This window comes from Staurois parvus, unplaced genomic scaffold (genome assembly GCF_062004578.1).
Source record: "Staurois parvus isolate SC_StPar_1 unplaced genomic scaffold, SC_StPar_1.0 ptg000246l, whole genome shotgun sequence".
NCBI classification, from domain to species: Eukaryota; Metazoa; Chordata; class Amphibia; order Anura; family Ranidae; genus Staurois; species Staurois parvus.
This window is the reverse complement of record NW_028318042.1, coordinates 1,416,764-1,560,942: the sequence shown is the minus strand read 5'-3', so window position 1 is coordinate 1,560,942 and position 144,179 is coordinate 1,416,764.

Here is a 144,179-nt window from a genome sequence, read left to right as displayed (position 1 = left end):
TTTTACACAATGCAAAGGATTAACCCCTTAGGTTCCACAGTGAGTATAACAAGCATGCTTTCCTGCATAAACAGACTGATTGTACTGTTGAAGATTTAGTAACACTTTAAGTAAAAGGCTTATAATCTTACATAACAGCTTGTAATCAAATTTTCATAGATATTATATATATATATATATATATATATATATATATATATATAGTGTATCAGTGGGTCACCGCATGTGCTTATAGAGATATTGGCCCGGGTGCAATCCATGAATAAAGTATGTAAAAATATGTATAATAGGAAGCAGCCAACAGATGCACCCAGCGGGATTTACAGCGGGAGCTCGAAACCTTGACATTTATTAAACGTCACTCCCACTGAGTGCACCTGCTTCATATTTTATATACAGTATATATATACACAGTATATATATATATATATATATATATATTTATTTATTTTATTTAAGTATTTATTTATTTTTTTAGTATTCAGGCCCCCTTTACTTTTTTCAATGCTGTTATGTTGCATCCTGATACTACAATTGTTTAAATTCATTTTTTTTCCTCAATATACTACACTCAATACCCCATAATGACAAATGCTTGAAAATGTATGAAAAAGGGAAAACTGAAATATCACATTGGCATAAGTATTCACACCTTTTGCAAAAGCACTTGAAATTTAGCTCAGGTGCCTCACATTTCTCTTGATCGTTGCTGAGATGTTTCTACACCTTGATTGGAGTCCACCTGTTGTAAATTCAGTCGATTAGACATGATTTGGAAAGGCATACACGTCTCTCTTATGCAGGCCATAGACGGGTCATTTATCGGCCAAATTTTCGTCCGTACGAAAAATCGGCCGATATTCACGCCGTTAGTGGGGCCAGCCCGCCAGCTGTTTTTCGCGGATCTTCTCATTTATTTTTATCGGTCATGCTGGAAAATCCATGAAAAACGTCCATTTTTCGTGGACATTGGTGGCAGCATCGGCAACGGCACTGACCGATTTTTCCTGTCTATGGCCTGTATAAGGCTAGGTTAACATCTGTGCGGGTGGTGCCGCTGCGGATCTGCACAAAAATCCATGCAACAGCACCACCCGCACAGAGGAATGCGGACCCGCGAGCAGTGCCATTATTTCCAATGGCACGCTGCCCACACTGGAAAACGCAACTGTACTGAGAACCGAGGTTCCCGTGCATGCTGTGTTTTCAGAAGAAGTGCAGGGACTCTTCCATGGGTTTCAAGGGGCTAAAGAGTCCATTCAAATTAATGGACTCTCGTGCCCGCACAAAATGCTCCCCGCACGGGGGCATATATGTGTACCGGGGCTAAAGAGGCCTCACAGCTAACAATGCGTACTGGGGTTGATTTACTAAAGGCAAATAGACTGTGCACTTTTCAAGTGCAATTGCTCCAAAGCTTAATAAATGAGCAGAAGCTCTGCTGACTTCCATCTTCCAATCATGTGCAAGCAAAAATGCTGTTTTTTCTAATTTTCTTTGAACGTGATTGGGTGTTCTTTGTGAATCCTTAAATCATTTACCAAGCACTGGAGCAACTGCTATTGCAGAATGCAACTTCTCTTTGCAAAGTGCACTGTCTATTTGCCTTTAGTAAATTAACCCCACTGTATCAGAGCAAAAGCCACCAGGTCAAAGGAATTGCCTGCAGAGCTCAGAGACAGGATTATCATCTGGGGAAGGCTACAAAAAATATTTCTGCTACACTGAAAATTCCCAAGAGCACAGCGACCTCCATGATCCTCAAATAATTGAAGTTTGGCACAACCAGGACAACTCTTCCAAGAGCTGGTCGCCTGAAGTCAGCAATCAGGGGAGAAGGGCCTTAGTATGAGAGGTAACTAAGAGCCCCATGGTCACTCTGACTGAGCTCCAGAGAATCTGTGTGGAGATGGGACAAAGTTCCAGAATGACTACCACCACTGCAGCCCTCCACTGATCTTGGCTTTATGGCAGAATGGCAAGTCGGAAGTGGCTAGTGTGGCTAGTGCAGAACACATGAAAGCCAGCTTGGAGTTTGGAAAAAGCACCGGAGGTACTCTTAGATTGTGAGGAACAAGATTCTCTGCTATGATGAAACCAAGAGTGAACTGTTTGGCCTCAATTCTAAAGGTTATGTCTGGAGAAAACCAGGCACTGCTCATCACCTGTCCAATACCATCCCAACAGTGAAGCATGGTGGTGGCAGCATCATGCTGTGAGGGTATTTTTCAGCAGCAGGAACAGGGAGACTGGTCAGGATTGAGAGAAAGCTGAATGGAGTGATGTACAGAGACATCCTCAATGAAAACCTGCTCTACAGCATTCAGGACCCCAGACCGGGCCGCGGATTCTTCCAACATGACAACCATCCTAAGCACACAGCCAATACAACACAGGAATGGTATAGGGACAACTAGGGTTGTCACCTCATCCCTTTAAAACCGAATACATATTGATTACACAATTTCTGTGGCTGGTTAAGGTGGTAGTCAAATCAAAATCTCTGTGTATCCCCAAAGAAAAGAAATGCCCGTAGCGAAAGAAAGAAGAAATAGCGCAGGGCATACATGACTAGGCCCAGAGTGGGGGAAGGAAGAGCAGAAAGGGTTAAGGTAGCTCCAGGAGGATTTTGTTATTGTTAGTGGGGGGTAGCTGATTGGTAGAGGTTGGTGTAGGTGGGGTTTTGCTGCACCTTAGGATGGGAGGTTCTGTGAGGGGGAGTCAGTTAGCTGGACGGCAAGAGTGTGAGCTTCCCTCCCGCCCTCCCTGTTTGGGTGAGTTTTGGGTCCCTCCAGGTAGAGGGGGGGATTATGTTGGTTCATGGGCGGTTGTTGGTCTTTGGAGGCGGTTCTTATTTGGAAGGTAAACAACAATGGTGTGGGACCCATCCGTGGTATGGGATGCCCGGGGACATTCCCAGTTAACCAAGGTTTAACTGGAAGGTGGTGGTGCTGCACTGCGGACGGTATGGTTGTCTCTGAGCTGGTTGGTTGCGGCTTGAGGCCTAGTGTATATGGTTGTCCGCAGGTGCATTTCGGATCGTTTTGGGGTGCCTTCGAAGACCAACAACAATTCTGTGGGTTTCTGTTATAAGGAATGGTTGGTGGCGGTTGTTGGTCTTTGGAGGCGGTTCTTATTTGGAAGGTAAACAACAATGGTGTGGGACCCATCCGTGGTATGGGATGCCCGGGGACATTCCCAGTTAACCAAGGTTTAACTGGAAGGTGGTGGTGCTGCACTGCGGACGGTGTGGTTGTCTCCGAGCTGGTTGGTTGCGGCTGGAGGCCTAGTGTATATGGTTGTCCGCAGGTGCATTTCGGATCGTTTTGGGGTGCCTTCGAAGACCAACAACAATTATGTGGGTTTCTGTTATAAGGAATGGTTGGTGTATTGTAACTTGAGTTGTTAATAAAAGGCCATGTTGGCCATTTACTCCAAAATTGGTGTTATGTCTTTTGTTAGTATAATTGGTTAAGGGGAAGGGGGTTGGTGCGGAACGGTAATGGTGGTAATGGGGAAGTGGACGAGCCTATCTCTGGTGCAATAGTCAAGTAAATCTTTCACCCTTGAAAGTACAAATGTCATAAACCTTTTCTGCAATCCTTCCCCAAAACTCAAATCCTACCCCAAATTTCGAAAATAAATCCGAAGAAATGTCCACAATGCAAAGTCCACAAAATGTCCACACTATTCAATCTTCCAAATGTGATAAGTATCCAATTCGCCACTTCAATCCAAGATACCTCAAAAAAATTTAAACTAAATATAGTGCATTATCTTTCAAATAATATGATAATCTGTGATATCATGCAAAACACTCGTAACAAAAAAAAAAAAAAAATTAAATATTTGTAAAATAAAACAATAATTAAAATTATACAATATTATAAACCCCACACGTGAAGTTTAATAAATCCACACAACTCAACTTGTGATTTAGGTGTCCTTTTATGACACAGAGAATAGCTGCGATTCAGAGGATCTCAGCTATTCTCTGGTCAGTTTATGACACTCAGGAGATCATGTCAGCCCTTCGCTGGAGATGTGTTCTCCCTCCAGATTCTCCAGCCCAGAGCTGGAGAATCAGAGGGACTGAAAACTAAGCAGAGATAGTTTACCTCTGCTTAGTAAACTGATCTTTTACTATAATCTCGAGAGATTATAGTAAAATGAGCCGTTTTTCAGAGTTTGGAGATCGTTCTCCAGCGTTTGGAGACCGTTCTCCCTTCGTTTGGAGAACTGCTTCATAAACTGCATTCACAGGAGAACTGTGTTCTCCGAGAATGCCAGAGAACTGAGCAGCGATCTATTACCGCTGGTTCACAAACGGACACCATAGTGAGTTAATCACTCCAACAGGTGAAATCACAACAAATCCAAAATATACAACTAGTGATAAGGTGCACTAGTCCAAATTGGTGCCACCACTCTGCTAGGATAACATGCTATTACCCTCTTTCAGCTTGCACAGGCGTTTCACACAATCCCACATGCCAAATGGCTTTCCTCTTAACCTCCTCGGCGGTATGATTCTTTCCGATTTTTGGTGCTGAAAGCGGTACCATTATTTTGCATGGAAATATGTAGTTTTTTATTGTAGGCTGTAATTTTTAGGAATAACTCACTGAAATCTGCCTGAACAAGATTCTAAATCATACATTTAATTCAATAATATAATCAAACCAAAAACACTGAAATTTGAAATAAAGTTCGCACATCGCTGAGCAAAGTCGCAAAATTGTTTTCAGTGTCTGATGACGAATTTCTCCCACGAATCATTATCACTCAATTCTGCAAGTGGTTCTGATTTACTATCGCTGTTCTCTAGCTGATCTAAACCCGCCTTTGACCTAAAGGGACACTTTTTGGACGCCATGGACTTTTCTACGTTTCCAGGCAGAAAGAACAATCAAAATGCAGACAGGGGACAGGACAAAGCACTAGGGACAAAATGTATGTGAAATGGGTTGAAACAGCAATGTTTTACTATGTAGAATCGTTTTGAAAAAAATGACATTTTTTTTAAATTTTCAAATTTTCAAATTTCCCGCCGCCGGCGGCGCCCGTAAGTCCCGACGTCACGGGGACCGGAACACAGGAGCCGGATGCCGGCATCAGACGGAGGAGATGGCCGGGGACGCTGCAGGGGACACATCGCGGGAGCCAAGGACAAGGTAAGTGCTGCAGAGACTCCCTATGCAGTGCTGCATGGTAAGCCCGAGTGTAGCTCGGGGTTACCGCTTTTGGTATTTTACCCCGAGCTACACTCGGGAATACCGTTAGGGAGGTTAAGGGAGTACGCAGTGGGATCCCCCCCCGTTCCTCACAGGGCAGAGAAGAGAAGACTCAGTGGAGTAAATGCATAAAATTCAAAAATTTTATATCTGCTTACATATAAGATAAAACCGACCATCCTATTCAAGAACCACATCCAAGATGGCCGAGTGTTTTGCATGATATCACAGATTATCATATTATTTGAAAGATAATGCACTATATTTAGTTTAAATTTTTTTGAGGTATCTTGGATTGAAGTGGTGAATTGGATACTTATCACATTTGGAAGATTGAATAGTGTGGACATTTTGTGGACTTTGCATTGTGGACATTTCTTCGGATTTATTTTGGAAATTTGGGGTAGGATTTGAGTTTTGGAGAAGGATTGCAGAAATGGTTAAGGTGGTAATTAAACTCACTCAGAGAATCCCCCAACCCAGGTGTGCAAAGCTTGTCATACGCAAAAGACGTGAGGCTGGAATCGCTGACAAAGCTGCTTCAACAAAGTTCTGAGCAAAGGGTCTGAATATGTATGTACATGTGAGATTTCAGTTTTTACTTTTTAGGAAATTCACAGACATTCGTAAAATTCTGTTTTCACTTTGTCATTATGGGGTGCTTATGCCTCGTACACACGATAAGAAAATCGTAAGAAAAATGTAGCGGAACCACTGATTGAACGATTTTCTCTCCGATGAACAGGATGTCTTAACCAATAACGATATTGTGAACGAAAAAATCCGGTTGAACAACAGTGAAAAATTGTGTTGTTTCGCATACGAACGACCGATTTTCTATGCGGTGGAATGATGGTCGTACGGTCACACCCACACTGCATTACTTCCACTTGTACGGAAGACGTCAACACTACGTATTGCCCGATAAACAATTTTTTTTAGATTGGTTAATGTGGGCCACAATTTTGACCAACGAACGAACGCCTCTCGGTCGTCGGATAACCAATCGGTCAATTTTCTAATCCTGTATTCCCACCTTTAGTGTTAATTAATGAGGAAAAAAAAGGATTAAAACACAATGAAAAAAGTGAAGGGGGTCTGAATACTTTATTTTTTTTTTCCCTCTCTGTCTCTTCTTGGAAGATTTACATTCAAGATTTCTGTTTTAGTTGGGTTGATTTTCAAGTTAGACCACTCCCCATGTTCCCTTAATGTTTTCGTTAAATTATTACTTAAATTAATATTAAATTAAAAATATAGCACAGTGGCTAAATGGTTAGCACTTCCGTCTGAATACTTTATGAATGCACTATATATATATATACATATATATATATATATATATATATATATATATATACATACATACAGTATATATCCACCTGAGCTCTGGAAGGTTTTATCCCCTTCATGACCAGGCCATTTTTTACTATTTATAGCTGCGCTACTTTAACTGGTAATTGTGCAGTCATGCAACGCTGTACCCAAACAAATTTATATAATTTTTTCACACAAATAGAGCTTTCCTTTGGTGGATCACCACTGTTTTTTTTTTATTATAATAAAAAGACTAACATTTTGGAAAACAAAACAATATTTTTTACTTTCTGTTATAAAATATATCCAATACAAACATTCAAAAAAATACAATTTCTTCATAAATTTCTGCTACATGTCTTTGGTAAAAAAAAAAAAGTGTATTGATTGTGAAAGTTATAGCGTCTACAAACTATGGTATATATACTGGAATTTTTTTTTTATACTAGTAATGGCGGCGATAGTGGGACTGTGATAGTGCAGCGGGCAATCTGAACCTAGCTGACACTGGGTGGGCACTGACTAACTAACACTGATATCACCAGTGACAATAATAGAGTTATCAGTGATAAACTATACACTGTCAGTGTACTAATGAGACTGGCTGAGAAGGGGTTAACATCTCCGTTAATCAAGGGGTTATGTATGTGCCTAACCAGTGTTAATTAGTGCACATGGGCGGACTGACAACTCATGGGGCCCCCGGGCAATAGGGGATCATGGAGCCCCTGTGTCTTCACCCAAACCCAAAAAAGCCTATGAAAAAGGTACCAGGGGCATCTCATGGGGCCCCCTACTGATCCAGGGCCCTCGGGCAGTGCCGAATTCCCAATTGGCCAGTCCGCCCCTGTTAGTGCAATGTGTGCAGCTTTTTTACTAAAAATCTCTTTGTTTTTTCTCCCTGCTTTGCAGGGAGAAGAAACAGAGAGATTGTTCCCTCTGTACAGAGCACTGTGGTGATTGTCAACACATGGCTCTGGGCTGTGATTGGACATGGCCAATCAGCAGATCCTGACCATGAATCATTGGCTGGTATCTGCTGACAAACTCACAGCGGGAGTCGGCAGGCAGGGTCGTGTGCATCCCCTGTACCCGGAATTTTGGTTAGTTTAGAGCAAATTGACCTTCTAGCTCCTGATGAAGCGGACTGCCTTGAATCTGGGAAATACATCGAGTTACCTGTCACAACCACTATAGGAGTATATAATTATCACAATTGAGGGATTTCCCAATAGAATATATATATATATATATATATATATATATATATATATATATGTGCTCCAGCACAGTAGGTGATAGAGTCAAATTAAATTTGCTGTCCTTACTATTATATTGTTTTTGTATGTCATTGCTTTTTGATATTTTGTATGAATTAAGTTATAGTGTTTTTATGGAAATCAAATTGTAATCTTGGTGGTGCCACCTGCAACTCTTGCTTACATTGACTCCTAAAGCACACAGTTTACACAGCAGTTCTCAGATCCAAAAGACATGGGGCGGGCATCTGATGTTACACACTGCAGGACTCAGAGCGCAGAGTTGAGTGTAATCTGAGACCTGAGTAGAGGAAATAGACTCCCTCAGTCTTATAAGGAGGTTGTCAGTCACCTGCTCAGTGCTGTAGGAGGGGCAGGGCCATCTCCTCAGATTACTTGGTGTCCTCATAAACTGTCAGAAGTGACTCATGTAGATAGCAGAGGAAGGAGAAAGAAATTACACTTCGGGGGTGGGGATCAGATGACACACGCTGCACAGGATAGAGCAGAAATCTTAGTGTAATCTGAGACCTAAGTGAAAGGAATAGACACTCCCCCCCAAACACAATCTCATACGGACACATCCACAGCTAAGTTTGTGTGCTGGAGGCGGGTCGGGCCAGGGTTGCCAACTATCAGTAAATTTACAGTTTGTAAAAATAAGTAATTTTTAAAACTGTCTGTAAATATCAGGGGCTGATAATTTGTCATGCTGTGTTGACTTTTGTAAGTGTAAACCAGTCAAATTACTTGTTATGGGCATGGTCAGTGTTTCCATATTATGTTTACACTGTTTAAATAATAATTGTCTTAGTTTTTAAAGTCATTTTTCAGGTTGTCTGTAAAAATGTGATCCGTCAGTAAATTTTCCATATTTTGTCAGTAAAAAATGTTGCAGGAGGTTGGCCACACTGATCGGGGCCATCTCTTAAGTTTGTCTGGTGTTGGCATAGACTGTCAGAAGTGACTCATGCAAGTAGCAGAGGAAGGAGGGAGCAGATAGAAATCATATTGGGTGCTATGGATCAAGGCATGTACACACCATAGAAGGATAAGCTTTGTTCATTTTTCAGTTCAGAGGTTTACAACCAGTGTCAGGAATGGACTTGCCAATAGTGGTGGGACTCACCTGCCTTGTGGGCTGCAGTACCAGGGCTGGCCAGCGGGTGCTCTCAACAACCAGAGGCTCACTTCGGCAATTAGCCATCACCTGGGGCTGATTGCAGGTGGTGTATTTAAGGGATGGCCAGACCTGCAGTCTGTGCCTTGTTGTACTGTTTGCTTGGCCCCGGTTTCATGATCCTGTTTCTGCTGTCCTGACGCTGCCTGAACTCTGCCTGTACTGACCTCGGCTAGTCCTGACCACTCTCCCGCCTGCTCCTGGTACTCCGTTTGCCACCGACCCGGCCTGCCTGACTACTCTTGTATCGTATGTTTGTTATCTGTTGGAGGTTTGGTTCAGTTTGTTTGCACTGTGTTATGTTTAGTATTGCACTGCGTTTGTATTGTTACTCTTAATAAATTATATTATTTACTATATCTGAAGCCTACGTTTCCCTGTGTCAGTCCACACACTTCTGGTCACACCCGCATCACTGACAGGTTCTAAAAGCGCAAGGTGTTTTACCTTCATGTATTCTATGAAGGTAAAAAACCCTTCTCTGCGCAGCATTTCCCCCCCCCCCCCGGCCCCCCTAATACTCACCTAAGTCCCCTCTCGATCCAACAATGTGCACTGGAGTCTAGGCTATCACGGGACTCCCTCTCCTCATTGGCTGTGACAGAAGCGGGAGACATTGACTCCCACTGCTGTCAATCACAGCCAGTAAGCCAATGAGAAGGGGGGGCTGAGCAGCGGCTCACTGTGTGAATGGATACACGAAGCAACGGGTGCCCCATAGCAAGCTACTTTCTGTGAGGGCACCCAACAGGAGGGAGGGGCCAGGAGCCCCACCAGGGGACCCAAGAAGAGGAGGATCCAGTCTGCTCTGTGCAAAACCACTGCACACAGCAGGTAAGTATAACATATTTGTTATTTGACCTATTGGCGCCGGTGCCTCCCGGCCCTTTAAGGGTTTCAAAAGCCGGGAGGCGGGGTGGGGTTGAGGGTCATGTGACCGCCATGACGCACCGTCACATGATTGGGAAAGGTCCCAATCGAAAGAGGAGATCGGGACCTTTCCGTGAGTACCGGACATGTGTGCTGGGAGCGAGCAGGGCACGTACTCTCAGCACATATTTTTTTTTTAATAGAACGCAAATGTGCGGCCGCTCGGTGTCTAGGCCCAGACGCCTGGAGGCCGCACATTTAAGTTCGGCTGGCGCCAAGTGGTTAAGGAAACTGCTCAAAACTTGCTAAGAGCTTGCTTTACCTACATCTGACACAAGCATCAACTTGTAACCGCTAGTTGGGTCCACTGGGGCACTGCCCGAGGGCCTGGAGTCAGTAGGGGGCCCCATGAGATGCCCCTGGTACCTTTTTCATATGCTTTTTTGAGTTTGGGCAAGGACACAGGGGCCCCATGATCCCCTATTGCCCGGGGGCCCCATGAGTTGTCAGTCCGCCCCTGTTTGGGTCTACAACAATTGACTTCATACCAGCTAAAGCACTCACATAGGTGAATTGCCGCCAGTCCATTCCTAAGGCTACATTAGTCCAAGGCAGAATCCCGATGGCCGCAATCTTTCTCCGTCCTTCACGAAGTAGACACCGTAAAAGTAAAGAGCCTTCTCTATGTATCAATGGATTTATTGTATTCTATTTTGCCGAGCTGCGTTATTGAGCTGCATTTAATTACTAGAGAACAATAAAGTGCTAATAGGATTATTAATGTTGCCTATTTGAATGTGCGGCAAGCCTGATTGTACATCCAACATCCTCCTCCTGTGCCCTCCACCAGCCCGCTGAATTTCTCTTCCTGTTGTATACACTAATTTTTCTCCTCCGTATTTATCTGAGCGAGTCTACGACCCCTGTCAAGATGTTATTGCTGGAATCCATTGGCCTTTCTCAATGTTCCCTAGAGGAAACCATTCAGCGGCTTCAAGGCATTTACCCCCCTCCCGGAACATTTGTCTTCTTCTTCAAATAGACTTCGCCGCGCTAGTAATTTATACTCCGCTGGTCATAGAAAAATCCATTGCGGAACTTTCTACCCTGTCTCCTTTCCAAAAACGTACACACCAAACCGCGTTCCCGTGCATAAACATATGCTCCACGTCCTTTTTATTGTCACCCAGAGTGTTGTATATCAGGCGCGCCGACTGGGTCTGCTGGCATGAAAATGATGGCTAAAGAGTGATTTTTAATTTCTCTTTCAGTGTGAATTTATCATGCTAGCTGCATCAATTTTACTCCGCCGATGACAGCTGCGCAGACAAGAAATGATTACATGGCTCGCTAATGAGCGAAAGTCCCGTAGCTCGGTATATTGCGCTGCGCCCGCTTGAGCTATTGTTTTATGATACCTGTTTTTGGGTTTGGTTAACAACTAGGTTCAGGGCCAGTGATTCCTGCTGTTTGAATTTTTTTCTATGTATGTTACAGATATTTAACCACTTGAATGCCGGGCACTTTTACTCCCTTCCTGATCAGGCCAATTTTCAGCGTTCACCGCTATTGCATTTTTAATAACAATTTCGCGGTCATGCAACGCTGTGCCCAAACTACATTTTTATCATTTTGTTCATATAATTAGAGCTTTCTTTTGGTGGTATTTAAAGCGGAGCTCCACCCAAAAGGGGAAATTCCGCTTTAAGCCTTTAAGGATTGATACCTCTGGGGAGCAAGGGGGGGAGTAGGTACCCCAATTTGACAGATACCCACTCCCAGTTCTGCTGCGATTGCCTGGGCGATCAGAAGCAGGGGCGGACTGACCATTCGAGCACTGCCCGAGGGCCCAGGGTCAGTAGGGGGCCCCATGAGATGCCCTTGGTACCTTTCATTGGCTTTTTCATAGGCTTTTGTGGGTGTGGGCGAGGACACAGGGGCCCCATGTTCCCCTATTGCCCCATGAGTTGTCAGTCTGCCCCTGATCGGAAGCGGAAGTTGTCCTCCACCCCTCCCTCCCCGTAGTCTTCTGGGACACGTGACAGGTCCCAGAAGACTACGTAACCATTCACAAAGCGCAGGGCTTCTCACGCATGCGCAGTGGGCACCCGGCTGTGAATCCGCAAGTTGTCACAGCCAGTTGCCCACACTGAAGATGCCGGCACCAGGGAGAGAAGACGGCCGGTGAAACCAGGGATGGTGAGGACACCGTGGGACCGAGGGACAGGTAAGTGGCTGTATTTTAAAAGTCAGCAGCTACAGTTTTTGTAGCCCCTGACTTTTTTTTTTTTTTTTCAGGTGGAACTCCGCTTTAATCACCACTGCTGTTTATTTATTTTTTGCTAAAATTAACTAAAAAAGACTGAAAATTTTGAAGAAGAAAAAGAGTTTTTCTTCCTTTCTGTTTTAAAATCTTGTAAATATATAGTTTTTTTTCATACATTTAGGCCAAAATGTATTCTGCTACATTTCTTTGACGAAAATAACCCAAATCAGTATTTATTTTTAGTCTGTAGGAAAGTTATAGAGTTCACAAACTATGGGATATATAGTGGGGAAAAATAGTATTTAGTCAGCCACCAATTGTGCAAGTTCTCCCACTTAAAAAGATGAGAGAGGCCTGTAATTGGCCTCATAGGTAGACCTCAACTATGAGAGACAAAATGAGAAAAAAAATCCAGACAATCACATTGGCTGATTTGGAAAGAATTTATTTGCAAATTATGGTGGAAAATAAGTATTTGGTCAATATGAAAAGTTCATCTCAATACTTTGTTATATATCCTTTGTTGGCAATGACAGAGGTCAGACGTTTCCTGTAAGTCTTCACAAGGTTGGCACACACTGTTGCTGGTATGTTGGCCCATCCTCCATGCAGATCTCCTCTAGAGCAGTGATGTTTTGGGGCTGTCGCTGGGCAACACGGACTTTTAACTCCCTCCAAAGGTTTCTATGGGGTTGAGATCTGGAGACTGGCTCTCCAGATCTCAACCCCTTCGTTGCTCGGGCGGTATGTTTGGGATCATTGTCATGTTGGAAGACCCAGCGATGTTTCATCTTCAATGCCCTTGCTGATGGAAGGAGGTTTGCACTCAAAATCTCACGATACATGGCCCCATTCATTCTGTCCTGTACATGGATCAGTCGTCCTGGTCCCTTTGTGGAGAAACAGCCCCAAAGCATGATGTTGCCACCCCCATGCTTCACAGTAGGTATGGTGTTCTTTGGATGCAACTCAGCATTCTCTCTCCTCCAAACACAACGAGTTGTGTTTCTACCAAGCAGTTCTATTTTGGCTTCATCTGACCATATGACATTCTCCTAATCCTCTTCTGGATCATCCAAATGCTCTCTAGCAAACTTCAGACGGGCCCGGACATGTACTGGCTTAAGCAGGGGGACATGTCTGGCACTGCAGGATCTGAGTCCCTGGCGGCGTAGCGTGTTACTGATGGTAGCCTTTGTTACGTTGGTCCCAGCTCTCTGCGGGTCATTCACTAGGTCCCCCCGTGTGGTCCTGGGATTTTTGCTCACCGTTCTTGTGATCATTTTGACCCCACGGGGTGAGATCTTGCGTGGAGCCCCAGATCGAGGGAGATTAGCAGTGGTCTTGTATGCCTTCCATTTTCTAATTATTGCTCCCACAGTTGATTTGTTCACACCAAGCTGCTTGCCTATTGCAGTTTCAGTCTTCCCAGCCTGGTGCAGGTCTACAATTTTGTTTCTGGTGTCCTTCGACAGCTCTTTGGTCTTCACCATAGTGGAGTTTGGAGTGTGACTGTTTGAGGTTGTGGACAGGTGTATTTTCTACTGATAACAAGTTCAAACAGGTGCCATTGATACAGGTAATGAGTGCAGGACAGAGGAGCCTCTTAAAGAAGAAGGTACAGGTCTGTGAGAGCCAGAAATCTTGCTTGTTTGTAGGTGACCAAATACTTATTTTCCACCATAATTTGCAAATAAATTCTTTCCAAATCAGCCAATGTGATTGTCTGGATTTGTTTTCTCATTTTGTCTCTCATAGTTGAGGTCTACCTATGATGCCAATTACAGGCCTCTCTCATCTTTTTAAGTGGGAGAACTTGCACAATTGGTGGCTGACTAAATACTTTTTTGCCCCACTGTATCTGAAAATCGATCAATCCTGAAGTACTGATGACCAATTTAATTTCTTGAGGTTCAAAAATGTCAGAACAGTACAGATATCCCCCAAATGACCCCTTTATGCGAAGTAGACTGCCCAAGGTATTTCATAAGAGGCATGGCGAGTTTTTTTTTAAGTTGTAATTTTTTTGTCAAAATGTTTGGGAAAATTAAGAAATTAAAGACATTTTTTCACTTTTTTTTTTAACATACTGTTACCAGTAGAGTACAGTATCATCATATAACTGTTGTAGCGGTGATCAAGGACACTGACTGTCACAGTACAAAAAAAGAAGAAACATGTTTTTTGTTTTACTATTTTGTTTTCATAACACACTGTGACCAGAGTAGTATAATGTTACCATAGTAACATTGTACTACTCTGGGGAAGTGATCAGTGTTTTTTGATTTTTTTTACACATTATGATTGCTTATAGCAAAGAATTTCATTGCTATAAGTAAGCATTTAACTGAATGAAATCAATGAATTCAGGTTTTTTTGTTGTGATTAGCTGTGCTTGGCCACAGGTAATCGCATGACACAGATGGACTGTGATTAGACCAGTGCCATGTGATTACTGTGACCAATCACAGCTAGTTATAATTATATACAATGGATGGCATGAAATGAAGCCATCCATTGTTTACAATTGGCATGTGACTTGCTGTGATTGGTCACAGCGGTCACATGGTACTGGCATCAAGCCGGTACACAGATCTGTCATCGGCTGTGTCTGAGGGACACAGTGTGTGGCACATCTCACCGCGGGCACACGTGAGATGCTATCCTGGAGGACATTTTATGATGCCCATCAGGATCAATGAAAGTCCCAATCGGCCGTCAATTTGCTATTGGCCAGGCTGGAACTGGTTAAACTGGTTAAATCTTCACAAATCTCCAGTGAAGTAACTGGCCTCAGACAATACAGAGAGATGAAACCAATCCTCCTACATAAGTTGTACCTGTTTATCTGTAGACTTCTCTTCTCTACATCCGTTCAAAGTGCTGAAATTATAAAGCTTGCCTGAGAGCTGCGAAATAAGGGGGCAGAGAGCTGAAATTACACACTGCAGAGCTCAGTGAGGAGAGTTCTAAGAGCTGATTGGAGGGAGGAGAACTCCCCCTCAACACAGCACACAGGAATAGAACTGAGGCTGTCAATCTGCTGCAGGTTCCTCCCCTGTCACCATTTTTTTCTTGGTGTCAGGAAAACTCATCAGAAATGACTTACGCTGATAGGAAAGGAATGGGGAAGCAGACTGAAATGATACTTAGTGCTCTGGATTGAGACAAGCTCACACTATAGAGGGATATACTTTGTTCATATTTCATGCCTGAGGTTTACAACCACTTTAAAGTGGAACCAGTGTTGACAACCATCAGTAAATTTAAAAACGGTTTGTAAAATCGGTACTTTTATCCTGTCCGTAAAAGTCCATAGACAAGAGAAAAGTGCCCATAGAAAATGCTTTTGCTGGCTCAGAACTGCTCATGTGCAGTTCCAGAACCGGCCGAGTGCAGCTTGGGTGGCAGGGGATGTGCGCCTCTATGTGACGCCAGTTTAGTCTTTTTCGGAGGGGGGAGCAAGTATGGATTTTTATCAGTTCCCACTACCACAATCCTGCCTAAGTAAAGATGGGGTCCCTTGCCCTGCCTCCTCCTCTCCCGCAGCCTCCTGGGACATGATTTTTAAAAGTCAGTAGCATGGCTATGGCAATAGGCTGAAGTTGAACAGAGGTGGACCTCCATCACCTTCTAAATGCTGGGCATGACCTGAATGCCACCTGCCCTGGATTAGCTTCATGCATTTCCATGGTCCTGATGGTCAACCTGTACCATGAGAAGCTGATGCTGTGCAAAAAGCCAGACGCATCGTGGCACCCTGATGAGCTAACACACCACACCAGGGTGCCTTGCCACCTTGGTTGAGAAATGTTGGCCTAACCTGCCATCTCCAATCTGTTCCTAGCAGTACACCACAGTACAGATCTTTTTGGTATCTTCTCACTTGAGTCTTGAGTCTCTGTCAGGGACCATCGCGACGCATGGGTCTGCACATGCGTAGGTGTCTGTCAAGACATGCAGGGAGCAGGGCACTAGGACCCAGGCGCACCCGTCGCCTATGACACTGCTGGGCAGGCACTAAGACCTAGGCTGCGCCTGTCAGGTGCAGGGCAGGCTACTTAAACCAGCCCTGCACAGACACAAGTTGCCGTATGGTCTGATCTGATTCCTGTGTTCTTGTATTCTGTTGCTGAAGATTCGTTGCTGACCTGCCTGGACCTGACCTCTGCTGACTTCTCCTGCTCTGACCCCTGGCTGAGTTCAACCTCTCTTTGGATATCCCTACCTGATCTGAACTACTGGTACCGACCCCGGCGAGTGACCTGACTATTCTTCTGCCTGCTGCCTTGTACTACGCTGACCTCTCTGTTACCGACCTGGCCCGTCTGACCATGCTCATCCGTCCATCCATCTGGCACGGATCCAGCCATCCCTGCTTCCGCCTTCTGCCTCTTCACGTCAGGCTCTCCACCTGCACAGACCCCCAGCGGATTCCTCTACCACAGACGGGTGTACTCAGGGGCCGCGACCTGGTTCCAGTCTGCTCCAAGTCCATCCCCACCATCAGGGGCCCTGGTGAACAAGCAGGCTGGGGCTTTGACTCCGTGCTCTGGGGAGTCCTGTCCTGTGGGCTGCTAGAGGTACCGCCAGGTGGTTGCTAACAGTCTCACTTGAGTCTGTTTAGGCACATTTCAAATTCCTGAGCCCTAATAAAGGGGGAATGTGTTTGGCCCCCGAAACGTGTTGTTTTTTTTTATTTTGCTTCGAATCAATTTTATCATTAAAAACTCAAAGATGTTTTGTGCTTTCATTAGACTTTAGGTAGCAGCCGAAGGGGCAGCAACAATGGACAACCAGGACGAGAAGGATCTGACACACCTGAAGTGCTGTTTTTTTGTGATTTTAGGGCTCATTCACACACAGGGGTTGACTGATCATTCGAGCACTGCCCGAGGGCCCGGGGTCAGTAGGGGGCCCCATGAAATGCCCCTGGTACCTTTGTATAGGCTTTTTTTGAGTGTGGGAAAGGACATAGGGGCCCTATGATCCCCTATTGCCCGGGGGCCCCATGAGTTGTCAGTCCGTCCCTGTTCACACATGTTTTTCTCTGGTCTCTGAAGACTAATCTGCATTTGGATTGCTCTTCAGAGAGTATTTTACAGGCAGTGAGGAGGTGTTCTATCACCTCCTCACCACCTGCTTTAATCCTTTGAATTCTATGCCAGTGCTTGCAGAGCGGCCCCATGCACTTCATTGGGTTGCACCTTGGCAGGCAAGCGACAGGGGTTACAATCCTGCTGCAGCTGTAAAACAAAGCATTGTGGCTGCGACATGTGTACACCCCTGGGCACTGCCTCTGCAGCTAAAGGGGGAGCTGTTGGGGGAGGTAAAAAAACAGCTGTGAGGTTTTACCACTCCCCAACTGCTAGTGTGAATGAGGCCTTACTCAGTCACAAGAAAGCAAAGTTTGAATGCATAACTGGATGGCCCTATAGCATACCTCCCAACTTTTTGAGATGGGAACAAGGGACACCTATTAGCAAAGGTATGTAGGAATATGATCCCTTAAACCCACAAGTGCTTTATTTGCCACTACTATTCCTTTATATTGGCTTCTGAAATTTACAAAATGCAGCAATTTAGAAACTGGATAAAAGGTTTAGCACTGGGAAACACTTTCTGATAGATAAATAGTGCATTTTCTATACAACTATAGAGATCAGACCAAAGTGATGGACAATTAAGGAGGAAAGAGAGACAGAGGGACTTTGTTCTAAGTCAGGCACAATCCCTTGAAATCAGGGACAGTTGGGAGCTATGCCATATAGCAGGGGCGGACTGACAACTCATGGGGCCCCTGTGTCCTTGCCCAAACTCAAAAAAACCTATGAAAAAGGTACCAGGGGCATCTCATGGGGCCCCCTACTGACCCCGGGCCCTTGGGCAGTGGCCGAGTTCCCAAATGGTCAGTCCACCCCTGCCCTATAGTGATTACGGTGCTTTTATTGGCCTGGCAATACTAGGGTTGTTGGTTCAAATCCCAACCACGGCACTACCTGCCTAGAGTTTGCATGTTCTCCCTGTGCGTGCGTGGGTTTCCTCCGGGTACTCCGGTTTCTTCCCACACTCCAAAGACATGCTGGTATGTTAACCCCTTGCCTACTGGATACTTATACCCCCTTCCTGCCCAGGCCAATTTTCAGCTTTCAGCGCTGTCGCACTTTGAATGACAATTGCGCAGTCATGCAACACTGTACCCATATGAAATTTTTATCATTTTTTTCACACACATAGAGCTTTCTTTTGGTGGTATTTAACCTCTTCACGCCGGCCGAACATAAATGTGCGGTCTCCCGGCGCCTGGGCCTAGACGCCGAACGGCTGCACATTTGCGTTCTTTTAAAAAAGGACATATGTGCTGAGAGCGCGTGCCCTGCTTGCTCCCAGCACACATGTCCAGTACTCACGGAAAGGTCCCGATCTCCTCTTTCGATTGGGACCTTTCCTGATCATGTGTTGCGCCGTCACAGCGGTCACATGACCCTAAACCCCGCCCCACCTCCCGGCTTCTGAAAATCTTAAAGGCCGGGAGGCGCCAGCGTGAAGGGGTTAATCACTGCTTGGTGTTTTATTTTTTGCTATAAACAAACAAAAGAGTAAAAAAATGTAAAAAAAAAAGTTTTTCTTTGTTTCTATTATAAAATTTTGCGAACAGGTAATTTTTCTCATTCACGGATGTGCGTAGATGAGGCTGCACTGATGGGCACTGATAGGCAGCACTGATGGGCACTGATGAGGTGGCATGGTTAGGCAGCACTGATGGGCACTGATAGGAAGCACTGATAGGCACTGCTGGGCAGCACTGATGGGTGGCACTGCTGGGCACAGGTGGGTGGCACTGCAGGGCAAAGGTGGGTGGCACTACTGGGCACATGTGGGTGGCACTGATGGGCACAGGTAGGTGGCACTGATGGGCACAGGTGGGCAGCACTGATGGGCACAGGTGGGCAGCACTGCTGGGCACAGGTGCGTGGCACTGCTAGGCACTGCTGGGCAAAGGTGGGTGGCACTACAGGGAACATGTGGGTGGCACTGATGGGCACAGGTGGGCGGTACTGATGGGCACAGGTGGGTGGCACTGATGGGCACAGGTGGGCAGCACTGATGGGCACAGGTAGGTGCCACTGATGGGTACAGGTGGGCACCACTGATGAGCACAGCTGGGTGGCACAGGTGCTGGGCACTGATCATCAGTGCCCTGATGATCAGTGCCGATCACTTCTCTGACAATTGCCGGTCATCGGCAGTACTTTCCTCATGCTGTGTCAGCGTGAGGAAAGTGCAGCCGATAACCGGCAACTGTATTTACCCGGTGATCTTCAGTGTCATTGGACACAGTTGATCATGTGGTAAAAGGCCACTGTGATTGGCCGTTTACCGTATCACGTGATCAGCTGTGTCCTTTGGTACACAGCGATCACCGGCGGCACCGGGTGCGCGCCGCTCGGGGCGCGCAGGGGGCGTATTCCATGGATGTCCTCCCAGAACTAGACAACCGCACTTTAGCCATCTTTCAGCTATAGCGCGGTACAGAAGAGGTTAATTGGCTCCTGTCTAAATTGTCCCTAGTATGTGTATGTATGAATGTAAGTTAGGGACCTTAGATTGTACACCCCTTGAGGGTTAGGGACTGATGTGAATGTAGAATATGTATGTAAAGCGCTGCGTAAATTGATGGCGCTGTATAAGTACCTGTAATTAGTTAATTAATTGTATTTGACAGATGTGGTCAGATAAATATAAGCCGTGGTGACAGGGTCTCTTTACATGCCAGTATGTGATACATCTTGAGCCTTGTTCGTCATAAAGGAAATGTGTACCCTGACGATAAGAATTGTAAATCCTGATAGAAGAGGCATTTTGGGAACTTCAAACAATTTTTCTTTGATTTTCCTTGAATTAAAAAAAAAACAAAAAAGATGCAAAGTTAGAGATCAAAACAAAACAAGGATCCCAGATTGAACATCTTACTGAAATCAAAATCATATGAAGCAAAAATTGAATGCATAACTACGGCTGATGTTTGATTTATTAGTGTACTGTTGGATTACACTGAGATTGTGTGCGACTCCTTGCTCACCAGGCCGCCTGAGTCTGATAATGGAAAGTTGAAATCCAAGCAGATATAAAAGACGCCGCTTAATGCAGCTCTGTATTCATGAATACATCATTAGAGCTGAAGGTTAGGTATGTTTATATAGTTACATTGGATACACCATAACTGTGGGATCTCTCTAGAACAGTGTTCTCCAAATTGTGGCCCGAGGGCCAGATGTGGCCCTTTGCTTGTGCTTATCTGGCCCTTGGAGTGCTATTACACCAATGATGGAGCATCATTTCTCCTAGTGACACCATCATTTTCTACTCCCACTGGCCACAGTTTTGTCCCCCTAAAGCCTGAAGGACAGTAAAGTTTGGAGACCCCTGCTCTAGAAACTGGAAATCACAGTAGTAGACACCAATACCACACTGCTACTACATCGCTACTACACCGCTACTCCAGTGATCACGGATAACTTCAGGATCCTCTCCTGAGTGGCTGCCCTGCTGCATTGTGAACACACGAGGTTGGCTGTTTGGTACGGGCTCCATTCAGAGATCACTTTGCATTTTTTTTTTCAGTGAATGCAAGACATGATTACTTCGAGTGGTGTCCGTGGATCGGTGTTCGGACAGGGAAGCGGGAGTCTAATGGAAATACCCTAGTGCAGTCGGTGTTCGGTTTCATTACACTACTCCCAGGGGCGGACTGACAACTCATGGGGCCCCCGGACAATAGGGGATCATGGGGCCCCTGTGTCCTTGCCCAAACTCAAAAAAGCCTATGAAAAAGGTACCAGGGGCATCTCATGGGGCCCCCTACTGACCCCGGGCCCTTGGGCAGTGCCTGGGTTTCCAAATGGTGAGTCCGCCCCTGACTACTCCTTACACTAACACCAGCAATGGGGAACTATTCCTTCCTTCCGCTGATACCAATGGTGGAGCACCATTTTTTCCACTGACATTTAAAATTCCTCCTGCTACTGACCACAGGAGCTTTGTAATTTTTGTACTCCCATTGCTGAGATATTGTCTACTCCAACTTATGCTGGGGCATTTCCTCCCCTGCTGGCCAGAGTCCAGCCCCCCTAAGGTCTAAAGAAATAGTAAACTGGCCCTCTGGTTACAGCGTTTGGATACCCCTGCCCTAGGTGAACGCTGTGTCATTCTACGGTCAATGCTTCCTTTCTTCTACTAAATAATTCATATTTTAATTCAAGGTCTGCTTTATGGCCTCATTTACACAGGTGGCAAGGGAACAGCACTGCCCCTCGACCACCTACCTACTAGGGGACATGGTGTCTGTTCACATTGCTGCAGCTGTAAATATTTTCTCTTCAGCGTGGCAATTTTAACTCCCCATGTTGCATTTGACAGGCATTCCACTTGCAAAACTTGCCTATTGAAGTCAATGGGACTGCCTGCCAAACTCTTGGCAAGTGGATGTGGAATTTAAATACAAAAGCTCCATTTGGGATAAAAAAAATGGAAGCGGCAGTATTGCCTCCTGGACAATTGCAAAGCACCATTCAGCAAAATGATCCACCACAAGTCCATCACCCGTGTGACAATGGATGGGCCGAAATATAATTCTAGGTATATTACTTGGGGGCTAAGAATATGCATGCATCATATATACTAGGGGGGGTACAACTGGGGGAATCAATGGTGGAGAAGGATCTGGGGGAATCAATGGTGGAGAAGGATCTGGGGGAATCAATGGTGGAGAAGGATCTGGGGGAATCAATGGTGGAGAAGGATCTGAGAGTTCTGGTAGATCACAAGCTTAATAATGACATGCAATGCCAAGCTGCGAGTTCTAAAGCGAGCAAAATCCTCTCTTGTATTAATAGAGGTATAGACTCCAGAGAGTCCCCCCCCCCCCCCGCTACAAATCATTAGTAATACCTCATCTGGAATATGCAGTTCAGTTTTGGGCACCAATTCACAAAAAGAACATTGGGGAACTGGAGAAAGTACAGAGAAGGGCAACCAAACTGATACGAGGCATGGAGGAGCTCAGCTATGAGGAAAGATTAGAGGAACTGAATTTATTCTCTACTGAGAAGAGGAGATTAAGGGGGATATGATCTCCATGTATAATACATAAGGGGGGATATGATCACCATGTATAAATACATAAGGGGGGATATGATCACCATGTATAATACATAAGGGGGGATATGATCACCATGTATAATACATAAGGGGGGATATGATCACCCTGTATAATACATAAGGCGGGATATGATCACCATGTATAATACATAAGGGGGGGGATATGATCTCCATGTATAATACATAAGGGGGGATATGATCTCCATGTATAATACATAAGGGGAGATATGATTACCATGTATAATACATAAGGGGGGATATGATCTCCATGTATAATACATAAGGGGGGATATGATCTCCATGTATAATACATAAGGAGGGATATGATCTCCATGTATAATACAAAAGAGGGGGATATGATCTCCATGTATAATACATAAGGGGGGATATGATCACCAATGATAATACATAAGGAGGGATATGATCACCATGTATAATACATAAGGGGGGATATGATCTCCATGTATAATACATAAGGGGGGATATGATCTCCATGTATAATACATAAGGGGGGATATGATCACCCTGTATAATACATAAGGGGGGATATGATCTCCATGTATAATACATAAGGGGGGATATGATCACCCTGTATAATACATAAGGTAGGATATGATCTCCATGTATAATACATAAGGGGGGATATGATCTCCATGTATAATACATAAGGGGGGATATGATCACCATGTATAATACATAAGGGGGATATGATCACCATGTATAATACATAAGGGGGGATATGATCACCATGTATAATACATAAGGGGGGATATGATCACCCTGTATAATACATAAGGCGGGATATGATCACCATGTATAATACATAAGGGGGGGGGATATGATCTCCATGTATAATACATAAGGGGGGATATGATCTCCATGTATAATACATAAGGGGGGGATATGATCTCCATGTATAATACATAAGGAGGGATATGATCTCCATGTATAATACAAAAGAGGGGGATATGATCTCCATGTATAATACATAAGGGGGGATATGATCACCAATGATAATACATAAGGAGGGATATGATCACCATGTATAATACATAAGGGGGGATATGATCTCCATGTATAATACATAAGGGGGGATATGATCACCCTGTATAATACATAAGGGGGGATATGATCTCCATGTATAATACATAAGGGGGGATATGATCACCCTGTATAATACATAAGGTAGGATATGATCTCCATGTATAATACATAAGGGGGGATATGATCTCCATGTACAATACATAAGGGGGGATATGATCACCATGTATAATACATAAGGGGGGATATGATCTCCATGTATAATACATGAGGGGGGATATGATCTCCATGTATAATACATAAGGGGAGATATGATTACCATGTATAATACATAAGGGGGGATATGATCACCATGTATAATACATAAGGGGGGATATGATCACCCTGTATAATACATAAGGGGGGATATGATCACCATGTATAATACATAAGGGGGGATATGATCTCCATGTATAATACATAAGGGGGGATATGATCTCCATGTATAATACATAAGGGGAGATATGATTACCATGTATAATACATAAGGGGGGATATGATCTCCATGTATAATACATAAGGGGGGGATATGATCTCCATGTGTAATACATAAGGAGGGATATGATCTCCATGTATATACAAAAGAGGGGGATATGATCTCCATGTATAATACATAAGGGGGATATGATCACCAATGATAATACATAAGGAGGGATATGACCACCATGTATAATACATAAGGGGGGATATGATCTCCATGTATAATACATAAGGGGGGATATGATCTCCATGTATAATACATAAGGGGGGATATGATCACCCTGTATAATACATAAGGGGGGATATGATCACCCTGTATAATACATAAGGGGGATATGATCTCCATGTATAATACATAAGGTAGGATATGATCTCCATGTATAATACATAAGGGGGGATATGATCACCCTGTATAATACATAAGGGGGGATATGATCTCCATGTATAATACATAAGGGGGGATATGATCACCATGTATAATACATAAGGGGGGATATGATCACCATGTATAATACATAAGGGGGGATATGATCACCATGTATAATACATAAGGGGGGATATGATCACCATGTATAATACATAAGGGGGGACATGATCTCCATGTATAATACATAAGGGGGGGGGGGGGGCTATGATCAACATGTATAATACCTAAGGGGGTTATGATCACCATGTATCATACATAAGGGGGGGGGGTATGATCAACATGTAGAATACATAAGGTGGTTATGATCTCTGTGTATAATACATAAGGTGGTTATGATCTCCATGTATAATACATAAGGGGGGATATGATCTCCATGTATAATACATAAGGGGGGATATGATCTCCATGTATAATACATAAGGGGCGATATGATTACCATGTATAATACATAAGGGGGATATGATCTCCATGTATAATACATAAGGAGGGATATGATCTCCATGTATAATACATAAGAGGGGGATATGATCTCCATGTATAATACATAAGGGGGGATATGATCACCATGTATAATACATAAGGGGGGATATGATCACCAATGATAATACTTAAGGAGGGATATGATCACCATGTATAATACATAAGGGGGGATATGATCTCCATGTATAATACATAAGGGGGGATATGATCTCCATGTATAATACATAAGGGGGGGATATGATCACCCTGTATAATACATAAGGTGGGATATGATCACCCTGTATAATACATAAGGGGGGATATGATCACCATGTATAATACATAAGGGGGGATATGATCTCCATGTATAATACATAAGGGGGGATATGATCTCCATGTATAATACATAAGGGGGGATATGATCACCATGCATAATACATAAGGGGGGATATGATCTCCATGTATAATACATAAGGGGGGATATGAGCTCCATGTATAATACATAAGGGGGAAATGATCTCCATGTATAATACATAAGGGGGGATATGATCACCCTGTATAATACATAAGGAGGGATATGATCACCATGTATAATACATAAGGGGGGATATGATCTCCATGTATAATACATAAGGGGGGATTTGATCTCCATGTATAATACATAAGGGGGGATATGAGCTCCATGTATAATACATAAGGGGGAAATGATCTCCATGTATAATACATAAGGGGGGATATGATCACCATGCTTAATACATAAGGGGGGATATGATCTCCTTGTATAATACATAAGGGGGGATATGCTCTCCATGTATAATACATAAGGGGGGATATGATCTCCATGTATAATACATAAGGGGGATATGAGCACCATGTATAATACATAAGGGGGGATATGATCACCATGTATAATACATAAGGGGGGGATATGATCTCCATGTATAATACATAAGGGGGATATGATCACCATGTATAATACATAAGGGGGGATATGATCTTCATGCATAATTCATAAGGGGGGATATGATCTCCATGTATAATACATAAGGGGGGATATGATCTCCATGTATAATACATAAGGGGCGATATGATTACCATGTATAATATATAAGGGGGGATATGATCTCCATGTATAATACATAAGGAGGGCTATGATCTCCATGTATAATACATAAGGGGGGGATATGATCTCCATGTATAATACATAAGGAGGGATATGATCTCCATGTATAATACATAAGAGGGGGATATGATCTCCATGTATAATACATAAGGGGGGATATGATCACCATGTATAATACATAAGGGGGGATATGATCACCATGTATAATACATAAGGAGGGATATGATCTCCATGTATAATACATAAGGGGGGATATGATCTCCATGTATAATACATAAGGGGGGATATGATCACCCTGTATAATACATAAGGTAGGATATGATCACCCTGTATAATACATAAGGGGGGATATGATCACCATGTATAATACATAAGGGGGGATATGATCTCCATGTATAATACATAAGGGGGGATATGATCTCCATGTATAATACATAAGGGGGGATATGATCACCATGCATAATACATAAGGGGGGATATGATCTCCATGTATAATACATAAGGGGGGATATGAGCTCCATGTATAATACATAAGGGGGATATGATCTCCATGTATAATGCATAAGGGGGGATATGATCACCATGCATAATACATAAGGGGGGATATGATCACCATGCATAATACATAAGGGGGGATATGATCTCCTTGTATAATACATAAGGGGGGTATGCTCTCCATGTATAATACATAAGGGGGGATATGATCTCCATGTATAATACATAAGGGGGGATATGATCTTCATGCATAATACATAAGGGGGGATATGATCTCCATGTATAATACATAAGGGGGATATGATCACCATGTATAATACATAAGGGGGGATATGATCTTCATGCATAATACATAAGGGGGGATATGATCTCCATGTATAATACATAAGGGGGATATGAGCACCTTGTATAATACATAAGGGGGGATATGATCTCCATGTATAATACATAAGGGGGATATGATCTCCATGTATAATACATAAGGGGGGATATGATCACCATGTATAATACATAAGGGGGGATATGATCTCCATGTATAATACATAAGGGGGGATATGATCTCCATGTATAATACATAAGGGGAGATATGATCTCCATGTATAATACATAAGGGGGAATATGATTTCCATGTATAATACATAAGGGGGGATATGATCTCCATGTATAATACATAAGGGGGGATATGAGCACCTTGTATAATACATAAGGGGGGATATGATCTCCATGTATAATACATAAGGGGGGATATGAGCACCTTGTATAATACATAAGGGGGGATATGATCTCGATGTATAATACATAAGGGGGGGAGATATGATCTCCATGTATAATACATAAGGGGGATATGAACTCCATGTATAATACATAAGGGGGGATATGATCACCATGTATAATACATAAGGGGGAATATGATATCCATGTATAATACATAAGGGGGATATGATCTCCATGTATAATACATAAGGGGGATATGATCACCCTGTATAATACATAAGGGGGGATATGATCTCCATGTATAATACATAAGGGGGGATATGATCTCCATGTATAATACATAAGGGGGATATGATCTCCATGTATATTACATAAGGGGGGATATGATCTCCATGTATAATACATAAGGGGGATATGATCTCCATGTATAATACATAAGGGGGGGATATGATCACCATGTATAATACATAAGGGGGGATATGATCACCATGTATAATACATAAGGGGGGATATGATCACCATGTATAATACATAAGGGGGGATATGATCACCATGTATAATACATAAGGGGGGATATGATCTCCATGTATAATACATAATAGGGGATATGATCTCCATGTATAATACATAAGGGGGATATGATCTCCATGTGTAATACATAAGGGGGGATATGATCTCCATGTATAATACATAAGGGGGGATATGATCTCCATGTATAATACATAATAGGGGATATGATCTCCATGTATAAATACATCAGTGGTTCATATAGTGAACTCGGTGTAGAGTTATTCACCCTGAGGTCATCACAGAGGACAAGGGGGCGCTCTTTACTTCTGGAGGAAAAGAAATGTAATCTCCAAACATGGAAAGGTTTCTTCACAGTGAGAGCTGTGAAAATGTGGAATAGACTTCAAGAGTTGGTTGTGGCCAGCTCAGTGGATTGCTTTAAAAAAGTCCTGGATTCTTTGTTGGATACACAGAATATAACTGGATATAACATTTATAGGTAAAGTTGATCCAGGGAATCTCCGATTGCCTCTCGGGGGATCAGGAAGGAATTTTTTTCCCAGCAGGAGCAAATTGGATCATCTTTGCTTTGTTTTTTGCCTTCCTCTGGATCAACTGTGGGTGTAGGATTATAGCTTTTTTTTTTATGGTTGAACTGGATGGACTTTTGTCTTTCTTCAGGTTTAATTATATACGGCAATATGGCTCCATGGTCATTCTCTGCCACGGCCGCCCATCCCGTAGGTGAATAATGCGCCTATCCAAGGTCAAAGCTCCCTTCCTTCTACTTATTATTCCATACTTTAGAAGACAGCGAAGGAATTCAACCTCATCTCTTGTTCGCATCTAAAATTCCAACCTTCTCTGCTCCACCCACCTCCAATCACCCCCCCCTTTTATTTTTTTTTTTTGTTGCTAAAAACTCTTCTCGGCTCATTCACAACGCGCCTCATCCCTTCCATGCCGAACGATTTTGCTTTGCAAACAGCTCTGTCATCTGGAATCCCCCGGCTCATATGTCACCGACCTGCTCTGCATTAGGAAATATTACCTGCTCCTCATTTCCATTTTGATGCGTTGTCCCTCGCTTGCCCTGCGCTTTGCATGACAAATTCCCCTACCCCCCTTTCCTCCAGACAGATGATTTTGGCAGATTATTTACTATTAAAAGGCGCAAACGGCGATGCCTAATGTGTAATAAAAAAAAAGAAGATTTTCACTATTAGCATTTTCTGTGCGATCCTGGAACTCTGTCCCCACTGCTATTGCCAGTCTTCTTCATATCTATAAGACTGTAGGCGATGTTTAAAAACCTGTTCCAATTATTTTCTCTTCTTGAAATTAAATGCTTTGCGGATTTTCTAGCGTGTTTAAAATGTAACAAGCTTCAATTTTAATTTTTTTTTTTTTTTTGCAGTATAGCTATGCATGTATTTTTTTCAAAACAGTATACTGGAAAAAGTACTGGTGTGCTGAGAGAGGTAGAACAAAGCATAATTACACCACCATGCATTAAAGCTGCATAACAGCATACAATAATAAAATTCCGCTTTTAAATAATGAGAAATGCCCGTAGCAGAAATAAAGAAGGAAATAGCGCAGGGCATGCATGACTAGGCCCAGAGTGGTGAAGGGGAACGGAAAGGGTTAAAATTAGCTCCAGGGGGTTGGGATTTGATAGAGGGGGTTATCTGGTTGGCAGAGGTGGAGTGTAGGTGGGGTCTGTGGCACCTTAGGGTGGGGGGTTCTGTGGAGGGGGCGTCAGTTGGAGCTGGACGTTAGGAAGGAAAAGAGCTTCCCTCCCGCCCTCCCTGTTTTGTTGGGTATCGGGTCCCTCCCGGGGAGAGGGGGTTATGTTGGTTCATGGGCGGTTGTTGGTCTTTGGAGGCGGTTCTCATATTGGAAGGTAAAAACAATGGTGTGGGACCCATCGGTGGTATGGGGTGCCCGGTGGACATTCCCAGTTAACCAAGGTTTAACTGGAAGGTGGTGGTGCTGCACTGCGGATGGTATGGTTGTCTCCGAGCTGGTTGGTTGCGGCTGGAGGCCTAGTGTATATGGTTGTCCGCAGGTGCATTTCGGATTGTTTGGGGGTGCCTTCGAAGATCAACAACAATTCTTTGGTTTCTGTTATGGCTGGTGTAATTAAATGTGAGTTGTTAATAAAAGGCCGTGTTGGCCATTTTACTCCAAAAGTGGTGTCATGTTTTTGTAAAGTATAATTGGTAAAGGGGGGGGGGGGGTTGGAACGGATCGGTAATGGTGGTAGTGGGAGTGGACAAGCCTATCTCTGGTGCAATAGTCATGACTTTTTTAATAGAACTAAAAGCAAAACTTTTAGCATTTTTTTTTGCCATATGTGTCCTATTGGGGAGATTTCTCTTCAATTCCTGTCCCATGGACAAACAGGATGTGAGGGGAAATCCCCCCAAACTGAGGAAAACCTGCTTGTCACTAAGATTTGCCCTCTATTTCTGTTTTGGTGACAACCAAAATTTGGGATTTGCCTTCATTTTCACGCTTGATGGTACCGGTAATCATAACAGAGAGGGTGAATCAGCACAGTGGCTAAGTGGCAAAAATGTTCGATCACTCGGGCACTGCCCAAGGGCCTGGGGTCATTAGGGGGCCCCATGAAATGCCCATGGTACCTTTTTTATAGGTTTTTTTGGGTGTGCTTTGAGTGTGGGCAAGGACACAGTGGCCCCATGATCCCCTATTGCCCGGGGACCCCATGAGTTGTCAGTCCGCCCCTGATAAGTGGTTAGGCTTTCCGCCTAGCAGCACTAGGACTGTTGGTTCAAATCCCAAAACTAGAGAGTGCAAAATCTGGTGTAGTTGTGCATGGTATCCAATCAGCTTCTAACTTCAGCTTGTTGAGTTAGGCTTCGACAAAACAAGCTGGAATCTGATTGGCTACCATACACAACTACACCAGATTTTGCACTCTCAAGATTTAGTAAATCATCCTCACGATGTTGCACCTCAGCGGTATTCCTGACCGATTCAGTGAGGACCTGGTAAAGATGTAGCCATTGGCTAAATGGTTAGCACTTTCGCCTGGCAGAACTAGGGCCATTGGTTCGAATCCCAACCATGGCACCACCTGCCTGGAGTTTGCATGTTCTGTCTGTGTAGGTTTCCTCTGGGTACTCTGGTTTCCTCCTACGCTCCAAAGACATACTGGTAGGTTAGTTGGCTCCTGTCTAAATTGGCCCTAGTATGTGTATGTATGAATGTAAGTTAGGGACCTTAGATTGTACACCCCTTGAGGGTTAGGGACTGATATGAATGTACAATATATATGTAAAGCAGTGTATAAATTGTGAGTACTATCTAAGGCCTGGCTCACATATGCATTTTGCGTTTATTGCTTTTTACAGTTTGTTTTGCGTTTTTCTACATGTATTTTTGATGCATTCTTACCGCGTTCTTTCTCTTTATTCAGCTCTTTTTTATTTTGGTAAAGTGCAATTTTTCTTGTTGGCAGGCAGAAAAAAAATGCAAAACACGGCAAAACCACACTACCATGCATTTCAGCAGCTTCTCCATTGAACTCTATTGTAGCAAAAATGCTGCTTTTTTTTAAAAAAAAAGTCCCTGACCCTTTCCAAAAACCTGTAATAAATAAAATAAAACCTGGCAGGTGTTTTTTTTATTCCTCTTCACTCTATCCAAAAGAAAAAAAAGAAGAAAAATTTGCCTTTAGTTATTTTTTAAGCCCGGGTTCACACTGATGCGGTGCGGAATTTTCAGCGGCGGACTGACAACACATGGGGCCCCCGGGCAATAGGGGATCATGGGGCTCCTGTGTCCTTGCCCAAACTCAAAAAAGCCTTTGAAAAAGGTACCAGGGGCAACTCATGGGGCCCCCTACTGACCCTGGGCCCTCGGGCAGTGCCCGAGTTTCCAAATGGCCAGTCCGCCCCTGGCTGCGGGTGTGTATGTTGTTAACAACCCCCCCGAAATCGGTCCGTAAATCGGGGTGCAATGTGCAGAATCGGATCTCATGGGTGTGATTCTAGTGCAGATCTGATTCTAGTGCAGACCAAAAAAAGGGTCCTGCACCTTCTTGGTGCGGGTATGGTGCTCTGTATACCAATTTTTTCCACACCCTACTTGTCAATACATATGCACTTCGAAGTCACATATACCTATAAAAGTGATCAAAATCAGTAAAAGAAAAAATAAAAAGTGATATATACTCCATTACAAAAACACAATAAGTCCATGTGAATACAAGGCTCCTCAACCAATAGTGGAGCCGTGTTCCAATACTGTAAATATAATATTGATGTCGTGAATTTTATTTTGCCGAATATTCACCAATGTTTGCACCACCACCTAGTGAATGAATGGAGGCTTACCAGAAGCCAAGACCCCTTAATTATAGGGGGTCTCAACCAGCACTGCAACCCAGGGTATCATCCGATTCTCCATGCCATGCCAAAATGAGGAATCTCCCAAGTTTCATAAACCAAAGTGTGAGCTCCAATACGATGCCAAATATTTATTTCAGGTATATATCGCCGTCAATGTACTCAACGCTTTACATATATATTGTACATTCACATCAGTCCCTGACCCTCAAGGGGCGTACAATCTAAGGTCCCTAACTCACATTCATACATACACATACTAAGGCCAATTTAGACAGGAGCCAATTAACCTACCAGCATGTTTTTGGAAGGAAACCGGAGTACCCGGAGGAAACCCACGCAGGCGCAGGGAGAACATGCAAACTCCAGGCAGGAGATGCCATGGCTGGGATTCGAACCAATGACCCGAGTACTGCCACGTGGAAGTGCTAACCATTTAGCAACTGAGCTGTACTGTGTAGTATCAAGAAAGAAAAAACATGCCTCCCATAGTGCAATAAGTTTAACAATCCTTTATTTACGCAAATAAAAATCCTACTTACAAGCTGGAGGGAACTGAAAAGCATTAAAAAAAAACACTTCCAAGATGACCGACAGTGTGATGATGTCAGAGGGAGGCTCCGCTCAATATATTTCATCATCAAAAGACGTCTTCCAAACACATCGGGCGGAGCCTCCCTCTGACGTTATCGCGCTGTCATCCATCTTTTTTTTTAATTCTTTAGTATGTTTTCATTTTATTGCTATCCAGAAGAAGCCCCCTATGTAATGGCCCTGGGCAGGAGACAGGTACTGTAATGGATATATCAGGGGTCAATTAGTCCCCCAATGTCTCCAATGCAGCTACCCAAGCACAGATGGTGCTTGACTAGCTGCATCCTCAGCTACAGTAGCCAAAGAGTGACATCTCTGAAACCACAAGTGACAAAATCATCAATGCTTCCAGGTTCATTAGCCACCGAGAGGGACCGGGAAATTAAAGTTCCTTGATCTCCTCTGTATTTAGCTAGTTCAGCTATTTACTGCGGTCTTGGACTCTACAGTGGAATGGTCGAGCCCGGAAACTACCATGGGTTGTGAATAAATGTGGATATCCTCCTGCGCTTATTATGGATGATGCAAACCTAATTATAGCTGCTGCCACTCAACTTAAACCAATAAGTGTGAACACAAATTATAAATGAACCCTGATGAAGTCACGAGGCATGTGACGCAACGCGTCGGTACGCCATTTCCAGCACGAGGTGACACACTTCCGGATGCAGCGGCCATATTGCTACACCCAGTAACCATGCAGTACACCCATAGGATGTGGTGACAGGCGTTTCTTACTGGGAATACATGTGAGTGCAATATCAAGTTTATCCACTTTCAAATAAAAAGATTACTGCACTATGGAAGGATCTTTGTTTTGTATCTCATGTATGTGGCCTTAAGTGGAGGTGAAGTGGATAAGGTGCGCTGGGGAGAAGTCTATATTCAATCCAATGGTCCCTGTGATGAGGAGCGCAATTGAAAGGATCTGGTATTGATAATCATAGCCTTTTGGCCCTGTGCGGGTCAATGTGTGGAGTTGAGCAGGCATTGCTGCCATTTGAGGATTTCTTTTCTTTTTCACTGGAGTGAAGATCACGTTGGCACAATTTCACTTGCATGGACTTTATGTTTCAAAATTACACAGATGTTTTCCTTTTTTTGATTATTTAATGTTCATTTATATACAGTGTGTTTATACCAGATATTGATAAACCAGCACAGGATATGATTCCCTTTCTCTTAAGAACCACTAACACAATTTTTAGGATTATACACATTTTTTAATGTTTTTTTTTCACTTTATATTGTTGAATATTTAATTGTATATTTTTTCGCAATTTTTTTCACTGAGCACTATTGTGTTGGCACGGCTAGCATTATATAGCACGAGAATATTGTACATGTGATAGATTTGAATTATAGCGCCTCACTATATATTTATAATACCATGGGTTGTGGTGGTGGGTTCACCCCATCTCATTACAGTAAAAGTGATAAGGTGGCCAGGGCTGCTGCTAAAAACTACAGGGCCCCATATAGCCAACCTGACAGGGCCTACCGTCCTAAACCCCCCCCCCCCCCAGTTTTCTATGATTTATACATGAATCGGTACAGATTACTCATTGTGTTCATTCAGAAAAGAAAGGGGCTGGTAAATGTGACATACAGTATTCACCGGACCCTTCCCTCTTTCACCATCCTGAAGGATCCTATTGTGTGCTTGCAGCTGCTCATGGGAAGGAGAGCACAGCCAGGGGCGGACTGACCATTTGGAAACTCGGGCACTGCCCGAGGGCCCGGGGTCATTAGGGGGCCCCATGAGATGCCCCTAGTACCTTTTTCATAGGCTTTTTTGAGTTTGGGCAAGGACACAGGGGCCCCATGATCCCCTATTGCCTGGGGGTCCCATGAGTTGTCAGTCCGCCCCTGAGCACAGCCATGCAAAGCAGTGTGATTACAGTAAAGCACAGACACAGTCTCCTAGTAAAACACACACAGCACACAGTTAACCCTTTGATCGCCTCTTATGTTAACCCTTTCCTGCCCAGTGCCATTAGTACAGTGTCAGTGACACCAAATCAGTTTCCCCCAGTGTCAAACTGCCTGCCACAGTCCCGCAGTTCCGCTATAAGTCGCTGACGCCATTATTAGTAAAAATATTTTTTTTAAAAAGCCCAGTATATATACACCGCCATTTGTAAACGGAATAACTTTCACGCAAACCAATTAATTTACACGTATTAGGATAATTTTTTTTAGCAAAGACAGCAAAGCAGAATACATTTTGGCTTAAATTTATGACAATTTGATTTTCAAAATTTTTTTTACTGGACATGTTTAACCCCTTGGCACCGGCGCCTCCCAGCCCTTTAAGGATTCCAGAAGCCGGGAGGTGGGCGGGGTTTTAGGGTCATGTGACTGCTGTAATTCGCTATCACGGCACTCACATAGTCGGGAAAGGTCCCAATCGAAAGAGGGGATCGAGACCTTTCTGTGAGTACCAGCACATATGTTTTTTTTTAATAGAACACAAATGTGCAGCCGCTCGGCATCTAGGTCCAGACGCCGGGAGACCGCACATTTGCGTTCGGCCGGCGCCAAGAAGTTAATAGCAAACAGTCAAAAATATTGTTTTTTTCTCAAAATTGTCGCTTTTCTAAAATTAAAAATGCACAGGCGATCAAATGGCACTGAAAGAATGCTCTATTTGTGAGAAAAAAAGGACATAAATTTCATTTGGGTGCAGCGCTGCATGACCGCGCAATTGTCATTTAAAATAACACAGCGCCATAATGCAAAACAATGGCCTGGTCAGGAAGGGGGGGGGGGTAAATCCTCAGGAGGGCAAGTGGTTAAAGAGAAAGGTTTTCAGGGATCGTCGGATAGATTAGGAGATAGTCGGACAGATTGGGGTAGGGAGTTCCATAGGATGGGAGAGGCTTGGGAGAAGTCCTGGAGGCGAGCATGTGAGGAAGTGACACGGGAACTAGAGAGCAGAAGGTCTTCGGAGGATCGAAGAGAGCGGTTTGGTTGATGTTTTGAGACCAGGTTGGTGATGTAGTTGGGGAAGAGGATATATCCAATTATCTGATGATAATTGTAGGATTTATACTCTGACCAATGGAGTGGACTGACAACTCATGGGGCCCCCGGGCAATAGGGGATCATGGGGCCCCTGTGTCCTTGCCCAAACTCAAAAAAGCCTATGAAAAAGGTACCAGGGGTATCTCATGGGGCCCCCTACTGACCCCAGGCCCTTGGGCAGTGCCCGAGTTTCCAAATGGTCAGTCCACCCCTGACTCTGACCAATGGGGTGGCACATTCCACGGTTTCCCAAGAATACCATTTCATAGCGCGGTGTTCCTTCATCAATAGCAGAACCTTGACATGTGCAGGAATACCGAGCCCTGTGCTATGAAGTGGCATTCTTAGGAAAGCTTGCAATGTGCAATCCCATTCAGAGTATAAATACTACATACATAATTGTGGCGTAACATCGTGCAACATCACAAATACATCCTCTATATTGAATAGTTGGATCTATTATTTATAATTATTGTTGTCTTTGGAAAGATTCTGTTCTTCTCAAATTGCAATTCGACGTCTGAATTTGACATTGAAGTACAAGGCCGATGTGTTCTGTAACTGACCTTGGGAGAGTCGGCACATTACCAGAAGTACACAGTATCAATCGAACATGTTTTAACAGCACAACAGGGGCCCATTTGTGATTTTATTAGTAGAACAAAGTGTCAATAAATTACATCCAGCGAATTCCTTTACATCTTCGGGGATTAAGTGCGCTAACATGCATGTTGTAAAAACAGATTCTGAATGTTGGGCCTTATTTAATCAGGCATTGGATAGGGCAATGACTATGTTCAAAGTGCAATGACCAATGACATTTTTTTTGCTAAACAAGCAAAAAAAGACTAAACAGTTAAAAAAAAGTTTTTTCTTAGTTTTTGTTAAAAAAAATTTGCAAACAGGTAATTTTTCTCTTTTACTAATGTGTGTTGAGGCACTGATGGACACTGACTAGCAGCACTGATGATCACTGACTGGTGGCGTTGTTGGAAACTGGCAGCACTGATGGACACTGACTGGCAGTACTGATGGACACTGGCAGCACTGATGATCACTGACTGGTGGTGCTGTTGGACACTGGCAGCAATGATGATCACTGACTGGTGGCACTGTTGGACATTGGCAGCACTGATGGACACTGATGGCAGTACTGATGGACACTGGCAGCAATGATGATCACTGACTGGTGGCGCTGTTGGACACTAGCAGCACTGATGGATACTGACTAGTTGCACTGTTGGACATTGGCAGCACTGATGGACACTGACTGGCAGTACTGATGGACACTGGCAGCACTGATGACCACTGACTGGTGGCGCGTTTGGACACTGGCAGCCCTGATGGACACTGACTGGCAGTACTGATGGACACTGGCAGCACTGATGATCACTGACTGGTGGTGCTGTTGGACACTGGCAGCAATGATGATCACTGACTGGTGGCACTGCTGGACATTGGCAGCACTGATGGACACTTACTGGCAGTACTGATGGACACTGGCAGCACTGATGATCACTGACTGGTGGCGCTGTTGGACACTGTCAGCAATGATGATCACTGACTGATGGCGCTGTTGGACACTGGCAGCACTGATGGACACTGACTGGTGGCACTGTTGGACATTGACAGCACTGATGGACACTGACTGGCAGTACTGATGGACACTGGCAGCACTGATGATCACTGACTGGTGGTGCTGTTGGACACTGGCAGCAATGATGATCACTGACTGGTGGTGCTGTTGGACACTGGCAGCAATGATGATCACTGACTGGTGGCACTGTTGGACATTGGCAGCACTGATTGACACTGACTAGTTGTGCTGTTGGACATTGGCAGCACTGATGGACACTGACTGGCAGTACTGATGGACACTGGCATCACTGATGACCACTGACTGGTGGTGCTGTTGGACACTGGCAGCACTGATGGACATTGACTGGCAGTACTGATGGACACTGGCAGCAATGATGATCACTGACTGGTGGCACTGTTGGACACTGGCAGCACTGATGGACACTGACTGACCGTACTGATGGACACTAGCAGCACTGATGATCACTGACTGGTGGCACTGTTGGACACTGGTAGCACTGATGGACACTGACTAGTTGCACTGTTGGACATTGGCAGCACTGATGGACACTGACTGGCAGTACTGATGGACACTGGCTGCACTGATGATCACTGACTGGTGGTGCTGTTGGACACTGTCAGCACTGATGATCACTGACTGGTGGTGCTGTTGGACACTAGCAGCACTGATGATCACTGACTGGTGGCGCTGTTGGACACTGTCAGCACTAATGATCACTGACTGGTGGCACTGTTGAACATTGGCAGCACTGATGGACACTGTCAGCACTGATGATCACTGACTGGTGGCACTGTTGGACATTGGCAGTACTGATGGACACTGGCAGCACTGATGGACACTGACTGGTGGTGCTGTTGGACACTGTCAGCACTAATGATCACTGACTGGTGGCGCTAATGGACACTGGCAGCACTGATGGACACTGACTGGTGGCACTGTTGGACATTGACAGCACTGATGGACACTGACTGGCAGTACTGATGGACACTGGCAGCAATGATGATCACTGACTGGTGGTGCTGTTGGACACTGGCAGCAATGATGATCACTGACTGGTGGTGCTGTTGGACACTGGCAGCAATGATGATCACTGACTGGTGGCACTGTTGGACATTGGCAGTACTGATGGACACTGGCAGCACTGATGGACACTGACTGGTGGTGCTGTTGGACTCTGTCAGCACTAATGATCACTGACTGGTGGCGCTAATGGACACTGGCAGGACTGATGGACACTGCCTGAACTATAATGATGGACACTGTTGGGGCTGCACTGGACTGCCTCTGATTTTTTAAATATACTTGCCGATTACCGGTTCTCCTCTTTCCTCGTGCTGTGACAGCATGAGGAAAGTGCAGCCGATAACCAGCAACTGTGTTTACATTATGATCAGCTGTGTCATTGGACATAGCTGATCACATGGTAAATGGGTGCTGTGATTGGCCCTTTACTATGACATGCGATCAGCTGTGTCTATGTCATGTGATCACCGATGGACACACCGATCACAGAGCTCACCAGGTGCGTGCCCCAGGGGTGCATCATATGACGCCCTCCCAGAACAAACAGCTGCGCTGTAGCCATCATTTGGCTATAGCCCAGTCATCACGTGGAATTTCAGGCAACATTATTATTTTCCCATGCATGTTCTTTATAAATTTAGGCCGAGATGTATTCTGCTACATGTCTTTGGTGAAAATAACCCAAATTAGGATTTATTATTTAGTTTGTAGGAAAGTTATAGAGTTCACAAACTATGGGATAGATCTGAAAATTGATCAATCCTGAAGTACTGACAGCCAATCTAATTTCTTGAGGTCCAAGAATGTCAGAACAGTACAGATATCCCCAAATGTCAGGACAGTACAGATATCCCCCAAATGTCAGGACAGTACAGATATCCCCCAAATGTCAGAACAGGACAGATATCCCCCAAATGTCAGGACAGTACAGATATCCCCCAAATGTCAGGACAGTACAGATATCCCCCAAATGTCAGGACAGTACAGATATCCCCCAAATGACCCCTTTTTGCAGAGTAGACAGTCCGATGTACTTCTTAAGAGGCATGGCGAGTTTTTTGAAGTTGTATGTTTTTTGTCATAATTTTTCAGCAAATGAAAAAATTAAAAAAATTGTTTTCACTATTTTTTTTTTACATATTGTCACCAGTGCAGTACAGCGTCATCATATAACTGGCATGGCGGTGATCAGGGACACTGACTGGTGACAGTATGAAAAAAAAATATATATATATATATTTTCTTTTAATTTTTTTAATTTTTAATTTTTTATTACATTTTTTTTCTTTTTTTTTAAGATTTTTTTTTCATATTTCAATACTACTATGTCCAAAGTAGTACAATGTTACCATAGTAACATTGTACTACTTTGGGGAAGTGATCAGTATTTTTTTTTTTACACAATTTGCTTATAGCAAAGAATTACTTTGCTATAAGCAAGCATTTACCTGAATGACATCGATTCATTCAGGGTTGTTTTTTTTTTTTGTGCTTAGCTGTGATTTGGCCACAACTAATCACATGACATGTGCATGTGATTAGCTGTGACCATTCACAGCTAGACACTAGTATACAATGGATGGCATGAATGAAGCTATCCATTGCATACAACTGTCATGTGACCTGCTGTGATTGGTCACAGCAGGTCACATGGTACCGGCAACGGGGGCCGGTACTCAGATCTGTTATCGGCCATGTCCGAGGTACATGGCCGGTGACAGATCACGCTGCTGCACGGCTCTCCAAGCGCGAAAACTGCGCATGCCCGCGAGGACGCCATATGGCGTCCACCCGGAAATCTACATCATTTTGCCAGCCGCCAAACGGCTATTGGCCGGGCGGCTAATGGTTAAAGTGTTACTAAACCCAGGACTCTGCATTCACTATATCTGGTCTCCTTGGACCCTGCATTCACTATATCTGGTCTCCCTGGACCCTGCATTCACTATATCCGGTCTCCCCGGACCCCGCATTCACTATATCCGGTCTCCCTGGACCCTGCATTCACTATATCTGGTCTCCCCGGACCCCGCATTCACTATATCTGGTCTCCCCGGACCCTGCATTCACTATATCTGGTCTCCCCGGACCCTCCATTCACTAAATCTGGTCTCCCCGGACCCTGCATTCACTAAATCTGGTCTCCCCGGACCCTGCATTCACTAAATCTGGTCTCCCCGGACCCTGCATTCACTATATCTGGTCAACCCGGACCCTGCATTCACTATATCTGGTCTCCCCGGACCCTGCATTCACTATATCTGGTCTCCCCGGATCCTGCATTCACTATATCTGGTCTCCACGGACCCTGCATTCACTGTATCCGCTCTCCCAGACTCTACATTCACTATATCTGGTCTCCCCGGACCCTGTATTCACTATATGTGGTCTCCCCAGACCCTGCATTCACTATATGTGGTCTCCACGGACTCTGCATTCACTATATCCACTCTCCTCGGACCTTACATTCATTATATCTGGTCTTCCAGGACCCTGCATTCATTATATCTGGTCTCCCCGGACCCTGCATTCACTATATCCGCTCTCCTCAGACCTTACATTTATTATATCTGGTCTTCCAGGACCCTGAATTCTCTATATCTGGTCTCCCCGGACCCTGAATTCTCTATATCCGGTCTCCCTGGACCCTGCATTCACTATATCTGGTCTCCCCGGACCCTGAATTCTCTATATCCAGTCTCCCTGGACCCTGCATTCACTATATCTGGTCTCCCCGGACCCTGCATTCACTATATCTGGTCTCCCTGGACCCTGAATTCTCTATATCCGGTCTCCCTGGACCCTCCATTCACTATATCTGGTCTCCCTGGACCCTGAATTCTCTATATCCGGTCTCCCTGGACCCTGCATTCACTATATATGGTCTCCCTGGACCCTGCATTCACTAAATCTGGTCTCCCCGGACCCTGCATTCACTATATCCGGTCTCCCCGGACCCTGCATTCACTATTTCTGATCTCCCTGGACCCTGCATTCACTAAATCTGGTCTCCCCGGACCCTGCATTCACTATATCTGGTCTCCCCGGACCCTGCATTCACTATATCTGGTCTCCCCGGACCCTGCATTCACTATATCTGGTCTCCCCGGACCCTGCATTCACTATATCTGGTCTCACAAAGTACACAGAACATTGAAATGCAATTATTTTAGTAAATATAAACTGCTAAATACCTTTTCTTATCAGCAGTATATAGCAGTCCTGTGACTTCAGTGTCCAGCAGAGCACTGGTTAAAGCTTGTAAGAGGAATTTTCTTTCTGCTCTAGGAGGATGCAGAACCCTTGAACTCTGTCTGGACAGTGCTGATTGACGCTGTGCTGATCACATACACTCTCATAAGAAAAAAAAAACCTCTCTAGCAATACACACTAAACAGAGCACGTGCAAAATGACTGCGCGGTCAGGCTGTCTTATCAGGAGATAAGACGTGGACATTTGAACAAGAGGAGGAGCAGAGAAGACAGGATCACGTCCTTTTTACACAATGCAGTGTATTAACCCCTTAGGTTCCACAGTGAATATAAGAAGCATATTTTACTGCATATACAGACTGATTTTACTGTTGTGGATTTAGTAACACTTTAGGGGGGATCGGGGGTGGGGGTGGTAAAAACCGGCAGCTGTGTAAACAAGCCCTTATAGATACTTTAGAACAGCCCAGGAGCCAGATGCAGCCCTTTGCTTGACTCTATCCAGCCCCTGGGACACTATTCCTCCAACTGACACCAATGATGAGGCACCATTCCACCCACTGACACCATTAATGGGGCACTATTTCTCCCACTGACGCCATCAATGGGGCACTATTCCTCCTGCTAAGACCAATGATGGGACACTACTCCTCCCACTGACATTGACAATGAGGCAATTCATCTCATTGATACCAACCATGTGCCACTATTCCTCCCATTGATACCAACCATGGGGCACTATTCCTCCCACTGACACAAACTATGGGGCACTATTCCTCCCATTGATACCAACCATGGGCGCTATAACTCCCAATGATACCAACCATGGGGCACTATTCCTCCCACTGACACCAACCATGTGGCACTATTCCTCCCATTGATACCAACCATGGCGCATTATTCCTCCTTCTGATACCAACCATGGGGCACTGTTCTTCCCACTAACACCAACTATGGGGCACTGTTCCTCCCATTGATACCAACCATGGGGCACTATTTCTCCCATTGATACCAACCATGAGGCACTATTCTCCCCATTGATACCAACCATGAGGCACTATTCTCCCCATTGATACCAACCATGGGGCACTATTCCTCCCATTGATACCAACCGTGGGGCACTATTCCTCCCATTGATACCAAACGTGGGGCACTATTCCTCCCATTGATACCAACCGTGGGGCACTATTCCTCCCATTGATACCAACCGTGGGGCACTATTCCTCCCACTGACACGAACCATGGGGCACTATTCCTCACACTGACACCAACTATGGGGCACTATTCCTCCCATTGATACCAACCATGGGGCACTATTCCTCCTGTTAAACCCAATGATGGGGCATTGTTAACTGATGCTGAGACATTTTCTACTCACACTGGCCACAGTCTGCCCCCACCTCAATCCTGAAGGACAGTTTAAAACGTTTGGAGACCCCTGCTTTAGAAGATCTGTGCACTAAAGTCCTTTCTTAGACAGAATATAATTGGATATAACATTTATATTGGATCATGATTTGCTGGGTTTTTTTTGCCTTCCTCTGGATCAACTGTGGGTATAGGAATATAACTTTTTTTTTTAATGGTTGAACTGGATGGACTTTTGTCTTTTTTCAGCCAGACTAACTATGTAAACTATGTATTTACTCAGCAATTGTTTCCTTTTAGCACACATTCACCACATGCACTCGACAGCCATCATAGACCACTTGGTACTGGTGTCCAAGCGAGCAGATAGGTTAGCTATCTATCCTTTTCAGTGAAAGCGGTTCTTTTGCCCATTTTTCTTTTCAAATATATAGAATTTTCTGTATAGAGACCCATAATGATACATATTTTTCCTGGTTTTGCGAAACATCCCCCTCTAATTTCCATTCCTGCTCCCCCCCCAGCCCTCTAATCAGACAGCTCGAATCCCTCCACTTGTTTCCTCTGCGCTCTTGTGAGTCAGAAAAGAATAGGAGAGATAAACAGAATGACATTTTTTTTCCTTTCTAGCTCGCTCACGGTTCAGTTTCCCTTTATTAGAATCGACGTTGAGACAATTACATGTAACAGCTATTAGTGTAATAAAGCTTTTAAGAAATTGTGCTTCTTTTTTTTTATATAAAAAAAGCAGCCGGATCCCTGACTATTGTTCTGTCTGTTGCAGAGTCTGTCACAAGATCGCTTCTTTTGCAATTCAGATTTTAAACTTCAGAAAAGCCGGTGTCTCTCCTCTCTGCTGAAAATCAAGGAAAATTAAGAGGAACAAGGGCACCTTTTGTTAGGAAGGAAGACAAAGACAGGTTATTTAATGCTTCAATCCCGCTCCCCCCCGGCACTCGCCGCTCATCTCCCGGCATCGCTCCTCTTAACGTGATGGATCTGGGTTTTAATAATTTACAGCTCCTACAATCTGTTCCAGTACGTTTCTGTATCTGGCTGCTTTTACATATCGACTGGCTTGTGTGTGGGCTTTTTTTTTGAGCATTTGTTTTCAAACACTTTGTGTGCATACAGGGCCTGGTGCTTAGGACAAGGGATCCATCTCGTGGTCTGGATGGAACCTGTAACTCCGGTAGAGCCAGGCCTTGGTTGGCACTTTGGCAACAGCTTCTTGGAGGCAAAGCCATATATTTTAGGCAGGGCTGCTGTTAGAAACCACGGGGCCCCATACAGCCGAGCTGACAGGGCTCCCCCCCCCCAAAAAAAAGCCCTGTTTACTATGCTTCGGTTATGAATGAACACAATAAGTGATTGGTGCTGATCACTCATTGTGTTCATTCTGGAAAGGAAGGGCTGGTAAATGTGACATATTTACTGAACCTTTCCCCCACTCTCCATCTTGAAGGATTCTACTGTGTGATTGCAGCTGCCGGTGGGAAGGAAGGGAGGAAGGTAGCCGGCAGCATTGCGGGGGTGGGGGCACAGGGGGGGCCTGGGAAGCAGGGGGAACATATGGTTCTCAGGGAGGGTGATGAGTGCGATGGGGGGGGAAATTACTGGAATGGATTTCCTGTATGGTTCTCTCCGCAGCAGCTGAAAGCCAGCAGGAGGGAGAAGAGAAGAAGCCGGATTTCAGCTGCTGAAGAGAGAGCCATACAGGGGACCAGTTCCAGTAATTGCCCTCTCTGCCATGCTGGCCACCCTCCCTGCCCACATCAAATTCACCCAGCTGCCTGTGCCCCCCTGCTGGCCTGGGCCCCGTACATGAGGACTGGTGGTACCCCCTTATCCATGGCCCTGCCTTTAGGCCCCTTTCACATGGGCATTCTATTTTTTTACATTCGTTCAGTCACTTTTTTCCAAGAAAAAACGGATCAGTTTACATCAGTTTCATCAGTTTACACTCGTTTTTTGTCCATTTATATCTGTTTTTGCCCGTTTACATCCATTCTGTCTGTTTATGTCCATTTTCATCCGTTTACATTCATTACAAGAGAAAAATGGTGACAGGGGAGGGACCTCCGGCAGACTGAGAGCCTCAGCTCTTTTCCTGTGTGCTGTGTGGAGGGGGGGGGGGTGTTCTCTCCAATCAGCTCTCAGAAATCTAGTCACTGAACTCTGCAGTGTGTAACTCAGCTCTCCGCCCCCTGATTTTCATAGCTGAGCGAAAGCCCTTCCTCCCCTTCTGAGGACTCCTGGGATGCATGACATCATTTGCTTAGGCATGGAAACCAGGACGTAACTGAAGAAATAAAAAATTCAAAAAAGTACACAACAAGTAAATGTAACATACTTTCCTATCTATTTACTAAGGTTAGCAGCATAAGATTAAAAATAGTCAATGCTGAATGAGAGAGTGAAGTTCCGTTTTAATGTATCTAGTCCACCATTGCAAAGCTCCATGCTTTAACCCCCCAAATGCCAGCATGTTTCTACATTTCAAAAAAAAAATGTGCCAAAAATATAAACCACCTTGGGGTGTCTACTTTTTATTTTGAAGCTTTTTGTACTGCTTTGGCATATATGTTTGCAATATCTTTTAAAGTAGTAGCAAAGCCTACCTGCTTACTTGTACCTACAGGCAGGGCCGTGGATAAGGGGGTACCACCAGTCCTCCTGCATGGGGCCCAGGCCAGCAGGGGGACCCAGGCAGCTGGGTGAATTGGATGTGGGCACAGAGGGTGATCGGCATGGTGGATTGGGGGGGGCAATTACTGGAACCGATCTCCTGTATGGCTGTCTCTTTCACAGGTGAAATCTGGCTTCTTCTTCTCTCCCTCCCACTGGTTTTCAGCGATTGCAGAGAGAGCCATACAGGGGATCTGTTCCAATTCCCCCCCCCCCCCCACTGCACCCATAACCCTCTTTGTGCACTATACATTCCTCCTGCTGCCCAGTCTCCCCTGTTTGCCCCTAACCCTGCAGTGCTGCCGGCTTCCCTCCTCTCCTTCCGACCAGCAGGTGAAAGCACACAATAGGATCCTTCAGAATGGAGAGTGGGGAAGGGTCTGGTAAATATGTCACATTTACCACCCCCTTCCTTTCCTGAATGAACACAATGAATGATCAGTACCGACCACTCACTGTGTTCATTCATAACTGAAGCCTAGTAACATGTTGGGTTTTTTTGGAGGGGGGGGGCTGTCAGGTTGGCTGTATGGGTCCCCGTGGTTTCTAACAGCAGCCCTGCTTACAGGTAAGCCTAAAATAAGGCTTACCTGTAGGTAGAGTAAAAATGTTCTAGACATGCGCCATTTAGGAGGTATTTACTCAGGGGTGGACTGACCATTTGGAAACTCAGGCACTGCCCGAGGGCCCGGGGTCAGTAGGGGGCCCCATGAGATGCCCCTGGTACCTTTTTCATAGGCTTTTTTGAGTTTGGGCAAGGACACAGGGGCCCCATGTTCCCCTATTGCCCAGGGGCCCCGTGAGTTGTCAGTCCGCCCCTGTATTTACTATAGGAGCAGCTGGTGACATCTTCGGCGCATGTGCAGTGCGCTCTAAATGGACGGCGTGCCATCGTGCCTTGGACAGTCAAACAGCTGAAGCCCATGAACCCGGAAGGAAGACCAGTTGAAGATGGAGGCAACTACAGCTGCTTCATTCTAAGGTACAGTAAGTCTTTCATAATGTTTATGGTTTACTACCGCTTTGCCAGAAAGGTAGGGAAACATTTTTTTTTCCAAAATATTTTGTATTTTTTTTCTTTAATAAGAAAAAAAAATGTGGTTATTAAATACCACCAAAAGAATGCGTGCGCTAAAAAAATGGTTAAAAAAAGTATTTGGGTAATTGAGTAATTGTCATTCAAACTATCACATTGGCCTGGTAATGAGGGGTCATTTCAGGCTGGTACTCATGCTGTTAAATATATAGGTATATGGCCTGAGAGGTTCACCTGGTTTGCCCTGTCTGCTCTGTGACAGACATGGAGAATTTAGTGTTAAGTGTCAGGGAAAAAGGCCTAGTATCGGGATTACCACCGGATAAAACTGGATTCTTTGAAGGTTATGATGTCTTTTATTGGACCACATAAAAATTATTTATTGAGGTTGTTAGGCTGTAGCTTTCGAAAACCACACACACAGTGTAGCAGTCTGCAGGAACATTCCGTTGTAGGTTTGAAAGCTTTTTGAAAAATGCTTAATCTTCGGCTCGTTCATTGGAGGTCCTCGCTGCCCGCTTGTCCTTCTAGCCCTGATTCAGGGAGTCATAAAGGTGAGTTGAATTTCTTTTGCAGCCCTTTACTTTGAATAGCACACATTCTCAGAAACTCCCACATTATACCTTCTGAGTCTTGATTTTATGAGATTGCAAAGAGAAAAATCTTTGAGGGACAATGTTTTTTTGGGAGAAAAGACTCCCCCTTGCCATGTCCCAGGCCATACTTTCATCAAAAACAGACTTGCACTTACAGACATCTAAAATCAGCCATAAATGTACAACACAAAATTACAGATCACTTAGAACTCAGCTCTGCTTTATTTAAAAAAAAGTATTTAACAAATTGCCCTGCAGTAATGAAAATATAAAAAAGTCTCACCCCATTTCTGGTGGTGCTGCCACCCACATGGAAGAAAAATATATTTGAAATATTACAATTTTATCCATATTCAATATATTTCAAAATATATTTCAATATATATATATAGTATATATATATCCCTCTTTAGAGGTACAGGGATGCATGTGATGCCCAGCTGTACCAAAATGGCAGCAAAGGCATCCAGGGCATCCCTGCATCCAAATTAGCCAACTATACAAACAAAGGCAACCGCCACAACCTATAACCAGCCTTAGCAGCACGATCCACATGGAAGGGCGATGCACATCGCAAACAAAGGATTTCCCAGCGGCACTTACCAGCCAGCCTGCAAAACAACCAATGTGGCCCTGTCTAAAAACAGAGAGTATCAGGGTGTCTTGTATCATCAAGACACCCTGAACGTACAAGAACTTTCTTGTGGGCAGGTGCAGTCTCTTTTCTCCACTGCAGGTATCACTCAATCGCAGCTGCATTGCAGGAGGAAAGGAAGTCGGGGGGAATCGGTTTCTCTATGGTTTCCTGGGTCATTGGGGAAGAGATCTATTTGGAGGCTGCCACCCCATGTGACTCTGGCAGCCATCTTGGGTCAGGCAAAGTCTATCGAAGACACTTGGTGCGCATTTTGCGAGTGGACAGTGTAGGAACAGGTTACCCACCTGTCAGGGAAAGTGAATAGCAGTAGGGAAAGGTTCAGAGCGAGTAGGGACAGGATAGGGAAATGCTATCCTTTCAAGCAACCCTCCCAATTGGGAACACACCAGTCAGGCCGCATTCCACCCTTAGAGACAGACGCTGTCGGCATATCAGGACTTGCTCCGCTCTGCATTGCTGTTCAGAACTGTGATTGCTCCCAGTCGGATGTTCTCCCGCTAGACTGTTTGTGGTTTTGGGCTATGATTTCAATACAAGTTTTGTTATTTGCAACTGGACTGTCTATATTTACTGCCGCCGCACAATGCTGCACCCACCCACATACAGTAGGAAACATAATGATGTGGCCCCAGTCTTTGCAGCATTCAGGACTGGCTGAGGACGGATGAAGACCTACAGCTTCACATAACCAGACTAAAGACACCTGAAAAAATTGGTGCAGAGGCAACAAGGCACACAGCATTAATCCTTTAAAATGTTACTAAACCCACAACAGTACAATCAGTCTGTATTTGCAGTAAAACATGCTTGTTATACTCACTCTGGACCCTAAGGGGTTAATCCTCTGAATTGTGTAAAAAGACCATTTGATCCTGTCTTCCCTGCTCCTCCTCTTGTTCAAATGTCCACGTCTTATCTTCTGATAAGACAGACTGAACCCGTACTGAAGAATGAGACGTCATGGCGCCGCACAGAAGCTGAGTGTCAGAGAAATCACCTCACCAGCAAATACAGGGGAGTGGTGCCCAAGTGTCAATCCAGTCGCTTACATAAGAGAAGAAGAGACACTGTTCTCATCACCTGCGCAGTCCCATATGTAGAAGATGGCCTCAGCCATCACACCGACCACGCCCGCTGATGCGTTTCACCCCACTCAGCAAGGCTCGATCACAGAGGAGTGAACCTGTAAGCATTCTACTCATGCTCAGTTTAGTGTGTATTGCTAGAGAGATTTTTTTTTTCTTGGGAGAGTTCATGTGATCAGCACAGGGCCAATTAGCACTGTCCAGACAGAGGTCAGGGGTTTTGCATCCTCCTAGAGCAGAAAGTAAACTCCTCCTAAATGCTTTAACCAGTGCTCTGCTGGACACTGATAGAAGTCACTTGACTGTTCTAACTGATAATAAGAAAAGGTATTTAGCAGTTTATATTTAATAAAATAATTGCACTTCAATGTTCTGTGTACTGTGGGAAATCAGATATAGTGAATGCAGGATCCTGGGTTTAGTAACACTTTATTCTGTCTCAATAAACAATCTAGGGGATGTCTTATTTTGTAATTTTGTTTGCTGAAGAAACTTGGGTAGGGTGTAAGGTGGTATGGGATACCCCAGGGACATGGAATAATAGCAGGAGGACACTTTGCTCCGTCTCTCTAAATAGTCTTTATGCAGAAGCAAGTAAGGTAGCTGGAACCAAGTTCATGTAAAAGCTATCTCCATTACAGCTATCATGGGTTCTTCAACCCAAAGGGAAGACTGCAGACTGTCACTAGGGCCTTGAGTTCAGGTCAGTACTCACAATACCACAGGATCACTAGATGCCTCCTTCTAATATCCACCAGGCACTTTTCAGTGCGGGAAAAGGTAATGCTCACAATGCCACAGGACAGCTGGATACCCTCTTCCAACTTCCACCAGACACTCTTCAGTGAATTCTCCAGACCAGGTCCTCAGGTGAAAATCTCTTGAATAGGACCCCAGCTATGCCACAGCTGGGACCTCGATGAACATGAATCAAAATTCCATCAACCTGCCCAGAGGGGTAGAACCCCTCAAGGTAGGGACTCCTCCTGCAGGACTAGACCCAGGACTTAGAAAAGGGTTGCTCCAGGCCTCAGACTATTTATGAGTTCTCCAGTAACCTACTGGGCACACCTCCCCAGGGATTGGCTGAGACTCCATAAATATTCAAGCTACTCATCTGCCTATCCAGACCACTATGATTCTAGAGTCCTTTAGAATGCAGGGGAAAACTGTCAAACCAGCAGCCCATGAAGCACAGAACAGTCCAAATCAATCCATAACTGCTCCACTGATTACAGGGGGCCAAAAGGAACTACATTTGCCTAATATCCCAATAACCTAACTAGGAGGGTGCTACATCCCCATATGTTATTGTTTTGGAACCGTATTTGGTGTACTCTTGGGAAAGGGGTTACAGAAAGAGGGAGGGGTGCTGGACATGGAGTCACGCTTTAATTAAACTTTAACTTGTTTAAAAAAAAAAAACATATTGAGAAATGACTGGGATCCTGAAGATGCCAGGCACCTGATTTTCTCTGGCTTTGGTACACCTGAATCACTGGCCCTGAACATACGTTTTGGGTTCTGGATCCCCTGATGTGGTTCAGTGGTTTGATCTACTAACTCCTACCTGACTATTGTGTCCTGTAATAATATAGAGGCCATTGGAAGGCACCATGGGCTACAGAGGTGGACCAGGAAATCAGTGCTTCTTTAAAGAGTCTTCAGGCAGCTGTTTCTTTTTATTACAGCACCAATCAGTAGTGCCCTGCTCCCATCTCTCTTCTCAGCCAATGAGGAGAGGGAGTTTCAGGATAGCCGAGACTCCAATGCACATCGCTGGATCAAGAGGGGGCTTAGGTGAGTATTAGGGGAGCTGGGGGAGCTGCTGCACAGAGAAGGTTTTTCATAAAATTCATGAAGGTAAAGAATATTGAGCCTTTACAACCACTTCAACATTTTCTATATTAGTGCAAAGGGTGGAATCTTTGTAACGAAACATAAGTTATTTCTACTTAGACTTTGTTTCTGGTTGACTATGAACAAAAATACGTAGTCATGGACAGGGGCAGACTGACAACTCATGGGGCCCCCGGGCAATAGGAGATCATGGGGTCCCTGTGTCCTTGCCCAAACTCAAAAAAACCTATGAAAAAGGTACCAGGGGCATCTCATGGGGCCCCCTACTGACCCCGGGCCCTCGGGCAGTGCCCGAGTTTCCAGATGGTCAGTACGCCCCTGGTCATGGACTTTGTGTGGACATATAGAAAAGAAACTGAGTACTGAAAACACAACTTTAGGTACATGTTAAGTACCATTAAAAATCTGTTACAAAACCTTAAAAATTGCTCTCCACATAGGGGTTCACACCATGCAAAGATTTCAATTACAATGCACATGTGGACTCGACGCATTTTGGGAATCTTTCTACAGGAGCACATGTGATAGAATCAGTACACTGAAACCCACTCCTAATCTTTAACCACTTCAATACCGGGCACTTCTACCCCCTTCCTGCCCAGGCCAATTTTCAGCTTTCAGCTCTGTCGCACTTTGAATGACAATTGCGCGGTCATGCAACTCTGTACCCATATGAAATTTTCATCATTTTTTTCACACAAATAGAGCTTTCTTTTGGTGGTATTTAATCACCACCTAGTTTTTTATTTTTTGCTAAATAAAACAAACACCTGAAACATTTGAAAAAAATGCACTTTTCTTCGTTTCTGTTATAAAATTTTGCAAATAAATAACATTTCTTCATAAATTTAGGTCAAAATGTATTCTGCTACATTTCTTTGGTGAAAATAATAATAATAATAATAAAATTTGTATTTTTTTTTCAAATGCTTCTTTTTTTTTTTTTTTTATTACTTTTTTTTACTATATTTTTTTCAGCACACTGTGACCAAAGCAATACAATGTTACCATAGTAACATGGAACTACTCTGGGAAAGTGATCAGGATTTTTTATTTCAACACATTATGATTGCTAATACCGATGTATTTCATTGATATTTGCAATCATTGTTACTGAATGAAACAAATTCATTCAGTCTTTTGTTGTGATTAGCTGTGATTGGGCAAAGCTCATCACATGATAAAGGTGGGCTGTGAATGGCCCTGTTTGTATCATGTGACTGCTTTGACCAATCACAGCTAACAACATAATTGTATACAATGGATGGCATGACAGGAAGCGATCCATTGTATGCAATTGACAAGGGAAGGCTGTGATTGGTCACAGCGGTCTCATGACACTGGCAATTGGCCAGTGTAGTGATATGTCATCGGCTGTGTCCCGTGGACACAGCCGGTGACAGAATGTGCCGCTGCGGGGCCCTGCGGCCACGTGAGTGGCTCTTTTTGACAGTACATCATATGACGGCCAGTCACAACGGCGAGTGTCCTGCCCGGCCGTCAATCTACTATAGGCCAGGGGGAAGGTGTTAATAGAGTAATATCAATTAGTAGGGTAGACTAGAATTCATAGCTTGTGCATGTTGCCCATAGAGGTGCAAATGAGTAAGCCAAGGTGGAACCACTACCTCTCGGCTGGGAAATTCAGGTACATTCGGTAAACAGCCAATGGTCTTGTATACATAATTAGAGATGAGCGAATCGAAGTATCCGAAGTGGAATTCGAGTCGAATATCGGAAAAATTTCGATTTTTCAGAAAATGGCGGCTGACATGTGCGGCGACGGAGCGGGGATGTCTGGGAAGGCGCGCAGACAAGGCGCGCTGACCCATAATGCATTCCTCAAATACATGTGATCGCATCAGCCTATCAGCAGCCAGCCAGCCAGCACTGTGTAATGGTCGAGCTATAAATAGCGGCCATTTTGGAATTCTTCATTTGCCTGCAGTTATTGAACAGAGGCAGACCGCTCTGTACTAGGGACAGGGACAGAGTTAGGGCCACAGAAACGATAATTGGGGACAGAGAAAAGTTACTTAGGGACAGAGAACCATTACTCAGGGACACAGACTTGTTAATGAGGGCCACAGAATCGTTATTTAGGGACAAAGAAACGCTAGTTAGGGCCACAGAATTCATAATCAGGGACAGACAGAATTGTTACTCAGTGCCAGAGAATTGTTACTTAGGGCCACAGAAACGTTATTAGGGCCACAGAATTGTTACTCAGGGACAGACAGAATTGTTACTGAGTGCCAGAGAATTGTTACTCAGGGACAGACAGAATTGTTACTGAGTGCCAGAGAATTGTTACTCAGGGACAGACAGAATTGTTACTGAGTGCCAGAGAATTGTTACTTAGGGCCACAGAAACTTTACTTAGGGCCACAGAATTGTTACTCGCACAGACACAGAATTGTTACTCGCACAGACACAGAATTGTTACTGAAGGCCACAGAACTGTTACTTAGGGCCACAGAATTGTTACTCGCACAGACACAGAATTGTTACTCGCACAGACACAGAACTGTTACTGAGGGCCACAGAACTGTTACTTAGGGCCACAGAATTGTTACTCGCACAGACACAGAATTGTTACTCAGGGCCACAGAACTGTTACTTAGGGACAAAGAAACGCTAGTTAGGGCCACAGAATTCATACTCAGGGACAGACAGAATTGTTACGGAGTGCTAGAGAATTGTTACTCTGGGCCACAGAAACTTTACTTAGGGCCACAGAATTTTTACTCAGGGACAGACAGAATTGTTACTGAGTGCCAGAGAATTGTTACTCAGGGACAGACAGAATTGTTACGGAGTGCCAGAGAATTGTTACTCAGGGCCACAGAAACTTTACTTAGGGCCACAGAATTTTTACTCAGGGACAGACAGAATTGTTACTGAGTGCCAGAGAATTGTTACTCAGGGACAGACAGAATTGTTACGGAGTGCCAGAGAATTGTTACTTAGGGCCACAGAAACTTTACTTAGGGCCACAGAATTGTTACTCGCACAGACAGAATTGTTACTCGCACAGACACAGAACTGTTACTGAGGGCCACAGAAACTTTACTTAGGGACAAAGAAACGCTAGTTAGGGCCACGGAATTCATACTCAGGGACAGACAGAATTGTTACGGAGTGCCAGAGAATTGTTACTCAGGGACAGACAGAATTGTTACGGAGTGCCAGAGAATTGTTACTCAGGGACAGACAGAATTGTTACTGAGTGCCAGAGAATTGTTACTTAGGGCCACAGAAACTTTAATTAGGGCCACAGAATTTTTACTCAGGGACAGACAGAATTGTTACTGAGTGCCAGAGAATTGTTACTCAGGGACAGACAGAATTGTTACGGAGTGCCAGAGAATTGTTACTGAGGGACAGACAGAATTGTTACTGAGTGCCAGAGAATTGTTACTTAGGGCCACAGAAACTTTAATTAGGGCCACAGAATTTTTACTCAGGGACAGACAGAATTGTTACTGAGTGCCAGAGAATTGTTACTCAGGGACAGACAGAATTGTTACGGAGTGCCAGAGAATTGTTACTCAGGGCCACAGAAACTTTACTTAGGGCCACAGAATTTTTACTCAGGGACAGACAGAATTGTTACTGAGTGCCAGAGAATTGTTACTCAGGGACAGACAGAATTGTTACGGAGTGCCAGAGAATTGTTACTCAGGGACAGACAGAATTGTTACTGAGTGCCAGAGAATTGTTACTTAGGGCCACAGAAACTTTAATTAGGGCCACAGAATTTTTACTCAGGGACAGACAGAATTGTTACTGAGTGCCAGAGAATTGTTACTCAGGGACAGACAGAATTGTTACCGAGTGCCAGAGAATTGTTACTCAGGGACAGACAGAATTGTTACTGAGTGCCAGAGAATTGTTACTTAGGGCCACAGAAACTTTAATTAGGGCCACAGAATTTTTACTCAGGGACAGACAGAATTGTTACTGAGTGCCAGAGAATTGTTACTCAGGGACAGACAGAATTGTTACGGAGTGCCAGAGAATTGTTACTCAGGGCCCCAGAAACTTTACTTAGGGCCAGAGAATTTTTACTCAGGGACAGACAGAATTGTTACTGAGTGCCAGAGAATTGTTACTCAGGGACAGACAGAATTGTTACTGAGTGCCAGATAATTGTTACTCAGGGCCCCAGAAACTTTACTTAGGGCCACAGAATTTTTACTCAGGGACAGACAGAATTGTTACTGAGTGCCAGAGAATTGTTACTCAGGGACAGACAGAATTGTTACTGAGTGCCAGAGAATTGTTACTTAGGGCCACAGAAACTTTACTTAGGGCCACAGAATTGTTACTCGCACAGACACAGAATTGTTACTCGCACAGACACAGAATTGTTACTGAGGGCCACAGAACTGTTACTTGGGGCCACAGAAACGTTAATCAGGGACACAGAATTGTTACTGAGGGCCACAGAACTGTTACTTAGGGCCACAGAATTGTTACTCGCACAGACACAGAATTGTTACTCAGGGACACAGAATTGTTACTCAGGGACACATAATCGTTTAATTAAAGAGTATGTCAGACAACATGCAGAGGAGTGGCAGAGGAGGCAATGTTTTAGGAGCGAGCAGACGTGGCAGCAGAGGAAGGGGTCGAGGCAGCACTATTCGCAGCCAGAGGCCAGTGCTCCCGGTGTCATCCAGCGGTCGTGTCTCCACCGACAACCCTGCCGTCGTCGATTGGTTGGCTCGGTCGTCTTCCTCTTCCCAGGTCACCTCTGACACCTACAGCCAACGGTCGGTGGGTACGTCAGACACAACCGTTAGTTGGCATGGCCCGGGACCAAGCCCACTGAAATCACGTGTCCTCTACCTGCCCCTGTCCTTTGGTGTTCCCTCACCAAGCGAAGTATCGCATGCTGTGGGCTCAGCCCCACTGTACAGTGAGGAAGAGCTAACAGAGGGCGGTCAGGAACGGGGGGAGACATCTGCCTTTTCAGCAGCCAGGCGAAGAAGTAGTGGCGAGGAGAGTGGCTCGGTAGCCGGTCTAGAGACAGGTCTGTCTCCTGACCCAGACGCAGCCGAGGGGGCTAGTAGTGAGGCGGAGACCCTACTTGATGATGAGGAGGTTGATCGCACTTGGCAGCCTCGTCGTCATCAGGCAATTTCTTCCGCATCATCAGGAGAAGAGGGTGGCAGCTTGGCAGCGAGCAAAACAGTCGGTGGGTTGCCCAGGAGACAGCAGCAGGGTCGCAGCAGTGTCAGTGGAGCCAAACGTCCACGGAGTAGAGCACCAGCTCCACTGCAGCCTACCACCACGGCCAGTAGTGGTGCCGGTGTGCACGGAGGAAGCAGCAGTCAGCCAGTGAGGAGTATCGGGGGCAAAGTTTCCTACTCGGCGGTGTGGCAATTTTTCGTCAAGCCGCCCGAGGAAGTAAACGTAGCCGTATGTCGACTATGTGGCCAGAAAGTCAAGCGTGGCCAGGGGGCCCATGTTGGGACTACAGCGTTGCGGCAGCATATGCAGCGTCGCCATTTGGTGGCCTGGGAAAACCGTGATAAAGATACGGCGGTTCTGCCCGCCCCAGCCCCCGCTCCATCACCCGCTCCGTTACTTGCTCCGTCACCCGACGTCAATCGCCCTCCATCAGCCAGTCAAGGCTCCAACACCTCTGCTGAGGGGAGTTGTCGCTCGTTGGCATCTTCCGCTCGTTCAGATGCTCCTTCTCCTGCTACTCCTCTTCACGGATTCCGTCAGCAGTCTTTCTTGGAATCCGTTTCCAAGAGACAACAGTTTGCGAGTACGCACCCGACGGTGCAAAAGCTGAACGTCCTCCTGTCCAAGTTGCTGGTGCTGCAGTCCCTCCCTTTCCAAGTGGTGGACTCAGCACCTTTCAGAGAAATGATGGCTTGTGCCGCGCCGCGGTGGAGAGTGCCAAGCCGTCATTTCTTCGCCAAAAAGGCAGTGCCAGCCCTGCATTCACATGTAGAAGACATGGTGGGCCAGTCTTTGAGCATGTCGGTCTCTGCCAAAGTGCACGGCAGCGCCGACGTGTGGAGCTGTAACTATGGTCAGGGACAGTACATGTCATTTACGGCCCACTGGGTGAACGTGGTGCCGTCACAGCCGCACCAGCAACTTGGACAGGTCACGCCGCTTTTGCCTCCACGTTTGCACGTCCTTGGTCCGGCAAAGATGTCCGCCTCTACCACCTCTTCTTCCGCCGTGTCCTCAGCCGCCACCCCCGTGCCAAGTCCCATTACCCGACCGGCATATCACATGTGCAGGGCGCAACGGTGTCACGCTGTTCTGCACCTGGTATGCCTTGGCGAACGTAGTCACACAGGGGAGGAACTTCTGAGTGTAATGAACAGAGAAATCGACAGATGGCTGTCTCCGCGCAAACTGAAAATCGGAACCATGTTGACCGACAACGGAAAGAACATGGTGTCTGCTCTGCGTCAAGGAAGGTTGTGCCATGCGCCATGCATGGCTCACGTGTTCAATCTGGTTGTCAAGCGGTTCTTAAAATCCACCATCCCACTGCAAGACATCCTTAAAATGGCACGTAAACTTTGCATGCATTTCAGCCATTCCTACACCGCAAAGCACACCCTCCTTGAGCTGCAGCGGCAGAACGGAATTCCACAGCATCGCCTGATCTGCGACGTTGCAACAAGGTGGAATTCAACCCTACACATGTTAGACCGCCTTTACGAACAGCGAAAGGCCATCACCGATTTCCTGATGTTACAAGCGGATAAAGGTACTCCCCTGTGTAACTTCGATGTCAGCCATTGGCAGCTCATGCGTGACACCTGCCGCTTGCTCAGGCCCTTTGAGGAGGCCACGCTATTCGTGAGTCGGCAGGACTATGGGATGAACGACGTCATTCCTCTGTTGCACGTCCTTGAACAAATGCTGTTAACAATGGCTGGTCAGGGTGCGGTAGACGTGGCGCACAGATCTCAACGCCACATGACCCCTGTGGGGGCAGGACAGGAAGAAGAGGAGGAGGTAGAGGAGGACATTTGTGCTCAGGAATTATTGAGTGAAATGGGTGGTTTTTCCACTCAGCGGACAGGAGTGGAGGAGCAGGAGCATCTGGTAGAGGAGGAGGAGGAGGAGACAGAGGACCCAGACGCACCGTGGCAGTATGCTGTGGAGATGGAGGCAGGGAGTCCCTCGCATTCCTTGGCACAAATGGCCCATAGCATGCTCGGTTGCTTGCGTAGCGACAGCCGAATAATAACCATCAGACAGAGGGATGACTTTTGGCTGTCCACCTTGTTGGACCCTCGCTACCGTTCCAAAATGGTGGCCTTTTTCACACCTGCTGAGAGGGAGGCCAAAATAACGTACTATAAAAACCACCTATGTAGTCAGTTGGTCTCTGCCTTTGTGCGCCAACGTCCATCCTCAGACACTGTGGGCCCTGTGCGCTCGCGTTCCGCTGCCATGGCAGCAGGGGAGGGGTGGGGTGGTAGGAGCAGTGGCAGCTCCACCAGCAGCAGCTGCCTCAGTCTGCAGTCGATGATGAGTAGCTTTCTTCACCAGCGCAGTGAGGAAACTACTAACCAGCCGCAGCAGCAGCAGCAGCATCAGGTGGACCTGGAGCAGGACCTCAAACAACAGGCTTGGGCCTACTTGGACAGCACCCTGCCAACCGAGGTAGACAATCCCCTTGACTACTGGGCAACGAAACTTGACCTTTGGCCCCAACTAGCTGAATTTGCCCTTGAAAGGCTGTCATGCCCGGCCAGTAGCGTGGCATCGGAGCGCGTGTTTAGTGCGGCAGGAGGTATTGTAACTCCGCGGAGGACACGACTGTCCACCCAAAGTGTGGAGAGACTCACGTTTGTGAAAATGAATCAGGCGTGGATTAGTCTGGATTTCAAACCACCAGTTCCTGACACAACTGACTAAATCCGCCATGAATCATGCCTCAAACATGTGCCACTTTGAGGTCTCCTCACACACTGCTGGTGTGTAGAATTTTTTGACATAGGGTGCTGGCAGATTATGGGCCTCCCATAGCTGCTGCCAGGCCCCTAATCTGCCATAGGCCCCTATATACCGCTTCCTCATGCTGCTGCCAGGTCCAGAGTCTCTCATGGGTCCCTGTACGGCCTCCCATTGCTGCTGTCTCCATCGCCACACTCTGCCATGTGCCACTTTCAGGTCTCCTCACACACTGCTGGTGTGTAGAATTTTTTGACATAGGGTGCTGGCAGATTATGGGCCTCCTATAGCTGCTGCCAGGCCCCTAATCTGCCATAGGCCCCTATATACCGCTTCCTCATGCTGCTGCCAGGTCCAGAGTCTCTCATGGGTCCCTGTACGGCCTCCCATTGCTGCTGTCTCCATCGCCACACCCTGCCATGTGCCACTTTCAGGTCTCCTCACACACTGCTGGTGTGTAGAATTTTTTGACATAGGGTGCTGGCAGATTATGGGCCTCCTATAGCTGCTGCCAGGCCCCTAATCTGCCATAGGCCCCTATATACCGCTTCCTCATGCTGCTGCCAGGTCCAGAGTCTGTCATGGGTCCCTGTACGGCCTCCCATTGCTGCTGTCTCCATCGCCACACTCTGCCATGTGCCACTTTCAGGTCTCCTCACACACTGCTGGTGTGTAGAATTTTTTGACATAGGGTGCTGGCAGATTATGGGCCTCCTATAGCTGCTGCCAGGCCCCTAATCTGCCATAGGCCCCTATATACCGCTTCCTCATGCTGCTGCCAGGTCGAGAGTCTCTCATGGGTCCCTGTACGGCCTCCCATTGCTGCTGTCTCCATCGCCACACTCTGCCATGTGCCACTTTCAGGTCTCCTCACACACTGCTGGTGTGTAGAATTTTTTGACATAGGGTGCTGGCAGATTATGGGCCTCCTATAGCTGCTGCCAGGCCCCTAATCTGCCATAGGCCCCTATATACCGCCTCCTCATGCTGCTGCCAGGTCCAGAGTCTGTCATGGGTCCCTGTACGGCCTCCCATTGCTGCTGTCTCCATCGCCACACTCTGCCATGTGCCACTTTCAGGTCTCCTCACACACTGCTGGTGTGTAGAATTTTTTGACATAGGGTGCTGGCAGATTATGGGCCTCCCATAGCTGCTGCCAGGCCCCTAATCTGCCATAGGCCCCTATATACCGCCTCCTCATGCTGCTGCCAGGTCCAGAGTCTGTCATGGGTCCCTGTACGGCCTCCCATTGCTGCTGTCTCCATCGCCACACTCTGCCATGTGCCACTTTCAGGTCTCCTCACACACTGCTGCTGTGTAGAATTTTTTGACATAGGGTGCTGGCAGATTATGGGCCTCCTATAGCTGCTGCCAGGCCCCTAATCTGCCATAGGCCCCTATATACCGCTTCCTCATGCTGCTGCCAGGTCCAGAGTCTGTCATGGGTCCCTGTACGGCCTCCCATTGCTGCTGTCTCCATCGCCACACTCTGCCATGTGCCACTTTCAGGTCTCCTCACACACTGCTGGTGTGTAGAATTTTTTGACATAGGGTGCTGGCAGATTATGGGCCTCCTATAGCTGCTGCCAGGCCCCTAATCTGCCATAGGCCCCTATATACCGCTTCCTCATGCTGCTGCCAGGTCCAGAGTCTCTCATGGGTCCCTGTACGACCTCCCATTGCTGCTGTCTCCATCGCCACACTCTGCCATGTGCCACTTTCAGGTCTCCTCACACACTGCTGGTGTGTAGAATTTTTTGACATAGGGTGCTGGCAGATTATGGGCCTCCTATAGCTGCTGCCAGGCCCCTAATCTGCCATAGGCCCCTATATACCGCTTCCTCATGCTGCTGCCAGGTCCAGAGTCTCTCATGGGTCCCTGTACGGCCTCCCATTGCTGCTGTCTCCATCGCCACACTCTGCCATGTGCCACTTTCAGGTCTCCTCACACACTGCTGGTGTGTAGAATTTTTTGACATAGGGTGCTGGCAGATTACGGGCCTCCCATAGCTGCTGCCAGGCCCCTAATCTGCCATAGGCCCCTATATACCGCCTCCTCATGCTGCTGCCAGGTCCAGAGTCTGTCATGGGTCCCTGTACGGCCTCCCATTGCTGCTGTCTCCATCGCCACACTCTGCCATGTGCCACTTTCAGGTCTCCTCACACTGCTGGTGTGTAGAATTTTTTGACATAGGGTGCTGGCAGATTATGGGCCTCCTATAGCTGCTGCCAGGCCCCTAATCTGCCATAGGCCCCTATATACCGCTTCCTCATGCTGCTGCCAGGTCCAGAGTCTCTCATGCCATGTGCCACTTTCAGGTCTCCTCACACTGCTGGTGTGTTGAATTTTTTGACATAGGGTGCTGGCAGATTATGGGCCTCCCATAGCTGCTGCCAGGCCCCTAATCTGCCATAGGCCCCTATATACCGCCTCCTCATGCTGCTGCCAGGTCCAGAGTCTGTCATGGGTCCCTGTACGGCCTCCTATTGCTGCTGTCTCCATCGCCACACTCTGCCATGTGCCACTTTCAGGTCTCCTCACACTGCTGGTGTGTAGAATTTTTTGACATAGGGTGCTGGCAGATTACGGGCCTCCCATTGCTGCTGCCAGGCCCCTAATCTGCCATGGGCCCCTATATACCGCCTCCTCATGCTGCTGCCAGGTCCAGAGTCTGTCATGGGTCCCTGTACGGCCTCCCATTGCTGCTGTCTCCATCGCCACACTCTGCCATGTGCCACTTTCAGGTCTCCTCACACACTGCTGCTGTGTAGAATTTTTTGACATAGGGTGCTGGCAGATTATGGGCCTCCCATTGCTGCTGCCAGGCCCCTAATCTGCCATAGGCCCCTATATACCGCTTCCTCATGCTGCTGCCAGGTCCAGAGTCTCTCATGGGTCCCTGTACGGCCTCCCATTGCTGCTGTCTCCATCGCCACACTCTGCCATGTGCCACTTTCAGGTCTCCTCACACACTGCTGGTGTGTAGAATTTTTTGACATAGGGTGCTGGCAGATTATGGGCCTCCCATTGCTGCTGCCAGGCCCCTAATCTGCCATAGGCCCCTATATACCGCTTCCTCATGCTGCTGCCAGGTCCAGAGTCTCTCATGGGTCCCTGTACGGCCTCCCATTGCTGCTGTCTCCATCGCCACACTCTGCCATGTGCCACTTTCAGGTCTCCTCACACACTGCTGGTGTGTAGAATTTTTTGACATAGGGTGCCGGCAGATTATGGGCCTCCTATAGCTGCTGCCAGGCCCCTAATCTGCCATAGGCCCCTATATACCGCTTCCTCATGCTGCTGCCAGGTCCAGAGTCTCTCATGGGTCCCTGTACGGCCTCCCATTGCTGCTGTCTCCATCGCCACACTCTGCCATGTGCCACTTTCAGGTCTCCTCACACACTGCTGGTGTGTAGAATTTTTTGACATAGGGTGCTGGCAGATTATGGGCCTCCTATAGCTGCTGCCAGGCCCCTAATCTGCCATAGGCCCCTATATACCGCTTCCTCATGCTGCTGCCAGGTCCAGAGTCTCTCATGCCATGTGCCACTTTCAGGTCTCCTCACACTGCTGGTGTGTTGAATTTTTTGACATAGGGTGCTGGCAGATTATGGGCCTCCTATAGCTGCTGCCAGGCCCCTAATCTGCCATAGGCCCCTATATACCGCCTCCTCATGCTGCTGCCAGGTCCAGAGTCTGTCATGGGTCCCTGTACGGCCTCCCATTGCTGCTGTCTCCATCGCCACACTCTGCCATGTGCCACTTTCAGGTCTCCTCACACTGCTGGTGTGTAGAATTTTTTGACATAGGGTGCTGGAAGATTACGGGCCTCCCATTGCTGCTGCCAGGCCCCTAATCTGCCATGGGCCCCTATATACCGCCTCCTCATGCTGCTGCCAGGTCCAGAGTCTGTCATGGGTCCCTGTACGGCCTCCCATTGCTGCTGTCTCCATCGCCACACTCTGCCATGTGCCACTTTCAGGTCTCCTCACACACTGCTGCTGTGTAGAATTTTTTGACATAGGGTGCTGGCAGATTATGGGCCTCCCATTGCTGCTGCCAGGCCCCTAATCTGCCATAGGCCCCTATATACCGCTTCCTCATGCTGCTGCCAGGTCCAGAGTCTCTCATGGGTCCCTGTACGGCCTCCCATTGCTGCTGTCTCCATCGCCACACTCTGCCATGTGCCACTTTCAGGTCTCCTCACACACTGCTGGTGTGTAGAATTTTTTGACATAGGGTGCTGGCAGATTATGGGCCTCCTATAGCTGCTGCCAGGCCCCTAATCTGCCATAGGCCCCTATATACCGCTTCCTCATGCTGCTGCCAGGTCCAGAGTCTCTCATGGGTCCCTGTATGGCCTCCCATTGCTGCTGTCTCCATCGCCACACTCTGCCATGTGCCACTTTCAGGTCTCCTCACACACTACTGGTGTGTAGAATTTTTTGACATAGGGTGCTGGCAGATTATGGGCCTCCTATAGCTGCTGCCAGGCCCCTAATCTGCCATAGGCCCCTATATACCGCTTCCTCATGCTGCTGCCAGGTCCAGAGTCTCTCATGGGTCCCTGTACGGCCTCCCATTGCTGCTGTCTCCATCGCCACACTCTGCCATGTGCCACTTTCAGGTCTCCTCACACACTGCTGGTGTGTAGAATTTTTTGACATAGGGTGCTGGCAGATTACGGGCCTCCCATAGCTGCTGCCAGGCCCCTAATCTGCCATAGGCCCCTATATACCGCCTCCTCATGCTGCTGCCAGGTCCAGAGTCTCTCATGGGTCCCTGTACGGCCTCCCATTGCTGCTGTCTCCATCGCCACACTCTGCCATGTGCCACTTTCAGGTCTCCTCACACTGCTGGTGTGTAGAATTTTTTGACATAGGGTGCTGGCAGATTAAGGGCCTCCCATAGCTGCTGCCAGGCCCCTAATCTGCCATAGGTCCCTATATACCGCCTCCTCATGCTGCTGCCAGGTCCAGAGTCTGTCATGGGTCCCTGTACGGCCTCCCATTGCTGCTGTCTCCATCGCCACACTCTGCCATGTGCCACTTTCAGGTCTCCTCACACACTGCTGGTGTGTAGAATTTTTTGACATAGGGTGCTGGCAGATTACGGGCCTCCCATAGCTGCTGCCAGGCCCCTAATCTGCCATGGGCCCCTATACCGACTCCTCATGCTGTGACGTTGCAACAAGGTGGAATTCAACCCTACATATGTTAGACCGCCTTTACGAACAGCAAAAGGCCATCACAGATTTCCTGATGTTAAAAGCGGATAAAGGTATTCCCTGTGTAACTTAGATGTCAGCCATTGGCAGCTCATGCGTGACACCTGCGCTTGCTCAGGCCCTTTGAGGAGGCCACGCTATTCGTGAGTCGGCAGGACTATGGGATGAACGACGTCATTCCTCTGTTGCACGTCCTGGAACAAATGCTGTTAACAATGGCTGGTCAGGGTGCGGTAGACGTGGCGCACAGATCTCAACGCCACATGACCCCTGTGGGGGCAGGACAGGAAGAAGAGGAGGAGGTAGAGGAGGACATTGGTGCTCAGGAATTATTGAGTGAAATGGGTGGTTTTTCCACTCAGCGGACAGGAGTGGAGGAGCAGGAGCATCTGGTAGAGGAGGAGGAGGAGGAGGAGACAGAGGACCCAGACGCACCGTGGCAGTATGCTGTGGAGATGGAGGCAGGGAGTCCCTCGCATTCCTTGGCACAAATGGCTCATAGCATGCTCGCTTGCTTGCATAGCGACAGCCGAATAATAACCATCAGACAGAGGGATGACTTTTGGCTGTCCACCTTGTTGGACCCTCGCTACCGTTCAAAAATGGTGGCCTTTTTCACACCTGCTGAGAGGGAGGCCAAAATAACGTACTATAAAAACCACCTATGTAGTCAGCTGGTCTCTGCCTGTCTGCGCCAACGTCCATCCTCAGACACTGTGGGCCCTGTGCGCTCGCGTTCCGCTGCCATGGCAGCAGGGGAGGGGTGGGGTGGTAGGAGCAGTGGCAGCTCCACCAGCAGCGGCTGCCTCAGTCTGCAGTCGATGATGAGTAGCTTTCTTCACCAGCGCAGTGAGGAAACTACTAACCAGCCACAGCAGCAGCAGCAGCAGCAGCATCAGGTGGACCTGGAGCAGGACCTCAAACAACAGGCTTAGGCCTACTTGGACAGCACCCTGCCAACCGAGGTAGACAATCCCCTTGACTACTGGGCAACGAAACTTGACCTTTGGCCCCAACTAGCTGAATTTGCCCTTGAAAGGCTGTCATGCCCGGCCAGTAGCGTGGCATCGGAGCGCGTGTTTAGTGCGGCAGGAGGTATTGCAACTCCGCGGAGGACACGACTGTCCACCCAAAGTGTGGAGAGACTGACGTTTGTGAAAATGAATCAGGCGTGGATTAGTCTGGATTTCAAACCACCAGTTCCTGACACAACTGACTAAATCCGCCATGAATCATGCCCCAAACATGTGCCACTTTCAGGTCTCCTCACACTGCTGGTGTGTTCCATTTTTTGTCATAGGGTGCTGGCAGATTACGGGCCTCCCATAGCTGCTGCCAGGCCCCTAATCTGCCATGGGCCCCTATACCGCCTCCTCATGCTGCTGCCAAGTCCAGAGTCTCTCATGGGTCCCTGTACGGCCTCCCATTGCTGCTGTCTCCATCGCCACACTCTGCCATGTGCCACTTTCAGGTCTCACACACTGCTGGTGTGTAGAATTTTTTGACATAGGGTGCTGGCAGATTACGGGCCTCCCATAGCTGCTGCCAGGCCCCTAATCTGCCATAGGCCCCTATATACCGCCTCCTCATGCTGCTGCCAGGTCCAGAGTGTGTCATGGGTCCCTGTACGGCCTCCCATTGCTGCTGTCTCCATCGCCACACTCTGCCATGTGCCACTTTCAGGTCTCCTCACACTGCTGGTGGGTTCCATTTTTTGTCATAGGGTGCTGGCAGATTACGGGCCTCCCATAGCTGCTGCCAGGCCCCTAATCTGCCATGGGCCCCTGTTGTCGCTTGTTGGCATATTCCGCTCGTTCAGATGCTCCTTCTCCTGCTACTCCTCTTCACGGATTCCGTCAGCAGTCTTTCTTGGAATCCGTTTCCAAGAGACAACAGTTTGCGAGCACGCACCAGACGGTGCAGAAACTGAACGTCCTCCTGTCCAAGTTGCTGCTGCCAGGCTCGTAATCTGTCATGCGCCCCTGTACCGCCTCCTCATGCTGCTGCCAGGTCCAGAGTGTGTCATGGGCCCCCGTACCGACTCCAAATGCTGCTGCCAGGCCCGTAATCTGTCATGGGCCCCTGTACCGCCTCCCCATGCTGCTGCCACGTCCAGATTGTGTCATGGGTCCCTGTACGGCCTCCCATTGCTGCTGCCAGGCCTGTAATCTGCCATGGGCCCCCGTACCGACTCCTCATGCTGCTGCCAGGCCCGTAATCTGCCATGGGCCCCTGTACCGCCTCCTCATGCTGCTGCCAGGTCCAGAGTGTGTCATGGGTCCCTGTACGGCCTCCCATTGCTGCTGTCTCTATCGCCACACTCTGCCATGTGCCACTTTCAGGTCTCCTCACACTGCTGGTGGTTTCCATTTTTGTCATAGGGTGCTGTATGGCCTCCCATTGCTGCTGCCTCCACCGCCACACTGTGGCTCCACACTCTGGTTTTGGCCCCGTGACTGCCCAAATGAGTGAAGTGTGCGGTGATTCTAAGATCGACGGCACTCATCTGCATGTCATACTGCCTGACAGTATTATTTCTCTTCCCCAGCAGACTCCAAGGGCATTTAAATTAAAGGTACAGTGTTCAGCACTAATATTAAGTCTCTCTGAAGCCTAGAAACACCCTTTTTTAAGTTAAATTCACAGCGAATATATTCGACTCGAATCGAAATTTTTCTACGAATTCGCCGAATCAGTCGAATCGAATTTTTGAATACTTCGCTCATCTCTATACATAATCTTAAAACAGTAGGACCAACTTCCCAATAGGGAACCATCCAGACCCAACGTAAGTAAGTCACCATAAAGACAAAATGGTAGCCAAGGGAGTCAAGGCAAATATATTCCAAAGAGCGGGCTCTTGATTAGTATCTTAGAAACAAACTCCGTTCACATCAATCCAGCCTGAATTGTAATCGGAATCTTTGCGTGTTGTGAACCCCTATGTAGAGAGTCATTTTTAAGGTTGTGTAATAGATTTTTAATGGTGCATAATAAAGTTGTTTTTATAGTACTCAGTTTCTCTTCTATATGTCCACACAAAGTCCTTGACTACATGTTTTGTTCATAGTTGTACATGATCTGCTGGGATGTGGACATATCGCACACACTGTCTGGGTTCCTCTCCTGCTTTAGATTTGTTTCTGGTTGCTCAGAGGTTGGATATTTGGGTTTGGAGTTGTGGATTTATAAATGCCTAACTTATACCAGTTTTAATAAAGACATGAGTGGCCATTTATAAGATTTTTCTCTTCTGTTTCTTAGATTGCTCCAACTACACATTGTTTCATTTCTGGGCAAGCTGCTGAGTGAAGGTCAAGTATGGCGGTTTACAAGTAGGTTATGTAGAAAATGAGATGATAACAGTGAATGGAGATAGTGGGCTTTTGTGAAAAATAATTTTTTGACAGCCTAGGAGAAACCTATTGATACTTTTATTATCTGTGCAAGTGGAAACAGATGGAAAACATGATTAGTGGAATTAATAGTGCTGCACTTACCCCCAAAGCGGTCGCTGAGAATATGTCCAAGTCTCCCAATGTAGTACAGAGGCCGCCAGTCACACAAGTAGAATCCCGTGCACATCGACAATTCAGGTTTAGTCTAGGTGAAGTTATTTTAGAATTTATTGCTGAAGAACTTTAACAGGAGAGGGTTTTAGGTTCACAAGATACTCCAAAATGATAAATAGCAACGATAGGTGGACAAACCTCTCTCTAATCTTCCAGTAGCATTTTTTCTGGAGGTAACAGGTAATGTCCAGTCTATCTAGGACCCTACAGCAGCAGTCCATAAAGCCACATCTGGAATTTAGTTTCCTTATGGCACTTGTATCACTAACAGTCCCCAGCAAGGTCTTTACTTAGAATTTCCCCAGTGCTGTCTGCCATCCAGCATTCACAGGCAGATCCTTTGGGAGTTTGATAACAAGATCCTACTCTAAACCCTGGACTTCAGTGCAACACCCTCCGGCAAAGATAACCCTCAGTCAATCTTCCCCAGGCCCTCAGCCCAGCAGTTGATGAGGCCCAAACTGCAACTTCTTGTTTCAGTAACTCTCTGGCTGTCTCCCAGGGGTAACAGCCCCCCAGGAGAACTGGAGCTCTCTCTTGAGGGAAAATACAATCTGCTCAGCTTCCTTCTGGATGCCTCCTTTCCAGGTATTGGCTGGGGCATGATAAATATTGAGCTGTTCATTTGAATTTCCCAGTCCTATGTTCTGGGAACTTCTTTCAGGGGCAGGTGGGAGTAACCAAACTTTTGCTCAGGAAACCTTGAACAGACCAACATAAACAATCACTGCTCCATTCACTACAATAGAGCCAAAAACTAAATTTACCTAGCAACTTAACTAGAAGAGGGGGCTACATCAGAGAACTTTAAACTTGAGGCATTGACACACCTCACTGCCTACAATGAGAAAACAAAAGAAATATAAGGGAACAACTGAAGGATATTGTCCTGAGAAGAGTTATGACTAGTTGTGTGCTATTATCATGGAAGAATGTGTTTGTCCCCTAATCACTTTCACTTACATATCATCACTCAGATCAACAGCAACCTTTATCTTCAAATCAAAAACATCCAATGAAAACAGACAAATGACATCAAACATACTTTCACTTAACAGGATTTAACAGAACTCCAGTGAAGACCATATAATGGCTCCAGTGAGGACCTTTGATGGACTCCAGTATAGATCCCGTGAAGACCCTGTGATGGCTCCAGTGAAGACCTTTGGAAGACTCCAGTAAGGATCTTGTGAGGACCCAGTGATGGACACTTGTGGAAGCCAATAGTCTGTGTCCATGTCACCAGGAAACAGAATAGATCAGACCCTTTCAAGCTACAGAGTAGAACAAAAGTAGAAATAGAGACCAGGTATGTCACTTGACCAAAGATGTGGGTAAGCAATTAGAGCTTTTAGGTAGATCTTTTTTTTTAACTTTTAAGAAGATTAGCCAAGGTACAGGGGGTAAAGTTTTTTTTTCCATGCACATGAGCTTTAATGTAAATAATATGATGTACATGTGTTTTTCATGCCCTCCCATTGAGGTCAATGGAGCAAAAATTGCACTATGCTGGATCAAAAGAAGCACCTGAACTTTTTTCAAAAATTGCACTTGTTGTATTGACATGAATGGACAGCATACAGAATAATGTGGTTTTCATTATTGTGCATTGCAGTGTGATGGCAGACACAAGAGAAATTGCACTTGTGTGAACAGGGCCTTATACATAACTTTTTTCTGCAGTCTTCAGGCAACATTGCAGATTCTTCCTCTTCTTCCTCAGGGGCGGTGGGTGGTCCTTCCCCTCTGGAGTCCAGGAGTACTGTGAGCCCTGGCTGTGTGAAGATACACCACTAGGGGGCAAGTAAATGTCTGAATTCTTGTTGTCAGCCCTAATAGACTGAATAATTCAAATAATACTTTCTAAGATTGATTTTGAACTTTCCTCCAGTTAGTTTGAGGCCATATCCCCGTGTTCTTGATTTTGGTTTCATATTGAAAATCCTGCCCTCCTGAACCTTATTCACCCTCTTCATGCATTTAAGGGTTTCAATCATGTCTCCCCTTTCCCTTCTTTCCTCCAGACTGTAGACATGACCCCTTACATTGGTGGTCAGTGTAGAAGTGACCTTTAGATTGGTGGTCGATATTGAAATAGCCCTTAATATTGGTCATCAGTGGGAGGGAGAGGAGGGCAAGTTAGCTTTCAGAAGAAAAATGGAGAAGATTGTTTTCTGTATATGCTGCCACTGCCACCCTTCCTGTCCAAGTGTAATAGAGAATGTAACAGGTTGACCGCACGGGCCCACTGGAGCATGGGGTGGGGTCACCATTGTGACCGCTGATGCTACACCAGTGGTTGGGGCTGTGTTATAAAAACACCTCTCAACTATGGGGTTTAACTGCCCTCCAAACCACAAATGTAAGTGAGCCCTTACTGTCCTGAGCCCCCTGTAAGACTGCTTTCACACTGATGCACGGTGGTTTACCCACACCGCAGATGCACCTGCAGCTTTCCTGTAGGTTATTTGTGCTTTGCCATAGGATTCTATTATATCTTGTGGATGTGGAGCACTTTCTGAAAGTGCACCAAAACTCCTGCATTCACCTGCAGGATATAATAGAAGTGCTCTTCCCTGGTTTGAGGTCGAGGTCCCCATCGGAGGGCTCCAAGGGCAATATGTGGCCCATGGGCCACAGGTTGAGCACCCTTGATCTGTAGTATTCCCCTTTAGTACTCCCCCAGCTGCTACATAAAGGTTATGGAAAGAGGTGAGGGAAGGGAAGGAGGATCTGGCCCCCCACAAAAGGTAATTAGACACTCCCTGTTAGGGATCCGGGTATGACCAGAAATGTGTGGACTGACACAGGGAAGTAGCAGGCTTCAGGAACACAGGCGTAGTCAGGGCTGGAGAGGTAGAATGGTCAGGCGGGCCGTAAGGTACTGTCAGTCACCGCCCGACGGGATCTCTAGTGACCCACAGACCAGGATTCCCCAGGGCGCAGAGTCTAAGCCCCAGTCTGCCTTTTCACCAGAGCCCCTGATGGTGGGGATGGACTTGGCGCAGGACTGAGACCAGGTCGCGGCCCCTGAGTGCACCCAACTGTGGTAGAGGGGTCCGCCGAGGGTATGTACCGGGGGAAAGCCTGATGTGAAGGGGCTGGCAGGTTTGGACAGTAGTGACTGGATCCGTGCGGAATGGATGGATCATCTGGGTAGCGTCAGGCGTAGTCAGGCAGGCCAGGTCAGCAACGTGCGGGCAGTGAGGTACCGGAGGAGCAGGCAGAGAATAGTCAGGGTCACAAGCCGGGTTCAGTAACTCACGGGCAGCGCGGTACAGAGGATCAGGCAGAAGGATGGTCAGGCAAGCCAGGGGTTCAACAGGAGACGGTCAGCAGAGGTCAGGATCAAAGCAGGGTCAGCAACTAGGCAGATAGGCAGGAACACAGGATACCAGGTACAGGGGCTCATGGGAAACATACACCAAGGGCTTGATTGCAAGTCTGGCCATTCCTTATATGCACCTCCTGTAATCAGCCTCAGGTGTTTTGACTGACTGCAGGAGTGAGCCTCTGGTTGCTGAGAGCACCCGCTGGCCAGTCCTGGTACTGCAACCCACAAGGCAGGTGAGTCCCACCACTATTGGCAAGTCCATTCCTGACACTCCCAGAAGAGGAAATGGCTATAATGTGGACGGAGGATGGGGGCTATGCGACAACATAGACTCTTACTAGAGTGTTCAGAATCCTTAGCAAGTCCAAAGGCACGTTGCAAGTTGATAAAAAATAATTTATGGAAAGAAAAAACTGCTAATAGACTTATTAATACATGATTTGCCCCTGCTTTCACCTGCAAGTTGGCGCCAGGTTCCCTTTAAGCCCTAATCGGTTTACTAGTGGACACCTCACGTTGGCTTGAGTTGCTTGAGGGAATTAGCTTGCAGACCACAGGGTTAGCAACTTCACCATCCCTGACAATAGAGCCTCCTGTGCTTTTGAATTCAAATGCATTATATATACAGTATATAAAAGAGACAGAAGTGTCCAGACCGGTGCTGTGATCGTTTGTGCCCAGCAGCTGGGCTCCTCTATTTGCCCCGGAATAAATTAGGTCCGTAGCAATTATAATCTGTTTATTCTGTGTGCATTTCAAAAGTCTCTGTCTTGAATGGAACAATTCCAGGGGCTTCCCTTCGGCCTTCTCCCACCGGCATCCCTCCTCAAGCAGCTTTTTTTTTTTCTTATTTTCTGTCTTTTTTTTTTCTTCTTCTATGCCGCTTTGGTAAAAAAAAAAAAAAAGACGGATAAAAGCCTAGCATTCCTCTCTGCCTCCATTCGGGGATTTCACCCTGCAGGGAAGGTAACACAGCAAGAACTGGGTCTGCTTGGCGCAGATAAAATCTTTTTCTTTGTGGCAAAAGATTGGCTTTTTATCACAGTCTCCTCTCTCGCTCTCCCCTCCTCTCTCCTCCCGGGCAGAGCTGTGGGCAGGAGCAGTTTATACCGCTAAAAGGAATAAGATATTTTCCATTTCCTGCCAGATAATCAGAAGGAAAATAGCTCAATGCTATCAAATAGCTCACAGCATGGACTGGCTAAGCCGCGTCTGTCCTGGAGTCCAGTCGGCCTTGCTGCAATGACTCGGCCTTGACATTCCGAAGAGATTTCTGACCTAACAGACCTAGCTATCAAACATTGGCCTGCATTCGTAGTCAGGGGCGGACTGACCATTTGGAAACTCGGGCACTGCTCGAGGGCCCGGGGTCAGTAAGGGGCCCCATGATATGCCCCTGGTACCTTTCCCTCCACACTCCCCTGCAAAAACAGATTTGGACAATAAGCCGTTGATGAACTACATGTCCTACCCTGGACTGAGAATAGCATAAAAACTGTGCTTTAGGACCGTAACTCCTAAAGCAAAAAAAATTAATGTTCTTTAGGCAAAATTTGTTTTGTGTTTGATTGTTGGCCAATCATAGTTTCCTTGTTAAAGTGAACCCAACCTGCTTTATAATGCTATAGGGTGCATTGAGGCACTCATGTAGGTATTAAAAGCCCCTTGAACTATTGGAACCGATTGATTCTTCCTTATAATGTAGGTAGGCTGCAGGTACAGTGATAAGTATGCTCCAAGGGTGGACTGACCATTTGGAAACTCGGGCACTGCCCAAGGGCCCGGGGTCAGTAGGGGGCCCCATGAGATGCCCCTGGTACCTTTTTCATAGGCTTTTTTGAGTTTGGACAAGAACACAGGGGCCCCATGATCCCCTATTGCCCGGGGGCCCCATGAGTGGTCAGCCCGCCCCTGTTCGTAGTTAATAAATGCTTATAAAGTAGGTTCAAGTTGACATCTAAAGCCAAAGCTTACCACAGTGTGGCCACACAGAGGGATAGGACTCAGAGAATAGGTGTGCCCCGATAGTCCCAGTGGTTGCATAATGTATCTAAAAAGAAAAAACCTTTAACAAATTGTAATAAAAGAATACATTTAGAGCTCATTCACTCTTGCTTTGACCTCTGATCATGATCTGCATTCAGATCACTCTTATGAGACCATTTGACAAGTGTATTTGTGGGGCACGTCTTGGTGGGGCCTGTTGATTGGCATCCAAGATGGAGCAAAGGGGCACACAAAGACCAAGTAAAGCGGATCCATTAATATTTGGTTAATCAGGAATAACAAATAACATGTGGAGGGCAGCAGCAAGGGGCGTGCAGTCCAAAACCAACATTGCAGCAGAGTCTTGATAATACAGGCGATGTTGGAAGTGCTTTAAAACAGTCCCAGCACTTGAGGTGTCACTTTAATAATTCTTTTGTTACTGGAGCACCACCTGAACGGTATGGCTGACAGAGAGAGTAGCTGTGCAGGTACACTTTGTTGGCTGATATATCTTTGTACCAGATCTAGAGTCCCAGATAGAGGTGCCAGTTGTGATGTCCCCAATCCATCCCTCCTGCACAGGAGCCCCTCCCTAGCACTAAATACAGTGTCCCTAAGAAGCAGGGATCCTGTCCCTACTCTATCCATGTACAAATGTGCGCAAACTGCAGTGGAACAGACTATTTATTAGCATTGCTCTCACTAAAGATAGCCATAAAGGTCATCCAGTGTTTCAGCGTCCAACTGGACAGCTGCTTCCCTGAGGACACCTATAGAGGTTTTGGAGGAACAAAGCTCCTCTCATCCTCCATTCCCTCTGTACATCAGCCAGCGAAACAGCACCTCCTACAGAGGCAAGGATAACCCTGCACCTGCCTACATGCTTGCAGAGCAACCCCATTCACTTGAATGAGTCCACCAGAAGCAACAGGGGGTATATTTCTTGCTGCGGCTGTGAAGCAAAGCATCCTGTAATGTGTTTATCCCTGCCTCTGCAGCTGAAGGGGAAGTGATGGGGGAGAGGGGGTGGCAAAAATCCAGCTCAATTGCAGGGTTTTATCACCCCTAAACTGCTAGTATGAACAAGCCCCAGATTTTTCTGCAATTAGGTTGCTATCAAATTGGTACTACAGATTGTAGTCACAACATGTAGCCAAATCCATTTGCTACATTTTGTAGAAAATTTTCACTGATGGTTTAAAGCCCAACTGAAGATTCATTTTTAAAATATTAGGCAACTGACACTGACAGTGGGGCACAATGAGGCGCCATTGCTTCCACTAACACCAAAAATGGAATACTATTCCTCCCACTGATAACAATTAGCACTATTCCTCTCACCAATACCAATATTGAGGGACCATTCCTCCTACTGACCACAGGCACGACGTAATTTTCTTACTCCCACTGACAACCAAGCAAAAGGAAATTTTTAATGCTATTGAGACAAGGCATTTTCTACTCTCACTGGCCACAGTCTGGCTCCCCTAAAGTCTGAATGACAGTTATCTGGTCCATTGTTTAGTACATTTGAAGAACCCAGGTCAAGGTGATCTAAGATACTCTGCTTGCAGTAAGATCATCCCAGACCACTTGCGAGTTCCTACCTGCATCAGTTAGCAGGAAATAATTTAATATTCCGGTCGATCAGCATGTGCCGTCTCCCATTGCACACAATGTTCCGATTCTTTATGTAGTTAAATGGAGCTTAGAAGGCGTACTGACATTTTTACCCTCCAGAGGAAGTATATGATGCTGTGACACAGCCATATGTCTGCTGCCTAACAGAGACTTGCTGAACTAGCAATCCTCTGCTCACGTGATTGAGGTGCATTCAGACTTTAACACAGTAGCTTGGAAAAAGATGCAGAAAATATTAGGTGTTTGATGGGGTTTTGGGAAATGAAGAAGCAGATATGTGTATGTCAGCGCAAACATAAACCATTACCCATGGTACGTGGCTAGTGAAGCAGTTCATTCTGCAGAATCTTGGCACTGGCCAATCTTAGTGCTTACTGTCAGAGCAGAGACATGCAGCTCAGGACAAGGTGAGTATGTAGCAGAATTCACAAATCTAATGGTTTACAAGATCTTAGTTTAGGTTAATGTGTTAAGGATTTAAAGCGTTTAGTGTTGTTTGAGGGGGGGGTTACGCATAACTGGGAACTTGGCGGCTTTTGGCCAGAGATGCTGGCTTTCATGTGGTTTAGCAGTTTTCAAGAAGGCAGCTTTCCTAGGTGCAATGTCTTTATTTGTTGGGGAGGCACTCCAAGGCATGTAGAGTACATTCAACCTAGCTGAGAGATGCCTTCAACCATTTCATCTTTTACTAACCTGCCCTGCTGCCTTTGGGCTGCCCTACCTGACGGAAGTAGCCTGAGCAGAGGAACAGTGATGTCGCCGGTGGTAAGTTCCATTGTCTGCACCAGTAGTATACCTCCAGAAATACAGGATGTCCACACGCTTAGCTTTTTAAAGTTTTCCTGTAGCAATAACAGAGTGTACCACTAAGCACCAAAACACAAGTTTACCTCCACGTCTTTACATCCAACATCTCTCACACTGCCCTGTTCAAATTCAAATTCTACTGTCCTCAGTGTAGGTTCCCTATGATGTGTTCTTCAATAAGACCTCCAACAGGCCTACCCCTAAGGCTGCTTCTTAGCACTGCAACTCAACATTCTTTTTCTGGCTTCTGTAGGCCACCTTTTTCCATCAACCTCAGCCCTAAGATCTTCCAGCCCTGATATATATGGGCTTAAGCCAGCCCCACCCAAAGTATCTGCCCAGGGGAGTGCTTCCCCCCAAAAGGGGTACTGTCAGGTACCTGATGGGAGACTGAAATGACAAAGGTCGGCCTCACTTGTGTCACTAGCCCTGACCCCACTGGAGTTGGAACAGAGGGAGTCTAGGGACCGGGGGGACAAGAGCGCCAGTAGTTGTTGTTTGCAGCTCTTGCAGATGATGACCTTGGAAGACTGATGATCCTCTGATACAGGCACAGTAGTAACAAGCAGAGCAGGTCTTGTAGATTGCCAGGCGTGCAGTAGAGCAAAGCAGGTAGTGAGGGTAAGAGACAGGAGCAGTGTCATAGGGATAGCCAGGGTCATCAACAGTCAGGCAGCACGGTACAGAATCTAAAGGAAAGCCAAGGTCAGGAGCAGAGCCAAAGTCAGGAACCAGTATCAATCAGGAGAGCAATCTGAGTCAGGTCAGGAACAAGCCAGGTCAGCAACAAAGGAATTACACAGGAACAAGCAGGACACGGGGGAGCTGAAGACCAGTCAGCAACTAACATGGGCAGAGATACTCTTTAAATAGCCCGTCTGGTGCCAATCTTCACTGTGCGTGTTCATGCGCACAACCGACCACTCTTCTCCAGACGTTCCTATGCACATGCGCACTTCTATTTGCAATTCGTCTTGCCGGAAATCCTTTACAGGTACTAGCTCCTGCTTACAAGACTGTGTGTTCTTCATCAGGGCTTAGGATGCTGTGTATAATAAAAAGTTGGGCTTCAAACCAGAGTCATCTTTCCTAGCAGTGATCTAAAATTAGTATTTTTCAGTTAATATAACCTAGCTAAAGTTCTGACTTTTCATTATACGCAGCATCATAAAACTCTGATGAATGGGGTACAGTCTGGCCCCCAAAACACATTAGCTTGTCACCCTTTGGAGTAGAACCTTAGAATTTGGACTCAAAATTGTATGGTGTGGCCTTTCTATTCACCTTCTGTCCAGTCTGACCAAAGTGTCAGACCTGCTGAAACCTAGACAGATTCCCAACTTTTCATTATACACAGCATCTTAAAGCTCTGATGAAGGTGGTACAGTCTGGCCTCCAAAACAAATTTGCTTGTTGCCCTTTGGAATAGAACCTTAGAACTTGGACTCAAAATGGTATGGTGTGGCACTTCTATTCACCTTTTGGCTGGTCTGACCCAATGTCATACCTGTTGCAAGATGTTCAAGTGTTGAATCTTCCCCTTTTAATTCACTATCTTCTCTAGATCTGGAAACTTTCTTTTTGCCTCTACTTTCTTTATTTTGATGAACTTTCATGTCAGTCAACTAGAAAGTACCGACAATTATAGAGTCTAAGGAGAACAAATTACCTTCTATTGTGTGCAGAGCTTTTTTATGTTAAGTGAGAGTAGGGAATAGGGGAATAGGAAAAGTACATTTCCATATCCCACTCTTTACCATAATAGGTATATTCTGCCCCAGTAATGCTACATAAGACATAACATCACGTGGCTTTTTAAACAGGCACTTTGTGATTCCAGCTCCCTGACAGGTATGCTATTATAAGGCTCCCTTATGTGAACAGTATCTATATTGATCTCCATCCATAATATCCGAAATAGTTCTTGATGTATCAAGCGCACCAGGTAGAATGTATCACAGTTTTTTTTAATCTGCTCAACATACTCATAGTTAGGGAAGTGAAGACATGGCAAACTCCTTTGTCTATTTAAGTATTTCAAAGAGAATGGTAGACAGACATCAAAACCAGCAAGAAAACCCAAACCTTTCCCACTGGGTCAAGAGATTGCCCATAATGGAACACAACAGGTGAATCTCCCTGATGGGTGCACAGACCTGCAATAAAAACCTGACAGAGGGTTTAATTCCTCTCCACTCTATTCAAAAATAAAAAAAAATAAAAGTTCTGCCTTTAGTTTTACTTTAACTTGACAATAAATCAATGATTAATTTGCTTACCTAAATCATTTTTACATGGTTTAGGCTATCTAAACCCAAGAACAAATGCAATATAATGCAGCTTAAATATTGTGACTGCATTAGATTTATCTTTTCATACTGTTATTATTAATATTACATTGAGTTTATATAGCGCCAAAGGGTTTGCTCAGCGCTGTACAATAGAGGGGACAATACATGAAACAGTACAGCAACTACAAACAGTACACGAGGAGTTAGAGGTCCCTATTCTTTTGAACTTACAATCTAGGAGGGAGGGGGTAGAGGTACAGGGGGAAGTGGCTGTGGGGGATGGAGTGGTAGGAAGAATGAAGGAGAACGGCTGTTAGGTGAGGGCGGGGTAAGCTTCCCTGAAGAGGTGGGTTTTCAGGGAGCGCCTGAAGGTGAGAAGGGAAGGTGACAGTCTGATGGTTAGGGGTAGTGAGTTCCAGAGGATGGGGGAGGACCTGGAGAAGTCTTGCAGTCGTGCGTGGGAGGAGGAGACCAGAGAGCAAGATAGAAGGAGGTCCTGTGAAGAGCGAAGGGTACGGGTAGGGTGGTACCTGGGAATCAGGTTGGTGAGGTAGTTAGGGGCAGTGTTGTGAATGGCTTTGTAGGTCAGAGTGAGTAGTTTGAATTTGATGCGTTGGGCAATAGGGAGCCAGTGGAGGGATAGGCAGAGGGGGGAGGCAGAGGTGGAGCGGTTGGTGAGGTGGATGAGTCTGGCCGCTGAGTTCAGGATGGTCTGAAGCAGGGAGAGCTTGCACTGGGGTAGGTCGGTGAGGAGGGAGTTGCAGTAGTCGAGGCGTGAGATAATCAGGGAGTGTACGAGTAGTTTAGTGGTGTCTGGGGTAAGGAAGGTACGTATCTTGGCGATGTTGCGAAGGTGGAGCCTGCATGTGTTTGTAAGTGATTCTAAGTACTAAGTACATTTTCAGTCATTACATAAAGCTGTTGAGCTTGACAGAATCCCAACTCAACTCAACTTGTTTTGCACTTAACTGATGTCTCAAGCAATGTTATCAGCCTTCCCGACTTTTACCTGTAAACTGCAAGTAGTGCTACCCTCATAGGAGCCGCTCGTTGTATCGGGGTCTTCTGTTCTTACCTTGACCTCAGCAGCACTGACCTCAGCAGCACTGACACCTTGGGTTTGCATGTTAATGAGCAAATAATTTCCAGTTAGTACCTTGAGATCACCCTGAAATGAGACTCGAAACTTTGAAGCAAAACGGTAAAGTATATTGAGAATAGTAATACTTGAATAGACAGATAATTGCAATGGAGAACACTTTATGGTATACAAAATTTCAACCTTCCAACAATATAATGGGATTGCTACCTTAAGTTCTGATAAGGTCAGCATAAACTGTAGCTATCCCCACTAAATGAGCAGCCTATGGCGACCGTAAGTTGGAATCAAGAGAATAGTGGCTAAGTCACCTAGAGTCACTTATGAAGAGATGAGTTGGTACCACCTTACCCAAGGTGGGCACCATTTGCGAAAGCGCTCGCTAATGCCTGGGAAATTGCCATGCAGCCGCGATCATGCGAGAATCGATATTATGGTGGTGCCCTAACTTATGATCTGTTCACCTTTCATGGATACATTTTATACATTAAGCCCTTAACTGAGAAGCACTCTTCCCATGATACTGTGCACCTTACTTCCCGATTGCAGCATTTTGAGGGCGTCACCGGGGAGCTCCACCCGCTCCACCAGCTCAACTAAGGCTGCCGATGTCATACCTCTAAGCAGCAGGAGAGTTCCTTATTAAGGTCCCTTTTTTGCACGGACATTCCAGTTAGGTTCATCTGTCCATTTTTCAGTCGGATCTGAACCTCTGTTCTCCTCTATGGAGCAGTGGGTGTAAATGAATCCTTTATACCCGCTACATCCAATCCATCAAAAAGAGATGAATGGGGATCCATTCCCCTTCTGTCCAGCGGATCAGATGACAGTCGGGTGTAAACTGACAGGCAGTCTGTTTACATTTCGTGCCCCGATAGAGGAAAGCGGGCTGTGTCTGTGTCCGCTCTGCATAAACGGAGTGGACACGGACCTGTCATCTGCCTGCTCAGTTGGGTTCGGCAGACAGATTCCCCGCTGAGCAAGCGGATTGCAGCTGCAGTCCACCCTGTGTGAAAGGGGCCTTTAGATCCATGTTTCAGCTCCAGTAACCCAACAGGGTACCCCAAAAGGGAAACCATGTGTTCTTGGCAGAGTTACATCCTACAGCACACCTTCTTGGCATCTCCCATGTGGGAGGCCCAAAAAGATCCCCCGTAGGCTGCCTGTTCTAGTTTTATGTCCACCACAAATGGGCATAGTATGAAGTTAGGAGCCTTAAAGTGATTGTAAAGGCTCAAGGTCTTTTCATCTTCATGCATTCTATGCATGAAGGTAAAAACCTTCTGTGTGCAGCAGTGCCCCCAGCCCCCCAAATACTTACCTGAGCCCAGGGGCGGACTGACAACTCATGGGGCCCCCGGGCAATAGGGGATCATGGGGCCCCTGTGTCCTTGCCCAAACTCAAAAAAGCCTATGAAAAAGGTACCAGGGGCATCTCATGGGGCCCCCTACTGACCCGGGCCCTCGGGCAGTGCCCGAGTTTCCAAATGGTCAGTCCGCCCCTGCCTGAGCCCCATCGATATCCAGCAATGTGCACAACAGCCTCAGCTTTCCTGGGTCTCTACACCTTCATTGGCTGAGACAGCAAGCAGGAGCCATTTCCCACTCCTGTTATTTACAGCCAGTCAGCCAATGAGGAGAGGGGGGGGGCCAAGCCATGGCTCTGTGTGTGAATGGACACATGGAGCAGTGGGTGCCCCCATAGCAAGTTGCGTGCTATGGGGGCACCTGACAGAAAGGAGGAGCCAAGAAAGCCTGCAGGGGACCCAAGAAGAGGAGGAATCAGACTGCTCTGTGCAACACCATTACACAGAGCAGGTAAGAATAGACATTTTTACATATTTAAAAAAAAAAAAGAACCTTTAGTATCGCTTTAACCCTTACCTAACCCCCTGGGCAGCCTGCTACTTGCCAATTGAGGTATAGTGCACCCCAAAAGTAAGCACCTGCCTACATGTTGGGTCCCCTTTAAGAATTTGGTGACGCGCACAGAAGCCATGCTGATTTGGTTACCGTTCGTAAGATCTGCTTGTGGTTAATAACAGCAAAGCCTCACAACTAATGTGTGTGAACAGTGTGCGCACTTACGCATTCTAAATCTGTAATATTTTAACTAGGGAGGCAAAAATATATCTTTTATAGACAGGCCTGTACAGTAATAATAGTTTAAGATGAAATAATTCAATGCTTGACTAGTTTTGTCATTTAAAAAGCACTCGTAATTTTAAATAAGCAAAATTTTGCTTGAAAGTAGAATCAGCAAGCTGTCTTCAGGCGTCTACAGGAACCAATATATCCATCAGTATAAGTCATCATGGCATAGCATTGCCTACAGATCTAGGTGTTCCCCCATTATTACTCATTCTCTATCCACTTGCCAACTGTCACGTATCTGGTATATCACTGGACTTCAAGTGGTTGTACCAGGACGATGGCATCTTCTTGGTACCGATTGTTAGTGCCGACAGGCGGCTTTCTTGTTAAAACGATCAGAACAGCTAATTAGAAACGATCAGAACAGCTAATTAGCCATGTTTAATTCATATTACAAGCAGCGGGAGGGGACATCTCCCGCCGCCTTCCACGTCTTTATCGGGAGCTCCAGTCTTACCGGGAGCCCCCATCGACCAGCCGGTGCTACCTCCGGCTGGTCACAGAGCTGAATAAAGACCGAATCGGCTTTGTTCGGCTCCATTAACTAGTAAGCTGGAAGCAATGACCTCCATTTTTTTAAAAAAAAGCATCCAATCACATTGGTGTGATTGAGTACTTTTAAAGGCAGACAAGGGATTTGGGGTTTTATTGACCCCAGATCCCTCCATAAGGAATCCCTGTCACATGCCTATTTCTGTCAAAAGGGATTTTTACATTCTTTGTGACCGCAATAAAAGTGCTCAAAAAATGTTTCTTTTCAAAGCGACAGAGTAAAAAATAAAGTGCCCCCATCCGCCAGTGCTTGTGCGCAAAGGCAAACGGACGCGTTGGTCCCGCACACATGCAAACAGAATGTGAGGTATCACTGAGAAAGTCAGATCATGGGCAGTAATTCTAGCACCAGACCTCCTCTGTATATCAAAAGTGGTAACCTGTAAAGGCTTTTAAAGCATTGTTTATGGATAATAAAGTTTGCATTGTTTGTCGCCGTTGCATGAGCGCGCGCAAGCGTGACATGTTCAGTATCTATTTACTCGGCATAACATCATTTATATTTAACAAAAACAAATTGGGCTACGTCTTGAGTTTTAAAAAACAGCCACTTACCTGTCCTATGATCCTGCGTTGTCCGTTTCACTGGCCGTTCTGTATTCCAGGCGCCGGCATCTTTAGTGTGGGCACCCGGCTGTGACAGCTTGCGGCTTCACAGCCGGGTGCCCACTGTGCATGTGTGAGTAGCGGTGCGCTTCCTGAATGGCCCCATCGTCTTCTGAGACCTGTCATCTGTCCCACAAGACTTCGGGTAGGGAGGGTAGGAGGACAATTTCCGTTTCTGATCGCCTACGCAATCGCAGCGGAAGTGGGAGCGGGTACCTGTCAAATTCGGGTACCCCCCAAATGCGGGTACCCCCCCATTCCCCAAAGGTGCCAATCCTTAATGGGGAGCAAGGGACCAGTCTTTAAAGTGGAACTTCCCCTTTTGGGTGGAACTTCGCTTTAAGTGGCTGTGGTAGGGCGGAGAGTGGATTATGCCAATCCAGGAGCTTTAGCTAAGAGAGTTTGTTAGATTTGTGAAGTGCCAGGTGAGATGGTTTGGCCTTTGTATAAGGAGGCTACCTGGCAGGGCCAGGACAAGGGTTGGGCAGGAAGGGCAACCACCCCAGGCACAGTGGTAGAGAGGAAGGTGCCCCCTCAACGCATGCTCCAGATCAGTGGCTGGCAACCAGCAGGCTACAGCTGTGACCGCTGTCATACTGTGGTCCAACAAGCTCACATTCAACTCCATCTGCCCACAGCTGATACAAAAGACTAGCTGCTAGAAAGCAAGCGACTGACTGGGCATTTGCAGTGCACACTTTATGCCAATCATGGGCAGCCATAGCAAGGGGGCAAAGAATGGGAGTAGGGGGGTACACCCATTTCACATCATGCATCAGCAGCGGAGGAGGGAGGTGCAGTTTGACATCCTTGCACTAGGCACTGGACCAGCCTGTCCTGGTACTGCTACCTGGGAGCCTTCTGCATACGTACGTCCAGCTCTTTGGAGACTATGGTTAAGACTAGAGATGAGCGAATCGAACCAGGCGAACCGGAATTCGAGTCGAATTTCAGGAAATATTCGATTCGCGTCGAATCCGAAATTTTGCCTACTTCGGGTGCGCGAATCGAACATTTCCCGATCAGCCGGCAAAAGTGTCCCTGCAGTGAGCTCCGCTATTTCTGACAGTTCTCTGACAGAAGGAACACATGTTTAGCGGTTGAAACATTGTATCTATTAGTTTCCATTTAGGATACAGATGTTTCAACCGCTGTACATGTGAAGAAGCTGTCAGAGAACTGTCAGAAATAGAGGAACTCTGCACATACACTTTTTGCCGGCTTGGAATTATTCTTCTTTTCATCCTACTTCTTCTTCTTCTTCTTCATCCTCATCCTCATCCTCTTCTTCTGAGGATGAGGATGAAGAAGAAGAAGAAGAAGAAGTAGGATGAAAAGAAGAATAATTCCAAGCCGGCAAAAAGTGTATGTGCAGAGTTCCTCTATTCTGCAGATACACTTAGAGGAGCTCTGCAGATACACTTTTTGCCGGCTTGGAATTAATCTTATTTTCATCCTACTTCTTCTTCTTCATCCTCATCCTCATCCTCAGAAGAAGAAGAGGATGAGGATGAAGAAGAAGAAGAAGAAGAAGAAGGATGAAAATAAGAATAATTCCAAACCGGCAAAAAGTGTATGTGCAGAGCTCCTCTAAGTGTATCTGCAGAATAGAGGAACTCTGCACATACACTTTTTGCCGGAAACCGCTGTATGGAGGGAATGTCCCATAACTGTCAGAAATAGACTATTTCTGACAGTTCTGGGACATTCACTCCATACAGCGGTTTCAACCGCTGTATGGAGGGAATGTCATAGAACTGTCAGAAATAGACTATTTATGACAGTTCTGGGACATTCACTCCATACAGCGGTTGAAACATTGTATCTATTTTTTTCCATAAATGACATTCTGCAAATACACTTAGAGGAGCGCTGCAGATACACTTTTTGCCGGCTTGGAATTAATCTTATTTTCATCCTACTTCTTCTTCATCCTCATCCTCATAAGAAGAAGAAGAAGTAGGATGAAAATAAGAATAATTCCAAGCCGGCAAAAAGTGTATCTGCAGCGCTCCTCTAAGTGTATATGCAGAATGTCATTTATGGAAAAGAATAGATACAATGTTTCAACCGCTGTATGGAGTGAATGTCCCAGAACTGTCAGAAATAGACTATTTATGACAGTTCTGGGACTGTCCTTCCATACAGCGGTTGAAACATTGTATCTATTTGTTTCCATAAATGACATTCTGCAGATACACTTAGAGGAGCGCTGCAGATACACTTTTTGCCTACTTCTTCTTCTTCTTCATCCTCATCCTCTTCTTCTTCTTATAAGGATGAGGATGAAGAAGAAGAAGAAGAAGAAGTAGGATGAAAATAAGATTAATTCCAAGCCGGCAAAATGTGTATCTGCAGCGCTCCTCTAAGTGTATTTGCAGAATGTCATTTATGGAAACAAATAGATACAATGTTTCAACCGCTGTATGGAAGGAATGTCCCAGAACTTTCATAAATAGTCTATTTCTGACAGTTCTATGACATTCCCTCCATACAGCGGTTTCAACCGCTGTATGGAGTGAATGTCCCAGAACTGTCAGAAATAGTGTATTTCTGACAGTTATGGGACATTCACTCCATACAGCGGTTGAAACATTGTATCTATTTTTTTCCATAAATGACATTCTGCAGATACACTTAGAGGAGCGCTGCAGATACACTTTTTGCCTACTTCTTCTTCTTCTTCTTCATCCTCATCCTCTTCTTCTCCTTATAAGGATGAGGATGAAGAAGAAGAAGTAGGATGAAAATAAGAATAATTCCAAGCCGGCAAAAAGTGTATCTGCAGCGCTCCTCTAAGTGTATATGCAGAATGTCATTTATGGAAAAAAATAGATACAATGTTTCAACCGCTGTATGGAGTGAATGTCCCAGAACTGTCAGAAATAGACTATTTATGACAGTTCTGGGACATTCACTCCATACAGCGGTTTCAACCGCTGTATGGAGGGAATGTCATAGAACTGTCAGAAATAGACTATTAATGACAGTTCTGGGACTGTCCTTCCATACAGCGGTTGAAACATTGTATCTATTTGTTTCCATAAATGGATCCATTTATGGAAACAAATAGATACAATGTTTCAACCGCTGTATGGAAGGAATGTCCCAGAACTGTTAGAAATAGTCTATTTCTGACAGTTCTATGACATTCCCTCCATACAGCGGTTGAAACCGCTGTATGGAGTGAATGTCCCAGAACTGTCAGAAATAGTCTATTTCTGACAGTTATGGGACATTCACTCCATACAGCGGTTGAAACATTGTATCTATTTTTTTCCATAAATGACATTCTGCAGATACACTTAGAGGAGCGCTGCAGATACACTTTTTGCCTACTTCTTCTTCTTCTTCTTCTTCTTCATCCTCATCCTCTTCTTCTTCTTATAAGGATGAGGATGAAGAAGAAGAAGAAGAAGAAGTAGGATGAAAATAAGATTAATTCCAAGCCGACAAAATGTGTATCTGCAGCGCTCCTCTAAGTGTATTTGCAGAATGTCATTTATTGGAAAAAATAGATACAATGTTTCAACCGCTGTATGGAGTGAATGTCCCATAACTGTCAGAAATAGACTATTTATGACAGTTCTGGGACATTCCTTCCATACAGCGGTTGAAACATTGTATCTATTTGTTTCCATAAATGGATCCATTTATGGAAACAAATAGATACAATGTTTCAACCGCTGTATGGAAGGAATGTCCCAGAACTGTTAGAAATAGTCTATTTCTGACAGTTCTATGACATTCCCTCCATACAGCGGTTTCAACCGCTGTATGGAGTGAATGTCCCAGAACTGTCAGAAATAGTCTATTTCTGACAGTTATGGGACATTCACTCCATACAGCGGTTGAAACCGCTGTATGGAGGGAATGTCATAGAACTGTCAGAAATAGACTATTTATGACAGTTCTGGGACATTCCTTCCATACAGCGGTTGAAACATTGTATCTATTTGTTTCCATAAATGAATCCATTTATGGAAACAAATAGATACAATGTTTCAACCGCTGTATGGAAGGAATGTCCCAGAACTGTTAGAAATAGTCTATTTCTGACAGTTCTATGACATTCCCTCCATACAGCGGTTGAAACCGCTGTATGGAGTGAATGTCCCAGAACTGTCAGAAATAGACAGAAACTGTCACAGAACTGTCCTTCTTCTCATCCTTCTCCTTCTTCTCATCCTTCTCCTTCTTCTCATCCTTCTTCTCATCCTTCTTCTCATCCTTCTCATCCTTCTCCTTCTCCTTCTTCTCATCCTTCTCCTTCTCCTTCTTCTCATCCTTCTCCTTCTCCTTCTTCTCATCCTTCTCCTTCTGCTTCTCCTTCTTCTCATCCTTCTCCTTCTTCTCATCCTTCTCCTTCTTCTCATCCTTCTCCTTCTCTTTCTTCTCATCCTTCTCCTTCTTCTCATCCTTCTCATCCTTCTCCTTCTTCTCATCCTTCTCCTTCTCCTCATCCTTCTCCTTCTTCTCATCCTTCTCCTTCTTCTCATCCTTCTCCTTCTCCTTCTTCTCATCCTTCTCCTTCTCCATCTTCTCATCCTTCTCCTTCTCCTTCTTCTCATCCTTCTCCTTCTGCTTCTCCTTCTCCTTCTCCTTCTTCTCATCCTTCTCCTTCTTCTCATCCTTCTCCTTCTTCTCATCCTTCTCCTTCTCCTTCTTCTCATCCTTCTCCTTCTTCTCATCCTTCTCCTTCTTCTCATCCTTCTCCTTCTCCTTCTTCTCATCCTTCTCCTTCTTCTCATCCTTCTCCTTCTCCTCATCCTTCTCCTTCTCCTTCTTCTCATCCTTCTCCTTCTTCTCATCCTTCTCCTTCTCCATCTTCTCATCCTTCTCCTTCTTCTCATCCTTCTCCTTCTTCTCATCCTTCTCCTTCTCCTCATCCTTCTCCTTCTTCTCATCCTTCTCCTTCTCCTTCTTCTCATCCTTCTCCTTCTCCTTCTTCTCATCCTTCTCCTTCTCCATCTTCTCATCCTTCTCCTTCTCCTTCTTCTCATCCTTCTCCTTCTTCTCATCCTTCTCCTTCTCCTCATCCTTCTCCTTCTCCTTCTTCTCATCCTTCTCCTTCTTCTCATCCTTCTCCTTCTTCTCATCCTTCTCCTTCTCCTTCTTCTCATCCTTCTCCTTCTTCTCATCCTTCTCCTTCTTCTCATCCTTCTCCTTCTCCTTCTTCTCATCCTTCTCCTTCTTCTCATCCTTCTCCTTCTCCTCATCCTTCTCCTTCTCCTTCTTCTCATCCTTCTCCTTCTTCTCATCCTTCTCCTTCTCCATCTTCTCATCCTTCTCCTTCTCCTCATCCTTCTCCTTCTTCTCATCCTTCTCCTTCTCCTCATCCTTCTCCTTCTTCTCATCCTTCTCCTTCTTCTCATCCTTCTCCTTCTCCTTCTTCTCATCCTTCTCCTTCTCCATCTTCTCATCCTTCTCCTTCTTCTCATCCTTCTCCTTCTTCTCATCCTTCTCCTTCTGCTTCTCCTTCTCCTTCTTCTCATCCTTCTCCTTCTTCTCATCCTTCTCCTTCTTCTCATCCTTCTCCTTCTCCTTCTTCTCATCCTTCTCCTTCTTCTCATCCTTCTCCTTCTTCTCATCCTTCTCCTTCTCCTTCTTCTCATCCTTCTCCTTCTTCTCATCCTTCTCCTTCTCCTCATCCTTCTCCTTCTCCTTCTTCTCATCCTTCTCCTTCTTCTCATCCTTCTCCTTCTCCATCTTCTCATCCTTCTCCTTCTTCTCATGCTTCTCCTTCTTCTCATCCTTCTCCTTCTCCTCATCCTTCTCCTTCTTCTCATCCTTCTCCTTCTCCTTCTTCTCATCCTTCTCCTTCTCCTTCTTCTCATCCTTCTCCTTCTCCATCTTCTCATCCTTCTCCTTTTCCTTCTTCTCATCCTTCTCCTTCTTCTCATCCTTCTCCTCATCCTTCTCCTTCTCCTTCTTCTCATCCTTCTCCTTCTTCTCATCCTTCTCCTTCTTCTCATCCTTCTCCTTCTCCTTCTTCTCATCCTTCTCCTTCTCCTTCTTCTCATCCTTCTCCTTCTCCATCTTCTCATCCTTCTCCTTCTCCTGCTTCTCATCCTTCTCCTTCTCCTTCTTCTCATCCTTCTCCTTCTTCTCATCCTTCTCCTTCTCCTTCTCCTCCCTGATCTCCAAGGGCATTTAAATTAAAGGTACAGTGTTCTGCACTAATTTAAAGGCTCTCTGAAGCCTAGAAACCCTTTTTATAAGCCATCTTCGTAGCGAAGAAATTCGCATCGAATCGAATTTCATACTGGAATTCGCCAAATCAGCCGAATCGAATTTTTCAATACTTCGCTCATCTCTAGTTAAGACACAGAATGCACCAGCGAAACTGTATCCCCCATTTGGTCTTCCAACACCTTGAAATTCCATAGACTCAAAAGGCTCACCAGAGCTCAGTCCATCATTCACCAGAGCTCAGTCCACCATTCTCCAGCAGTTAGTGCTGTACCCATGAATAACAAACGATGTGGATGTTCAGCAGGTTGGATTCAGTGTTCCAGACTATGGCCTCCCAAAGGATTGAATCTATAATTTTATATATATACAGTATATATGTAGAGCTCACTCCCACAGGAAACCACCACTTCTCCTGTGGTTACCCTAGAGCAGGGGTGTCAAACTGGTGGTCCTCCAGCTGTTGCAAAACTACAAATCCCATCATGTCTCTGCCTTTGGGAGTCATGCTTGTAACTGTCAATCTTGCAATGCCTCATGGGACTTGTAGTTTGGCAACACTTGGAGGGCAGTCAGTTTGACACCTGTGCCCTAAAAAAAAAAAAAATGCCAGTTCCTATTTTTTATGTCACATGACATTAGCACAATGCTATATGAAACCCACATCTTCATTAAAAACATACACTTAAGTTAATTTTAATCTGTTTATGATGAAACGCGTCTGGAGGCACCTCCCCTATGACGTCATTGCACACATGAACCGGGATTTGCTGACCCATGTTGGCTTGTTGATTATTGATTTGTATATACATGTCCTTTGTAAGTGTATTCTTATGCCCTATTAAATATTTTCGGTTGTTTTACATTATGAGGAGTGCATTATCTGCTTTTCTTGCATGTATATACTATCTACTGTGAATTTTCCATACATCTGAGGAGCGATAGTGGCGACCATTATTTGGATTGACATGGAGAGCTAGAATCCAGGTGGAAGATATAGAGCGTTTATGACCACTCTGAATAAGGGGGTCTTTTAGTCTGGTAAAAAGTGGCAAAAAAATCAATTAAAAAAGTGAAAATAAAAAATATGCTGCTGGCAAAACAATCAGATAAATTGTGTACAGACAAACATAAATAAATTGCCGGACTTTTAATCTGGTAAATCCACATTTTATTTATTACTATTATTATAGGTACTTTTCTAGTTCCCTGGTCTCCTCCTCCCATGCCTGCCTCCAGGACTTCTCCAGGGTGTCACCCATCCTCTGGAACTCCCTGCCCCAACCCATCAGATTATCACCTACTCTCCTCTCCTTTAGGCGCACCCTGAAAACCCATCTCTTCAGGGAAGCCTACCCCACCCCCTGCTAACCTGCCGACCTCCTCCACTCTTCCTACCACTCCATCCCCCACAGCTATCTCCTCCTGTGCCACCATCCCCTCCCTCCTAGATTGTAAGCTCGAAAGAGCAGGGCCCTCGATCCCCTCATGATTTGCATTGTATTGGTATTGTTCTGTCACATGTTCTGTCCCCCTTTGTAATGTACAGCGCTGAGCGAACTATTGGCGCTTTATAAATACTGTATAATAATAATAAAAATAATTCTTATATAGCGCCATCAATTTATGCAGCACTTTACATATATATTGTACATTCACATCAGTCCCTAACCCTCAAGGGGTGTACAATCTAAGGTCCCTAACTCACATTCATACATACACATACTAGGGACAATTTACAGAGGAGCCAACTAATCTACCAGTGTGTTTTTTAAGTGTGGGAGAAAACTGGAGTACCCAGAGGAAACCCACGCAGGGACAGGGAGAACATGCAAACTCCAGGCAGGTGGTGCCGTGGTTGGGATTTGAACCAACAACCCAAGTACTGCCAGGCGGAAGTGCTAATCATTTGCACTGTGGTGACAAGTAGCACTGGTGTTGGTGAATGAAGGGAAGAACATTGAATGCTGGTCTGTTTCAATTCACTCACTGTGGACTTTGAGTGTTTTTCATTGATATACTGTATCTCAATGCTGACATATTTGAATGTATTCACTGTGGATTTTTGGTTTTTAATTTTTATAATTTATTCATCCATATGGTAAATACTTTGAATCGCGCTTTTATTCATTTTTGGTGAATTTATTTATTTATTTTGTTTGTGTATATTATCAGATTAATCACTGTATAGTGCCAGTGGTGTATTTAGGTTTTGTGCTGCCCTAGGTAACACAAAAATTGGACACCTCTCCTCCCCGGTGTAGAGAGCCTGACACCGACCAACACCAGACCCCCTTCCCCCCCTCCCATGGAGAGAGCCTGACGGTGATCAACAACACCCTTGTCCCATCACCCCCACCACCCCACCCGAGTGAGTCTTTCACTAACACCCCCCCAGTGACAAAGAGACACTCACCTGTACAGCTCTGGACATCCCCGGAAATGTAAGTCAGGCTCTACATACACCATCATGCAGCCCGCAGCCTCTCTCAGTTCCCACCTGGTCCCCATGCTGCATATGTCCTTTCTTCCAGGGAGCAGTGCTGCCCCCCTAAAAAATGCCGCCCTAGGCAAATGCCTTGTTTGCCTTGTGGTAAATACGCCCCTGTATAGTGCCACACTTTCTATTATATAGTTCACACAATTGCAATAAAATAACCAATATTTGGTAAAATATAAAAGGTGAGCTTATGCTGAGTAAAGAGATACTCAACATGTCAAGCTTTCAAATTGTGTGGGCCCAGAAAATTATGACAAACTTCAGTACCCTATACTCTCCATATCAAGTGTCTAAAATGTATGTACCATACCTACGGGATCCCGTAGAAGCTGGATATCAGTGTATGGACCCCACAACTCCATTGATTTCCACTAGCTTCCATGGCCCTGTGCTGAGAGGCTGCCCTGCTACAATGTGAACACAGGAGGTTGTCCACTTGGCAAAGGCGCCATCCAGAGAACACTTTGTATTTTCTCAATACATGCAAAGTGATCTCTGATTGGACAAGGTGGAGTGTCAGGACAGTGACGTCACACTAGTGGAGGTCAGTGTAGTATCGGTGTCTACAGTACTACAGTGATTTCCAGCTTCTAGACCAGCAATGGGCAAACTACGGCCCGGCGGACCTTTTAATCCGGCCCGCGGAGCGTGATAAAAAAAAAAAACAGCCAGGGCAGGCAAACATTGGCTGTCAGGATGTGTGTAGGCGGGGCAGCGTGACGAACGTGAGGGGAGCTAGGCTCCTCTCACAGTCCGCCCTGAAGACCGGAATGGCGCGGGAACACGGCGAGAGGAACGCGCGGAGCAAAGGTAAGTAAATTGACACAGGGGGGACTTGGCTTACTACTTGGGGGGGAATAGTACTATGGGGGATGAAATACTATTTGAGGGATGAATTAATATGGGGAATGAATTAATATGGGGAATGAATTACTATGGGGGGGATGAATTACTATGGGGATGAATTACTATATGGGGGATGAATTACTATGGGGGATGAATTACTATAGGGGGGATGAATTACTATAGGGGGGGTGAATTACTATGGGGGATGAATTACTATGGGGGATGAATTACTATATGGGGGATGAATTACTATATGGGGGATGAATTACTATGGGGGATGAATTACTATATGGGGGATTAATTACTATATGGGGAATGAATTACTATATGGGGGATGAATTACTATGGGGGATGAATTACTATGGGGGATGAATTACTATGGGGGATGAATTACTATATGGGGGATTAATTACTATGCTTACTATGGGGGAATATTACTATACTTACTATGGATGGCATGGTAGTGGCTGGGCCGGCCAGCAGCTAGGGGGGGGCATAAAAGTTTTGTAAAATAACTCTTTTTATGCTTTTCTACCTTATATTAATCTAAACATTTAATGTTACAAATTTTTATTTAATTTATATTAATTCACACATACACATCATTCATCTACTCTTGGTCCGGCCCCTGGGTCCAATATATGAACCCATTGCGGCCCTCAAGTCAAAAAGTTTGCCCACCCCTGTTCTAGACGGATCCCCCACGTATGGTATATACATGGTTGATATGCTAGCAGGTTTTTTGTATATAATTTACCTTTACGTGATGAAGAACATTCAGCCTATCCCCCGAAGACGTCATTCTGGAGAAAACACATAGCACATGATGTCATCACGCTCGAGGCCGACGGTGATCAGCGTTTTTTTTCGTATCAGTCTGCTACCATTATCTTTTAATGTTTTCATTTGCATCTGCTGACCTTGTATGACGAAAGGTTTGAAGCCACATGTAAATCTTTTTGGAGATTAAAATAAATGGTGTGAAACCTTTTTATACTTATTTCACCATTAGTGCACTTTTTTATTTCTTGCTGCTGATGAACTCCTGCACTGGGGAACCTCTGTGCCGAGCTGATGACACCAGTGGAGGAATTTTATTGGTGTGTTTGACCATTTATAATTTAATGGTCCACTGTTTCTGATAAGAGGAATCTGACCACAGGGTTCACTTGGTGTTGGATTTTATCACATCACATCTAGGAGTGATTTTCTGCACAGAAGTGGACGGTGTTCCCTCAAGCACATTCACATTTGGACTTATTGGGTTCACATTCCCTAAAATTAACTATTTCAGTGATATATGATATTTGCACTTTATATTTATGCACTTTGAATTTACAACTAAACAAAAAATGGCTACTGTCCCAACCAGGGGTGGACTGACAACTCACGGGGCCCCCGGGCAATAGGGGATCATGGGGCCCCTGTGTCCTTGCCCAAACTCAAAAAAGACTATGAAAAAGGTACCAGGGACATCTCATGGGGCCCCCTACTAACCCCGGGCCCTCGGACAGTGCCCAAGTTTCTAAATGGTCAGTCCGCCCCTGGGGTGGATTATCATCTGTGATTTGGGAGATAAAATAATCCTATGAAAATTGAGGCTTAATTACCTTATGTGAGTGTAAGGAAGGTGTTTTGGCATTTTATATATAAATATATTTTTTATCCGTATATAGCAATATATCATTGGCATCTTTTTCTTTTATGTTTAATTGCTATATGTGGAAATATCTGGGAAGGAGATCAGTGTGAAATCGCATAAAGAGTTATATCATCTCTGAGGACACCACACCCCACCTGCAGGCTTCTTGCCTTTTTGCATCTTAAAGCTATACTAGTTTGGGAATTCACAGCATTTGGTGAGTTTGGATTTATAAAATGCTTTTCACAGATGTGAGCATGCTGTAAAATGTATGAAGTTTGAGTTAAATAATAATCTTTTTTCACAATTTTTTGGGACATTGGACTTTAATTTGGGACTTTTTCTTTGGACTTTAATATATATTTTTTCACAGTTTTGATTATTTGTGCTGTATTATTTTTATTAGGTGGTGAGTGGTGCCTGGTTTCCTCCAGACATGATGCTTGGCATTCAGACCAAAGAGTTCAGTCTTTGTTTCATCAGACCAGAGAGTTTTGTTTATCGTGGTCTGAGTGACCCTCAGGTGGGCTGCCATTTGCCTTTTACGGAGGAGTGACTTCCGTCTGGCCACTCTACCATACAGGCCTGATTGGTGGAGTTCTGCAGAGATGGTTGTTCTTCTGGAAGGTTCTCCTCTCTCCACAGAGAAACGCTGGAGCTCTTTCAGAGTGACCATTGGGTGCTTGGTTACCTCCCTGGCTAAGGCCCTTCTCCCTCAATCACTCATTTTGGCCGGGTGGCCCCCTCTAGGAATATCCCTGGTGGTTCCAAACTTCCATTTATGGATGATGGAAGCCACTGTGCTCATTGGGACTTTCAATTCTGCAGACATTTTTCTGTACCCTTCCCCAGATCTGTGCTATGATACAATTCTGTCTCATGGGTCTATGGACAATTCCTTGGACTTCATGGCTTGGTTTGTGCTCTGACATGGACTGTTACCTGTGGGACCTTCTATAGACAGGTTTATGTCTTTCCTAATCATGTCCAATCAACTGAATTTCCCACAGGTGGACTCCAATCAAGTTGTGGAAACATCTCAGGGATGATCAGTGGGAACTGAATGCACCAGAGCTCAATTTTGAGTGTCTTAGCAAAGGCTGTGAATACTTATGTACATGTGGGTTTTTTTTATTTGTAATAAAATGCAAAGATTTCAAAACAAACTTCTTTCAGGTTGTCATTATGGGGTATTTTTATTGTAGAATGTGGAGGAAAAAAATGAATTTAATCCATTTTGGAATAAGGTTGTAACATAACAAAATGTAGCAAAAGTTAAGCGCTGGGAATACTTTTTGGATGCAATGTATGTATTAAGTTTATTTAGTGCTGCTTTTTTGCTATATTTATGGTATATAAATAGTTAAATTGGGCCAAGCTATACCAAAGTAACTATGCAAAAATATCAAAATATCAAATCATGGAATTCTTCTTTAGACTCCATTCACATTAATGTGACCAGGGGCGGACTGACCATTTGGAAACTCGGGCACTGCGCGAGGGCCCGAGGTTAATAGGGGGCCCCATGAGATGCCCCTGATACCTTTTTCATAGGCTTTTTTGAGTTTGGGCAAGGACACAGGGGCCCCATGATCCCCTATTGCCCCATGAGTTGTCAGTCCGCCCCTGATTGCGACTTTGGAGTGTGACTTTGATGCAACTCTTGGTGCAACCGTGATCCGTCTTTATATGCGTTGGACCAAAGTTGCACCAAAAGTCACACCAAAGTAGTTCAGACACCGTCAAAATCAATGTGACTTGAAGCTGCACTGATTTGTAAGGGTGTCACCAAAAAGAATGGGCCACGACTTGTCATGCAACTTTGATGTCCAATGTCGCATGACAAGTCACACAAGCACAAGTGTGTATGGAGCCTTAAACAACTAGATATTAATTAAAATTGAAATAAATCCTCTATTTATATAGCAATGAAATTAGTTTAAAAAAAAAAGTCGGAGTGACTATGAAAAATCTGTGGACTTCTATTCGCCTCCAGCGCCTTGGGCAATGTCAAGTCACAATCCGTCCCTGATGATGCTGAATACACAGAACCTGACTCTCCTTCACTTGTAAGAGCAATGTTATACTCCGCTGTAGAACAGTCAATACATTCGACATGCACTGTGGGTTAAAGGTTTACATGTGTCAGTTTGAAAAATGTGCAAAGTCTGCAAATCTTTCTAGTGACTGAAGTCTCTTTTCACAGCTCAGCAGTCACAATCCACATTTTGTCCCGATTCTCTACGCTGTTGAATTACCAACAATAGACTGCAGATGGTCCCTGTTCTAGAAGCTGTTTTGGTCTTCCCTTAAAGCTGAACTCCGACCTACCCCTCAGTCTTGCACAGGTGTACCTGCTTCTCTCTTGCACTGAAATGGCTTACTCTGATTTCACTGCACACTGTGAGCTTCTCACAATGTGCATTAGAAGCTGTAGCAAGTCAGATAGAACATGCTTCATAACCTGGCTGGATCATCTAGCTCCTTCCTCCCCAGCCTGACTTTCCCTGGACTGTCCCTTTTTATTCATTGGAATTCAATTTTTTTTTTCAGTTTCATGTGTTGGCATGGCCATCTTAATAGCAACAAAAGAGAAAACAAAGAAAGTCCCCTGCGCTCAATAGTTGTGGGATGATGTAAACAGTACAGGTCTTTAGGCATCCATCTCCTGCACAGGCCTTGCTACCTCTAAGGCTCGGAGGGGAACCCAAATGTAAACTGAGAAAGAAAGAAAGAAAGAAGAGAGGGAGAAAGAAAGAGAAAAGAAGGAAAGAGAAAGAAAAAGAAGGAAAGAGAGAGAGAAAGAAAGAGAAAGAAGGAAAGAGAGAAAGAAAGAGAAAGAAAGAAGAGAGAGAGAAAAAGAAAGAGAAAGAAAAAGAAGGAAAGAGAGAGAGAAAGAAAGAAAGAAAGAGAAAGAGAAAGAGAAAGAAAGAAGAGACAGAAAGAAAGAAAGAAAGAAAGAAAGAAAGAGAAAGAAAGAGAAAAGAAGGAACGAGAAAGAAAAAGAAGGAAAGAAGGAAAGAGAGAATGAGAAAGAAAGAAAGAAAGAAAGAAAGAGAAAGAAAGAAAGAAGAGAGAGAGAAAGAAAGAGAAAGAAAAAGAAGGAAAGAGAGAAAGAAAGAAAGAAAGAAAGAAAGAAAGAAAGAAGAGAGAGAGAAAGAGAAAAGAAGGAAAGAAAGGAAAGAGAGAGAGAAAGAAAGAGAAGGAAAGAGAGAGAAAGAAAGAAAGAAAGAAAGAAAGAAAGAAAGAAAGAAAGAAAGAAAGAAAAGAGAAAGAAAAAGAAGGAAAGAGACAAAGAAAGAGAAAAAGAAAGAAGGAAAGAAAGAAAGGAGAGAAGGAAAGAAAAAAGGAAAGAAACAAAGGAGAGAAGGAAAGAAAGAAAACTGGAGAAAGAGAGAGAGAGAGAGAGAGACTGGCTCTGAGGAAGAGAGAATTGTCCCTTGAAACGCGTCAGCCATCTAAGGGTCTTCTCGAGGTTTTGGAGTTGACCTGGGACCTCGTTGCTTTGAGATTATGATGCTTTTGATACATAATTGTTTGTGAGTATATTTTGGTGTTTCTATTAACATTTTATACTTAGGTAATGCAGGTAATGCACTAGGCTTGTGTTCCCTTTCTTCCATTGTTTTTGCAGTTTCCATCTTAATAGCATCAAGGGCCCCTGGGCAAAGGAATGCAGTGGGGCCATATGAGCTTGCACCAATTTACGCACCTACTCTCAAGAATTAAAGTATAATTCCTCATGAACATTGAGCGTTTTTACAGCGGCTGTTTTAGGCTTTTGGTGGGTTTTTTTTTACAGCCAGTAAACTCTCCAGCATGTTATCCTATGTGTCCATGTACGTGTTTTGGCTGGAAAAAAATCCAGAACTAATGGGTTTCTAGAGGGGTCTTTTAGCTGTAAAAAAGCTCTAACGCTGGTAAATGTGGTAAAACACATAAAATCGCAGCAAACCAGTGTTTTTAGGCTTTTTTTTTAGCAAACTTTTTTTGTGCAAATGCAGAAAAACGCAGCTAAATGCTAAAATATGCAGGAAAAAACAGCCAGTAAACTCCCCAGCATGTTATGCTATGTGTCCATGCACACATAGGCTTTAATCAGTGTTTTTTTGGCTGGAAAAACCCCAGGACTAGTGGGTTTCTAGAGGAGTTTTTGCTGTAAAAACGCTCTAACACTAGTAAATGCAGAAAAGTGCAGTAAAACTAAGCAAACTGGCATTTTTTAGCAATAATCTTTGTGTGTGTGTAAAAAACACAATCGCGGAAAAATGCGGCTAAACACTAAAAAATGTGGAAAAACATGCATTTTTAACGTAACTTTCTACAGCTAATGCTACCGGCATTTTCAAAACCCCCCATGTGCATGAGGAATAAATAGTTGATAGAATGAAACATGTATTTTTATAAAAAAAGCCTCATGCAGTGTTTGCAGCCACTTTTTTTTACTGTTTCCAGACAGCCCTCCACGTTATCCTAGGTGTCCATGCACACATAGACTTTTAGAAGCTTTTAGTAGCAGTAGCATTTACCAGCAGGGAAAAAAACCCAGGGTCAGTGCGTCCAGGGTCAGTGCGTCCAGGAGCAGCAGCATTTTGGAAGAAAAATTTGTTTAAACACATCCAAAAACGTCTTAACCACTTCCTCTCCGGACACTTTTACCCCCTTCCTGTCCCGGCCAATTTTCAGCTTTCAGTGCTATCACACTTTGAATGACAATTGCGCGGTCATGCAACACTGTACCCATATGAATTTTTAGCATTTTTTTGAGACAGATAAAGCTTTATTTTGGTGGTATTTATTCACCACTGGGATTTTTATTTTTTTGCTATATAAATTAAAAACCAAACATTTTTTTTAAAAAGTGTTTTTCTTATAAAATTTTGCAAACAAATAGTGTTTCATCACAAATCTTGGCCAAAATTTATTCTGTTATATTTTTAGTAAAAAAAATAAACAAATTAGTGTATAACCAAAATAATAATTTTTAAACATTTTTTTTACATTTTTTTTATTTTTATATTATTTTTTATTTATTTTTATTTTTTATTTATTTTTATTTTTTATTTATTTTTATTTTTTTTACATACTGTCACCCTAGCAGTACAGTGTCACCATGGTAACACTGTACTACTTGTGGGGGGTGATGAAGATTTTTTTTTTTTTTTACACTGATTGCTTTTACACCCATAAAGGCTGTAAAAGCAGTTATTTCGCCTTCTCTCTGGCTGCATTATTGCAGCCATTGAGAACTACTGAGTGAGCTGTGATTGGTCACAGCTTGTCACATGGTACAAGGCTGTTGTGAATAGCCCTGTACCATGCGTCCTTTGTGATCATTCACAGATTTCACACGTAGTAAGCAATGATGTCAGAAGTGACATCTTGCTTGCTTACTACTCTGCATGTGATCACTGATTGGCCAATCAGTGATCACATGATCGGGACCTCGTACAGAGGTCTCGTCTGACAGACGGTGTTCCGGAGGACACAGCGGGCACCAGATCGCGATGCTGCGCGCTCCCAGGGAGCGCGCACAAGCAGGGGGCGGGGACGCTGTTTATAAACGGCCACCCGACCCTGCACTGCCACCGTCACTGCTTGTATCAGGTCTGAGGTCTCCCGAGAGGAGTACTAAGGCATCACCCCTCCCACAAGCCATGAACTGCTAGCCATGCATAAGGAAGCAAAGAGACCCAGTGACGTGCACTGGGTCTAAAACAAGGTATGAAGAGAAAAAGGAGAAGAGCATGGATTTCAAATCCCCAGACAGCTGGGCCGACTGTAGGGTTGCTGACAGCTCAGTAAGCCCAGAGGTAAGTACAACATGGACTGGGGGGGGGGTCTGGTGCTAGTTCGCCTTTACATTTTTTCTGTAAAGGTGAACTAACCCTGCTATCCTCAATTAGGGTTCCTCCAGAGGTTGATAGGGGTTCCTTATCGGACTCCATATTTAATGGTGCCTGCATAGTTCCAGGACCAACACCGCTTGGCACCATAACCTCAGAGATCTTTTTAGCTGCCTGTAAGGGTAACAGGAGCATTCGTGTTTGAACCCCAATTAATTGGTTTTATCAGGTTCCCTTGGACCTCAAAATTATTATACTGGTTCCTTTTGGGTAAGAAGGTTGAGAAAGGCTGCTTTAATTGGCTGCCATTGTTGCTCTGCATCCAATATGTGTCTGTCCTCTTTCCTTGCCACTAGCTCATGTCTCAGTAAAAAGGTAGCATGGTTCTTCATGTTGCCATTCTCTTCTCTGTTCTCCTTCAGATTTGCCATTCTTGTGTACCTCCTCACTGGCATAACCAGCACTAGTAGGAAAATATCCTGTCCTGTATCCAGTGCCGGGGACCCCATGTGCCAAAGCTCTATAACAGTTTGCATGGTTGTGACCTCTCTACAGGGAGCCTCAGATGATCAGTAGTGGAAAGAAGGTCCCTTCACCTCGCCAACATGACCCTTCCCCTCTGGCTAATCTTATAGTCCCTCAATGGAGTTGATTTGATTTTATGGTGCCCTGTAACAATCTGCAGATCACACTAAGAAGAGCTCCGTGAGACCTGATTGGAGGGAAGGGAAACAACCCCCCTCCACCCAGCACACCGGAAAAGAGCTGAGAGTGGGAAGGAAGACGTGTAAGGGTTGGTAAAGGATAGCTGGGGGATCTGGTTGGTAGAGGAGAGTGTAGGTGGGGTCTTCTGCACTTTAGGGTGGGGTGTCCTGGGGAGGGGCATCAGTTGGGAGCTGGACGTGGGAGAGAGAACTTTCCCCCTGCCCTCCCTGTTTGGTGAGTGTTGTGTTCCTCCTGGAGGGGGGGTATTTTGGTTCCTGGGCGGTGGTTGGTCTTTGGAGGCGGTTCTTATCTTGGAGGTACAAAATGGTGTGGGACCCATCGGTGGTATGGTGTGCCCGGGAACATTCCCAGTTAACCGAGGTTTAACTGGAAGGTGGTGGTGCTGCACTGCGGACGGTATGGTTGTCTCCGAGCTGGTTGGTTGCGGCTGGAGGCCTAGTGGAATATGGTTGTCCGCAGGTGCATTTCGGATCGTTTTGGGGGTGCCTTCAAAGACCAACGACAACTCGTTATGTTTTCTGTTATAAGGAATGGTTGATGTGTTTAAACTTGATTTGTTAATAAAAGGCCGTGTTGGCCATTTTACTCCAAAATTGGTGTTATGTTTTCTGTAAGTATAGTAAGTAAAGGGGATTGGTATGGAAGGGTAATGTTGGTGTAGTGGGGTCTGGATGAACCTATCTCGGGTGCACTAGTCATGTTCTGGATTGAGACACACAAAAGAAGGATATGCTTTGTTCATAATTACAACCACTATAAGGCCTCATGTACACTGCTGCTCCTAAACGTGAGTTTAGGAGCTTTTGGTGTTTTTTTTACCAAAGCCCCTGAACTCAACTTAATAAAAGCCTATGTGTTCATGTACACATAGGCTTTTACCAGAGTTTAAGGGCAGCTAAACATTCCTCTCCTGAACACAGAAGAATCATGTTCAAGAGAGGAACGTTTTGGCCAAATAAAGCTAAACGCTGCAAAAACGTGTAACCGCTAGCCACGTTTGGCTCTTCAGTGTTTATTGATGTCAATGGAAAATACTCTGGACAATCAAATGAATAAACGTTCAAGTGCTAAACGAGGTACTGCATTTACATGCGTTTTCCCGCATTTAGCAGTTTTCTGCTGCCAGGAGAGCTAAACGGTTAAATTGTCCTTACGGTCATAGATTCATTTTAATGTGTTCACAGGCATGACATGATTATTGTCAAATCCAATGGCAATGAGACATGTTGGGGGATTTACTAAAACTGGAGCAGCTGTGGATGGTACCCAATAAGCTTCTGACTTCAACTTGTTCAATTAAGCTTTGACAATAAAACCTGGAAGCTGATTGGTTACTATGCACACCTGCACCAGATTCTGTGGGCTCCAGTTTTATTAAATGCCTCTCATGGTCGATTTGAGACCATTGATTGTTGTACAACCAGTCTTGGGGTAAAACTGGACCTCTGCATTGGAATTTTCAACTCACTATCTGTACAGCAGAGCTCATAGTTTAAACAGATAAAGCAGCCCAAGAAGCCAATCAGTTAAGTTGTTTTGAATTGGTCTTACTGTGGTAGATTTACTTTAACCACTAGCCTACATTGCACTTATACCCCCTTCCTGCCTACAGGGCACTTATACCCCCTTCCTGTCCAGGCCAATTTCCAGCTTTCAGCGCTGTCACATTTTGAATGACAATTGCGTGGTCATGCAACACTGTACCCATATAAAATTTTTATCATTTTTTTGAGACAGATAGAGCTTTCGTTTGGTGGTATTTAATCACCTCTGGGATTTTTATTTTTTCTTAAACAAACCAAAAACCACTGAAAATTTTGAAAAAAAAGTTTTTATTTTAGTTTTTGTTATACAATTTTGTAAATAAGTGATTTTTCTCCTTCACTGATGTGCGCTAATGAGGCTGCACTGATGGGCACTGATAGGCTGCACTGATGGGCACTGATAGGCTGCACTGATGGACACTAATAGGTGGCACTGTTGGGCACTGATGAAGAGGCACTGGTAGGTTGCACTGATGGGCATTGACAGGCACCACTGATGGGCACTGAAAGGCAGCACTGATAAATGGCACTGTTAGGCGGCACTGACTGGCACTGTTAGGCGGCACTGACTGGCACTGTTAGGCGGCACTGACTGGCACTGATAGGTGGCACTGATTGACATTGATAGGTGGCACTGACTGGCACTGATGGGTGACATGGAAAGGCAGCTCAGATGGGCACTGATATGTGGCATTGATGTGGCACTGATGGGCACTGCCACGTGGCAATGATGAGCACTGACTGCTGGCACTGATGGACACTGACAGGTGGCACTTCTGGGGCTACACTGATCATCAGGGCACACTCATCATTAGTGACCTGATGATCAGTGCACATGTCCCCTCCGCGGAAAGCCGATTACCTGCTCTCCTCTCTTCTCGAGCTGTCAGCGTGACAGCTCGAGAGGAGAGAAATGCCAATAAACGTCATTTCCGTGTTCACGTGATCAGCTGTGATTGGACACAGCTGATCACATGACCGAGCTGACATCTTCGGCTCTTTCCGTGATCCGTTGTGTCCGAGAGACACAGCGCACCGGCGATTGCTGCACTGCGCGCTCCCTGAGCCACGCATGTGCGGTGAGAATGGAAGGACGTCATATGACGTCCTATCAGAACGAGAGAACCACCTTGCGCCCGTCATTGTACTATATGGTGGGCAGAAGGTGGTTAACGTGTTCACAGGCATGAGATGAATATTGCTGCATCTAGTGGTAACCAGACATGGTCAACCTGAGACCTTTGCAGAGATCTCTGAGACCTTTGATTGCTGTACAACCAGTCTTGGGGTAAAACTGGACCTCTGCGTTGGAATTTTCAACTCACTATCTGTACAGCAGAGTTCACAGTTTAAAAAGATAAAGCAGCCCAAGTAGCCAATCAGTTAAGTTTCTTTGAATTGGTCTTACTGTAGTAGACTTACTTTAATGTGTTCACAGGCATGAGATGAATATTGCTGCATCTAGTGGTAACCAGACATGGTCAACCTGAGACCTTTGCAGAGATCGCTGAACAACCAGTTTTGGGGTAAAATTGGGCATCCAAGTTGGAATTTTCAATTCACTACCTTTTATCTCTGGACACCTTTAGGTAGTTGGAGGACTGGAGTTGAGAAACACTGAGGTAGTGTGAGATGTTTTGAAGATCATTCAAAATTAAACGACGGGTACACTTGACCTGCAGTTAACCACCATCCTGCTTCAAGCAGCTTTTCATAGACTTGTATGGGGAGAAAAGCAGATCTGGCGTGACCAAAAAATCTGTTGGCACTGGCCATTAGTTATTTTGCAGATTACAAAGTAGGGTCTGGTGTGTGCAGGGTTAAATAGAGAGAATAATTTGCCGAGCGGAGGAAGGTTAACGTGCCGTGTGTAATGTTTGTGTCATTGGTCACTGGGTGACTCACAGAGCTTCCACTGAGCGTATTTTATTACAATCTAATGTTTTAAGATAGAGTTTTGTCCTCATTAAAGTAATTGTCTCATGGCGAGCAGTGCGTTTATCTTCAGCACAGAATACGATAATTTCCCATTAATCCTCATCGCACAGGAGAATCTGAAGACACTTAACTCCCTCACTACCATCTGTCAGGATTCACTGCTGACCCTGGGAAGAGTTGTGTAGGATTGGATGGTTCTTCCTACTTAGATAACCAGGGTGTACAACACATGTTGGTTGCAATCAGCAGACAAATGGCTGAAGTCAGGTAATGTTGTTCGAAAATGAGTAATGAAGCATCTAAGGAGCAAAGGTTCAAAACTGAAGCCTATGGTGTTGGCTTCAAGGACCACAACCGAAAATCTCTGTGATTCATTAAAGTAAACCTGGTCTTGTCCTAGAGTGTTTTAAAGCAGTGGGTGTCAACTTGTCAACACATGAGCTAAAGGGGGCCTCAGATGCAGTCCCTGACAGCACCAAATGGCCGCCTATAATGTTCAATATACACTCACTCAGGGGCGGACTGACCATTTGGAAACTCGGGCACTGCCTGAGGGCCAGGGGTCAGTAGGGGGCCCCATGAGATGCCCCTGGTACCTTTTTCATAGGCCTTTTTGAGTGTGGGCAAGGACACAGGGGCCCCATGATCCCCTATTGCCCGGAGGCTCCATGAGTTGTCATTACGACCCTGCACTCACTGGCCACTGTATTAGGTACACCTGTGCAATTGCTTGGTGACACAAATTGCTAATCGGCCAATCACATGGCAGCAACTCAATGCATTTAGGCATCTAGATGTGGTGAAGACAACTTGCTGAAGTTCAAACCAAGCATCAGAATGGAGAAGAAAGGAGATTTAAGTGACTTTGAACGTGGTATGGTTGTTGGTGCCAGACAGGTTGGTCTGAGTATTTATAAAACTGCTGATCTACTGGAATATTCACACACAACCATCTCTAGGGTTTACAGATGAGGAGAAATATAGGGGCTCTAACAATGAAAGTTCTTGCAAACATATATATACTGTAATTTTTAAGAGTTGTTACTGCATTTGCCCTTTCCTTTTCTTAGGAAACGTTTGTGCCTCTGACATAAGCATCCATCTGGTGAATTAACCGCCTACCGTCCTGTTTCAATTTTAAGAAAAGCACCTTGTGGCCAAACCAGTTTGAACCAGCAACTGTCATATTGGATGACCACAAGTTTCTATTTTGGACTAGTCACATGATGTTAACACCATTTAACTCTAAGCTTGCTGTTAAGCATATAAGGATCTGATTGGACTAAAACTATACGATTTATGACTATACTGTATATGTATCAGTTTAAAGCTTAAGATATTAGATATATTGATTATCTTGGTCCACCTAACGTGAGGTGAACTTCTCTATGTTATATTATCTCCACTGCAGTGTAATAAATGCACCTTTCTTTATCAATTTGGACTCACTATCTCATCTGAAAGGTCTCGTTTGGGGACCCCCTAACCTGACTCAACACAGAGAATGGTCCGAAAAAGAGAAAATATCCAGTGATTGGCAGTTTTTTTAATGAAAATGCTGAGGTCAGAGGATAATGGGATTTGAGATGATAGAGAGGCAACAGTAATTCATGTCAATATGGACCAAAATCTCTGCGAAATGTTTCCAACGCCTTTTTGAATCTATGTGTCAGGGCTCCCGGTAAGACCAGAGATGCGTGAACTGACACAGGGAAACGCAGGCTCAAGTATGGTGTAACAATATAATTTATTAAGGGTTATACACAAATATAACAAAGCCAAACCTCCAACTGATAACGGAATGTAAACAGATAAGAGCAGTCAGGGCTGGTGAGGTGGAGTGGTCAGGCGGGCCGGGTCAGGAATCATCGGGCAGACAAGACACAAAGGAGTAGGTAGAGCGTAGTCAGACGGGCCGGGTCAGGAACAATCAGGCAGACAAGGTACCAAAGGAGCAGGCTGGAGAGTGGTCAGGAATAGCCGAGGTCAGGACAGGCGGAGTTCATTCAGGGTCAGGATCAAGCAGAATCAGATATCAGGCAGGAAGCAGACAGGATGCAGGTACAGGGGCTCATGGGAAACATACACCAAGGCACTGACTGCAGATCTGGCCATTCCTTAAATACACCTCCTGCAATCAGCCTCAGGTGATGGCTGACTGCAGGAGTGAGCTTCCGTTTGCTGAGAGCACCCGCTGGCCAGCCCTGGTACTGCAGCCCACAAGGCAGGTGAGTCCCACCACCATTGGTAAGTCCATTCCTGACACTATGCCATGAAGAATTAAGGCAGTTCTGAAGGCAAAAGGAGGTCCAACCCATTACTAGCAAGGTGTACCTAATAAAGTGGCCGGTGAGTGTACAACTCTCTGATCGTCTTTAAAAGTGCCGTGGACTTGTGCGAGTATGTTGATTTAATCATATACCAGCCATTATATCTGGTGACTTAGTTTGGAGGAGATGGTGGTGTTTATCAGCTTAGGTGGTGGATCTGCTGGGATTTTCATGCACAACCATCTCTAGGGTTTACAGAGTATGGTCTGTAAAAGAGAAAATATCCAGTGAGGAGCAGTTGAATGGACACAAATGCCTTGTTGATGATAGAAAGGCAACAGTAACTCATGCCAATATGGACCACAATCTCTGTGAAATGTTTCCAACACCTTGTTGAATCCATGCCATGAAGAATTAAGGCAGTTCTCAAGGCAAAAGGGAGTCCAACCCGGTAATAGCAAGGTGTATCTAATAAAGTGGCCGTAAAGTGAGTGTATGTAATGTTTGAGAGGACTGTCAGAAACTGTAAACTTACAGAGGAAATGAGGGTCGGAGAGTGTGGACATGCTACATATTTGGCTGGTAATATGCTGTAGAAGACAATATGTAACTGGGAACATGTTACATAAGGCTAGAATAGATCAATGCTATTACCTTAATCAATGCTCCCACTACAGACTGCTGAGGTCCAAGGACCGCACATCAGGGGCAGACTGACCATTTGGAAACTCGGGCACTGCCCGAGGGCCCGGGGTCAGTAGGGGGCCCCATGAGATGCCCCTGGTAAATTTTCATAGGCTTTTTTGAGTTTGGGCAAGGACACATGGGCCCCATGATCCCCAATTGCCCGGGGGCCCCGTGAGTTGTCAGTCCGCCATCATATACCAAAAGGCTGCATGCGGCCCTCTGGCTGCAGGTTGGGCACCAGGGTTTTATCCTGTTGGCATCAATGATATGCAAATATGTAGCCTCTCAGCGGCTGGGCCTTGATATTTGCGTACCAAAGTAAACAAACATACGGCTCACAGAAAGGTCCCGATCGCAAGTACCTTTCTGATCATGTGACCGCTGTGACAGCCAATCACGGCGGTCACATGACCCAAATCCCCACCCTGCCTCCCGGCGTCACAAACACCTTAAAGGACCGGGAGGCACCAGTGCCAAGGGGTTAAAATCAGTGGGAGTGATGACGTGTTTGTGGTGGCTGCAACTGCTTGTGCTAATCATAATCGTGACCCCATGCCTCTGATGGGCCCCCCCTTGGATCCTAGGACTAAGTTCTAGATGAGGCCTGCATTTCTGCTGCCCGTTAAGATTTCCCTTCATTTCCTGTCCTGTAGACTCCACAGGAAGTGAGAGAATATCTTTCCAACTTGAAAACCCTACCCCCATCTCACAGTAACCACCAACCATTACTAATCGTCGACCATTAGTAAGCTCTGGCCCCACCCATGAGTAAGTCCTGTCCCCACCCATGAGTAAGTTATCAGAAACAAATCCACACAGTCATAAAGAAAACTCTCTAGTGAGTTCCTAGCTATCACCAAAAAAGTATCTTTTCACTCACAAATAGCCTTATAGGTATTTAAATATTTTACAATTATTTCACTATAATATTGTTTTTTTCCCATTTTTTTAAATAGCCTGTCTTTTTTCTTAATGTGGCATTCATGTTTCTGCCTAGTGGGAAAATGTTTGGTGTCCTTTCTGCTCCAATAGCCCGAACCTTGTTTTACACTGATGAATTCTCATCCCTCAGGAAACATTACAATTTTGTGATTTTGGTCCAGTAAGTTATTTACTACTGTCTGGGTACATTGCCTGCTGAGATATTTCTCTGTATTGTGTTTGTGATAGATGTGTTTATATTTTAGATATAACCACCTTGACATTCCTCCCTGATGAAGATTCGTATCAAGAATCGAAACGTGTTGGTGTTTTAAAATGTTTTATTATGCTCATATGCTTCATGGTGGCTTCTGTGTATTATTATTATGGACAAATTCTTCATGATGATTTTATATGTACAGAATTTTAGAATAAATAGTAATACATTTTTTTGATTTTTAAGTTTGTCTCAGTACATTTTGGGTGCCATTAAAATCCCTTTCCTTTTTTGACATTTCTTCTTTCTTTGCACAGCGCCTCTCTAATAATAAATGACATAAAAAAAATAGTGCAGCGCTACCCTCAAATCAAAATAATGTGTACAAAACAACAATAATCCAAATAATGTGTATCATGCAATCATCATAAATCCCAGATAGTGAAATTGTGTGATGTCCAGCCGACTGTATCTCTTGCCGCCGGCCGTACGCATATATTTAGCATCTCGGCGGGTGGACTTCAACAATGTGCTCCTTGCTGGGAAGGCCAGTTATAGACTGGGGCAGTGGCCATTTTTTGTACTGTTGAATTGTTAGACGAAGGGGTGAACTGGACACCTTAGCTGCCATTGTACTACATGCTGGGTGTCCGATGCCCTCCTATACCTGTAAGGAGGGGTGGGCTCCCTCTTGGTCTATCCATTAAGTACATGTGCCTCTACTATGGAGGCTCTCAAAATTTGTAGGATTAGAACCTACAGAATACCAGGGTGCCGTGACAAGGATCTGTAGCTTACACATGTATTTGCAAATGTGTGCTAACTAAACCCCTGTTTTTAACGCATACTGCTAGACAGGTTAATTCACTCTAGGTATCCAATGCCCTCCTATACCTTTAAGGAGGAGTGGTGTAAGGGACCACCTGGCGGCACCTCTAGCAATCCACTGGTCAGGTTTCCCCAGAGCGCGGAGTCTAAGTCCCGGGTCACTTGTTCACCAGGGCCCCTGATGGTGGGGATGGACTTGGAGCGTCCCGAGACCAGGTCGCGGCTACTGGGTACACCCACCAGTGGTAGAGGAGCCCGCCAGAGGTTCCTGCAGGGTGAGATCCTGACGTGAGGAGGTCAGGAGATCCCGGCGGGATGGATGGATGAGCAAGTGCAAAGTCAGACAAGCCGATTTGGTAGCCGTAGGGTCGGTGCGCTACAAAGTAGCGGGCAGAGAATGGTCGGGTCACACGCCACGTCAGTAACAAGAGGTCAGATCTACAAAGGGGCATCCAGGAGCGAGGTCAGGCAAGCCAGGGGTCAGGACAGGAGAAATCAGCAAGGTCAGGCAATCCGGGTCAGCAATACTCACAACTACACAGGTTCAGGAACAGGGATATCAGAAAGACCATACGGCAACCAGTGACAGCACAGGGGGGATTTAAATACCGCGCCCTGCGCCGTCATTGGTGCCCGGCACACACCCGCGAACGCCAGTGCACATGCGCGAACTCCATCGCCGCGGCTGGCCAGGACCTAGCGCCTGCATCCCCGCATGAGACGGCATACTGCGCCTGCGCCGGGATCAGCGCCGCGGCGATCTCTGACAAGTCGGCTCCCTGAGGTCCACCTGCCCTTGGCCTATTCATTAAGTACATGTGCCTCTACTATGGGAGCTCTGAAAATTTGTAGTATTAGGACTTACAGAATACTGGGGTGCTGTGACGAGTCTCTGCAGCTTACGCATGTATTTGCAAATGTATGCTAACTAAACCCCTGTTTTTAACGCATACTGTTAGACAGGTTAATTTGATTTGGATGTCCAGTACTCTCCTATACCTTTAAGGAGGAGTGGGCTCCCTCAGGTCCACCTGCCATTGGTCTGTCCATTAAGTACATGTGCCTCTACTATGGGAGCTCTCAAAATTTGTAATATTAGGACTTACAGAATACTGGGGTGCCGTGACGAGTCTCTGCAGCTTACGCATGTATTTGCAAATGTGTGCTAACTAAACCCTGTTTTTAACGCATACTGTTAGACAGGTTAATTCAGTTTGGGTGTCCAGTGTCCTCCTATACCGTATAAGGAGGGGTGGGCTCCATCAGGTCCACCTGCCATTGGTCTGTCAATTCAGTTCATGTGCCTCTACTATGGGGGCGCTCAAAATTTGTAGAATTAGGACCTACAGAATACTGGGGGGCCATGACGAGGCTCTGTAGCTTACGCATGTATTTGCAAATGTGTGCTAACTAAACCCTTGTTTTTACCTCACACTGTTAGACAGGTTAATTCGGTTTGTTTGCAGGTTGGTTGACAAGCTGAGCTGGGAACTTTTCTCTTTTGTTGTTGGACTTCAACAATGCTTTGCCAGGCTGTGCCCTGTACACTCCCAGCACAGTTACCTATGGCAAGTAGACATCGGGAGCTTTCCGATCATGTGACCCCTGTGACAACCAATCGTGGTGCTCACATGATCACGCCTCCCGAACAAGAACATTTTAAAAGGGTCAAGAAGCGGCGTCAGAAAGGGGTTGAATAAACAAGTCTAATGAGTAAAAAATCCAAAGTGATCCAAGTAATAAAAGTATCTTAACAAACAGTCCAACAAGTGGCAGACCCAAAGTGATCCAAGCACTGAAAATAGTGAATCACCTGAATGTGCATCGTGCAGCCAACAGGACACTCCACCCAGAGTCAGTCTGATCTGCTCACCTCGAAATTTGACTTCACAGATCATAAGAGGTCAAAAAATTTCCCAAACATGCTTTAAACAATGTGAATAGAAAACAGTGCAGTGCATAAAGAAACTATCAAAGTGAGTAATATAGCAAATCATTGAATAAAACAAGATACATTATATCCAAACGTGTCACAGTGTAACCAACAATGGAATAATAACCAGTATAGTCCTTCCAGTTTAACTCTGGAAGTTAATGGTGCCAATCACGACAAACAGTGTTCAATCCCACCAAGTGCTCTTTATCCAGTGTAAGTTCCTCCACCACTATGCACTCACCAGAGAGCTACTTGGTCAGTAGCATGTATATCGTTACCATGGGGTCTATGTCATTCACTCTCCAGCGACTTTACCAGTCCGGTTAGAATCCTAAGAAGAGATGCTCACCACACAGAGCCCTAGGATTGGTATATAGTGTAGTAGTTTAATAATCGTGAAAACTTTCCATATAAAATATTCCACGTGGAACAATCAAGATATCACATACCAAGATGGCCACCGCTCCAGATCGTGGACACAGGGACTTGACGTCAGCACATAGACTCCATCCAACGCGTTTCGTGCATGTCCTCAGGGGTACGCCCATTGACGGTATAAACAATGCAAGAAAAAAGAACAATCAGCGCAAACACTGCCACCATTCAAATTAGTTAACCACTTGAGCTCCAGAGGATTTACCCCCCTTAATGACCAGGCCTCTTTTTGCTACTCGGCGCTGCACCAATTCAACTGATAATTGCGCGGTCATGCAATGCTGCATCCAAACGACATTTACGTCCTTTTTTTGACACAAATAGAGCTTTCTTTCGGTGTAATGTGATCACCTGTGCGCTTTTTATTTTTCTATAAACAAAAAAGGCCAAAAATTTCGAAGAAAAACAATATTTTTTATTTTCAGCTATAAAAAATATATAGTAAACTCAAAGTTGGTTATAAATTTAAGCCAAAATGTATTCTGCTACATGTTTTTGGTAAAAAAAATCCCAATAAGTGTATATTGATTGCTTTTTGTGGAAGTTATAGCGTCTACAAACTATGGTATAAATACTGAAATTTACGCCATTTTTCTGCTATACAGCGCTGCGCTAGTTTAACGGACAATTGCGCGGTCATGCAATACGGTACATAAATGAAATTTACATCCTTTTTTTCCCTACAAATTGAGCTTTCTTTCGGTGGTATTTGATCGCCTGTGCGGTTTTTATTTTTTGCGCTATAAAAAAAAAGGCTGACAATTTTGAGGAAAAAAAAACAGTATTTTGGACTTTTTGCTATAAAACATATCCAGTAAAAAAAATGCAAAAATCAAATTTAGTCATAAATTTCTGCCAAAATGCATTCTGCGACATGTCTTTGCTAAAAAAAAAACAATACATGTAAATTAATTGGTTTACGTGAAACTTATAGCATTTACAAATGGCGGGAAAGATACTGGGATTTTTAGGGTTTTTTTTATACTAATAATGGCGGCGATCAGCGAATTATGGCGGTGATCAGTGACTTATGGCAGCGACCAGCGACTTATGGCGGGACTGCGGCGGACATTCCGACATTGGGGGGTACTGACTTGGGGTCACTGACATCCCCAAAAACACTAATACAGTGATCAGTGCAAAAAAAAAAACACTGACACTGTACTAATGGCAATGGGGAGGAAGGGGTTAACTTTATTTTGCAGGAAAGGGTTTTAGGAGTGAGGGGAGTGTTTTACTAGGGGGCGGGGTGTGTACTGGGAGGGACAAGGCTGATCGAGAAAGAGAAACTGTTCTTTCTCAATCAGCTCATCCTCGAGCTGACAGGGAAGTGACAGACAGCACAGCTACTGCAGCTGTGCTCTCTGTCACTGTTTGCCGCCGATCGCCGGGAAACAGCCGCTAAGGAGCGGCTGTGACCCAGCGACTCACATCTGTGGCGGTGCTTGGCGGGACAGATAGGGTGGCGGCGCGCCTCGCGCGTGCCCCCTATTTGTTTACAAAACACACGTTTTAAAACGTGGTTTTGCCTGTGAGTGCCGCCCTGCCGCTGTATATGTACAGTGGCTGGGCGGCAAGTGGTTAAAGAATTGTCCGTAAAGTACAATAAATAGGGCTGCAAAAAGGTCCATAGGGCACTAGGGCAAGCTTCCTATAGTAGTAGTAGCAGAACTCTGTATGAATAAAGAAGAAAAGAAAATAAGCGCCTCTAAGTGCAGTATAAACCACTATTTAATAGGAGTCAAATGTAGAACAACCCACATTTCTTTGTGAAAAAACAGGCTCATAGGGTGCAGTCTCATAGCGGTAGAGGAACGGCTGTGTCCTGGCTATGACAGCCGCATCTGCGCTCACGACTCGTGGTAACAGGAGAAGAAAAGCCGGCCAGCATGTGTAGTTTCCTAAAGATGGCGTCTGGAACGCACGTTGAGGCGCAACGTTGGCGTCGGCGTGATGATGTCAAGGACCAGCAAGCGTAGCGATGCATTTCAGAGCATGAGCTAACCTCTGAGGGCGGAAGCGCACTCCTTTGTCAAGCTAAAGGGGCAGAGGCTGATACCGTCCTCATTTATAAGGGACTAATTACAATCTTATAATCTGTATTAAGTGAACTTAGCCTTATAGTCTATGAGGCTAAATTCACGAAATACAGATTCTTCACAGAGTTTATATTCTCCAAAGACTCAAAACTAGGACGCTGACCTTCACATACACCCATGCTTATCAATGAAGAACACTGAACTGCCAAAATGAAGTCCGGTCTATGGGATGGCCTCAGCCGTGGTGCTGGCCACGCCCGTTGATGCGTTTCACCCTGCACACCAGGGCTTGATCACATTCGGTTAGCGTCAACAGAAAAGACACTGCTCTATCCTCTCATGAAATCCGGTCTATGGAATGGCCTCAGCTGTGCTGCGTTTCGTTGGGGCCACCGGGGCTTGATCACGTCAGTTAGTGTCAGCAGAAAAGACGCCGCTTTATCCATTCATGAAGTCCGGTCTATTGGATGGCCTCAGCTGTGGCGCCGCTCACACTCGGCTGACGCATTTTGCCCTGCCCACCAGGGCTAGATCACATTCAACAGCGTCAACAGAAAAGACGCCGCTCTATCCTCTCATGAAATCTGGTCTATGGGATGGCCTCAGCCGTGGTGTCGGTCACACCCACTGATGCATTTCGCCCTGCCCTCCGTGGCTTGATCACATTCAGTTAGCATCAACAGAAAAGACGCAACTCTATCCGCTCATGAAGTCCGGTCTATGGGATGGCCTCAGCCGTGGTGCCGGCCACGCCCGTTGATGCATTTCACCCTGCCCACCAGGGCTTGATCACATTCAGTTAGCATCAACAGAAAAGACACTGCTCTATCCGCTCATGAAGTCCGGTTTATGGGATGGCCTCAGCCATGTTGCCGGCCATGCCATATGACGCGTTTCGCCCTGCCCACCGGGGCTTGATCACATTCAGTTAGTGTTCACACCTACATTACCCATACTGATTGTCACGCTGCACACCTCTCCCGACTGAAGCTGCTGCCCTTCCCATAAATCTAAAAACACTCCCTTTAAATTTGCGGTATTTTGCAGAGGCTTTTTTTCGCAACATTTCTTTCTCCAGGTCATTAAATCGCACTTTCATTACACTGTACAGGAACATAAAAATGCCGCGACCATCATAATATGCGGCAAGATCCCTTCGCCCGGTCCATCTCCTCCAGGATAATAAAGATTTTTTTTTTTTCCGTTTGTTTGTCTGTTTTTGGATTTGGCATTACGGCAAAACTCTCGGCTTGTCATTCATCCTCTTCATATCTCTCCTCCTGACACCTTGGCATTCACGGAGGTTGAATCCGGCGGTGGCTTTTTCTCTGCGCACCGCGCACACAAAACACACAGAATGCTGATTATTATTATTAATTTCAATCCGGCCCCTTTGCTATTTAACATCATCATCTCCTAATCTTCTGCCATCACGCTGCTAGAGTACAGTGTGTTTTTATAATGTGGAGAGAGGGAACAAAAGCCGCATCGGGCGCTACAGTAATTGCTTTTTTTTATTTTGGTCCACAAATGGCAAATTAGACTCATTTAATTTCCCTGAAAGCTAATGTTTTTGTAAACGAGAAAGGTGTACTTGAGCTGGAGAGACAAATGCTCGGGTTGCTGTGAGTCCTGAGCATCGCGGCTGGGGCTGACCGGGCGCTGCTTTTTTTTTTTTCCGTTTTCTTTGCAAGCAATGTAATGAATTCCAACAGGCCTGGACTGGCCATCTGGCATGTCTGACAACTGCTAGATGGATCCATGCAGGGGCGGACTGACTATTTGGAAGCTCGGGCACTGCCCAAGGGCTCGGGGTCAGTAGGGGGCCCATAAGAAGCTCCTGGTACCTTTTTCATAGGCTTTTTTGAGTTTGGGCAAGGACACAGGGGCCCCATGATCCCCTATTGCCCGGCAGCCCCATGAGTTGTCAGTCTGCCCCTGGATCCATGTTTCCAAGCAATGTAATGAATTCCAACAGGCCTGGACTGGCCGTCTGGCATGTCTGGCAAATGCTAGATGGATCCATGTTTGCAATGAAAAAACAGGCGGTTAAGCCGCGGTTTTGACAACCTCCACTTTCCGACCACCGAATCGGCCAGCTGCAATGTTAGGCTGATTTCACGCTGATCCATTTTATTTTTTCTACTGCTTTCTGCGAGTCCTGAGAATCGTGGTTGGGGCTGGCCGGGCGCTGCTTGGTTTTCTTTTTTTCCTTTTTCTTTGCAAGCATTGTCATGAATTCCAACAGGCCTGGACTGGCCGTCTGGCATGTCTGACAACTGCTAGATGGATCCATGCAGGGGCGGACTGACTATTTGGAAACTCGGGCACTGCCCAAGGGCCCGGGGTCAGTAGGGGGCCCATGAGAAGCTCCTGGTACCTTTTTCATAGGCTTTTTTGAGTTTGGGCAAGGACACAAGGGCCCCATGATCCCCTATTGCCCGGCAGCCCCATGAGTTGTCAGTCTGCCCCTGGATCCATGTTTCCAAGCAATGTAATGAATTCCAACAGGCCTGGACTGGCCGTCTGGCATGTCTTGCAACTGCTAGATGGATCCATGCAGGGGCGGACTGACTATTTGGAAACTCGGGCACTGCCCGAGGGCCCGGGGTCAGTAGGGGGCCCATAAGAAGCTCCTGGTACCTTTTTCATAGGCTTTTTTGAGTTTGGGCAAGGACACAGGGGCCCCATGATCCCCTATTGCCCGGCGGCCCCATGAGTTGTCAGTCTGCCCTTGGATCCATGTTTCCAAGCAATGTAATGAATTCCAACAGGCCTGGACTGGCCGTCTGGCATGTCTGGCAAATGCTAGATGGATCCATGTGTCCAATGCGAAAACAGGCAGTTAAGCCGCGGTTTTGACAACCTCCACTTTCCGACCACCGAATCGGTCAGCTGCAATGTTAGGCTGCTTTCACGCTGATCCATTTTTTTTTTTCTACTGCTTTCTGCGAGTCCTGAGAATCATGGTTGGGGCTGGCCGGGCGCTGCTTGGTTTGTTTTTTTTCCTTTTTCTTTGCAAGCATTGTCATGAATTCCAACAGGCCTGGACTGGCCGTCTGGCATGTCTGGCAACTGCTAGATGGATCCATGCAGGGGCAGACTGACTATTTGGAAACTCGGGCACCGCCCGAGGGCTCGGGGTCAGTAGGGGCCCATGAGAAGCTCCTGGTACCTTTTTCATAGGCTTTTTTGAGTTTGGACAAGGACACAGGGGCCCCATGATCCCCTATTGCCCGGCAGCCCCATGAGTTGTCAGTCTGCCCCTGGATCCATGTTTCCAAGCAATGTAATGAATTCCAACAGGCCTGGACTGGCCGTCTGGCATGTCTGGCAAATGCTAGATGGATCCATGTTTCCAATGCAAAAACAGGCAGTTAAGCCACGGCTTTGACAACCTCCACTTTCCAGCCACCAAATCGGCCAGCTGCAATGTTAGGATGCTGATCCGTTTTTTTTTTTCTACTGCTTTTGTGTTAAAAAAAAGCGTAAGAAAAACGTGTGACCATGTGATCCTATGGAACTCTTCACCCTGATCGGTTGCCTTTAGTAAAATACTGCTTGCTGCATTTTTGGTGCAGGGTTGGTGCGGTAAAAAACCAGCACCAAAAAAGCACCTCTCCATTGAAATGCATGGAAAATGCGACAAAAATACCCATGCTGCATTTTTGATGCAGTTTTTGCGCCACATGTTCTGTGTAAAATGCACTGCAAACGCGGTAAAAATGCATATGCATTTTTAGCACATTTTTGCTATGAATCACTGTGAAAGTAGCCTTAGTACACACTGTCATAATTGCTGTGTGGCTAAAGTTATTAATGTAGCTGGTCCAGGGGTGGACTGACAACTCATGGGGCCCCCGGCAATAGGGGATCATGGGGCCCCTGTGTCCTTGCCCAAGCTCAAAAAAGCCTATGAAAAAGGTACCAGGGGCATCTCATGGGGCCCCCTACTGACCCGAGTTTCCAAATGGTCAGTCCGCCCCTGAGCTGGTCCACCAAGACTGCAGCCAGGAATGGGTTGTGACAGCTATCAGAGCTGGCCATGCACTGCCGCTGTCATCTCTCCCTGGCCATCACTGAGCAAAAGACCGTCTTCACAGGGAGAGAGCTGAACAGAGGACACAGGCACCATGACTGGGCTTCATTTGCAGCAGCAGCCATCTACAGAGAAGAGCCAGCCCACTGCGCAGGATAAGAGCAAACACCTAGTGCATTATCCACGGTTTATTCAAAATGTATAAAAGACAAAAACATACTCACAAACGTGGCATGTATATAACGCTTTGTATGATAATGGAGATGGCCACAACAATGGGCATGGTGTCAGTGCGGTACGGTTTCTACGCGTTTCGGGAACGAATCCCTTGTCAAGCTTTGAGGAAAGGAATCTGTCCCCGAAACGCGTCAGCCTGTGGATAATGCACTAGGTATTTGTGCCACCTGTTTTCTCTTTTCCAGTTGTTGATTTTCACCATCCATCCCTCCTACATTGTAAGCTCCAAGGAGCAGGACCCTCTTATCCCTCTTGTATTGAACTGTATTGTTGCTGTATTGTCTCCCTTTATATTGTAAAGCGCTGAGCAAACTGTTGGCGCTATATAAATCCTGTATAATAATAATAATAATCTGAGGAGGGCTGCATCCCCAACACGTTATCCATAGGCCACCATTTGCTCTGGTCCTCTGGCCTTCCTTTGGCAATTGATTCCTGGAGCACTGGAGAGTATACACTATTGTCCGCTGTGCAGGATACAGAACACTGTGAATGGCTGCAATGCTGCCTTGTAGAGGAGAAGCGCGCCCACGGAGAGAGGAAAGACTGCCCGGAGCCACTTGGAACTGTGGGGGACGTATTCCCCAGGAGGCAGCCTTTATTATGTGGAAAACTGTATGGGACTACAAGTCCCAGGAGGAAAGTGTGCTGCAGAAAGGAGGAAAAAATGGAAGGAGAAGCCCAGGCTCTGGGCAGTTTAATGAGGGGAGTAAGAGATGACTGTTGGAGGGTGCCGCTGAGTCGGAGACAGTGCTGCCATGACAGTGTCACCAGGTCAGCTTTAGGCCCCTTTCACACAAACAAACTTTTGGGGTCAGCCTGTTCGTTTTTCAGGAAGACTCGATTGGTCCATCCATAGACTTCTATGGACCGGCGGGTGTCAGCGAACAATAGTCTGCTGACACCCGCTGGCATCTGATCTGACCCTGTACGCCAAAAACAGATGGATGGGGATCTGCTCCCCATCCATCCAGCGGATCGGATTGAACGACAATCGGGTGGAAATGGACAGGCGGTTCGGCCCATTGAAATCAGTGGGCAGTGTCTGTGTCTGCCATGCAGCAGCAGAGCACAGACCTGTCATCCGCCTGCTCAGTGGGCATCAGTGGATAGATCCCCTGATGAGCAGGCAGATCATGCTGATGGATCCGTCCCGTTTGAAATGGGCCTAAAGGTTCTGAAACTGTAAAGCTGGATATGGATCTGAAAAGTCTGTATGTGATCTTCTTGGTATCTGGGACCCCTAACCTTTACCTCCTTGAGAGTTCTACAATAAATCTTAAAAAAGGCTAAAGTGACTGGTGCCCAATGTTCTATCTCAGTCCCCCACCTTAGTCATTGACTCAGCCCTGGAGTGAAATGTTGGCCCACTCCTGCTTCTGGAGGTGCCACCATGCCTCTGAGGAGTTGGGGGTGCTACATAGACAAGCAAGCAGCATTTGCAGGAGCTCAGCAATGGCAGCCTATTGTGTTACGTCAATCACTGCATAGGAGCACTTTATGAAGAGCAATCAAAGGGTATAGATAGGTCTGTTTATTGTACAGTACTGCATGGCACTGATTGCACTCAGAACAGCATTTGGAAGGAGATTTGTTGGAATCGGCAGTAGATGATTCCTCCTCTGTGATCTTTCGGGACATGGGCAACATGTAAGGGGGTGCTAGAATTGTTACCAGTTTGGCCATTAGGTGGCATCCTCCCTTAATCATAAGGCAGGGTACCACCTAATGGCCAAACTGGTAACTATTCTAGCACCCCTTTACATGTTGCCCATGTCCATAAATAGCAGGTTATGTCAGAGAGTAGGAGGGTTCAGGCAGAGAGTCTAAGAGACCAGAACAGTCAGACTACGTAGCTGGTCCCCATGGGATTGGTGAGGCACTTTCTGCAGATGTGTAGAGCTTAGGGGCGGACTGTCCATTTAGGCGCTCGGGCCCAGCCCGAGGGCCTGGGGTCAGTAGAGGGCCCCATGAGATGCTCATGGTACCTTTCATAGGCTTTTTTTGGGTGTGGTTTGAGTGTGGGCAAGGACAAAGGGCCCCATGAGTTGTCAGTCCGCCCATGGTAGAGCTGCCAGTAATTGGTAGGTCTGGAACCTGGCTTAGGTGAGCAAGTGTGGGGTGAAGTGTCATGGCATGGTAACATACATGTGGTGTTGAACTGTGGGATTGGGGACTCATACTAACCCAGAAGTTAGGACAAAAAGCCTGTTAGTGGTACCCAGGAATAAAACACTATGGCAACGTACTTTTTGGCCCCTCCTGCAAGCGTTGGGTTCTTTCATCATAATCGATGGAAGACCTTCAGGTGCATAGTTATCCCAACAGGGGGCCATCATGAACCCTTCCTCTGCTGGAACGCATTGCGTCTGTCTAACCAACCAGCTACGAAAGAGTTATCTCCCCGTTGTGTTTACACGCTCCCGGCTTGGTAATTGCCGGCGTGCCCCTGCATTACGAAGCCCGGCGGGCAGCAGGTGTGTGTTATAGAAGTCGTTTGGAAAGCTGCGGCCTCTTTATCATTTCCAACTCCTTCAGACGGTGCCGGCGGGTCCCCTGTACATGACTGCAAAACCGGCAAGGTGATTTGTCCTCATTGGAGGCTTGAGCGAGAGGCTCCGAGCTGCTCACAAGAGGGGCCTCCATCCTTCACTGAAACACATTAGAGACCAGGCCGTGCACGGCTTCTCATCTGTCCTATTAAGTCCGCACGTCTTTGTGAGGAAGAGGCACACGCGGTAACCTTAGAGATTAGAGGTGTGCTCGCTGCTGCAGATGTAGGTTAAAATACTCGTTTGGCGGGGCTATTTCCATTTCGACTCTGTTAAATACCCAGACCCTATTATCTCCTTATTTATGAGTATTTTTTTCTCCCAGCACAATAATATCTTCCTCTGTGGTGCCATCATGAACTGCAGATAAGGTCAGGTCATGTAACCAGTTATGCTGGAATTATGTTTCCGATACTTAGCAACTTTCAAAACATTTTTTCACAGTTTTCAAGTCAAATGATACTGTATATCCTTACTGCACACCCACCAAGGAAAAAGAAAAAACATCAAACCATCGGTACCTCTATGTATGTATAGAGCAGGGTTCTACAAACTTTTCAAACAAAGGGCCACTTTACTATCCTTTAGACTTTAGGGGTCCATGGTTCAACATCGGTAAAAATAAACATGGCCCCAGGGTTGATGATCAGAAGGAAAAGAACTAGTTCCCCATCATTGTTACATAGTTAGTCTGGCTGAAAAAAGACAAAAGTCTATCCAGTTCAACCATTAAAAAAAAAAGTTATAATCCTATACCCACAGTTGATCCAGAGGAAGGCAAAAAAAAAATCCTTCCTGATCCCCCGAGAGGTAATCTGATGTTCCCTGGATCAACTTTACCTATAAATGTTAGTATCAGAGGCGGTCTGACCATTTGGGAACTCAGGCACTGCTTGAGGGCCCAGGATCAGTAGGGGGCCCCATGAGATGCCCCTGGTACCTTTCATAGGCTTTTTTGGGTGTGGTTTGAGTGTTGGCGAGGATACAGGGGCCCCGTGATCACCTGTTGCCCGGGGGAGTTGTCAGTCCACCCCTAGTTAGTATCCAGTTATATTCTGTATATCCAAGAAAGAATCCAGGCTTTTTTTTATAGCAATCCACTGAGCTGGTCAGAACCAACTCTTGAGGGAGTCTAGTCCACATTTTCAAAGCTCTCACTGTGAAGAAACCTTTCCGTGTTTGGAGAATAAATTTCTTTTCCTCCAGACGTAAAGAGTGCCCCTCTACACCGAGTTCACTATATGAACCACTGATGTATTGTTATCTGTGGAAGAAATATTACCCCATTGTTGGTGTCAAAAGAAGAAATAGTGCCCCTTTGTTGGTGTCAGTGGGTGGAATTGTGCCCGATCATTGGCATTAGTGGGAGGAAAAGTGCCCTAACATTGCTTTCAGTGGACAAAATAATGACCAATTGGTGTCAGTTGAAAGAATAGTGACCCATCATTTTTGTCAGTGGGAGGAATAGTGCCCCATCATTGGTGTCAGTGGAAGGAATAGTGCCCCATCATTGGTATCAGTGGGAGGAATAGTGCCCCATCATTGGTATCAGTGGGAGGAATAGTGCCCCATCATTGATATCAGTGGGAGGAATAGTGCCTTATCATTGGTGTCAGTGGGAGGAATAGTGCCCCATCATTGGTATCAGTGGGAGGAATAGTGCCCCATCATTGGTATCAGTGGGAGGAATAGTGCCCCATCATTGGTGTCAGTGGAAGGAATAGTGCCCAATCATTGGTGTCAGTGGAATAAATAGTGCCCCTTTGTTGGTGTCAGTAGAAGATATAGTGCCCCATTGTTGGTGTCAGTGGGAGGAATAGTGCCCCATCATTGATACTAAATTCAGATGTATCCAAATTTCCAAATAACAATAGTAACGAATTTAAACGAATCCAAAATAACGAAAAAAACTTTGAATAGAATTAGAAACAAATTTGAAAATGAAATCAAATTTGAAAACAAATTAGACATGTAAACATTGCTCAATACATTCAAAGCAGTGGGGTTGATTTACTAAAACTGGAGAGTGCAATAGAATAGAAAATAAAATAATAGAATACAATAGGATGGAAAATTAGAACAGAATAAATATAGTCATCTTCCAAAATTAGAATTTTGAAAACATTACAATAAAATAAAACAGAATAGAATAAAAAATAAAAGAATAGAATACAAAAGAATAGCATAAAAAAACTATAGAATTGAAGATAAAAGAATGGAATAGAAATAAATAAAATAGATTAGAATAGAAAACAAAGAATATAACCATCTTCCGAAATTCGAATTTGGAATAGAATTGAAAGAATATTGCCAGCGCCCATAGAATAGAAAATAAAAGTATGTATGAATGTGAGTTAGGGACTGTAGATTGTGCACTCCTTGAGGGTTAGGGACTGATGTGAATGTACAGTACAATCAGGGGTGGACTGACCATTTGGGAACTCAGGCACTGCCCGAGGGCCCGGGGTCAGTAGGGGGCCTCATGAGATGCCCCTGGTACCTTTCATAGGCTTTTTTGGGTGTGGTTTGAGTGTGGACGAGGACACAGGGGCCCCATGATTTCCTATTGCCCGGGGGCCCCATGAGTTGTCAGTCCATCCCTGAGTACAATACAATATATAAATATATATATATATATAGAGAGAGAGAGAGATACACAAGTAAATAACTGAGTAAATTTACAGCGCTATACAGGTACCTGTAATAAATAATACATAAATAAAAGATTGGAATAAAAAAATTGCCTAGAATAGAAAAGAATAAAATAAAATAGAATAAAATATAAAGAATATAGACGTCTTCCAAAATCTGAACAGGATAGAACCAGCTATTCTTCACAGTATACTCGGATTGGATATTTTCATTTCAAATTCGATCTGAATACTTCAAATCCATTGAAAACCATTTCAATCTAGTCGAAAATTAAAAAGCAAAATGAAACAAAACTAAATGCAACAACTTTTGTTACAAATGTGTAGTATAGGCTTTTAATAGTTCTTGATTTACAAGAAACTTAGTAATCGTTTTGTAGTGTGTAGTGTGTAAGTAATCATTTCTACCTATACATATATAATATGGCTAATGTATACTGAAACATATGGTCTCATTAATCTGTGGGAAGTGACCTTTTCAATTCTATGGTGTGGCTCAAAGTTGTTTTGACTAGTTTTTTGGGCTGGTATATATAAAAGGTTGGAGTTGGATTCAGAAGAGAAACATGAATCGAGGGCTATCGCTTACAGGAACTTCAAATGAAGAAGTTGTGAACTCCCCCTGGATTGAATATACCGTATTTATCTATTTTTTATCATCTGTATTTCCTCTTCAAACCAACCAAGTCAATTCCTTTTATTATTATACTCTCAATTCAACTGAAATTGTTGTATGATACCCACATATCTGAAAGGTTAAACATAGGAACTTTCAAGTAATAAAGTTGAACTCTTTATTACAGAACAAAGTGAAATGAATTGAGTAACTTAATCAATCAATCCGAAACAAAACGAAGAAAAAAAAAATTGTCCTGCACATGTCTAGTACCTACATAGTTCTGTGGTCAATGTCACTTGAAAAAAAGCCAGCAGCATGGCTCAAGTAGTCTTTTTAGTTTCAACAGCATGCTTCTTAATGGATTCTTAACTTCCTCTTTTAACCTAACACAATGGTCACAATCCACCACCCACTCCAATGGCAACACCCTCGACCTTGTATTCACCCACCTATGCACTCCCTGTAACCTCTCTAACACCCCTTTTCCTCTCTCTGATCACAACTTTATCAGCTTCACACTCTCCCTGCCTCCTACCTCCCATGCCTCCAAGCAGCAAACCTTTACCTGTAGATACCTCCACCACCTCAGCCCTGACCTTCTCCACTCTGCTACTGAGCGCCTCTATGATAAAATTGCACCCCTGTTCTGCCCAGAACTGGCCACATCTGCCTACAACAACTATCTATCATCCTCCCTGGACGCTCTTGCTCCTCTCTCTACATGCAGAACTAGGCCTCGCCTGTCAGAACCCTGGCACACAGATGACACCAGAAGTCTCAAGAGACGCAGCCACACTCTCGAGCGAGCATGGCATAAAACTAAATCCCTGAAAGACTTTACCCTCTACAAATCCTCTCTTGTCAAATACAACTCCAGCATCCACGCTGCTAAGCAAACCTACTATAACACTCTCATCAAGACCCTCTCATCCAATCCTCGACAACTCTTCTCTACCCTTAATTCCTTACTCCACCCCCCACTGCCTCCACCCACCAACTTACTTACTGCACAGGAGATTGTCAGTCATTTCAAGAAGAAGATCGACACAATTTGTGATGTAACTCCAGTGTCAAGCTTCCTCCTCCAACCAACATACCAGGCCCAACACCACACTCAACACTCTCCTTCTTTGACCCCGTTACCACCAAGGAAGTTACCGAACTCCTTTCCATTGCCCACTTCACCACCTGTCCCCTGGATCCTGTCCCCTCACGACTGTTGCAGCCTCCTTCCTCTATCCTAAACTCTCTAACCCACATCTTCAACCTCTCATTCTCCATTGGCACCTTTCCCTCCCCGCTCAAACATGCACTGGTTACCCCCATACGCAAAAAACCCTCACTGGACCCCACCTGTTTGAATAACTTAAGATTCATCTCACTGCTTCCGTTTGCTCCAAGCTTCTTGAGCGCCTTGTTCACAACCGTATAAACACCGACAACAACGACACTCTGGCTTCTGCCCACAACATTCCACTGAAACTGCCCTACTAAAACTCACTAACGACCTATTAACTGCTAAAACCAACGGCCATTACTCCATACTCATGCTCCTTGACCTTTCCGTTGCCATGACACAGTCGACCACCCGCTTCTCCTCAATAAACTCCACTCCATCGGCCTCCGTGACTCTGCACTCTCCTGGTTCTCCTCTTACCTTTCTCAGCACACTTTCAGTGTTACATACAACTCCTCCTCCTCCGCTCCTCTCCCTCTTTCTGTTGGGGTACCCCAAGGTTTTGTCCTTGGGCCTCTCCTTTTCTCTCTCTACACCTCCTCCCTGGGCCAACTGATAACCTCCCATGGCTTTCAATACCACCTCTATGCTGATGACACCCAGATCTAACTCTCCACTCCCCAGCTCACCCCCTCAATCTCCTCATGTATCACAAACCTACTAAACGACATATCAGCATGGATATCACACCACTACCTTAAACTCAATCTTTCCAAAACCGAGCTTGTAATATTTCCTCCCCCCTGATCCCCTACTCACGACTTTACTATTAAGATCAACAGCACAACCATTGGTCCTTCCCCTCATGCCAGGGTGCTAGGCGTAATCCTAGACTCTGACCTCTCCTTTGGGCCCCACATCCTATCAATGGCTAAATCCTGCCGCCTCAACCTCTGGAACATTTCCAAAATCCGCCCCTTTCTGACTAATGAAACCACAAAACAACTTATCCATGCCTTGGTTATATCCCACCTTGATTACTGCAACTCCCTCCTCACTGGTCTACCGTTGCACAGGCTATCCCCCCTTCAGTCTATTATGAATGCTGCTGCTAGACTCATACACCTTACCAACCGATCAGCGACTGCTGCCCCTCTCTGCCAATCCCTTCACTGGCTTCCACTAACCCAATGTATAAAATTCAAAATACTAACCACAGCTTACAAAGCCATCCACAACACTGCCGTAGCTACATCGCCAACCTCATCTGCAGATATTGCTCAAATCGCCCACTCCACTCCTCCCAAGATATCTTCCTCTCTAGCTCCCTCATCACCTCCTCTCATGCACGCCTCCACGACTTCTCCGGAGCCTCTCCCATCCTCTGGAACTCCCTACCACAGTATGTCCGGTCAGCCCCCACCCTATCTGCCTTTAGGCGGTCTTTGAAAACTCACTTGCTCAGGAAAGCCTACCCCACCTCCACCTAAGAACTGTACTTGAATCACCTCCACCAGATCATCCCCCGCAGCTATCACCTTTTGTATCACCTCCCCCTTCCTTTAGATTGTAAGCTCCACAAGCAGGGCCCTCCTATTCCTTCTGTACTGAAATGTATTGTAATTGTACTGTCTCCCTTATATTGTAAAGCGCTGCGCATACTGTTGGTGCCATATAAATCCTGTATAATAATAATAATGTTCTTGTATCTTGCAAGGACCTAGGAGCTCTATCCCAAAACTTCTCTCTTCTCATCAAAGCAAGGCGAGCTCATTTGTTTAACAGTTACCACCTAAGGCAGCCTTTCTCAACCAGAGTTCCATTGTTACCTTAGGGTTCCACAAGTGGTTGCTCAAGATTTTTGATCTGTGGGTGACTGACCTCTCATTTGATAGTGCCTGTATAGTGGTGCTGGCCAACGCCACTTCGTAGCATCAGCATGACACCAATAATCTGTTAAGGCATTTTGCCCACAGATTCCCAATGAATTGGTTTCAGCTGGTGTTCCCCGATATCTGTGAATTATTTCAAGGGAACTTCTGGAGAAAGTGAAAAAAAAAAGGTTGAGAAATACTGTGCAAATTTTTTTCAACTGTTTAACATTAGCCTTGTGGATCCTTGGTGGAAAAACAGCCCAACAGTATATTCTGCATTGCTCCCTCACTTGAATTAAGAATGTGTAAAAACATTACCTGCATTGAGAATTCTAGAATGCAGCACCTGACTACACCCAGTGCAGGGGCGGGCTGACCATTTGGGAACTCGGGCACTGCCCGAGGGACCGGGGTCAGTAGGGGGTCCCATGAGATGCCCCTGGTACCTTTCATAGGATTTTTTGGGTGTGGTTTAAGTGTGGGCAAGGACACAGGGGCCCCATGATCCCCTATTGCCCAGGTGCCCCATGAGTTGTCAGTCCGCCCCTGACCCAGTGTCATCATGCCCATGTTGGATTCTTCAAGACCATGTGTGGAACCTGCCAATGGATCTCATGTGATGTATCCAGATCACAAGGCAGCGACATGGGAACCTGAAGAAGCACCCTCTCACTCTGAAGTCAATAAGAGAGAAAATTTGGGGTCCTGCACATTATATGAACCTAGATTAAGATGAATATTTTGGTCATAAACTACTGATTAGTGTCAGATTATTGTTCCTTTATATTGTTGGATTAGCTAGAGGGGGTGAGGAGTTCCATTTTTAGGATAGAATGGGATATTTTCACAGATGTGGCATCAAACCTCTGAGCTGATAATAGGGCCAAGTTGATGGTTGAAGATGCTCCTCTGTCAGGCGATGTGACAACATGTCTGAACATATCCTCATAAAACTGTCCTGGGGATGGGTGGGCAAATACTCCTTTGCCCCCAAACCCAGTCCTCCCCTGGCATTTCTGCTCCTAATGAAAGGATGTTATTGTTGCATCAACCTTGTGTAGAAAAAGCTTTCTTCTGAAAATTGCTACATACACTCACCAGCCACTTTATTAGGTACACCTTGTTAGTCCCAAGAAAATATCCCCCACACCATTACACCACCACCACCACCAGCGTGAACTGTTGATACAAGGCAGGATGAATCCACGCTTTCATGTTGTTTACGCCAAATTCTGATCCTGCCATCTAAATGTCGCAGCAACCAGTCTGCCCATTCTCCTCCAGGGGCGGACTGACAACTCATGGGGCCCCTGGGCAATAGGGGATCATCGGGCCCCCTATGTCCTTGCCCAAACTCAAAAAAGCCTATGAAAAAGGTACTAGGGGAATCTCATGGGGCCCCCTACTGACCCCGGGCCCTTGGGCAGTGCCCGAGTTTCCAAATGATCAGTCCGCCCCTGTTCTCCTCTGACATCAAAAAGTCATTTTCGTCCATGCAACTGCTGCTCACTGATATTTTCTCTTTTTCGGACCAACTCTGTAAACCCTGGAGATGGTTGTGTGTGAAAATAACAGAATATCAGCAGTTTTTGAAATACTTAGACCAGCCCATCTGGCACCAACAACCATGCCATGTTCAAAGTCACTTAAATCCCCTTTCTTCCCCATTCTGATGCTCAGTTTGAACTTCAGCAAGTCGTCTTTACCACATCTACATGCCTAAATGCATTCAGTTACTGCCATGTGATTGGCTGATTAGCAATTTGTGTTACCAAGCAATTGAACAGGAGTACCTAATAAATTGGCCGGTGAGTGTGTTTACTGTATATCCAGAAATTAGTCTACCCATTTCAAAAATAGAAAGTTTTACAAAATTGCACTGCAATTTTGAACCTACATAAATTGTGACAATGCATTTGCCCTGGCAAAAGAAAATCAGGCTTGGATGAAACTGTTAGACTTCTAATTGTCATGTTACATTTTGGCCATTTATTTGTAGAGGATACACTGAGGAGAGAGATATCAAGGTTTTAATGCATCAAGTAACCTTTTCCAAAACCGTGAAGTTGCAGTTTAACCTCTGTCAGATATTATCTCATCTGGGACACTGTGAAGCGTATTGATTTCCTTGATGAAAACATTACACGTCCCAGTGGCTGTAGATGAAGATCTAACCAAGGCAAAAGGGGACCAACCTTAGCAAATTTGGGGGCTTACTTAAATAACATGGAGCAATACGGAGCAATGTGCTTTGACTCATTGCAGACAACCATGTAACATCTTTAATTATTATATTATCCATGGATAAGCTGATTCTGTGCATAATGCATGACAACAAGCACCATTATTTGGAAACTCAAAGGGGGTCACAATGGTCAGAGCTGCTTCAGAGGTGTATTAGCAGAATTAGGTCTAGTGCTTCAAGAGGGTCATCACTCATCACTTCCACTGTCCCTTCCAGGTTGTGTTTACGGATAACCTATATTGTTCCAGGGATCCTAAACCAACCATAACCATATCATATAATGCTATATGCTGTATTCCACAAGAAACAAGATATTCTGGTTAAAGGAGCTGTAAAATCTTGACAGCGTAGTACATTTTAAGTGCTACACTGGCATCCAGGCAACACTACAGCCAAGTCTAAGAAAATCCTTTTTATTCATTGGTTCTCTAGTGGTCATGTGACCATTCTGGATCCATTACCTGTCTTTTTGTCAAGAGCCGGGGGCTTGTACTACAGGGCTCCTCCATGCCACATCCTCTGGAGGACAATACTGACGCCAATGGAAGTTTGGCACAAGAAGAACCCCCTGGGACTTTAGAGGCAGAACATGTAAAGTTATTCTAAAATGCCAATTTTTATTGTAGAAAATGGACATAAGAAAAGGAAGACCACATGTTTCCAATGGATAAAGCAGCAACATAGCTTTTCAAAGTGTGTACCAACATATATAACACAATAATATGCAGTGATATACAGTATATACCCCATCATACTAAGCTACACCCTTGAAATAATGTACTAAAGTCAGTTTGGGTAGAGACTTCAGATGAATCCCAGCATGTTTTGGAAAGATTTCCATCTTCAGGGGAGAAAGTATGGGTATAAGTATCTATTTAAGGATATGTAGAAAATATTGTATTATTGTGTTCACTATCCTACATGGGGGTCGGCCGAGGGACCCAAGTCAGTCCCTTGGATATATGCCAAGTCTTATGTAGAGTAAGATAGGTCCAATAAATAAAGTCAGCCAGTATGGTAGACCAAATGTGAGAAGTGTCCTCCAAGAAAAGCACCCCCGAAGTGACCAAAACAGCTGAGAGCTGAGTGATGGTGCAGATCAGCCAGCCACCCGTGTAGGATGGTGAACACTAGTTCCAATTTTTTGTATGTATTTGGGATGTTGGTAGTAATTTGATCACTCAACTCGATCTTCTTTTATACGTCAATGGAAGTTCGGCAGCTATCTTGCATTGCCAACCTTTTACCAGAAATGATCCAGGTTGGTCCACAGTGGCAGGATCACCAGGTTAAAACAAGAAAAAAATACAAAAACCTCCTCAAAAGAAATAGGATTATTGTTAAAGGTGCTGAGTAAGGAAGTACTTTATTTTTAGTTGAAGGTTTCCATAGATTTGAACTGCTTGCCCGCCACCCTATAGCAGATGTACTGCTACAGGGCGGCCCCGTTGTGCAAAATCAGGTATATAGACGTGATTTGCATTTCTGGGTAGGGGGCATGAGTGCTGTCCTATCCACGCCACTATTGGCTGCTGCGGATGGCAATCACCAGGTCCCAGTCAGTGATTCCAGTGATGGTCAGCAAAGCTGACAGGAGAGGGAACTGTGTGTAACAGCACAAGTCTCTCTCCTGTCAGCATGGACATGCTGCTTTGTATGTCTCTGCACAGTAGACAGATAAAAAGCAGCATGTCTCTCTAGTAAAGCACACACAGCACACAATGTAAAACACACACAGCACACAGTTAGCCCTTTGATCGCCCCAGATGTTAACTCCCTTCTGCCCAGTGTCATTAGTACAGTGTCAGTGCTATTTATTAGCACTGATCACTGTATTAGTGTCACTGGGGATGTCAGTGGAAGTTAGTCAGTGTCAGAATGTCCACTGCAGTCATGCAGTCCCGCTACAAGTCGCTGATCGTGGGCATAACTAGTATTTAAAAAAAAAAAGTTCCAGTATATATACCGCCATTTGTAGATGTTATAATTTTCATGTAAACCAATTATTTACACGTTTTGGGATTATTTTTAGCAAAGACTTGGAGCAGAACACATTTTGGCCTAAATGTATGAAGAAATTTTATTTTTTAAATTTTTTTATTGGATATGTTTTACAGCAAAAAGTAAAAAATATATATTTTTTTTTCAAAATTGTAATTTTTTTAGTTTATAGTGCACAAAATAAAAAATGCAGAAGTGATCAAATATCACTGCAAGAAAGCTCTGTTTGTGGGGAAAAAATGATATAAATTTGGTTGCAGTGTTGCATGGCCGCGAAATTGTCAGTTAAAGTAACGCAGCGCCGTATCGCAAAAGAAATGGCCTGGTCAGGAAAGGGGGAAATCCTCTGGAGAGCAAATGGTTGTGCCATGCCTTCTTGAAAGACAATCAACTAGGGCACAGACTGAACCTCTATTTACAGTACAGGAGTCTCGAAAACCCAACCAAAACTTGGATAGCTTTATTTTGGCTTGCCCAAATAGCCACTTATCGGATTCACGCTGGCACCTCCCAGCCCTTTAAGGGGTTTCTGATGCAGGGAGGCGGGGCGGGGTTTGGGGTCATGTGTTAGAATGGCCCAGTCAAAGGCTAGACCTAAATCCAATTGAGAATCTGTGGCAAGACTTGAAAATTTCTGTTCACAGACGCCCTCCATCCAATCTGGCAGAGCTTGAGCTATTTTGTAATAAAGAATGGACAGAAATGTCCCCCTATAGATGTGCAAAGCTGGGAAAGACATCCACAAAAAGACTTGCAGCTGGAATTGCAAAGGGGGTCCTACAAAGTATTGACTCCGAGGGGCTGAATACAAATGCCGTCACACTTTTCACAGATTTATTTATCAAAAAATGTTGAAAAGCATTTATCATTTTCCTTCCACTTCACAATTATGTACCATTTTGTGTCGGTCTATTACATCCAATCCCAATAAAATACATTTATGTTTTTGGTTGTAATATGACAAAATGTGGAAAATTTCAAGAGGTGTGAGTACTTTTTCAAGGCACTATATGAAGATCTATTAATCCATTAGAACAGGGGTCTCCAAACTTTCTAAACAAAAAGCCAGTTTATTGTCCATCAGGCTTTAGGTGGGCCGGACTCTGGACAGTTGTAGTAGAACATGTATTAGTGTGAGATCAAACAATATCTCAACATTGGCATTAGTGGAAGGAAAATTGCCCCATCATTGATGTCAGTGGGACGAATACTTCTTTTTATTGTTGATATCTGTGGCAGTAGTTATGACCAATTGTTGGTGTCAGTGGGAGGTAGAGTTCCTCATATAAGTGGGAGAAAAAGTGCCTTAACTAGTTGCCGACCGCAGATAGCCGAATGACGGCTTCACTGCGGCCGGCCAGTTCTGGGTGGACGTCATATGACGTCCCCCCAGAACGCGCTCTCCTGCGCGCCCCAGGGGGCGCGCACCCGGCGATCTCCGTGATCGCTGTGTCCGTAGGACACAGCTGATCACGAGATGTGGTAAAAGGCCGATCATACCGGCCTTTTACCACGTGATCAGCGGTGTCCAATGACACGCTGATCACAGGGAAATGCAAGTGCCGGTTCTCGGCTGCACTTTCCTCACGCTGTCAGATCGTGAGGAAAGTACTGCCGAGAACCGGCAGTTGTCAGAGCGAGGATCGGCACCGATCATCAGGGCCACTGATGATCAGTGCCCTGATGATCGGTGCCCAGCAGTGCCACCTACAAGTTCTGCCCACCTGTGCCCAGCAGTGCGCCCACTAGCTCCGCCCACCTGTGCCCAGCAGTGCACCCACCTGTGCCCAGCAGTGCACCCACCTGTGCCACTCTGCAGTGTCACACACTTGTGCCCAGAAGTGCCACCTACCTGTGCCCAGCAGTGCCACCCACCTGTGCCCACCCACCTGTGCCCACCAGTGCCACCCACCTGTGCCCACCAGTGCCACCCACCAGTGCAGCCCAGCAGTGCTGCCAGTCAGTGCCACCAGTCAGTGCCCAGCGGTTGTGCTAGTCAGTGCCGCCAGTCAGTGCCCAGCAGTGATGCCAGTCAGTGCCATCTATCAGTACCCATCATCAGTGTCACCTATCAGTGCTGCCTATCAGTGCTGCATATTAGTGCCACCTATCCGTGACACCTCATTAGTGCTGTCTATCAGTGCCGCCTATCCGTGCCACCTCATTAGTACTGCCTATCAGTGCCCTTTAGTGCTGCCTATCAGTGCCCATCAGTGCCGCCTATCAGTGCTGCCTCATCAACGCACATCAGTGAAGGAGAAAAAATACCTGTTTGAAAAATTTTATAATAGAAACAAAGAAACTTTTTTTTTTTTTTTCAAATTTTTTGCATTTTTTAATTTATAGCGCAAAAAGTAAAGCGCCCAGTGGCAATTAAATACCACCAAAAGAAAGCTCTATTTGTGAGAAAAAAATTATCAAAATTTCATATGGGTACAATGTTGCATGACCGCGCAATTGTCAATCAAAGTGCGGCAGCGCTGAAAGCTGAAAATTGGCCTGGTAAGGAAGGGGGTATAAGTGCCTGGTAGGCAAGTGGTTAAGGGCCAGATAAAGACAAGCACATTTGGCCCCCAGGCCAGTTTGGAGACCACTTAATTGGAACTATGATTAATTTATTATTTCATAGTTACATAGTTAGTCTGGCTGAAAAAAGACAAAAGTCCATCCAGTTCAACCATTAAAAAAAAAAAGTTATAATCCTACATCCACAGTTGATCCAGAGCAACGCAAAAAAAACAGCAAAGCACGATCCAATTTGCTCCTGTGGCTAATAGCTAGCTCATAGGGGAATACCTTGTAAAGTATAGACTACATACTCGTGCTACATAGTTTTTGTTAAATCAGACAATAACTCAGTCCTACGCTGCTTTATGTCCTTGTTCCCAGCATGTTGTAAAGGAAACAAAACTACTTTGAAACAGCTTTCCAATATGGCACTGATTCCCTGTTCACTGATCTGAGTCCAGTATGGACAGTTGTTGGTCTAAGCTTTGATATATGGGCTAAAATACATACAAAGAGGGATTTTTCCCCAGGGAATAGGTGCAGAAACTCCCCCTTACTGAGTCATCCTTTGTCTCCACCCCCTACCCACCTCCCAGTATTGCCCCTTTTAGAGAATACAGAACCAAGCATCATTTTGTGGTATTATGTCATTTGTATTGAATTAGTGAAAGTGTTACTAAACCCAGGACCCTGTATTCACTATATCTGCCCTACTTGGACCCTGCATTCACTATATCCGCTCTCCCCAGACCCTGCATTCACTATATCTGCCCTCCTTGGACCCTGCATTCACTATATCCACTCTCCCCGGACCCTGCATTCACTATATCTGGTCTCCCTGGACCCTTCATTCACTATATCTGGTCTCCCCGGACCCTGCATTCACTATATCTGGTCTCCCCGGACCCTGCATTCACTATATCTGGTCTCCCTGGACCCTGCATTCACTATATCTGGTCTCCCCGGACCATGCATTTACTATATCTGCCCTCCTTGGACCCTGCATTCACTATATCCGCTCCCCCCATACCCTGCATTCACTATATCTGGTCTCCCAGGACCCTGCATTCACTATATCTGGTCTCCCCGGACCCTGCATTCACTATATCTGGTCTCCCCGGACCCTGCATTCACAATATCTGGTCTCCCCGGACCCTGCATTCACTATATCTGGTCTCCCCGGACCCTGCATTCACTATATCTGGTCTCCCCGGACCCTGCATTCACCATATCTGCTCTCCCCGGACCCTGCATTCACTATATCTGGTCTCCCAGGACCCTGCATTCACTATATCCAGTCTCCCACAGTACACACAACATGGAAGTTAAATTATTTTAGTAAATATAAACTGCTAAATACCTTTTCTCATCAGCAGTTATATCAGGCTTGTAACTTCTATCAATGTCCAGCTCAGCACTAGCTAAAGCTTATAGGAGGAATTTTCTTTTTGCTCTTGGAGGCTGCAAATCCCCTCACTTCTGTCTGGACAGTGCTGATTGGCCCTGTGCTGATCACTTGCACCCTCTCAAGAAAAGAAAAAAAAAACACCTCTAGCAATACACACCAAACTGAGCATGTACACATGACCACAGGTTCAGTCTGTATCAGGTGGGCATTTCAACAAGAGGAGGGGCAGAGAAGAAAGGATCAAACAGCCTTTTTACACAATGCAGAGGATTAACCCCTTAGGTCCCAAATTGACTATAACAAGCATTGCCGGCTGGTCAGAGAAGGGTTAAGGGCTTTGTGTTTGACATTGTATTTGCATTTGGTAAGCTTGGATTTTTGGATAAAACTACTACACTATGAGAATGTATTTCCCTTGGTTCATGATGATTGGCTGCTGAGGGATATGGTCACATTGGGATGATATCTGGAAAATATAGAGGAGAAACCCACCGAGATCTAAAGCCGTGGGCAAACAAGAGCATCTGACCTTCTTTTAACTAAGGGGTCATGGATGGTCAGTGATGGCATTAAAAGTGGCACAAGGTGGTGGAGCACATAGAACATTTGCATGGAGATTTCTTTGAAGCACCAGAATTTGTTGGCACACTGCATGGTGTGGGACTTTTATTAACTGATTATAATATCTGTTTGTTTTTGGTCAGCCACCAATTGTGCAAGTTCTCCCACTTAAAAAGATGAGAGAGGCCTGTAATTGGCATCATAGGTAGACCTCAACTATGAGAGACAAAATGAGAAAAAAAATCCAGACAATCACATTGGCTGATTTGGAAAGAATTTATTTGCAAATTATGGTGGAAAATAAGTATTTGATCACCTACAAACAAGCAAGATTTCTGGCTCTCACAGGCCTGTACCTTCTTCTTTAAGAGGCTCCTCTGCCCTGCACTCATTACCTGTATCAATGGCACCTGTTTGAACTTGTTATCAGTATAAAAGACACCTGTCCACAAACTCAAACAGTCACACTCCAAACTCCACTATAGTGAAGACCAAAGAGCTGTCGAAGGACACCAGAAACAAAATTGTAGACCTGCACCAGGCTGGGAAGACTGAATCTGCAATAGGCAAGCAGCTTGGTGTGAACAAATCAACTGTGGGAGCAATAATTAGAAAATGGAAGACATACAAGACCACTGATAATCTCCCTCGATCTGGGGCTCCACGCAAGATCTCACCCCGTGGGGTCAAAATGATCACAAGAACGGTGAGCAAAAAACCCGGGACCACACGGGGGGACCTAGTGAATGACCTGCAGAGAGCTGGGACCAACATAACAAAGGCTACCATCAGTAACACACTACGCCGCCAGGGACTCAGATCCTGCAGTGCCAGACGTGTCCCCCTGCTTAAGCCAGTACATGTCCGGGCCCGTCCGAAGTTTGCTAGAGAGCATTTGGATGATCCAGAAGAGGATTGGGAGAATGTCATATGGTCAGATGAAACCAAAATAGAACTGTTTGGTAGAAACACAACTCGTCGTGTTTGGAGGAGAGAGAATGCTGAGTTGCATCCAAAGAACACATACTGTGAAGCATGGGGGTGGCAACATCATGCTTTGGGGCTGTTTCTCCACAAAGGGACCAGGACGACTGATCCATGTACAGGACAGAATGAATAGGGCCATGTATTGTGAGATTTTGAGTGCAAACCTCCTTCCATCAGCAAGGGTATTGAAGATGAAACATGGCTGGGTCTTCCAACATGACAATGATCCCAAATATACCGCCCGGGCAACAAAGGAGTGGCTTCGTAAGAAGCATTTCAAGGTCCTGGAGTGGCCTAGCCAGTTCTCCAGATCTCCACCCCATAGAAAACCTTTGGAGGGAGCTGAAAGTCCGTGTTGCCCAGCGACAGCCCCAAACCATCACTGCTGTAGAGGAGATCTGCATGGAGGATGGGCCAACATACCAGCAACAGTGTGTGCCAACCTTGTGAAGACTTACAAGAAACGTTTGACCTCTGTCATTGCCAACAAAGGATATATAACAAAGTATTGAGATGAACTTTTCATATTGACCAAATACTTATTTTCCACCATAATTTGCAAAATAAATTCTTTCCAAATCAGCCAATGTGATTGTCTGGATTTTTTTTTCTCATTTTGTCTCTCATAGTTGAGGTCTACCTATGATGCCAATTACAGGCCTCTCTCATCTTTGTAAGTGGGAGAACTTGCACAATTGGTGGCTGACTAAATACTTTTTTGGCCCACTGTATGTGGCTGACCTTTTTTTGGGATTTTTGTTCTGAATTGTCACCTGTTACTGTCGCCTGTTACTACCTCTTGGAGACCACATTGAATCTTCAACTGAGAATCTGAGTAAGGAAGTTTTCACACTCCCCACCCAATGTCAGCCTCAGCACATTGACGATCAGCCATGTTCCTTTAGCTACAATTCAGGTTTACTGCCCCTTTAATATTTTGGCAGCACACAATCTGTTTCTCCAGCTGTTTCAGACCACTATCCATTTCTTTATAACTTGTTGCTGATCTCCATAGAACGGCCTTTTTTTTTTTTTAAGCAATCGCCTTTCACCAGGTCCGTACTTGTCGCCGCGCCATATAATTAATATAATTAAAATAAAAAACAGTTACTTTAAGGCAGATTTGCATAGGCCCCTGGGACGCAATGCAGCAGTTTTTGACGGGATGTATTTCATAGGTGATAAAGATGTCGCCTTTGGTTTGATTCACTTTTCCTCTGTCCTGAAGATAAATTAGGACTGAAGCAGAACACGGTAATGGAAAAAAGAACAAAAATAAAATGTAAACGTGCTACATGATATTGGGGGGGGGGGGCGATGGTGCCGGGTCATCCGGCTCCTGTCCCCCCCGTCCACATAAACATGCCATACGCCTTTCTTACATGCGTGAGCTCTGCTTGGGATCTCAATTAAGTTAAATGTCCTTTTTTTTTTATGAGAGATAAACTTTATGGCAAGTCGTAAGGCATAGTGTGAAAGCATAATTACAATAATTTTATGACAAAGGCTTATCAACTACCTGTGATTAAACTGTAAATCCCGAGACCTCCTAAAATTGTGATTTTCTAGCTGTGTTAACAATAATGCTATGCAACATTTACTAAATCCTTTCCCTCTTTTGCATAATCTTTTTCTTCTGTGTCCATGCGTCAATGCTCTTCTTAAATTCATCTCCCTCTAGTTTTGCAATATTGTTTATTTCTGCGGGAAAAAAAATAAATCTCTTTGGAATAAAGTTAAAGGACTCTTTTATTTATCGCATCTACATATTCCACAGTCCTTTACAGAGAGCGTAAAGTCATTTACTTCAAACCCTGACCTGATGCAGCTTGTCCTTATTATGGCTACAGACGCACTTTAATGACAGTTTGGACAGAAGCCCTTTAAAGGGAACTTGCTTGGCATTTAATATAAAAGCCATCGCTGAAGACCTGTTTCTAAACCTGCAGGGCTCTCAGTCTGATCCTTCCTCCACTAATGATCTCAAACAGTCCCCCAGGCAGTGGAAAAACAACCCTTAAAGCGATTGTAAACCTCAGACATGAAATATGAACAAAGCATATCCCTCTATAGTGTGTATTTCTCTGATCCAGAGCACTAAGTGCCATTTATTTTTTATTATTATTATTATACAGGATTTATATAGCGCCAACAGTTTGCTCAGCGCTTTACAATATAAAGGGAGACAATACAGCAACGATACAGTTCAATACAAGAGGGTTAGGAGGGCACTGATCCTTGGAGCTAACAATCTATGTCTGCTGCCTCCTTCCTCTGCTATCAGCATGAATCACTTCTGATGAGTTTTCCTGACACCAAGAGATAACAGGTGACAGAAGATGGAGCTCCAGCATACAGCCTGTGATTGACAGCCTCTGCTCTGTTTCTGTGAGCTGTGTGGATCCCTCCAATCAGATCTCACTGAGCTCTGCAATGCCTAATTTCAGCTCTCCGCCCCTTTTTTTGTGAGCTCTCAGACAAGCTTTGCACTTTGAATGGAACACTGCAGATAGACAGGTACAGCTGTAGGACGATTTGTCCCATCTCTGTGTATCACCTGAGGCTAGTCACTTCACTGGGTATATGGAAGGGTTTGCAACCACGTTAAAGCACAATAAAATCAACAATGGCAGCTCCTGCATTTCCTTTAGGACAGGTTCCCTTGGGTAGGGCTTGCCTACAGGGCCCCTTGATTAACCCCTAGGTTCCTTTCCCAAGCTGGGGTATTGGAAGCCAGGCACGCAGTGGCATGGTCAATCTCATGACTCAATGACCAGTCTAGAGGTATCTTTTTATGTTTTATTGCAAGTTGAACTTGGTCAGGGTATGGGGGAGCTGTGGGACACTTCAAAAGCACAGTGCAATAATTGGAGGACACTCTTTGCTTCAGCTAAGCTTCTTAGAATGGCCCCTTCTGCACACACTGAGGGAATGAGCAGCGCTGGGACCCTTTGAAAGAAAAGGGGAATGTCCCACTCCAAGCAAGTACTGAAACTGATGCACTAAGGCAGTGGTCTCCAAACTGCAGCCTGGGGGACAGATTTGCCCATTTCCTTGCCTTTATCTTGCCCTTGGGGCACTAGTCCTTCCACTGACATCAGTATTGGGGCATAATTCCTGCCACTGACACCAACAATGGGGCATAATTCTTGCCACTGAAACCAACAGTGGGACACTGTTCCTCCTTTTGACACCAATCATGGGGTACTTTTCCTCTCATTAATACCAAAGATGGGACATTGTTACCAACGCCAGGACATTTTCTGCTCCCACTGGCCACAGTCCAGCCTCTCTGAAGTCTGAAGGCTAGTACAGTAGCTAAATGGTTAGCACTTCCACCTAGCAGAACTAAGGTCATCAGTTTGAATCCCAACCACGGCACCACCTGCCTGGAGTTTGCATATTCTCCTTGTGCCTGCATGGGTTTCCTCCCACACTCCAAAGACATGCTGGTAGGTTAATTGGATCCTGTTTATATTGGCCCTAGTATGTGTATGTATAAATTTGAGTTAGGGACTTTAGATTGTACACCCCTTGAGGGTTAGGGACTGATGTGAATGTACAATATATATGTAAAGTGCTGTGTAAATTGACGGTGCTATATAAGTACCTGTAATAAATAATAGTAGACTGGTCCTTTGTTTAAAAAGTTTGGAGACCCCTGCACTAAGGGATAGTAGCAGCAGACAGTCACTAGGATCCTACATTCAGGCATGAACTCACAATGTCTTTGGATATTTTGATGCCCCCTTCCAATATCAGCCAGACACTTCTTCAGTGAATTCTCAGACCAGATCCTCAGTAAAATCACTTATTCAGCTCCACCTGTTTTCTGACAGTAGGCCCTCAACTTCATCTGAGCTGGGACCTCGATGAACTCCTGCGGCTTCAGCTGCACTGCCCAGAAGGGCAGCAGTCCTTCAGGCTGGGGACTTCTCCACATGCCCAGGAACCCTGATGCTCCAAGCCCCAGCCTATTTATGTACTGTCCCAGCCACCTACTGGGCATCCTCCCCCAGGGATTGGCTACGGCCACATAAATATTCAGGCCAAGGGTCTATCTCTTTCAACCCACTACATTCTGGAATCCATCAGAAGCCTGGGGCAGAGGGGTTCTTGTCCTGGAAGAGAAGATCACAGCTGGAAGAGCTGCCCTTCTAAGCAGTCCAGCTGTACTTGTTCATCGAGGTCCCAGCTATGCTGGCCCGGGAGCCGTATTCTGCTAAATTTTGCTGGAGCTGACTGAGGAATTTCTTTTTGGGATCTGACCTGAAGAGTTCATGGGAGAATTGTCTGGCTGATATAAGAAGGAGGCATCCCTCCTGTATCAAAGTCAGTTTGTACTTGTCAAGTGGGCATGGCTTATGGAGTCTCTTTCTAGCTCAACCCATCATTTGCTGCTACAAGGACTCTGCAAAGGATGTTTAATAGGAAGAAAAGTGTCCTCAAGTTATTACTTAACATTACTGGAGAATCCTATGGTTTCCCTGCACCCATCCAAGTTCAAGTTTTCAAAAAAGCATACCAAAAGAATACCCCTAGACCAGGGGCGGACTGACAACTCATGGGGACCCCCCGGGCAATAGGGGATCATGGGGCCCATGTGTCCTTGCCCAAACTAAAAAAAAGCCTATGAAAAAGGTACCAGGGGCATCTCATGGGGCCCCCTACTGACCCCGGGCCCTCGGGCAGTGCCCGAGTTTTCAAATGGTCAGTCCGCCCCTGCCCTAGACTGATCATTGAGCCAGAGGAGTATCAGAGACTGTGCTCAGTAACAAGTGCAACTATTGAGGAAGGTACCTCAGGAACAAATCAGTGGGTCCTTTCGGGCTTGAACGTTACATTTAGCTGTTTGAGTTCAGCTTTAAAGAAGAACCACATGGGTTTACTGCTCATTTTTGTCTAGGGGTGAGGAAAACGTAGATATACTTACCTAATCCGCCTATCGTCTGAGCGCAAAATCTGTCCCCGCCACTTGTGCCCCACCCCTCTGTCTATCTGTTTTGTGAATCGACTGTTGCTAACATCATCACGCCCATAGACCAGCTCTGGATGGGAGGACAGCAGGAACAGCCCACCACTGCATATAGGGGAGAGCAGTTTTCTGGAGGATTGAAAGACCGCTTAAGTGTAGCTTTTCCTTGCGCCCCTAGACAAAACGAGCAGTTATCCCATGCAGTGCAGGCTCAGCCCCACTGCATGGGAAAATAAAAAATTTGCCCGGAGTTCTGCTTTAAGCATACATTATCTGTAAAAGCCCATGGCATCATTCATATCCTTTTTCTGTTATGGAGACATGTCAATACTCTGAAACTTTCCAGCCTGGCTGATTGAGATCTCCCTCGCAGAAGTCATCCTGGGTCACCTACCCTGCAGAAAGCCGGGTAAAATGACAAGCATCTTCTGTGTCTTTATCACCTATAAAAGAAAGAAAAAAATGCCCAAAAAAGAATGAAGTATGAACTGGGCTACCCCCAACCTGACATCACGCTACCCCAGACCTGGCATGGCATGTCTTTATTGATCTGCGGTCACTCAGAGACGGGGCAAATCTCCGATCCTTGTTATCCTCGAAATAATCTTGTTGAAGCCCATGACCCGCTTCTGTTCCGTTCGCTCAGCTTGATTCCTTGTCTCTAGTTTCCTATCTTCCTTTATCTAAGAGCTGCTTGTCTCTGCCCCATTTCACAGGCTCAGATCTCCCTCAGCGCTCCTCTCTTGTTTGGCTGGCAGATAATATAAAGCTCTCAGACAAAGCTCTGGAGAGCCGAAATCTCAGAGAACGCGCTGGCTCTGAACTTGCGCACAATGGCCAGCCTTCTCTGAGGCTGCCCCCAGCGGGGAGCTTCGGCACGAGGAATGAGCCTGCCAGAAGACGAGGGCCTTGTACTTGGAAGAATTCTTCTTAGGTCTGACGCCAGCATGCGGTGGGGACCGGAGGGGTGGGCTCCCAGCTCTGCTTGGTTCCTGCGTGTATTTAGCCCAGCGCAGCGTTGGAAAACAGAACTCCTAACAGATTTACAGACACAGTGGGTTCCTTGTGTACTTGGATGGGTAATGCAAATGCAGGATGCAATTTTATTGCGTGTGGATGGCGGTGCCCTTAACATGGGAAATCAGTATGGGAGTCAACGTAAAAGAAGAAAGATGTGAAAACTTCTCTCAAAGGCAGAATGAACAGTTAGATGCTGCAAGATGGTTTATAGGATGGCCAGATCTTGTTTATAAAAATGAAGAATTAGTGAAATCATTAAATAAAGTATATATATGCAGCAATCAGAGAAATGGAAATAACAACAACCTCTCAGACAAAGATATAAAACAGTAGTAAACAGGGTAGACAGTTGGGTAACATGTACAGTTGTGCTCATATTTGATCCCCTGCTGATTTTGAATGTTTGCCCACTCACAAAGAAATGATCGGTCTAAAAATCGAATGGTAGGTGTATTGGAACACTGAGAGACAGATTAACAACAAGAAATTCAAAAGAATTGCATGTCTAACAAATGATGACTGATTTGCATGTTCATGATGGAAATAAGTATTTGATCCCCTATCATTCAGCAGGATTTCTGGCTACCAGGTGTCTTTCATACAGGTAACAAGCTGAGATTAGAAGCAGTCTCTTAAAGCGAGTGCTGCTAATCTCATTTTGTTACCTGTATAAAAGACACCTGTCCACAGGAGCAATCAAACAATCAGATTCCAAACTCTCCACCATGGCAAAGACCAAATAGCTGTCCAAGGATGTCAGGGACAAGATTGTAGACCTACACAAGGCTGGACTGGGCCACCAAACTATCGACAAGAAGCATGATGAGAAGGTGACAACAGTTGGTGCAATCATTCGCAAATGGAAGAAACACAAAACAACTGTCAGTCTCCCTAGGTCTGGTGCACCATGCAAGATTTCACCTCATGGAGTGTCAATGACCATGAGAACAGTGAGGAATCATCCCAGAACTACATGTGAGGATCTTGTCAATGATCTCCAGGCAACTGGGACCATAATCACCAAGAAAACAATTGGTAACACACTACGCCGACAAGGATTGAAATCTTACAACTGCCCGCAAGGTCTGTCTGCTCAAGAAAGCACATGTCTAGGACCGTCTGAAGTTTGCAACTGAACATCTGAATGATGCAGATGAGGACTGGTTGAAAATGTTGTGGTCAGATGAGACCAAAATCAAGCTATTTGGCATCAACTCAACTCGCCATGTTTGGAGGAGGAGGAATGCTGCCTATGACCCCAAGAACACCATCCCAACTGTCAAACATGGTGGTGGAAGCATTCTGCTTGGGGGGTGTCTTTCTGCTAAGGGGACAGGACAACTGCACCGCATCAAATGGACGATGGATGGGGCAATGTACCGTCAAATCTTGAATGAGAACCTTCTTCCCTCAGCAAATAGGTCGTGGATTGATGTTCCAGCATGACAATGACCCAAAACACACGGCCAATGCAACAAAGAAGTGGCTCAAGAAGAAGCACATTAAGGTCCTGGAGTGGCCCAGCCAGTCTCCAGACCTTAATCCGATTAAAAATCTGTGGAGGGAGCTAAAAGTTCTAGTTGCCAAATGTCAGCCACCAAACCTTAATGACTTGGAGAGGATCTGCAAAGAGAAGTGGGCCAAAATCCCTCCTGAGATGTGTGCAAACCTGGGGGCCAACTACAGGAAACGTCTGACCTCTGTGATTGCCAACAAGGGATTTGCCACTAAGTACTAAGTCAAGTTTTGTGAAGGAGATCAAATACTTATTTTCCTCATGAACATGCAAATCAGTCATCATTTGTTAGACATGCATTTCTTTTGAGTTTTCTGTTGCTATTCTGTCTCTCAGTGTTACAATACACCTACCATTCGATTTTTAGACCAATCATTTCTTTGTGAGTGGGCAAACATTCAAAATCAGCAGAGGATTAAATACTTATTTCCTTCACTGTATTATCACATAGTTGTTTGGCTCCTTTTTAAATCATAATGTTAACACAAATCACCCAAATGGCCCGGATCAAATGTTTCCATCCCCTGGAATGTTTGGCCTTGGTACAGACACACAAGGTGACACACACAGGGTAAAATGGCAATTAAAGGTTATTGCCCACATCTGTGACTTTTTACATGACTAAGGTATTGCTATGTATTGTGGCTGTGTGGACTTTACTAAGCCCTTCCCCCACCCAACCAAATTCCCCCTTTTCTTAAAACAAACCAATAGAACATTGGTTTTTGGGGTTGAAAAGGCCATAGTCACCATTTATTGAAGAACACCATACAAACTTACAAAATACAACCTTTTTTTCATTATAGAAATTATTACAATTATCCTAGCAATGACTGACCTCTTTTAAGTCTAGGGTCTTGGAAGGCACCTTTATTTATACCAACTGGCTGTATCTGCTACAATTCCACATAGAAGGCCCTCAGCCGCAACTACACCGGCTCGAGGAAAATTTACCTATCAATCCATCCTCGATACAGCCCCACAACCATTAGTACCTTAATGCCTTAGCCTAAATAGGGAAGGTACACCCATACCTGTGATGGGCCCAACCCAATTATTTTCCAAATTTACCAAACATCTACCGACTTCAAAGACCCTGCGACCCCAGCCAGCTGCTGTGACAAGCACTCAGAACAAATTCCAAAGAGCACCATGGTCAACACATAACAACGGCAAGCACGATACCAAAAGGAAACAAAGAGAAAAATGGCAAAAGAAGAAACCAACAAAGATATGGGCCAACCTACCCATAAACTTAGGGAGGTGGGGCGGAAAAGCTCGTCCCTCACTGTCCAGTCACCTCTCCAACTGACTGTAAGGCAA